Source organism: Staurois parvus, unplaced genomic scaffold (assembly GCF_062004578.1).
Source record: "Staurois parvus isolate SC_StPar_1 unplaced genomic scaffold, SC_StPar_1.0 ptg000115l, whole genome shotgun sequence".
NCBI lineage: Eukaryota > Metazoa > Chordata > Amphibia > Anura > Ranidae > Staurois > Staurois parvus.
This window is the reverse complement of record NW_028317911.1, coordinates 1,428,080-1,558,680: the sequence shown is the minus strand read 5'-3', so window position 1 is coordinate 1,558,680 and position 130,601 is coordinate 1,428,080. Positions and strand designations below refer to the sequence as shown.

The following is a 130,601-nucleotide window of genomic DNA, read 5'->3' as shown; positions in this document are numbered from 1 at the left end:
TTTGATGCGCTCTGGTAATTTGTTCCCCTCTCTTTTTCTTCAATTTAAATAGGGACATGTGTGTTAATTTTGTATGCTTTTTACCGTGTTCCAATACAGTTCTGTGCAGGAAAAGTGAAGCCTGTTCTACTTTTTTTTCTGCAACCGAAACACACTGGAACTGCAAAATATTGATGTAAACGATGACATTGACAACCATTTAACCTACTTTCTGTCCGTTTTGGATGCAGAAAAAAAGCACACTGAAACACATGTAGTGTAAACTGTCCCCTATAAAGTACAGAGCAGTGCTATATAAATGTTCCAGGGGGCTTTTAATGGAAAATCAATGGTATGACCACAGTTCAGTAATACTGCTGCTGTATAAATGGGGCATCTGTGATGTGAGGACGTTAATGAGCTTTAGACCTTTATGCCTCTTGCACACTGCAGCTTGAAAAAGCTCAGTACAGCATTTTTTTTTTTAACTGAGGTAAAATGTAGCCCATTATTTACAATGTGACTCTGCACACAGGCATGTAAAGAAGTGCAGTGTATTCTGCACAAAAGGTGACAAAAGGTGGATGACCCACAATGAAGGGGTAAAAAGTGTACACCACAATAAAAATGGCACAAACTAAACGTGATAAATAAAAACGTGCTGGGCGGTACCAAAAATGTACTGAACAAATAGGTGAAAGCATCAATAAAGTGAAAAAGATAGGAACTACTATATATATATATATATATATATATATGTGTGTGTAGTGGAGGAAATTATTCCTATTTGTGACTGCTGTAACCTGCTGACTTGCATCTCCTGTGAACCCCGACACTTGCACAGTGAGGGATAGGGATTTCAGCCCCTCCCTTCTCCTCTCAGACTGTAATAGAGAGAGACAATCAAAAGAGCCATTAACCTCCCTAGCAGTCTGATTATGTCTATATTTCTGTGCTCAAAGTGGTACAATTTTTTGCTTGGAAATATGTTGTTTTTTTATTGTAGGCCTGTAAATTTTAGGAATAACTCACTGAAATCTGTCCGAACAAGAGTCTAGTAAACATCCCGGGTATGTTAAAATTTTAAACACGAAATCATAAATTATAATTTAATAAATAATCATAAAAAAATTATAATATAATAATAATAAATTTAATTCAATAATATAATCAAACCAAAAACACTGAATTTTGAAATATAGCGCCAAGCTCACACATCACTGAGCAAAGTCGCAAAATCATTTTCAGTGTCTGATGACGAATTTCCCCATGAATCATTATAACTCAATTCTGCAAGTGGTTCTAATTTACTATCGCTGTTCTCTAGCCGGTCTAAAACCGATTTTGACCTAAAGAGACGCTTTTCGGACGCCATGGACGTTTCTCAGTTTCCAGGCAGAAAGAACAGTAAAAATGCAGGCAGGGCACAGGACAAAGCACTCGGGACAAAATGTATTTGAAATGGTTTGATACAGTAATGTTTTACTATGTGATTTTAGTGAATTTATTGAATCTCACTTTTTGTCATTTTCAAATTTCTCACTGCTCCGTCCCCGTACGTCCCGATGTCGCAGGGAATGGAATCCGGCATCCGCCGGAGGACATTACAAGGGACACTGCAGGAGGGACATCGCGGGACCGCAGGACAAGGTAAGAGAAGAACAGATCCCGGAGCAGCGCTGCATGGTAAGCCCGAGTGTAGCTCGGGGTTACCATTTGTGGTACTGAAACTTTACCCCGAGCTACACTCGGGAATCCTTCTCTCCGGCGCTCCTCTCCTCCACTCATACACTTGGGAATACCGCTAGGGAGGCTACAGGAGCCAATGACAGGGACTTTCTCAAGCAGGAGGTGCAGCTGCAAAGCATTGTGGAATATGTAGTCCTGAACAGAAATGGCCTGATAGACTTACAGTGGGGATCGAAAGTTTGGGCACCCCAGCTAAAAATTTGTATGAATGTGCATAAAGAAGCCAAGGAAAGATGGAAAAATCTCCAAAAGGCATCAAATTACAGATTAGACATTCTTATAATATGTCAACAAAAGTTAGATTTTATTTCCATCATTTACACTTTCAAAATAACAGAAAACAAAAAAATGGCGTCTGCAAAAGTTTTGGCACCCTGCAGAATTTATAGCATGAACTGCCCCCTTTGCAAAGCTGAGACCTGCCAGTGTCATGGATTGTTCTCAATCATTGTCTGGGAAGACCAGATTATGTCAATCTCAAAGGTTTTAAATGCCCAGACTCATCTGACCTTGCCCCAACAATCAGCACCATGGGTTCTTCTAAGCAGTTGTCTAGAAAACTGAAACTGAAAATAATTGACGCTCACAAAGCTGGAGAAGGCTATAAGAAGATAGCAAAGCGTTTTCAGATGTCAATATCCTCTGTTCGGAATGTAATTAAGAAATGGCAGTCATCAGGAACAGTGGAAGTTAAAGCAACATCTGGAAGACCAAGAAAAATATCAGACAGAACAGCTCACAGGATTGTGAGAAAAACAATTCAAAACCCACGTTTGACTGCACGATCCCTCCAGAAAGATCTGGCAGACACTGGAGTTGTGGTACACTATTCCACTATAAAGAGATACTTGTACAAATATGGTCTTCATGGAAGAGTCATCAGAAGAAAGCCTCTTCTACGTCCTCACCACAAAAATCATCATTTGAACTTTGCAAATGAACATATAGACAAGCCTGATGCATTTTGGAAACAAGTTCTGTGGACCGATGAGGTTAAAATTGAACTTTTTGGCCGGAATGAGCAAAGGTACGTTTGGAGAAGAAGGGGCACAGAATTTAATGAAAAGAACCTCTGTCCAACTGTTAAGCATGGGGTTGGATCAATCATGCTTTGGGGTTGTGTTGCAGCCAGTGGCACAGGGAACATCTCACGAGTAGAAGGAAAAATGGATTCAATAAAATTTCAGCAAATTTTGGATGGTAACTTGATGCCATCTGTGAAAAAGCTGAAGTTAAAGAGAGGATGGCTTCTACAAATGGATAATGATCCTAAACACACCTCGAAATCCACGGGGGATTACATCAAGAGGCGTAAACTGAAGGTTTTGCACTGGCCTTCACAATCTCCTGACCTCAACAAAATTGAAAATCTATGGATAGACCTTAAAAGAGCAGTGCGTGACAGACAGCCCAGAAATCTCAAAGAACTGGAAGACTTTTGTAAGGAAGAATGGGCAAAGATACCTCAAACAAGAATTGAAAGACTCTTGCCTGGCTACAAAAAGCGTTTACAAGCTGTGATAATTCCCAAAGGGGGCAGTACAAGATATTAACTCTGCAGGGTGCCCAAACTTTTGCAGACGTCATTTTTTTGTTTTCTGTTATTTTGAAAGTGTAAATGATGGAAATAAAATCTAATTTTTGTTGACATATTATAAGAATGTCTAATCTGTAATTTGATGCCTATTGGAGATTTTTCCATCTTTCCTTGGCTTCTTTATGCACATTAATACAAATTTTTAGCTGGGGTGCCCAAACTTTCGATCCCCACTGTATATAGAAATGGAACTGCAAAGACCAGCATGCTTAGTGAGAGCAGATTGAAGGACTCCATCTTGTTTCTCCTGAGGGGAGGCAGTCTGCATGTGGCAAGGTAACAGTCTGGACCTAGCAGAGAAGTGCTTAGGGTCAGTTCACAGCATGCTGAGTTATCTGCATCAGTCGGGGAACATCCAAACTGAGAGATGTGGACCTAAAATACAGAAGCGCTCATCGTGAGGTGACCAGAGGAGCCTGTCATTTCCATGACGAACGTTTGGGCCTTAGTCACAGGATCTGGTGAGAGGGATTTTGCCCACTGGCAGATGACAGGAACACTGCACACATACAGAGACATTGCGCTTGCCCATACTCACCAGGCACTGGGTTGTTTAGATGGCCCTGCTAAACAGACACAGTATTTGCTTTGCTATACAAATACTGCCACGGGATTACAATTATACTTTACCATAGGAGTTTAAGTGCACCAACGAAAGTGGCTAGCTGAAGATCCCAAGATTCATCCTGTTACCAAGAGACTGAAGTTACTGGTGCCATACAGGCACACGCATGCGTATTCAGGCCTCTATATTACATGCTGTGTGAGGGAATAGCTTTGCTTTGGAAAGTAGCTATTAAACATCAGTTGGGCACAGTGTTTGCCTATTGGGATTGTGGTGTCAGGGGTTAGAAGGGAGAAGTTTGACACAACAGAGAGTCATTCTTCTGCTCTCCTCCTGCTTGGACATCATAGAGCCGAATTTATGTAAAGGAGTTAAACCCACTCTGAGGTTGCCATTTAAGTGTTTGTCTCTGCTCTTGGGGTTATTCACGGTTGGAATCCCCTGAAAGCAGCCTGAGTGTAAAAGTGAGTTACATTGCTTTCAGTCTCAGTATTTGCTGTTCTCTTGATTCACCTAACATATACCTATTGTTAATGTTTATTACTTTCCATAGAGGTCTTACAGTAAAGCTGATCTTTGTTTTATTATAAAGTGTGTGCTTTTCATTGGTCCTTGCACTTACATTATTGCCAGGTGTGTCAGTTGGGGCTGAGACAATTCTTGGGGTTGAGAGGCAGAGTGGTGGAGTGAACAAACTTAAGCAGCCCCTTCGGGGGTATCGCTACATATATATATATATATATATATACCTACATACAGTGTATATATATATATATATATTTATATATACATTTTGTTTTAAAATAGGCCTTGGATAACTGCTTAAAATCAATGTGCATTTAAATTTGCATTTTTAAATAGCCCTTGTATAACTGCATAAATCAATGTGTACTGTGTAAAACATACAAACTGAGAAAAACGGTGCACTTGAGAGCATAAATGAGAAATAATTGTATGTACTGCCTATCTATAGTTGGTATCAATTCAAATGTGCCACCTCATCTTAAACATGCAGCAGGTTTTAGGGAAAATGTACATGTGTACAAAAAAGACATTGGTCTCAAAAAACAGTGGGATTGATTTACTGAAGGCAAATAGACTGTGCACTTTGCAAGCACAGTAATTTTCCCAAGAGTTTAGTGAATGCGGTGAACCTTTCCTGATTTCCATCATTCAATCACGAGCAAGCAAAAATTCAGGGTTTTTTTTTATTTTCCATGTGGCTATTCTTTACAAAGTAAAGCGGGTGGCTATTCTTTACAAAGTAAAGTTTCATCACATTCACTAAGCTCTTGGGAAAATGAGTGCAACTGCACTTGCAAAGTGCTCTGTCTATTTGCGTTTAGTAAATCAACTCCAATGTGTCTTTGTTTTTTTCTATAAAATGAGTAACACTACTCCTAGGTTGCAATTACTACAATTACTTACAATTACAATTACCAATGCAAGGTACAATTACTACAGAGCATTGTATAAGAGGAAATAAGGTTTGTGTCCATATAATATACATAAAGGTACACAAATACACACCCCTTCACACACATGTACTATAGTATCACTGTATCAGTAAATACATATGGATAAACTTACCAATATCCAGAAATACATTTGAATACACTTACCAGTGTAAACATAAGTAGCAAGACCACACGTTTTGTCATTTTATACAAAAGCCACTGCTTTACTAACATCTTGTGCAATTTTGTCTGCAGAGAAAGGCGTATGCTATTTAATGTAGAATATTTCTTCCATTCAGCTCACTCCTATGAAAACATCGAGAGATGGAGTAGACTGAGTAATAACATTTCCCCCTGACAACAACATTCTCCTGGTTTGGTTTCCATGGAATTTGTTGTTGGTTTGACAGTTCATCGAACTGTGACATACTCCCATAGATTCACTAATAGGGAAGAAAAGAAACGTGGAGAAAAAAAAATAAACTAAAATTTAAAAAAAACATAATTTTTTTCAAAATAAATATATAACTGGATTAAATAAAGTATTTCACATAGAGCTGTTGAAAGTACCTGATTCTTCCTTGTGATTAGTCTGTAATTCCTACAAGCAGATTCAGAAACTGAGGGGCAGTCAGACTCAGACTAACAGTACTGTGTAATGCAGCAAACACTATGGGGTTGGTTTACTAAAGGCAATTAGACTGAGCAAATCTACCTGTATGTAATTGTATCATTCATATTGTCATTGAGTGCCTAGAAAATTCCATCCAAGTCTGTTTATTCTTTTTACTAAAAAGACTGTTCACTTAGCATGTGCTGTTGCACTACTGTAATTTTCCCCAGAGCATAGTGAATGTGATAAAGCTTTGTTTTGTAAAGAATACTCAATCAGGTGCAAGAAAAATTTATAAAATTCATTTTTACTTGCACATGATCGGATGATGGAAATCAGCAGAGCTTCACCACATTCACTATGCTCTGGGGAAAATGAGCGCAACAGCACCTGCAAAGTGAACAGTCTTTTTAGTAAAAAGAATAAACAGACTTGGATGGAATTTTCTAGGCACTCAATGACAATATGAATGATAAAATTACATAGGAGTAACATTTGCTAAAAGCAGATAGGCTGTGCACTCCAAGTGCACTGAAAGTACAGTTGCTGTAGATCTGAAGGGAACATGCAAGGAAAATAAAAAACAGCATTTTTTGCTTGCACATGATTGGATAAAAGAAATCATCAGAGTTTCACCTCATTTCAGAGCTTCCCTTTGGATCTACCTTTAGTAAATCAACCCCATAGTTTATATTACAATGATATTAAACTTTACCAGTTAAAACAATGGTCTGAAAAAAAAAACATAAACCACTGTCTTTAACCCCTTGACGCAGACTTAACACAAATATGCGGCCTCACAGAACTGGGCTTTTTTCCGTTGGGCCGCATATTTGTGTACCTGTCTTTCTGCTGGGAGCGTGCCACACAGCATGCTCCCAGCACAAAGACCGCGGTGTCACTGAGAGCCCCAGGTCCGGTTATAACGATCGGGACCCGGGACTCCCAATTCCGGGTCACATGATCACTGTGATAGCCTCTGATTGGCTATCACAGTGATCAGTCACTGTAAAGCACTGCCCCCTTGTTTTTTTCTCTCTCTATGAATGGAGGAGAGAGATACATTGTATCTTTCTAAATCCTGGCATAAAGGGGAAAAAAAATGTTTGTAAAAAAATAATAATAAAGAAATATTAAAAAAAAAAGAAAAAATACCTAGATCAAGGTTTGATCTCGTTCAGTGCTAGGGTAAGTGTTTGGTCAAGGGTCAGGGTCAAGGCCAAAAGGTCAGGGTCAAAGATCAGGATTTTTTAAAATGGTATCAGTGTCAGTGTGTTTTAGGTAAAAAACAAAACAAAACTAAATGTGCGCTATTGTTTCTGGGCTGTACTACGGGTACAAACAACAAATAACATACACATATATGGTACCGCTGCGATCGCCAAGAGCTGGAAAATTTATTTTGGGTTGCTCTTTGATGGTAGGTTATGGTAGTAACAAGAAACAGTTTGGGCCAGTTTTCCTTTGTTAATAAAAAAAATCAGGAGATATCCATTACCACCAAATAAAAGCCCAATTTGTTATGAAAAAAACAAGGTATAATTCACCTGGATGTACAAAGTAGTTGTGATGATATGTACAGTTTTAGTAACACATGCCAACGTTGCCAAATTCTGCTTAGGCAATTAGATTTGTTTTACCCTTAGGCATGAAGGGGTTAATAACCCCTGGCGCCAACTGTATGCAAATATGCGGCCCCACTGGACTGGACCTTTTTCTTTGGAGCCGTATATTTGCGTACCTTTGTGCTGGGAGCGAACCATGTGACACAGAAACCAGGGTCTCACTGAGAGCCCCAGGTCCCATAGTAACGATCGGGACCCAAAATTCCAGATTCAGAGAGAAAAAAAGTGTGTAAATAAATAATAACAAAGAAAATAAATGAAACAAAAGAAAAAAAAAAACCTTGATCAAGGTTTGAACTGGATCAGTGCCACGGTTAGTGTTTGGGTCAGGGTCAAAGGTCAGGGCCAGTTTTACTTTTTTTCGGGATTTCTTTTTTTTTTACATTTTTAAAATAGTATCAGTATCAGTGTCAGTCAGTGTCAGTGTATTTTAGGTAGGATAAAAAAAAGCAATATATGCACTATTGTTTTTGGGCCGAACTATGGGTACAAACAACAACTACATTGCTCAGCATAAATAAGTACACCCCTTTTGAAAAGTAAGATTTGAATCAATATCTCAATGAACACAAGAACAATTTCCAAAATTTTTACAAAACTGAGTTATATAGAACATTTGTTTAGCTCATTACATGATGCGAAAATGAATACACCCCACAACAAAAACTTCTACATCTAGTATTTTGTATGACCTCCATGATTTGTAAGGACAGCACCAAATCTTCTAGGCATGGAATGAACAAGTTGGCGACATATTGCAACATCTATCTTTTTTCATTCTTCAAGAGCGACTTCTTTTAGAGCCTGGATGCTGGATGGAGGGTGATGTTCAACTTGTCTCTTCAGAACTCCCCATAGGTGTTTGATTGGGTTCAGATCAGGAGACATAGTTGGCCACTGAATCACTTTCACCCTGCTCTTTTTAAGAAATGCAACAGTGGCCTTAGATGTATGTTTTGGATCATTGTCCTGTTGGAAAAGTACACAACGACCAAGGGCATGGAGTGATGGTAGCATCTTCTGTTTTTAATATAGAGCAGTACATCTGTGAATTCATGATACCATCAGTGAAATGCAGTTCCCCGACACAAGCAGCACTCATGCAGCCCCACAGAAGGACACTGCCACCACCATGTTTCACTGTAGGCACCATGCGTTTTTCTTTGTACTTCTCACCTTTGCGACGCCATACAGTTTTGACGTCATTAGTTCTAAAAACATTTATCTTTGTCTCTTCATTCCAGAGTACAGAGTCCCAGTAGTCTTCTTCTTTTTTAGCATAGGCCCTGGCAAATTCTAGTTTTTTTTGTGCATGGCCTTTAGGAGAGGCTTCCTTCGTGGACGACACCCATGCATGTCATTCCTCTGCAGTGTGCTCCGTATTGTGTAGTGGGAAACAATCACCCCAGTTTGGCTTTGTACTTCTTTAGCTATCTGCAGTGCACTTGCATGGCGATTTAATTCAACCCTTCTCATCAGAAGATACTCCTATCAAGGTGTTAACTTCAGTGGATGGCCCGGACGTTTCTGTGAGATGGTTGCATTTCCATCTTTGTTAAATTTTTGTATCACTTTTGCTACATTATTCTGACTGATAAGAAAAGCTTTGTTGATCTTTTTGTGGCTTTCACCTTTCTTATGGAAATAAATAGTTTTCTTTCTCAGGCCTTGTGACATTTCTCTTCCATGTGGTGCCATTGCTGACAGCATGAAATGGGAAGGGGTATTCTTTGTTAAGTAATGCCCTTTTATAATCAACTGTCTGCTGGACACCTGTAGTGAATAATTAGACTCACCTGTAGTTGAAGTCTTGTTAATTAGGATTTTGTTGTCTAAAATTTAGCTTTGCCTCTAAGACTTTCATTGGGGTGTATTCATTTTTGCAACATGGTCTTGAATGAATGTTAGGAAAAATACTTTTTTTTGTGTGCAAATTAACAAATCTTGTTTGCAATCATTGGCCCGCATTTGTGGAAGTATTTTGTAGTATAGAGTCTCATAGAAAATGTTGATTCTGGAAAGTAAATGTTTTTTGACAAATCTGTTGGTGTACTCATTTATGCTGAGCACTGAAACATAAATTTATGTGGCATCACTGCGATCGTCAGGAGCAGGATCATTTATTTTGGGTTGTTCTTTGGTGGTAGGTTATCGTAGTAGCAAGAAATATACAGTTAAATTTAAAAAAACATATTTATTACAGACAGTTCACATATATGCATTTCATCTCTGTAAGTAGCAGTTTATATAGCTGTATTTAAATTTTATTTTTAATGTATTTAAAGATCCTTTGAATTACTGCTAAATGCTGAGCTAATCAAATGCATGCATCCACCTAACATGAAGACAAACATTGATTTTGGTTTTAGATTGGGAAGGACAGTTTTGATTTAGGAATAAAAAAAATTGCATCTATAAACTATTTGTATCTATATACTTTTCATATGCAATATTATATATTGAATATCTAAATCCAAAACATTTTATTTTATTTTAGATAGTAGTGTTAACACTGAAGTTATCTTTTGTATACCAGATTAGAAGATATATAGGCCCAAAGACTGTGTACACAGAGAGAGAGTCACACACATGCTCAGCTGTGTCAGAAAGATTCTCCTGTGTATTTTACAAACAACAAAAACTTTTCATGAAGCTAACAGATAAGAACATATTACCTTACCACTAACTGGAATTATAATTCTATGCTTTAGGAGATACATGCAAGGTCATGACTGGATACGTGCCCTGATAGCTAAGGAACATTCCCATGAGAAAGCATCTGGATATGAACAGTACTTTAAAATGGGACTCTACATATAACTAAGCCAAGATGGAGTCTCTAAAGCATAATTCTACACAATCCCTACTGATACAATTCCCTCCTTATGTCTTGGACAGTAGGGAATGGTAAAACACTATTGTTTTTCTTTTTTTCCATCTGTGTCCCATTCAGGAGTATTAGTCCTGTAGGCACAACAGAAGTTAAAGAAATTCTTTCTATAGTGAAGTAAATCCCCTCTTAGTAAATTGTCTAGGAAACAGTGTCCTTGTTCTGCATTCACATCATTGTGCTGAGCAGGGAGCCATCTATTAGGTATTCACTGCAAATGCACCCTTTCTGTATTTTTATCAATAAAGAACAGGAAGTGTCCCATGTTTGTTAAAAATAATGATTTCCTATTCACCACTGCATTTCCACTTTAGCTTCCAGAAGAACACACCAGCGAAGGCCTCCTTTCTCCCTTTTTTACATATATGCCTGTAAGTTAATTTGTTGTGTTTGTTAAAGTCATGTATATATCTAGATTGCATTTAAATGTATTTAATGTGATTTGTAGGTAGCTGTTTGCAAGAAATGTGTTTATTGTATACATTTGTGAGAGACATGTTTACAAGCATATTGTAACTTCAGTTTATGTGATTGTATTACAGTTTTACAGAACTATTCACAAAAGTAAATTCAGTTTTGGAATGAAACGCAACACTTTTGTCAGTTTTGTTGGCGAACCATTAATAGGACAGCATAGTTCCTGTTGGAAGATTTCACCGCAAAGCGGATCTTTACCCTCTCCCCTCTTCTTCTTCTTTTCCCCCCTTTTCTCCCCTTTTCCCTCGTTTCCCCCTTCCCCTCTTCCTCACTCCCACTCCCCACTCTTCATTCCCACCTTTTTCTCATCCACTATCCCTTCTTCTCTCTCCTCACTCTACCTCCCCCTTCCCCCTCTTTATATGTCTCTCTCTCTCTCTCTCTCTCCTTTCTCTCACCTTTTCTCCTTTCTCTCTCCCTCTCCACCTTTCTTTCTCTCTGTCTCCCTCCTCTCTTTCTCACCTCTTTTTCCCTTTTGTCCCCTCACCCCACCCCCACCTGATGATCCTGAGATTTATTTGTGTCTGGGAGTCTGCCACTTGTGGCGCAGTAATTATGAGTATTTTGTAGGTACAAGGCCAGAGGCATATGTGTGCAGTGTGTACAGAGACTTGGCTCAGGTGCTATTTAATCATCCATATTAAGCCTTTCCCAATGTTGGGCGCAACCTGACCATGATCATCATGTCACTGCTACTTCCTCATCAACAAGGGGACAGGTTGCTTTGCCAAGGGGTGCCCCCTTCCAAGGTACCACTCCTACTTATATTTGGAATGAACCAGGAGCTTAGTAATTAGTGGTGAATATCCTTGTTTGCTGGTGGTCAGTGGTATGCATTGATGGGCCAATGCTAAGTGCCCGTATTTATTGGTGGTCAGTGGTGGACACCCTTTCTGATTTGTGGCTAGTGATTCTCTCTTCCTCCTTGTGTGGAGACCTCACTAAACAACCTGAAGTTGTGATATGGAGTTTCCAGACTTAGACCTCAAACAGAAGCTTTAACCTATGTTACTGCAATGTGTGTACCTTGTTGGCATATTATGAATGGCATCTAAATACATTACTACAGTAGTGGGTAATATGCCTGCACTGCAGTACATAACGCAAAGCTCTTGGTTTGTGGTGCTTTGTGTTCCAAAAAAGGTTGATTTCCACTGTACTATGGTGCATTAGCAGCCCATTTAAAACTGACAGGCTGCCTTAAAGTGGTTGTAAACCCTTACATATACCCAGTGAAGTGACTGGCCTCAAGTGATACACAGTGATGAAACAAATCCTCCTACACAAGTTGTACCTGTTTATCTCTTCTCTATATCCATTGAAAGTCCAAAATTTATACATCTTGTCTGAGCTTTCAGAAAGCACAGGAGAAATTAATTCAATTCGACCGAATTCGTAAAATTTGAATTAAATTGGAATTAGAATAAACAAAATAGAACTAATTCAAAAATTAATTAAACTAATTTAACTAAACTAAATTCTTTAAATCAAAACAAAATGAATTTTTTCGTCCTGCACATGTCTAGTAATTACTAGTATTCTGTGACCGGCTACAGCTGATCACATGGTACAGAGTGCTTTGATTGGCCCAGGCACCATGTGATAGCTGTAGGCCAATCACAGCTCACTGGTATCGGAAGCAAAGCTGGTATAAATAAGATTAATTCATAACAGATTTGTTGATATTGTGATAATTGTGCCTGCTCTGGTCCTAAACCAGAGAAGGCACAATGATGTACATTTATGTCATTGTGCCTGCACATGACGACCGCCTGTACTAAAATTACTGTGGGCGGTTGGCAAGACTTTGGAACATGTTACATGTTGCAGCCAAATTTAGGGTGAAACATGTTGGGGGCACTGGGGAGTTCTCTAGTAGTTCATTGATTCTTTCTACAATTCAGTAACTGCCTGTCCCTACTGATCATGGGTGCAATGCTTTACAGGCTCCAGTGTGAAAAAATAATACATGCGCATAAATGCAAAAAGATGTGCATTAATTATTTTTTGTAAAAGGTGAACCTAGTTTTTAAAGTACCTCACTGGTCAACACTAAGGATCTGTTCCCACTTCTGCAGGTGCGACAATACGCACACATTTTTGTGCATTTAGGTGCGACACATTTAGGGCAGTCCATTAATTTCATTGAACATAATAATTGCATAGAGGAAGTGCAGGCACCTTCTTTTTTAAACTGCTTTGAACAACATTGCATGGCAAATTGTTATCATTCATTGTGGTGTGATTGAGTGAATGGTGCATTTGGGGTGGTGTTAAGAATGAAGGACACCACAGTGCACCCACCAGAACATAGCATGTTTTCTGCATGTGTAAATAGGGCCTAAGAGCTAATCAGGCTTTTCTAAATGACCATGTGCTGACAGGAGGAGTTGATGAATTATCAACGTGCAATGAATATCACAAGCAGGCAACTAGCATTTTAATAAGAAATTAGTAATGGCATCCTCAATATGATTTTGTATAATTGCGGGACTTGGGTCATGTTCCTGTTGCCTCCATATTGCAATAGTGTGGTGTACATATAACAAAAGTTTGTTTATTTTAGCTAATTAACACACGTGTGGTGCGGATTGAAGCTTAGGTTTCACAGCTAAATGACACAGTAGCTGTTCAGCAGTTCAGGTCAGGTTTACAGCATGTTCAGGGCAGGTTCATCCTGTTCACACATGTACAGTTCAGAAACGGTTCCCTTAGATGTAATCTGCATCTGAACCAGACCGCACTTCTCAGAAATCAGACAGGACTTTTTTTTCAATCTGCACTAAATCTGCACTGCCAGTGCACCAGACATAAGAAGCAATGTTATTTCACGTTCAAACTGCATCCAATCCGCATATATGTGAACCGCCATATATTTTCCTTGGAAGTTGGTTCCGGTGCTCCTATCTGGCAGCTTTCTATTCAAACATCACCAGCCTGAATTAGGACATTTTTTCCTTCCACAGGCAGTACCCCACTAAAGCTGGCTATACATGGGTCGAATTCCGAAATAATTTTCTTTTGAAAATCTTTTTTAAGAATTTTGGTTCAAATTTCGCACTATTAGTGGGCCACAGCAATAGCCGATTTTCGAGCGATTATTGAATTTGAGTTATTGGGCAAATCGGAATTTTTTTAAAAAAAGAACGAATTTACAATCAATCGTGGGAGAACCGTGTGAGAAATGTAACTGAAAAAGAAATGAGCATGAGCTGTGACCTGGAAAGAAAAGTAAATTCTTGACCACGAAAAATCTTTTCTGTAGCAACACGAGGTGAAATGAAAGGCTGGATTGGTCGAATTTCAAAAAAGATGGTGGCACCATCAGATTACAAAATGCACAAAGTTTCTGATTTTCTAACGTAAAATCGTTCGTAATTCGACCCATGTATGGCCTGCATAAGGAACATATATTTTCCAGGATGCAAGCAAATTGTACAAGCAGTGAACAATCAAAAACACCAACCGCTGGGCCCTACAAACCCACTATTTGCTAGCATTTACCCTTATTGGAGGACGATCAGGCCATTCTACTTCACAGTTATTATTATTACTATTATTATTACACATGAATTATACAGCTCTAACAGTTTACACAGCATTTTTGCAATATAAAGGGCAACTGTACAATTACAATACAATTCAATAGGAGACAGAAGGAATAGAAGGGCTCTGCTCATGGAGCTTACAATCTAAAGGGGGGGGGGGGTGCTACAAAAGGCAATAGCTGCTGGGGTTGATCTGATGGGAGAAGCTGCAGTACAGTTTTTAAGTGGAGGTGAAGTAGGAATCCCTGAGTAAATGAGCTTTCAAGGATCGTCTAAAGGTGGACAGGATAAGAACTAACTGGACATACTGGGGTAGGGATTTCCAGAGGATGGGAGAGGTTTTGGAAAAGTCCGTTAGGCAAACTTTGAAGGAGGTGACGAGGGAGAATAAGATGTCATGGGAGGAGAGGAGAGGATAATTAGGGTGATATCTGCAGATGAGGTTGGTGATGTAGCTGGGGGACAGTGTCATGGATGGCTTTGTACATTGCGGTTAGTATTTTTAATTTTCTATGTTGGGATACTGGAAGCCAGCCCATCTGTCTCTCATTTGAAGAGTGCCTCTCTTTTAAAACCAAATCCCTCCATGCCTTATTATTTCTAATATGTCCCTAGTAGGTCTGGTGTCTCTTAACAATAACCTGAAAAACATCATCTCATAAAAATGCAAACTACGTAATAATGGTATATAAGATCCAAGCCACAAATAGCTTACAATGTGAAATGAGAATACAGAAAAATAAGATGGACTGGCAGCCACAATTTTGTTGTAAAGGGCTCTGACAGGCTGCAGAATCACTGCTAATCACATGAGAGGATTGCAGAAAATCCCATAAACCCTGTTGGTCAAGTCATGGACATCAGGATTAGAGCTGAGAAGAGCAGTATGGTACAGTAGAATGTATTTATGTAGCTGAATGACCATTATTTTCATTTATTATCTAGAGTGTTGAATTATCGTATTCCAAGTATATAATATGAACATACCTTTTTTTTGTAAAGAGGGATTATTAATATGTAGTCATAATGCCTAGGCCTTACACAGTGCTGGGAAGACTGAGAATATGAGCTCACATGCACAGAACCTATACTGGAATGAATGGATCATTAGCTAGGAGATATATTAAGCAGAAAATCCTTGTTAGATCAGAAAAACATTTGACAAAATAAAAAAAAAGTACCACACACAACAAATAAAGCATGTACTTGAGGTACAGAACAGCAAAAATAGATACATAAATCGATGGTGACGGCCCTAGTAATTCATATTAACCAAGGTGAAATGTTTCATTATGCTGTTTGTATATACATGATATTTTTTGACTATACTGTTGGGTATGCCAAGATGCATTGCACTGTTCAATATGCTGAATATGTTCACCTGTTTTTTCTCTTCTTCCTTCTAGAATATTCTTCTCTATATTCTTCTATGTCTTTTAATATTCTATGCTGTATTTTACATGGCTTCCACTGTGTGTGCAGGATTTTTGAGGTAATGACTATTATGTTTTCTTCAGTAAAAGATATTGTATTCATATTGACATTCAAAACCAGAAGCATTTACCTGCATACTTCTAACTACGTACTACCTGGCTGCCTCAGAGAGGTGGGCAGTAAGAACATGTGTATATGTATTAGGCTTCATCAGGGCTTTTTTTCAGCGGGAACGTGGGGGATTGCAGTTCTGGCACCTCCAGCACTAAAGTTATTTAATGGCAAGGGGTGATGATTAGAGATGAGCGAATTATTCAAAAATTCGATTCGGCTGATTCGGCGAATTCGCGGAATAAATTCGATTCGAGTCGAATATATTCGCTGCGAATTTAACTTATAAAAAGGGTGTTTCTAGGCTTCAGAGAGCCTTTATATTAGTGCAGAACACTGTACCTTTAATTTAAATGCCCTTGGAGTCTGCTGGGGAAGAGAAATAATACTGTCAGTCAGTATGACATGCAGATGAGTGCCGTCGATCTTAGAATCACCGCACACTTCACTCATTTGGGCAGTCACGGGGCCAAAACCAGAGTGTGGAGCCACAGTGTGGCGGTGGAGGCAGCAGCAATGGGAGGCCATACAGCACCCTATGAAAAAATGGAACCCACCAGCAGTGTGAGGAGACCTGAAAGTGGCACATGGCAGAGTGTGGCGATGGAGACAGCAGCAATGGGAGGCCGTACAGGGACCCATGACACACTCTGGACCTGGCAGCAGCATGAGGAGGCGGTACAGGGGCCCATGACAGATTACGGGCCTGGCAGCAGCATGAGGAGTCGGTACGGGGGCCCATGGCAGATTACGGGCCTGGCAGCAGCAATGGGAGGCCCGTAATCTGCCAGCACCCTATGACAAAATGGAACCCACCAGCAGTGTGAGGAGACCTGAAAGTGGCACATGGCAGAGTGTGGCGATGGAGACAGCAGCAATGGGAGGCCGTACAGGGACCCATGACACACTCTGGACCTGGCAGCAGCATGAGGAGGCGGTACAGGGGCCCATGACAGATTACGGGCCTGGCAGCAGCATGAGGAGTCGGTCCGGGGGCCCATGGCAGATTACGGGCCTGGCAGCAGCAATGGGAGGCCCGTAATCTGCCAGCACCCTATGACAAAATGGAACCCACCAGCAGTGTGAGGAGACCTGAAAGTGGCACATGGCAGAGTGTGGCGATGGAGACAGCAGCAATGGGAGGCCGTACAGGGACCCATGACACACTCTGGACCTGGCAGCAGCATGAGGAGGCGGTACAGGGGCCCATGACAGATTACGGGCCTGGCAGCAGCATGAGGAGTCGGTACGGGGGCCCATGGCAGATTACGGGCCTGGCAGCAGCAATGGGAGGCCATACAGCACCCTATGACAAAATGGAACCCACCAGCAGTGTGAGGAGACCTGAAAGTGGCACATCGCAGAGTGTGGCGATGGAGACAGCAGCAATGGGAGGCCGTACAGGGACCCATGACACACTCTGGACCTGGCAGCAGCAAGAGGAGGCGGTACAGGGGCCCATGGTAGAGTGGCGAAGCGTAAGCAGCTTAAATTGAAGGCCATACAGAGGCCTATGTTAAAAATAATAACATGTTTGGGGCATGATTCATGGCGGATTTAGTCAGTTGTGTCAGGAACTGGTGGTTTGAAATCCAGACTAATCCACGCCTGATTCATTTTCACAAACGTGAGTCTCTCCACACTTTGGGTGGACAGTCGTGTCCTCCGCGGAGTTACAATACCTCCTGCCGCACTAAACACGCGCTCCGATGCCACGCTACTGGCCGGGCATGACAGCCTTTCAAGGGCAAATTCAGCTAGTTGGGGCCAAAGGTCAAGTTTCGTTGCCCAGTAGTCAAGGGGATTGTCTACCTCGGTTGGCAGGGTGCTGTCCAAGTAGGCCCAAGCCTGTTGTTTGAGGTCCTGCTCCAGGTCCACCTGATGCTGCTGCTGCTGCGGCTGGTTAGTAGTTTCCTCACTGCGCTGGTGAAGAAAGCTACTCATCATCGACTGCAGACTGAGGCAGCCGCTGCTGGTGGAGCTGCCACTGCTCCTACCACCCCACCCCTCCCCTGCTGCCATGGCAGCGGAACGCGAGCGCACAGGGCCCACAGTGTCTGAGGATGGACGTTGGCGCAGAAAGGCAGAGACCAACTGACTACATAGGTGGTTTTTATAGTACGTTATTTTGGCCTCCCTCTCAGCAGGTGTGAAAAAGGCCACCATTTTTGAACGGTAGCGAGGGTCCAACAAGGTGGACAGCCAAAAGTCATCCCTCTGTCTGATGGTTATTATTCGGCTGTCGCTACACAAGCAACCGAGCATGCTATGGGCCATTTGTGCCAAGGAATGCGAGGGACTCCCTGCCTCCATCTCCACAGCATACTGCCACGGTGCGTCTGGGTCCTCTGTCTCCTCCTCCTCCTCTACCAGATGCTCCTGCTCCTCCACTCCTGTCCGCTGAGTGGAAAAACCACCCATTTCACTCAATAATTCCTGAGCACCAATGTCCTCCTCTACCTCCTCCTCTTCTTCCTGTCCTGCCCCCACAGGGGTCATGTGGCGTTGAGATCTGTGTGCCATGTCTACCGCACCCTGACCAGCCATTGTTAACAGCATTTGTTCCAGGACGTGCAACAGAGGAATGACGTCGTTCATCCCATAGTCCTGCCGACTCACGAATAGCATGGCCTCCTCAAAGGGCCTGAGCAAGCGGCAGGTGTCACGCATGAGCTGCCAATGGCTGACATCTAAGTTACACAGGGGAGTACCTTTATCCGCTTGTAACATCAGGAAATCGGTGATGGCCTTTCGCTGTTCGTAAAGGCGGTCTAACATATGTAGGGTTGAATTCCACCTTGTTGCAACGTCACAGCATGAGGAGTCGGTACGGGGGCCCATGGCAGATTACGTGCCTGGCAGCAGCAATGGGAGGCCCGTAATCTGCCAGCACCCTATGACAAAATGGAACCCACCAGCAGTGTGAGGAGACCTGAAAGTGGCACATGGCAGAGTGTGGCGATGGAGACAGCAGCAATGGGAGGCCGTACAGGGACCCATGACACACTCTGGACCTGGCAGCAGCATGAGGAGGCGGTACAGGGGCCCATGACAGATTACGGGCCTGGCAGCAGCATGAGGAGTCGGTACGGGGGCCCATGGCAGATTACGGACCTGGCAGCAGCATGAGGAGTCGGTACGGGGGCCCATGGCAGATTACGGGCCTGGCAGCAGCAATGGGAGGCCCGTAATCTGCCAGCACCCTATGACAAAATGGAACCCACCAGCAGTGTGAGGAGACCTGAAAGTGGCACATGGCAGAGTGTGGCGATGGAGACAGCAGCAATGGGAGGCCGTACAGGGACCCATGACACACTCTGGACCTGGCAGCAGCATGAGGAGGCGGTACAGGGGCCCATGACAGATTACGGGCCTGGCAGCAGCATGAGGAGTCGGTACGGGGGCCCATGGCAGATTACGGGCCTGGCAGCAGCAATGGGAGGCCGTACAGGGACCCATGACACACTCTGGACCTGGCAGCAGCATGAGGAGGCGGTACAGGGGCCCATGACAGATTACGGGCCTGGCAGCAGCATGAGGAGTCGGTACGGGGGCCCATGGCAGATTACGGGCCTGGCAGCAGCAATGGGAGGCCCGTAATCTGCCAGCACCCTATGACAAAATGGAACCCACCAGCAGTGTGAGGAGACCTGAAAGTGGCACATGGCAGAGTGTGGCGATGGAGACAGCAGCAATGTGAGGCCGTACAGGGACCCATGACACACTCTGGACCTGGCAGCAGCATGAGGAGGCGGTACAGGGGCCCATGACAGATTACGGGCCTGGCAGCAGCATGAGGAGTCGGTACGGGGGCCCATGGCAGATTACGGGCCTGGCAGCAGCAATGGGAGGCCGTACAGGGACCCATGACACACTCTGGACCTGGCAGCAGCATGAGGAGGCGGTACAGGGGCCCATGACAGATTACGGGCCTGGCAGCAGCATGAGGAGTCGGTACGGGGGCCCATGGCAGATTATGGGCCTGGCAGCAGCAATGGGAGGCCCGTAATCTGCCAGCACCCTATGACAAAATGGAACCCACCAGCAGTGTGAGGAGACCTGAAAGTGGCACATGGCAGAGTGTGGCGATGGAGACAGCAGCAATGGGAGGCCGTACAGGGACCCATGACACACTCTGGACCTGGCAGCAGCATGAGGAGGCGGTACAGGGGCCCATGACAGATTACGGGCCTGGCAGCAGCATGAGGAGTCGGTACGGGGGCCCATGGCAGATTACGGGCCTGGCAGATGACGACGAGGCTGCCAAGTGCGATCAGCCTCATCATCATCAATTAGGGTCTCCGCCTCACTACTAGCCCCCTCGGCTGCGTGTGGGTCAGGAGACAGACCTGTCTCTAGACCGGCTACCGAGCCACTCTCCTCGCCAGTACTTCTTTGCCTGGCTGCTGAAGAGGCGGATGTCTCCCCCCGTTCCTGACCGCCCTCTGTTAGCTCTTCCTCACTGTACAGTGGGGCTGAGCCCACAGCATGCAATACTTCGCTTGGTGAGGGAACACCAAAGGACAGGGGCAGGTAGAGGACACGTGATTTCAGTGGGCTTGCTCCCGGGCCATGCCAACTAACGGTTGTGTCTGACGTACCCACCGACCGTTGGCTGTAGGTGTCAGAGGTGACCTGGGAAGAGGAAGACGACCGAGCCAACCAATCGATGACGGCAGGGTTGTCGGTGGAGACACGACCGCTGGATGACACCGGGAGCACTGGCCTCTGGCTGCGACTAGTGCTGCCTCGACCCCTTCCTCTGCTGCCACGTCTGCTCGCTCCTGAAACATTGCCTCCTCTGCCACTCCTCTGCGTGTTGTCTGACATACTCTTTAATTCAACGATTCTGTGTCCCTGAGTAACGATTCTGTGTCCCTGAGTAACAATTCTGTGTCCCTGAGTAACAATTCTGTGTCCCTCAGTAACAATTCTGTGTCCCTGAGTAACAATTCTGTGTCCCTGAGTAACAATTCTGTGTCCCTCAGTAACGATTCTGTGTCCCTCAGTAACAATTCTGTGTCCCTGAGTAACAATTCTGTGTCCCTGAGTAACAATTCTGTGTCCCTGAGTAACGATTCTGTGTCCCTGAGTAACGATTCTGTGTCCCTCAGCAACCATTCTGTGTCCCTCAGTAACGATTCTGTGTCCCTTAGTAACGATTCTGTGTCCCTGAGTAACGATTCTGTGTCCCTGAGTAACGATTCTGTGTCCCTGAGTAACGATTCTGTGTCCCTCAGCAACCATTCTGTGTCCCTCAGTAACGATTCTGTGTCCCTTAGTAACGATTCTGTGTCCCTGAGTAACGATTCTGTGTCCCTGAGTAACAATTCTGTGTCCCTGAGTAACGATTCTGTGCCCCTGAGCAACGATTCTGTGCCCCTGAGCAACGATTCTGTGCCCCTGAGTAATGATTCTGTGTCCCTCAGTAACAATTCTGTGTCCCTGAGTAACAATTCTGTGTCCCTGAGTAACAATTCTGTGTCCCTGAGTAACGATTCTGTGTCCCTGAGTAACGATTCTGTGTCCCTGAGTAACAATTCTGTGTCCCTGAGTAACAATTCTGTGTCTGTCCCTGAGTAACAATTCTGTGTCCCTGAGTAACAATTCTGTGTCCCTCAGAAACGATTCTGTGTCCCTCAGTAACGATTCTGTGTCCCTGAGTAACAATTCTGTGTCCCTGAGTAACAATTCTGTGTCCCTGAGTAACGATTCTGTGTCCCTCAGTAACGATTCTGTGTCCCTGAGTAACGATTCTGTGTCCCTGAGTAACGATTCTGTGTCCCTGAGTAACGATTCTGTGTCCCTCAGTAACGATTCTGTGTCCCTGAGTAACAATTCTGTGTCCCTGAGTAACAATTCTGTGTCCCTCAGTAACGATTCTGTGTCCCTCAGTAACAATTCTGTGTCCCTGAGTAACAATTCTGTGTCCCTGAGTAACAATTCTGTGTCCCTGAGTAACAATTATGTGTCTGTCCCTGAGTAACAATTCTGTGTCTGTCCCTGAGTAACAATTCTGTGTCCCTGAGTAACAATTCTGTGTCCCTCAGTAACGATTCTGTGTCCCTCAGTAACAATTCTGTGTCCCTAAGTAACAATTCTGTGTCCCTGAGTAACGATTCTGTGTCCCTGAGTAACGATTCTGTGTCCCTGAGTAACAATTCTGTGTCCCTGAGTAACGATTCTGTGTCCCTGAGTAACGATGCTGTGTCCCTCAGTAACAATTCTGTGTCCCTGAGTAACAATTCTGTGTCCCTGAGTAACAATTCTGTGTCCCTCAGTAACAATTCTGTGTCCCTGAGTAACAATTCTGTGTCCCTGAGTAACAATTCTGTGTCTGTCCCTGAGTAACAATTCTGTGTCTGTCCCTGAGTAACAATTCTGTGTCCCTGAGTAACAATTCTGTGTCCCTGAGTAACGATTCTGTGTCCCTGAGTAACAATTCTGTGTCCCTGAGTAACAATTCTGTGTCCCTGAGTAACAATTCTGTGTCTGTCCCTGAGTAACGAATCTGTGTCCCTGAGTAACAATTCTGTGTCCCTGAGTAACAATTCTGTGTCCCTGAGTAATGATTCTGTGTCCCTAAGTAACGATTCTGTGTCCCTAAGTAACGATTCTGTGGCCCTAAAGTCTCTCTGGCCCTAACTCTGTCCTTAATACAGACAGGTCTGTCTCTCTTGAATGACCGGAGGCTAATGGAGAATTGTAAGATGGCCGCAATTTATAGCTCCACCATTACACAGTGCTGGCTGGCTGGCTGCTGATTGGCTAATGCGATCACATGTCATGAATGAATGCATTATGGGTCAACGCGCCTTGTCTGCGCGCCTTCCCAGAGATCCCCGCTCCGTCGCCACACATGTCGCCGCCATTTTTGGGAAAATTCGATTCGTGCATCCGAAGTTTGCTAATTTTCGGATTCGGCGCGAATCGAATTTTTCCTGATCTTCGAAACAAATTCCACTTCGCCATGTTCGATTCGCTCATCTCTAGTGATGATCAACATGTATAAATACATCAGTGGTTCATATAGTGAACTTGGTGTAGAGCTATTTACCCTGAGGTCATCACAGAGGACAAGGGGGCACCCTTTACATCTGGAGGAAAAGAAATTTAATCTCCAAACACGGAAAGGTTTCTTCACAATGAGAGCTGTGAACATGTGGAATAGACTCCCTCAATGGTTGGTTCTGGCCAGGTCAGTGGATTGCTTCAAAAAAGGCCTGGATTCTTTCTTAGATACACAGAATATAACTGGATACTAACATTTATAGATCAAGTTGATCCAGGGAATATCCGATTGCCTCTCAGGGGATCAGGAAGGTAATTTTTTTTCCCTGTAGGAGCAAATTGGATCGTGCTTTGCTGGGTTTTTTTGCCTTCCTCTGGATCAACTGTGGGGATAGGATTATAACTTTTTTTTTTTTTCTATGGTTGAACTGGATGGACTTTTGTCTTTTTTTCAGCCAGACTAACTATGTAACTATGTGACCTGTACAAATACAGGTTGTAGTAGCAAAGATCAGTAACTATGGCCAGTTACAGGCTAGGTTTGTGCCGCTGCTTTGTTTTCAATGGAAACATTCACACATGTGCGTAAACATGCACTGCGTTCAGATCTGTAACACAAAATCCAAAAATATGCGTTTTAGGACATACATATGCCAGATGCAGGTGCTAGGGAGAAAAACAGGACAATTTTATGGAAGTATTTACTGATCATTACACAGGATCTTTTGTGCTAGGAAAAAAAACGTGTAAAACAATCAATAAAATTTTAACGCCCATGTGAATATAGCCTTAGTGTTCCCATTTTCTCGCTCCTTGTACCAGACAGGAAGTGAGAGGAACTCTTAACAGCAAAACAGGCAGAAATGAAAACGCTTACTTTTCTGAGGCTAGGTTTACACTGCTGTGATACGATTTTCATCCAACTTTCAGTGCGATTATGTAGGGCTACTTGGAGGCAGCTTGGATGTAAATTTGATGCAGCTTTGACAAGGTTTGTATATTCTATGGGGACAAAATTGCACTGGAATCACCATAGTAGTTCAGGAACCTTTTCCACAAGTTGCATTGATTTGAACTGACACCATTGAAAACAATGAGATTTCCTTTGTCATGAGATTCTGTGCGACTCAAGTCCCTCTGAAATCGCACGAGTGTGAACCAGCCTGTATCAGGATATTCTGACACTAAACCTAGGTTTAACTTCTGGATATATCTTCTGATTTCTAATCAGATGTCATATCATTCGTAACTTGTGTCTATTAGATGTTACATTTTCCCTTATAATATACAGTATGTTTTGTATTGTGGATTATATGCAAAAGACGTACTCACACTGGTCCCATTATTTAGGTTATGTCCTACAAGCTTGTGTTTGTATTTGCACACCCATTGTTGGGGCGATTGTTCAGTGGGAGGGTTTTTTTTGGGGTGGTAAAAAGATGATGGTTTCTTATCTTCATCAATAAAGAATTAGCTGATTAACCACTTCCTGCCAGCTGTATGCATATGTGCGACCTGTCAGCGGCTGAGCTTTGACCCCTACCAGCTGCATTTATGCTTCTCTATGTAAACCCTTTACTGTGCTGAGAGCATGCTCCCTGTGCACTCCCAGTACAGTAACCGTCGGGTACCAGAAAGCTTCCAGTGCATACTTGCGATCAGGAGCTTTCCAATCATGTGACTGCTGTGACTGCTAATCATAGAGGTCACATGATCAGAATGCACGCCTCTGTCTCCCGGTATTTAGAACCTCTTTAATGCCAGGAAGGGGTTATAAAGATGTTTAATTTTAGTACAGTGGGGGAAGGCTAGAACCCCTGTGAGATTTTCCCTTACTTCCTCTCTTGCAAAACCATTGTCAGCAGGACAGGAAGTGAGGGGTAATCCTTCTGCCCTGGATTGCAGTAAGTACCTGACAGGCATTATTGCGAGCAAAATCCTCTCTTGTATTAAAAGAGGTATAGACTCCAGACATAGAGATATCATTCTACCCCTGTATAAATCATTAGTAACACCTCATCTGGAATATGCAGTTCAGTTTTGGGCACCAATTCAGAAAAAGAACATTAGGGAACTGGAGAAAGTACAGAGAAGGGCAACCAAACTGATAAGAGGCATGGAGGAGATCAGCTATGAGGAAAGATTAGAGGAACTGAATGTATTCTTTCTTTGAGAAGAGGAGATTAAGGGGGGATATGATCAACATGTATAAATACATCAGTGGTTTATATAGTGAACTCTGTGTACAGCTATTCACCCTGAGGTCATCACAGAGGACAAGGGGGCACTCTTTACGTCTGGAGGAAAAGAAATTTAATCTCCAAACACAGAAAGGTTTCTTCACAATGAGAGCTGTGAAAATGTTGATCCAAGGAATATCCGATTGCCTCTCGGGGGATCAGGAAGGAATTTTTTCCCCTGCAGGAGCACATTAGATCATGCTTTCCTGGATTTTTTTGCCTTCCTCTGGATCAACTGTGGGTATAGGATTATAACTTTTTTTTTTTAATGAATTGAACTGGATGGAATTTTGTCTTTTTTCAGCCAGACTAACTATGTAACTATTCCTTCCCCACTCAAACAAAAAAAAAGTTCTAGTTTTGGATAGAGATCGAATTTAATAGATTCTTAAAGACTTCTTCTAAATATTTGCTTTCTCTCTGTTTTTTAAGAATAGAAAATTTCGACTGGACAATACCATTCAGACATACAATTGTACCATCTTTAAACAGCTCTGAATATCTTGGTGAGTACTGTACTGCTATTATCATGTCATAGTCAGGGTGTAATTCACTAATAAACAAATAGGTTCATCCAAACCTTGATTTGCAGCAAATTTGAGTTGGTCAATGGTGGATTTTTGTTGTAGGAAACTAATTTGCAGTCCTTGGAGAACTTCAGCTCTGTGGACTCCCAAAAGCATCCTCCTATGCTCATTACCATATGCATTTACAAGAAGCTTTACATTTCTAATACACAGGCCCCAATTCCATGAGTTGCAGAGGATGTAGGAAGCTGTGAGGCAGAATTTCTTTCCTATTTATTAAAATATACCATTATACTTCCCAGTATCCCATGAATATACATACTGTACACTATATTGCCAAAAGTATTGAGACACCCCTCCAAATCATTGGATCCAGGTGTTCCAAGCACCTCCATGGCTACAGGTGTATAAAATCAAGCACCTAGGCATGCAGACTGCTTCTACAAACATTTGTGAAATAATGGGTCACTCTCCTGAGCTCAGTTAATTCAAGCGTGGTACTGTGATAGGTTGCCACCTGTGCAATAAGTCCATCCATGAAATTTCCTTGCTACTAAACATTCCACGCTCAACTGTTAGGCTTGGTTCACATTTGTGCGTGTGGTGCCATTGCAGGACCCACACAAATACCTGTAGCCGCACCACCCACACAGAGGAATGCAGGACTCACAGGCGGGTGCCATTAATTCTAATGGCACACCGCCCGCACTGGAAATCGCAGCCATACTGGGAACCTCGGTCCCCGTGTGGGTTGTGATTTCCCAAGTAGTGCAGGGACATCTTCCCTGTGTGTCCCAGGGCATGGGAGTCCATTCAAATAAACGGTCTCTCGTGCCCGCGCAAATCACAGCCCGCACGGCCGCACATATGTGAACCAGGCCTTAGTGGTATTATAACAAAGTGGAAGCAACTGGGAACAACAGCAACTGAGCCACGAAGTGGTAGGCCACATAAAATGACAGAGCGGGTCAGCGCATATGGAAGCACACAGTGCGCAGAAGTCACCAACTGTCTGCAGAGTCAATAGCTAAAGACCTCCAAACTTCTTGTGGCCTTCAGATTAGCCCAACAACAGCGTGTAGAGACCTTCATGGAATGGGTTTTCATGGCCGAGCAACTGCATCTAAGCCTTATATCACCAAATGCAATGCGAAGCATCAGATGCAGTAATGTATAGCACGCTGCCACTGAACTCTGGAGCAGTGGAGAGGTGTCCTGTGGAGTGACGAATCATGCTTCTCTGTCTGGCAATCCGGTGGACGTGTCTGGGTTTTGGCGGTTGCCAGGAGAACGGTACTTGCCTGACTGCATTGTGCTCCTTAGTTCCAGTGAAGGGAACTCTTAAAGCGTCAACATTCCAAGACATTTTGGACAATTTCATGCTCCCAATTTTGTGATAACAGTATGGGGATGCCCCTTCCTGTTCCAACATGACTGTGCACAAAGAAAGGTCCATAAAGACATAGATAAGCAAGTTTGGGGTTTAGGAACTTGACTGCCCTGCACAGAGTCCCGACCTGAACCCGAGACTACAAGCCAAGCCTTCTCGTCCGACATCAATGCCTGACCTCACAGATGCGATCTGGAAGAATGATCAAATATTCCCATAGACACACTCCTAAACCTTGTGGACAGCCTTCCCAGAAGAGTTAAAGCTGTTATAGCTGCAAAGGGTGGGTCAACTCAAAATTGAACCCTACGGACTAAGACTGGGATGCCATAAAAGTTCATGTGCATGTAAAGGCAGGAGTCCCAATACTTTTGGCAATATAGTATACCTCTAAAGTGAACTAGTAAGATGTTTAAACCTCTGCTAGATCACAAAATGCCATGTGGATTATCAAGAATCACCAAGCAAGCCAATTCTTGGCGTCTGTTCCACTAAATCAAGGAAAGGGCATTTTTTTACATTTGATCACTAGTATTTACATTACATTATTTAAAGCTGACCCTTAAGATCTATATTAGGCCTGGTTCAATGTAGTGCAATTTTAGATGCGATTTGAGTCACACACAATGGAAATCACATTGGGATTGATTTACTAAAACTGGAGAGTGCAAAATCTGGTGCAGCTCTGCATAGAAACCAGTCATCTTCCAGTTTTTTTTTTTAACAAAGCCTAAAGTGGAAGTAAAGGCAAGACCCAACTAACTTTAAACCTACTCTCAGCCACATTCTAAGCCTAATTTATCTAGCCGTGTAAAGAAAAAAAATTGCCCTCTGTGTGCTGGAGACAGCCGACAAGGGCTGAGAAATGCCTGGGAAGTGACATCACCCATAGTTACTATGGGGGCTTTCGTTGTCAGCTGCCTCTCCTACACATTGAAACCGCCACTGACAGCTCAGCGAGGGACCGGACCAGAGCAGCTGCAGAAGAGGTAAGCATGGTAATCTTTTCTTTACAGGGCTAGATAGATTAGTGTTAGAATGTGGCTGAGAGTAGGTTTAGAGTTAGTTGGGTTTTGCCTTTGCTTCCACTTTAAGTGAACAAGCTGAAGTTAGAAGAAGATTGGCTACCATGTACAGTTGCACTAGATTTTGCACTCTCCAGTTTTAGTAAATCAACCCCATTGTTTTCAATGCTGCCCATGCATATCAATGCAACACAGCAGGGTGCAGTTTTGGAATAGGATCCTTAACTACTTTGGTTCAATTCCAGCACAATATTAGCCCATTGAATATGCAAACCTCATTCAAAATGCAAACAAGTCACATTACATAATCACACAGAAAATCAGATCAAAATTGGATCACAGTACTATGAACGTAGCCTAAATTATCCTCTGTCTTTGCATGCCCTTATATATTTCTATATTGTCTTTATTCATATCAATTATGAGTCATATTATAATGTGCATTTGCTTTATATTGTTAGTACACTGACTGCTTGATTGTAAATCTCATTGCTAGGCTTCATGAGACAATTCTGCCTGCACACTAACACGTATTACACTGATTAGACAATATATTGATGATCTCTATACAGAAAGTGCTCAATGCAGGTGTAGATTTTACCAAACAACTCTGAAATTTTGTCATGTAAAAAGTAGCCTAGTTGAAATTTCCATTAAAAGAGAAGTTTGTTTTTTTATACTTACCTAGGTGGATGCAGCATTGGTCCGATGCTGCATGTGTCCCCCGCCGACTCTAAGTGTGAGAACTCAGCGATCACATGATCACTGATCGCTGAGTTTTCACTGCCGCTTTGAGCAGAGAGCGGTGACTGACAGTCACTGCTCTCTGTTCTGCTCCCCTTGCTGTCACTGAAGCACTGGGCTGTAGAGGGGGAGAGTGCGACTGGCTCAGGCTTTCATCAGCTCGCTGAGAGGCTGAGCCGGATGCCGCTCTAGACTCTGGAGTGATTCCCGACTTTAAAGTCAGGAACTTTCCCCAGCCTGGACTGGCTGAGTGGCATCAGCCGACAGCAGACTTTAGCCTGCTGTCAGCTGAAAATAGGTCATAGGAGTGCAGAGCGAACTGCACTCTCCTGTGATACTCAGGAGGACAGCCAAAAGAGGTTTTTAAGTTACACAGTCAAAGAACTTTATGAGAAATAAACAAGCTAGAGAGATAGTCCACAACTTCAACCATAATAGTCAGTTAGCACATACTGTATACAGTGCATGGAAGTTCAACACAGCTGAAAAACACAGCTCATGTTACAAGGGATAATACTACTAGGCCTGGGTTTATCAGATTAAACCAAAGTTTAAAGTTATGAGGCAAAGTGAGTACATATGATCAGCACAGGGCCAATCAGCACTGTCCAGACAGGGGTCAGGGGCTCTACATCCTCCTAGAACAGAAAGAAAACTCCTCCTACAAGCTTTAACCAGTACTCGGCTGAACACTGATAGAAGTCACAAGACTGCTCTAACTGCTGATAAGAAAAGGTACTTAGCAGTTTATATTTACTAAAATAATTGCATTTCCATGTAGTGTGTACTATGGGAGACCAGATATAGTGAATGACGGCTCCTGGGTTTAGTAACACTTAAAGTGTTACTAAACCCAGGAGCCTGCATTCACTATATAGTAGTTCAAGAGTGGGGATGGGCAAAAGGGCCTAAGCTCAGTTCACAAGGAGATCTGTGAACCCAGTGCAAAGTCCAAAAATTCCAAAGCTAGCAGTGAACCCTACTGAGGTCGATAGGAGGTGAATGTTGTTTTTCTACCATTTTCTTTCCAATAATTTTCATTTTCGTTTTCCAAGAAAAAATAAAATTGTTAATAAGGAAAACCAGTGTGCCTCCCATTTTAATTAGTAACAATAAAGTATTGGAAATCTGCTCACAAGAATTTAGCATAGTCTGTGTATAGTGTGTGTCTCCACAGTTTTTTTTTATTACTGGTACTTATATAGGGCCATAAAGTTATGCAGTGCTTTACATATATATTGTACATTTGCATCAGTCCCTAACCCTCAAGGGTACGATCTAAGATCCCTAACTCACATTCATTCATACTAGCACCAATTTTAGACAGGAGCCAATTAAGCTACCAGCATGTCTTTGGGGCGTGGGAGAAAACAGGAGTACCCAGAGGAAACTCACGCAGGCACAGGGAGAACATGCAAACTCCAGTCAGGTGGTGCAGTGGTTGGGATTTGAACCAAGGACCTTAGTGCAGCTAGATGGAAGTGCCAGTCATTTAGCCACTGTACTGCCCAATAGTTGGACAGTTGTGATATGTAAGTCGGTAGATCATCAGTCCACTACAAAGCCATTTGCTCTCTCCCTTCCGTGGCAGACACTTAGAATTACAGAATACAGCAGCACTTATGATAAAGAGAATGTAAGAGAAACAAAAGGAATTATGAGGTAATGAACGTGGTAGGTAAATAGCAGAGAACTGGATAAAAAAAAAAGATTATTAAGGTATTAAAACATGGGCAAATCAAGTTAGGGCCAGGGAGGGGTTTTCTGTCTCTTAGGTTCAGCTGCCTACTTGCCCCTTTGTATTTTTCACCTGAAAACCTCCATTCTTTCATTTACGGTTTTGTTTTTTTCCCCCATTTTCATGGCTAATATGCAAGCTCATTTTGAAATAAGGTATTTGGGGATGGGCATTGTCATGGGGGTATGTAATAATGGAAAATATAAAGTGGTTGTAAAGGCTGGCCATTTGTACCCTAAGGCATTCCTTGCATTTCGACAAAAAATGGCTCTGTATTTGTACAACCCCCTTGTGCCCCTGTATATTTACCTGAGCCTGATCCCGATCCAGTGCTGTGCCCATCTGCACTGGCTCTCTCCCTTTATGCTCTCAGAGGATTAAAAATCCACAAATCCTTTAAATATTGGGGAATGCCTTAAAGTTGCACGCAAAGTTGTCAAACAGTTCCATTTAGTCATTATTTGATGTCACCCAGGATCCCCAAGGACTTTTCTTTACATTAAAGGAGCACCAGGGTCCTGTTATTTAGCTCAGGTGTATGTTGGGTCAACATTGTCTTGCAACAGGTTGTCTTGGTGGCAGGGAAACATTATTGGGTGGTGCTGGGTAATGTGACTGATCATGAATTCAGATTGTGGGACATTTTTAACCATTTTTTTCTTTGGATTTTTATTAAACAATGAATTCATCATCAATGACATCATCCAGGGATGTAAATCCAGCATCAATCAGATATCTTGAAGAAGTATGGGGTACATTAGCACCCCTTATTACTTAAGAAAATAAATACACATAACTGGCTAACCTCTGACTATTTTTATTATTTTAAATCAGCAATACTTACTCTGGGAAGATATCTGGGGGCCACCTTATTCTAAAGCGGGCTTTCAGATTTCTAATAATCACATCAATCAAACTTTCTTTTTTTGGGTGACAGAATGTGGAGAAGAAGCCCTTGCCCCTCAACATGGGAACAAGGTACCTTGCAAGGAGGGGAGGTATGGTACAGTAAGGGCAGCCACAAACTTATTGCCCTCCTTGTCCTGGACACTCAAGCTGCACCCACCTAAGGGTCTGGTTTAAATTTTAGACATTTCCAAATTATATACTTTAAAGAATTTGTGTATTTCCACTTTCAAGAATTTTTTTTTTCAAATTTGAGGTACAAAACATAGCGTAAGAAAACTTTTCGAAATAGCCAAGATGTTAGACAGCATAAACGTAGCTACCGATAATGAGTATTTGTGTATTTTCAATGTTGTATTTTAATCCACATGAAAATATCCTATCCCTGCTAAACAGTATTTTTTTATACAAAGTTTTATTGCAATTACATATTGGTCCAGGTACATTAGAGTTATAGTATAATATCCATTCAAAACACACCAGCTCAAAAATACGATAGGCGGATAATACAGTAGGTATATGAATGTATGGAGCGAAAAACGGACCTTTAACCTAAAATGCAGAAAAGAACTATCTACACCAGCCTTTTTCAACCTTTTTAACAGAGAGCTACCCTTGAAACAACTTTCCAGTCTCGGGGAACCCCTGCTAAATATTACTCTATCCAAAACTCATGATACATTAGTTTGATGGTCGGTGGGAAGAATGTTCGTTTCATTTGTGGTCATTGGGAAGAATTCCCCTCTTAGAGATAGCTAAAAAGATCATTGGTGTAATGGGGAACTTATCTAAAAGGCAGAAATTGCTCATTGCTCAAGGAACCCATGGCAATCTCTGGAGGAACCCTGGTTGAGAAACCCTGACCTATATGTTATTACAATAGGTAAAATAAGGTAAAACAGTGGAGTAGAAGAAAAAGAACAGCAAACAAAAAAAAGAAAACCACAAAAGTGTGTACATCGCAGTTGTTGTACAAATAATGTCAAAAGGATGAAACATATTTTGTGCTTTTATTACTCAGAGAAAATAAAAAGCAGACAAGGCAATATCCAGACATAGCAGCTCGAAAAACATGAATTTACATAGTAGGCATGTCACATGTATCAGTACAGTTTAGCCACTTACCCCAAATATTGTTAAATTTGGATGAAGAGCCCCTGGCTTCATATCAATCTATAAAGTGGTAAAGATTAATTAATTAGGTTTTTTCCAAAAATTTATATGGATAGTGTCAGTATGTGTCCATTGAAGTATAAACATTTTTCTAGCCTAATGTAGTACAATTCATAGAGTTTCTGTGTGGCGCTGATGTCTAGATCTTTACAAATCCCCAATATGCACCACTTAGGGTTTCAGATATCGAGGACAAAAAAGGAAGCAATAAAGGCCATAATTTGAGACCAGAAAGGTCTAAATCTATTGCAACTCCAAATCATGTGTAGAAAATCACTGGTTTCTTTTTGGTACTTATGAAAACTAGGTGTGTAGTTTTTGTGCACTGAAAAACTTGCAAGGGTGTATAATATATTCTATGGAAAAATATCAGTTGGATGAGCTTATTTTTGGCCAATTCAGCAGTATTGAAGTAGGAATGAAAAAATTCACTCCAAGTTTCCTCAGATCAGGGATATCAATATATTATCATAATCATATCATCACTTGCATTTGTAAACATTTCTATCAAACTCTCATAAGGAATTAACAGACTGCAGATGATGAAGTGCTGGAAAATATGACTAAAATTGCCATTCAGTATGGTCCTGCTGCTTGCCTATTTTTCACTACTGCATTAACTGCAGTCTCTTCATTCTTGTATTTATAGAAGGGGGGCTGGCACATAACAAAGACCCCATTATTGGCTACTCTAAGGCAACTAACCAAAGTATGATGGCCCTTGCAGTGCATTATTATTGCCATCAGGATGGCGGACAAGTTGCCAAGACTGCAAACAGCTTGGCTCAAACCTATGTCTGACCTGAACCTGAAGCTGATCTCTGTTGAAGAACAGTCAAAACAATATGTCTAAACCAGCCTTTCTCAACCAGGGTGCCCAGGCACTCTGGGTGCCTTGAGGTTCCTTCAGGGGTCCCTTAGCAAAATGTCTAAAAATTGCCCACAAAGTCACAGGTTTTCATTGTGCACCTTTAGGACCTTATAGCCGCTGGCTTCCTGACAACCAATGACATCATCAGTTGATAAGTAAGATGTTGGTTGCCTGCACAGCATCCTATTTTGACCCTCCCCTGCCCCTCGCCATCTGTGCTGGGGTCACATTGAGAAAAACTGAGGGAGAAGAGAAACACTGGAACACTAGTCAGAGCCAGTGTGCAAAAGTGTATTTGCTTTTGACGAATACATCACCTCCAATGCTGGGTGTCCTACATGTGTGGATGTTGCTTCTTTATATAAAACTATTAGCATTGTTTTTCACATTTTATAATGGGGTTCCCTTTTAAAATTATGAACAGGCTTGAGGTACCCCATTTTAGAATGGGGTGCCTCAAGACTGTCCATAATTTTAAAGGGTGCCTCGGGACTGCCCATAATTTTAAAGGGTGCCTCGGGACTGTCCATAATTTTAAAGGATGCCTTGACTGAAAAATGGTTGAGAAACAATGCTCTAAACCAGTGGTTCTCAACCTGTGGGTCGCGACCCCTTTGGGGGTCGAACGACCCTTTCACAGGGGTCCCCTAAGACCATCAGAAAACACATATTTCCGATGTGTAAAAAGCAGCTACTGTGTAGAAAGCAGCTACTCTGTTAAAAGCAGCTACTGTGTTGAAAGCAGCTACTGTGTTGAAAGCAGCAGTATTGGAGGTAAAACGACACTCATGAATTATAATTACTGGGTAAATAATTTTATGGTTGGGGGTCACCACAACATGAGGAATTGTATTAAAGGGTCACGGCATTAGGAAGGTTGAGAACCACTGCTCTAAACAATAGATTTGCCCAGTTTGCCCTAAGCCTTTCCTCACTGTTATTTTTTTTTATTTTTTACTGAGCAAGTATATACTAAACAAAAATATTCCAGCTGACCCCTTTCACAGTAATAAGTACTTGCTGCTATATGAGTCTTTATACTGTAATTTACCAAGGGTCCCAGAAATATTCTTACAGCTCATATCTTTACTGTATCCACAGTGCAGGTGATTTCTACTGAAGTAACATTTTTCGTCAGCGGTCTTCTCTTTGTGCCAGTTGTTGGTTCAATGGTGTGGGATTACTCAGCCACAGTGAGCTTTCTTCACGTCATTATTTGCTGCATTGGTAGGTAATCCACATGGTCTAATTTTCTTACTGGACTGTCCTCAGTAATTGATCAGCAATAATAATGATTGTGGAATTCTTAAATGTTCCAAAAATTCAATATCCTCTTTTCCTTTCTGTCAATTTATTTAGCCATTTTTGCAAAAAATGATTGTTTTTGATTATAGATCAGCTTGGGTATGTCTGTATTGGTGTTGTCTAATATTTTGCACTTTTTAAGGGACAAACATTTTTTTCAGGTAAATTGCAATAGCAATGTGTCCCACACTTGCCTTTCCAAACATAAAGAATAATTTATTTATATCCTATGACTTGGAAGAGAGGTCTAGCAACTAGAGATGAGCAAACCTACCAGGGTTGGATAACGTTCAGGGAACTCATCATAAAAATTGCATGCTGACTTCGATAGGGTTTGAATGAAAGTTTTTGAAAATCATTGCTGTCCCCTTCTGAGGCTAAAAGGTCAAGTGATTAAAATCTTATTTTTTTTAATGAAAAAAAAAAAAGAGAATGTCTAAAACTAAGAAAAAAACAAAACGAAAAAAAAAAAAAAAATCAGCCCCCCGAATAAGAAATGGAAGACCAGAATCAGCTAAACAGCAATAGAAGTTGTTGCTGGCACAGAAAAAAAGGTAGTCCTAGAAAATACTGTTGGAACTAGTGACTGTGAATACAAAGGTTGCTACACAAAATATGTAACCCACCGCCATGCTATTCAATAGTAATGTAGCACTGATGCCTCTGAACAGCACATTGAATACAGGGGGGTCCACTCCCCTCTCTGTAGCCCACCAGACTGCAATTCAATGTAATGTAACAGTGGAAATATACAGCACTGAACATAGCACATAAGTTTGCTGTTTATGAACCATGAACATGTACATTTTTCTGCAACTACAGCCTACTGGCAAACCAAAATCTTGTTCAGACAAGCAACTAGTTTGTTGCTGTCCATGTAAAAGTTAAAGTGATATTGAAGTTTCAGTTTTTTTTTTTTAAATAACAAACATGTTATATTTACCTGCTCAGTGAAGTGGTTTTGCACAGAGTAACCCTGATCCTCCTCTTCTTGGGTCCCTCGCTGGCACTCCTGGCTACTTCCTCTTGACCAGTGCCCCCAATAGCAAGCTGCTTGCTAGGGAGGGGGGGCACTGGTGCGTGCTCGCTCCCAAACCTTGCTCTAGGACACAAAGAGCTGCACCTGGGCCCTGCTCCCTGCTGTCTCCTCACTGGCTGTGTTTGACAGCAGTGGGAACCAATGGCTCTCGCTGCTGTTTCTCAACAATGAGGAGAGAGAGACCCAAGACAGCCGAGGCTTCCGTGCACATCGCAGGATCGAGAGGGGGCTCAAGTGAGTATTGGGGGGGGGGGGGGGGGGAGCAGCACATATAAGGATTGTACCTTCATGCATAGAATGCATTAATGTAAAAAACCTTCAGCCTTTACAACCACTTTAAATGTTAATAGTAAATCAATGTGACTTTTCACACAGCTACAATAAAAGGCCCGAGGAGAGGGAGAAATGATATATTCCCAACCATGCGTCATCTCAATGGAACAAATCACATCTGTGCAGCTAGGTTTTTGATAAATTGTTTTATTATTGCTGCTTGCTATGTGTGAGTGAAACTTTTTTTTTCTGTGAGAACTTTCAATAATGGAACAATTTTGTGCTTTGTTTGTAGGTTGAAAATATGTTATGCTGTTGATAACACTATTTTTATCTCTCACATCTGTAGTTACACAAGAATTTCCTAGGGTGTGGCAATGGTGGCTGCAAATAGGTAATTCTAGTAGTTTTCTTCACCACATTTTCTGGTTATGGCCATATTTCACTGCTTGCATTTAAAAAATATGTTTATTGCTGTATTATTAATTACAGAACTGCATCAATATGTGCCTTTGCCCAGAGACTAGTTTAAAAAAATCAGCACAAGGAACATGTGTGGCTTGCTATTATTCTGATGTGTCCCTTGTGTTGCTTGCTCCTGTAGTCCTTGAAATCTCCCTCCTCTAATACCATTCTACCCCTTGCACCGTAATCTTCCACAGCCAGGGTTAATAAAGTTGAAGAAGCTGTGACAGGCACTTATAGGTGTATGACTATGCCTGTCCTTTCCACCCAGCTCCTCAATTCATAGAAGCTGTACTATAGCTTCTATGAATGAATCAGAATTTATGAATGGAGGAGGTGGACCATTCAATCATATATCTGTTCTATATTCATAGATAGTGTTTCATTGTGCAATTTTTTTTAACTAAACTTAGGCTTTAAACTATCTGAATTTAACCTAATATCAGCCTTTTGCAGTATACTATACAGCAGAGCTTATAGTGATTGTAAAGCTTGAGAATTGTTTTAATTAAAATAATAAACATGTTATACTTAACTGCTCTCTGCAATGGTTTTGCACAGGGCAGTCCCGATCCCCCTCTTCTGGGGTCCCCCACAGGCACTTCTGGCTCCTCTCACTTGCCAAGTGCCCACATAGAAAGTGCCAAGTGCCCTTGCCAAGTGCCCTTCCTATGGGTGCACTCATGCATGCTCACTTCCAAGCAGGGCTGTTTGCATCTATTCGGACACACAGCCCTGCTCAGCCCCACCCCCCCGCTCTCTACTCACAGATTTTGACTGACAGTAGCAGGAGCCAATGCCTGCGTGCCAAGCCTGTGAGAGCAGGGAGTAGGTAGTGGAGATGCTGCAGCCTTGCACATCATTGGATCGAGATCAAGCTCAGGTGAGTATTTAGGCATGCTGCGGAAGGAACTACCATTAAAAGATGTGGAGAATGTGGAGAATCCATTAAGGAAAAAAAAAAGTAAAATAGTAATATATATCTGTGCTGGGGTTGAGCGTGTATGTGCTGGGAGGGGGAGGGAGAAGATTATTACTTGTAGGTGGGGTAGCGCGTATGTGCGTGGCTCTGCCCGATGCATTTCGTCATATGCGACATCATCAGGGGCACGCACATACACCGCATTACCCACATAAATAGGGGAAGTGACCATGGAGGATTGCTGCCATAGGCTGACATGTCACAAGAGGGAGTGACCGGACACCTGAGGTTCAACACCTAATCACTAATGGGTGCAGTTCATAGAGTATGAGTCCTCTACAGTTATCTCTTGTGGTAGAAAAAGAAACCAAAACCAAAAAGAGATTAATCTAACCACAGTTAATTAATAAAGAGCCTTATGGATATAAATCCAAAAATATTTCATAATTTAAGGCAATCCTCCTTGACTGAACCACCATTAACAGACATACATGTACAGCAGATATATAAATAAATTAATCAATATTGGAGGCCTATGAGGTACAATAGCCACCAAATTATCACCAAATTATCATGACATCTGCACAAAGATATATAATTAGCTGGTATTGATAAAACAGTTAATATCCCATTCAAACCAAAGGGAGTGTATGTTTTTAAGCCAATAAATCCAGCTAGTTTCAGCTTTAGAAATAGTCCTCTTGGCATTACTGCCTCTCCAGTTGGGTATGTATTGCTCTATTATTATTAATTTACAGGATTTATATAGCGCCAACAGTTTGCTCAGCACTTTACAATATAAAGGGAAACAATACAGCAACAACACAGTTCAATACAAGAGAGTGAGGAGGGCCCTGCTCCTTGGAGCTTACAGTCATTAGTCATTTTCCTTCCCCTACAGTTTACTTGGCATGCCTTACACTTCCCACACAGATGATAGCCATCCATGTTAGCAAAAAAGTTGGCCTAATCGGCAGATCAAGTACACTCTGTGCCAGTTTTGTTTCTCAAGTTACCCACGCCCCTGAATATAACAGTGGGGTGTTCAGGTCGAATTGGGCGCAAAATACAGTTAGTGTTTTTAATGATGATTTTAATAACAGTGCTGGAATGAAAAGGTGGTGCCAGGGAGAAAAAAAAGGGAATTTATGCTTAGGGGTTAAGCGTGACGATTAGTGTTTTTTTTTTTTTTTTATTATTATTATTTTTCCTGTCACATGATGCTCATACATCCTGGATGGGGCAGTTTGGCATCTTCGTCCTGGGCACTGGATGATCTTGTTCCGGCATTGACTGTATACGGCGATATCTCCCCCAAAAAGCAGTCTTCCTTGACGTGTTTCACTACTCCTTGCTTAGGGTAGGATACGTCCCAATGGTTTTGTGGAGGTTAATGTGAGGAATCATGTGTATCATAGAGTAAACGCAAATGCCAACCTTAAGACATGTCCACCAAGTTATAACACATTTTGTATCAAACGTTTCAGCCAAAGGAACCAAGGTATGTCAGAAGGCAGACCAGGGTCTCTGCCCACTTTTGCCAGGGTAGACAGTACTGACATCTTTGAAGTCCTTTTGGCTGTAGACACAGTCTCTTCTAAACATTGACCCAAAAAGTCATAGATCAGCCTAATTGCAGGGTGTATTGATCTTTTGGCTCTGTGCTCCTTAGGCTCTGATGGATCTTCTGGGGCCTCTTCTTCAAATTCAAGGGCTGGTTGAGGGGTCTAATTCAACTTTGAATGGCGGAATGGAAAATTTCTCTTCTCCTACCTCTTAAACCTGAGGTATGAATTAAGGGGCTGCAGGCCCGAGATTCCCCAAATAAGTCTCAGTAGTAGAAGTAGATTAGGTGGCATCCATTGGCTCAAATGGCTACAACCAGTATGTGCAGATATCTTCCTCTTCACTGTCATCCTCCTTTTCTTCAATAGGTGGAGAAGACTGTGAATGGGTCACTAGACCTTGTCTCGAAAATGTTGCCCTTAATAGTTCACTCTGCTTACACATTTCAGGGTAGAAGGTGATTCCAGTGCCATACTTTCAACGGTCCTGTTCTCCCCTCAGAGTGATCTGGTACAACAGCAGAATAGACAGTTGCTTGCAGAAGATATAGGTTTGAGAAATTCATTGTTCCGCAAGCTTATGCTTCCTGGGAACTCACAAATTTGTCAGAAGCACCCGATCACCTGGCTGTAGCTCCTGGACTTTCACACTCAGGTCAAAGTTCCTTTTGTTCCACCCATCTGTTGATCTCAGACATCAGATAAAGCTTTAATAATTTTCCTAAACTGTCATTGAGTTCCTTCTTAAACATTACACATTCCCTCTGTGAGACGTAACAGATGTCTGATGTAAACAGATGCTAAAAACTACGTCCATGGGCAGTCAAGCTTCTTTCCAAAACATTAATGTGTATGGGGAATAACCTGTTGCATCATTTTCAGTGCTCTTATATGCATGCACAACTGCAGAGATGTGCCTGCTCCAGTGTTACCTCTTTTTCTGCTTTCTGAGTCCTAAAGAGAACCTCTCAGGCTGTGGATCCAATTTTGGATGATAGGAGGTCTTTCTGGACTTCTGAACACACAAAATGAGCAAATGCTTGGTAAGATGACTCTTAAAGTCTCTGCCCTGATCAGAGGGGATTCGCTGGGGTAGCCTGTAGTGGACAAAACATTTCTCCAGCAAGACCTTGGCCACTGTGGATGCTTGTTGGTCTTTTGTGGGAAAAGCCTGGGCATAGCATGTGAAATGGTCTGTCATCATCAGGATGTTTCCCCATCCACTCAAATCAGGTTCTAGGCACAAGAAGTCAATGTGCACCATGGGTCCTTGACTTTAAAGATGGACCATTGAGGCCGCTCTGCAGGGTAATATTTCTCTCTGTAAGAAATATGGTGCAGCGCTAAAATCATTAATAATATGAATAAAAGTTCATAAACGAATATAAAACAATGTAAATAAGCATAAATCTTTGATAGTTCAAAAGGTGACTTTCAGTGCTCCTAAAGTGCCAATAAATTCTTGATGAGTTGGTGCTTGTGCAATAATTGTGGAAGAATTGCGCACTCACCGGATGCGCAATGTAAATGCGCATATAAGTATAAAACCAGATGTCATCAAGGTATCATCAGAGTAGGGCAGATATTGCAGTAGTTTCCCTCTGAGGGTGGGATGGTGCATCAAATGGATCCTGGGGCTTTAAATGGAGATCCAAAAGACAGCCAGAGTTTCCCTTAAGGGATGGATAGGTGCTGTTCACAGCATGTGCAGGAGGCTTCCTCTCTGGATACTGGGAATGGATCTTGTGTGGGGCTTCTGAAATTCAATACTCCCCCAGGGAGTTCAAAAACAGAGATATTTCTTACTGTTTGATTGAGGTTTTTCTTGGTTACCTTCTGTGCACAGCTGCTGTTTCTTTCCTCCCCATTATAGTGAGCTCACAAATTTTTCTATTTGCAGTATTTTTCTCTGAATACTGTGTATGCAAGAATTGCAATAACTCTCAACTTTGGCCCAAAATAAAAGACCAGAACTCGTTTTTCAGTAATTTGATAGACCTCTGGCCATACCTGACCATGATCCTAATGCAAGGCAGCTGACACAGTTTCCCTGTGTTTTTCCAGGAAAAGCAATTGCTATTTGTTCTCTTTAGGATCATCTCAGGGGCTCCTTCTGTAGACCACCCTATCACATAGTTGCAGTTGATCCCACTCCTTGTGGACCAGATGTGCTTTCTTTGGGGAATAGATTAGCAACGGATGACCACTCTCCAGGCTACATAAAATGTCTTCCACTTCATCATTCCTCAGGTCTCTCTTTGATAGAGTAGGCAGATCTCCACCTCTCACTTGGGTGAGGTTACAGTAGAGTTTGGGGACACTTGCATTACTGACCCCTCTGGCTGCTCCCTTGACACGATACTCAACCTCTTGATATACGGCATGGACCCATTTAGACATCAGTTGTTTTGCTCTTCTGGGTTCATAGAGTCTCCTTGATAAGATATCAGCATCTATGTTTCCAACTTCTGGATGCTACTTTAAGCTGAAGCATAAGCCAGATAGGACAGTCAACCATCAATGTCCTGTAGTGTCCAGCTAGTCTGTGGTGAGTATACTGGAGGATTATTACCTGTTTTGACCTTGAGGTCCATGTTATACAGATAGTCTTTCAACTTGTCCTCCACTGCGAACTTCAAGGAAAGGAACTTTAGCTTATGTGTGGGGTAGTTCTTTTAAGTAGGTAAGGCTCTGGCTCACATAGGTGACAGGTTATAGGTGTCCATTGTGCTCCTGATACAATACCTCTCCTAGTCTATCAGAGCTGCTATTAATATGTAACTTGTAGGGTTGAGCTGGGACTTTTTGTCCCAGCAGTCAAGCAGCCAAACAGTGTCCTCTGATGTCCTGGAACGGTGAGCGGGCTCTCCTTCAGCTCACAGTGACTGCAACACAGCCCTACAAGTCTTCTGTATCCTCTCTTGTGCCTCCCCTCCTTACTGACAGCTTAGAGGGAGAACAGCTGCAACGCCAGCTGTGTGTGTGTCATTTCAGTGACAGCCCAGTCCATGCGGCTGCCCTCCGTTGACAGTGCAAACCTAGGGCTACAACAATATAAAATATACAGATTTTACTTCCTCTGACATGGCAAGCCACTTTATTCTTAGGTGGAATAAAGGACCCTCCATACAACTATTCAAAGCTTTCCAGTCTATTTCTGTAGGAGATAAAAAGATATTTCTTATCGTATAGTGTTTTCTTTTTAATTCCCTAATGGAGCTTAGTAGGAGAAACAACTCATGGTACAAAGTCAATTGAAAAGGGACCCAGTCTTTTACCAGCATTGTTACTTTACTAAGCTGGGCAGCCAATATTTTTGATGGTGTGTTATAGGAGGGCCTCAGAAATTACAGTACGCTATAAGTACATGCAATTAATAAAAGATGCTGTTTTTGGAAGTAGGAAGCAGGGGGATCATGTAGGTACTGGAGAGTAGTGAATTTTTTATATGAGATATGATCAAAGTTGAGTTTATTTATGGTGGCTTTTACACCATGGATTAGCACACATAAACCGCCTACCCCAGTGCAGGCTCTCCCCGCTTCAGACCATCCTGGGCTCAGTGGCTAGACTCATCCGCCTCGCCGGCCACTCCACCTCTGCCACCCCCCTCTGCCTGTCCCTCCACTGGCTCCCTATTGCCCAACGCATCAAATTCAAACTACTCACTCTGACCTACAAAGCCGTTCACAACACTGCCCCTAACTACCTCACCAACCTGATTACCAGGTACCACCCTACCCGTACCCTTCACTCTTCATGGGACCTCCTTCTGTCTTGCTCCCTGGTCTCCTCCTCCCACGCACGACTGCAAGACTTCTCCAGGTCCTCCCCCATCCTCTGGAACTCACTACCCCAATCCATCAGACTGTCACCTTCCCTCCTCACCTTCAGGCGCTCCCTGAAAACCCACCTCTTCAGGGAAGCCTACCCCACCCTCACCTAACAGCCGTTCTCCTTCATTCCTCCTACCACTCCATCCCCCACAGCCACTTCTTCCTGTACCACTACCCCCTCCCTTCTATATTGTAAGCTCGAAAGAGTAGGGCCCTCTAACCCCTCGTGTGCTGTTTGTAGTTGCTGTACTGTTTCATGTATTGTCCCCCCCTCTATTGTACAGCGCTGAGCAAACCCTTTGGCGCTATATAAACTCGATGTAATAATAATAATGATAGGGCAGCAGATCTCAATAAGGCCAAACTTACTTTTAGAAACATAGAATGCTATATACACGAGGCAGTCTATTATATTTCTACTAAGCTGTGCACAAGTATGGCATTGTCAGATTGACAGCAGAACATACCAGATGATCCATTAAGTCTGTATTTTTTGAAATCATTATTATCTCAGGATAGATTTATGTTTATCTCAGGTCTGTTTAAAGTAAAAGGCAAGTCAAAACCTAACAAAGCTTAAATCTACTCCCACCCCCCATTCTAAGCATATTCTAACTACCCTGTAAAAGGAAAGATACATATTCTTATCTATTCTGAGTTGCTCCGGTCCAGTCACATGATCTCTCCAGCTTTGACTTCAGTGAAGAGGAGAGATCGCCGACAACAGCTGCAGCGCATGTGTGATGATTTCACCCATAGGCTTGCTATGGGGTATCTGTTGTCGGCTGTCCCTCCTCTGAACTGAAGCCAGTGCTGGGACCCAATCATTTGACTGCACCAGACAGAGTGACTTCAGAATAGGTAAGTATATAGAATAGACTTAAAATGGGGATAGAGGTAGATTTAAAGCAGAACTCCGGGCAAAAACTTCTTTACAGGTCTTTGTTGCTGATTTCATACCTGATGAATTTGTCATCCATCTTCTGGTTTACTCAGTAGTTGCTCTGAAATAGCCTACTAATATTCAAATCCAACCATTAATTCTTTTTGGTTTCCTGTTTGTAAGACTGGTGGCCTCCAGTTCCCTCAGCCACTGGTCTTGGCACATCCCTTCTGTAGTTCTTTCTCCAGGATGCAGTGATGTAATTCAGCCCCACTTGCAGTGGTGGGTGAATCGAGACTCTCAGATACATTCAACATGTAGAGGCCTAGTGTATCTGTTCACATTCACTACAATTCCCTGTGGTTGGTGGGAACTGTAGTTTCCTTTTACTGCAAAGAGAGAGGAGAGGATAAGATGTAATCCCTGCTGTTACACCTCCTCCTTGGCAGAGTAGATGCTGTTATCTTTTAAATTACAGAAATGAGGTCATGAAAATTCAATTAGACTTTTCTCCTAAATGGTAATGTTTTTAACATTTTATTAACCGTTTAGTGTTTTGTGTAGGGGGTGTACTAATGGGTGTTTTTTTTGCCTATTCTGGAGTTCTTCTTTAAGCTTAGTTAGGCTTTGACATGCCTTCCACTTTAAATTCACTATTGATTGACTTGCATTCTCAGCTGAAAGTATGTTGCAAGCATCTCCTATTCTTTTGCTAAAATAATTACATTGTAATATCACTCTGGAACATTCTTCCTGCTAGGTTGAGGTCATGCCCCCATACTCTGTTTTATATGATCAATGTCCGAGGAGGATAATTAGCTGTACTTTTAGGGCACATGTACACTGCAACTGATAAATTCACGTTTAGGAGCTGTTCAGCATTTTTTTCAGCAGCCCCTGAACTCAACCTAATGTTTTCCTATGTGTCCATGTACACATCTTCGTTTACAGGCATTTGAGTTTACAGTTTTTTTTAATGCAGAAAACTTGCGTTCAGCAGTCGATTTTATCAGCGTTTCAAACGCAAAAAGCTTGTAAATGCGGCAAATTGCATTTATAAGCGTTTGCGTCTGAAATTTTTTTTTCACTCTTCCAGTTCCCGATGCTGTCCAGAGCCTTTTTGCATCATGAAAAATGCATGCAAAGCATTTTCAAGGTACTCAGATGGACAAAACACTGAACACAGGATGTTCCTACCAAGCTTGTCACACATTGTAATGACCAATTCAAACCTCATACCTTTCCTTTTACATGAGAACATGGATGAAGCTTTTGGAAACAAAAGATATGTTAATGACTATTCACACCTCAAATTCCTCATGAAGACCCCTTGCCAGGTGGCCTTAGTGACTCCACCAGACACCTCCCCACCCTTGGAAACAAAAGAAATGTTAATGAGCAACTCACACCTAATTTCGACACATATTGCTGTCTCTGCTTCTACTCTCTGTATTTCCTTGAAACAGTTTGAAATAGTTAATACTTTACCACTTTTCAGTGCATTCTGGGCATTTGGGAGGTTCTTCTGTGCTTATCTTTAAAAAACGCTTCTAAACATAAACGCGCATAAACGCAGTATGCAAACGCAGCTAAACAGACGTTTTTTAACCTACGTTTTCCAGCAGTTTCCATCGTTCAGAAGTGTCCTGTGTACATGGGGCCTTAGTGTTGCAGGATGCAAAGGAGATTGTGAGTGTAAGCATAAAGCAGATTTTAAGAACATGCAGTAATACAGTGGATTGCTCTTTTTTCTTAGTCATTGAAGTTATGAATTTATGAGGAAGGCTCATCTTTGCTTGAAGACTTGGTATCAACCTTTCAGTTTAATATCAAGAACACATTTTAGGCTGTGAAGAAATCCATTCTATTGTTATTCCCCCTTCTCCCACCACTCAGTAAGCTGAGACAGAACAAAGCCCTGTTAAACCTCTTGAACAAAGCTTAGGTTTTTCAGAGTGGTCTTTTACATGAGAACGTGGATGAAGCTAAGAGCTAAGGGGCGCAACACTTTTTATCCTTTTGTAGGGAATATATGTACTTTAAATATCTCATCCATCTCTGCTACTGCCAGTTTAAATGAAATTCTATCCAAAAATAAAAAAAAAGTTTTGGCTTTAGAAACTGAAAGGGGTTTTAACCTTGAACTATTTTTTTCTGCTGCGTGTGTCCTGATGGAGAGATTTCGCTATATGTCGTATCCTTTAGACTCCACAGATAAAGAGGAAAAATCTTTCTGAACTGAATGGAATTCCTATCTTAGGCTGCATTCACACTTGAGTGTTTTGTAGCTTGAAGCTCAAAGCTCCAAAAAAGCTCAAACCTAAAAAATCAATTGTTCTCTATTGTGCCTGTTCACATCTGAGCATACGGACAGGTACCAGAGAGAACAATTGATTTTTTAAGTTTGAGCGTTTTTGGAGCTTCGAGCTTCAAGCTACAAAACGCTCAAGTGTGAATGCAGCCTCAGAGAGTTGCCATAAAAAGGTATCCCAACTGGAGGTCTTTGTTTTAAGCCATTGATTGCTGTGATGTGTGAGACACATCCTTGGTGGTAAACCTGAGCAAAATATGTTTTCACCTTTTTTTTTAAACTATTTTTTAACTGTAACACCAGTACAAAATATGTGAACTGGGTAACAAAGTCACTAGAATGTAAACAGATATGAATAAAAACCTGACAGAGATTTTAACCCTTTCAAACACTGTGAGTCTTGGTTATGGAAGAAAGCAGCTCTTGTTTTAGGTTGAATTCACAATTGTGCATTGTAGTGTGTATAGTACCACATAGACCTGGATGTGAATGGGCCCATATAGTTTTCCATTTCCTTTCACAATAAAATTGCAGTGCCTAAATGTGAACCAGCCCCATTTGAAAGAATGGATTCTTTACCTGAAATTCATTTTTATGCAGCAAAATTAATGAATTTGGGCCATTTAACCGCTTGCCTACCGGGCACTTATACCCCCTTCCTTACCAGGCCAATTTTCAGCTTTCAGCGCTGTTGCACTTTTAATGACAATTGCGCGGTCATGCAACATTGTACCCATATGAAATTTATAAAATGACTCATATTTGATATGAATAAAGACAATATAGAAATATATATAACGGCATGCAAGGACAGAGGATAATTTAGGCTACGTTCATAGTACTGTTATCCAATTTTGATCTGATTTTCTGTGTGATTATGTAGTGTGACTTGTTTGCATTTTGAATGAGGTTTGCATATTCAATGGGCTAATATCCTGCTGAAATCGAACCAAAGTATTTCAGGATCCTATTTCAAAACTGCACCCTGCTGTGTTGCATTGATATGCTTGGGCAGCATTGAAAACAATGGGGTTGATTTACTAAAACTGGAGCGTACAAAATCTAGTGCAACTGTACATGGTAGCCAATCTTCTTCTAACTTCAGCTTGTTCACTTAAAGTGGAAGCAAAGGCAAAACCCAACTAACTCTAAACCTACTCTCAGCTACATTCTAAGACTAATCTATCTAGCCCTGTAAAGAAAAGATTACCATGCTTACCTCTTCGCAGCTGCTCTGGTCCGGTCCCTCGCTGAGCTGTCAGTGGCAGTTTCAGTGTGTAGGAGAGGCAGCTGACAACGAAAGCCCCATAGTAACTATGGGTGATGTCACTTCCCAGGCATTTCTCGGCCCTTGTTGGCTGTCTCCAGCACACAGAGGGCAATTATTTTCTTTACAAGGCTAGATACATTAAGCTTAGAATGTGGCTGAGAGTAGGTTTAATTAACCACTTGCCTACCAGGCACTTATTCCCCCTTCCTGCCCAGGCCAATTTTCAGTCTTCTGCGCTGTCGCACTTTGAATGACAATTGCACGGTCATGCAACATTGTACCCATATGACATTTTTTATAATTTTTTTTTCCTCATAAATAGAGCTTTCTTTTGGTGGTATTCACTTGCCGCTGTGTGTTTTACTTTTTGTGCTAAAAACATAAAGGCAAAACATTTGAAAAAAAAGTTTCTTTGTTTCTATTATATAATTTTGCAAACAGATAATTTTTCTCCTTCACTGATGTGTGTTGATGAGGCTGCACTGATAAGCAACACTGATAGGCGGCACTGATAAGCAGCACTGAGGTGGCACGGATAGGTGGCACTGATAGGCGGCACTGCTGGGCACTGACGAGCTGCACTGGTGGACACAGGTGGGTGGCACTGCTGGGCACCGATCATCAGGGCACTGATCACCAGTGCCCTGATGATCGGTGCCGATCCCTGCTCTGACAACTGCCGGTTCTTGGCAGTACTTTCTCCATGCTCTGACAGCGTGAGGAAAGTGCAGCCGAGAACCGGCAATTGCATTTCCCGGTGATCAGCGCGTCATTGGACACAGCTGATCACGTGGTAAAAGGCCGCTGTGATTGGCCTTTTACCACATCACGTGATCAGCTGTGTCTGTCCGACACAGTGATCACAGAGATCGCCAGGGGCGTGCAGGAGAGCGTGTTCTGGAAGGATGTTATATGACAGCCTCCCAGAACTGGCCGGCCGCAGTGCAGCCGTCATTCAGTTGTCGGTCGGCAACTAGTTAAGCCACTAATGTTACATATTACTAGTAGGTGTAATTTTCTGCTTTTTTGGTATGTATGTATGTATGAAGATGTGAACTCTTATACCCTGTCTGCTCTTATCAGCTTCCAGGCCATATACATTCTAAGAAAGTGTGTAATGACCAAAAAACATCTCCTGCTGACAGTAACAAAAATCTGCTATGAAGTATATGAAGCTGAATTAAAATAACCAATCTTGCGAGCAGCTATGTAAAAAACAACTTCCCTTCTTAACAGTGTACAAAACCGACATATATCAAAAAACATAAAAACAAGCCGCCAGGCACCCAATCACATAACATTCCGCAATAATACCAAAAATTGTATATATATAACAAATGTGCAGTGCTATAAACAGCTAATAAATTTATCTAGACCAAAAATAAATAATGTTAACTTAATAAAAATAATTGCCCATGCAAAATTCATAAGATCGTAACTTAATAAAAAATTGGTCTGTATAAATTCAAATGTCTATTTCATATATCAAATTAAAAATGAATCTTGATAAAACATTATCTCAATATAAAGTGATATTAGTGAAATAACAAAAGTCCATGAAAAACACAGGTTAATCCTTCTTATAATTTGTGCCACCACCACCTGATGTGCACTGATATACATAAGGTCAAATAGATATGGTGAGCGCACATCAGGTGGTGGTATGATCATTATCATTATTTATTTTTGGTCTAGTTAAATTTATTAGCACAGTTTATAGCGCTGCACATTGTTATATATAAACAATAAATATGAAGTATATGAAGCTATAACAAGCAAAGGTTTTGTGCACAAATGTTTCTTTTCAAAGATAAAAAGGTGTTCTGTAGGACCCTGTTAAAATTTGCATATGAAAAATTCTGCAATTTTCTAGTATTCTTTTTAATTTTTTTCTGTTTTTACAGGCTGTGGATTGCCTCTCATGATCGCATCTGGTCAAACACTTGCATACTTGACCAACAGAAACGCATATCAAAGACACAGAACAACTATATAATACATTTTCTCTTATACAAGATTTACAAGCAACAGTATCAAAACAGGCAATAATTCACTCCACATGCAAGATCTGATTTATTCTTAATTTGGGATGCTTTGTTAAATTAAAATGCATTGTAGAAAATTAAATACATTCCCCTGACTGAGAAAGTCTGCATGACAATTTTCCAATGCAAGAATGCGGACAACAGAAGCTAAGATAATAAACCTAACATAGATTTCCTTGTCTAATGTCATTTAGAAAGATTCTGGACCAAGCTGACCCAAACAAACGATTTCCATTCCGGAACAATAGGCCACTGGGTGTGCTGTAATGGACTGTAGTAACATTTCTACAATAGTACACGAAGCAGCACTGTAATGTCATCCACCTGCCTTCACCTTGGTCAGAGGAATCCTTGTATCTATTGATAAAAATAGAAGGCTCATGCTGAATGGTGAAGTACTAGGCCTGGCTCTCTTTATAATCGGCAGCAGATAGGATGTCGCCTGCACTGCTGCCATACACAGTGTCACTTTATACATGAGACTGTGTATGTGCTGGTTGGATTAAATTATGAATGAATAATGAAGCGTTGCATCTTCTGGGTACCGATAATGCTTGGGGGATCAATCATTTGAATACAGCAATGGTCTCCAAACTGTGACCATTTGCTTGCCTTTATCTGGTCCTTGGGGCACTATTCCTCCCACTGACACCAATGATGACACAGTTCCCCACACACAGCTAATGTGTAAGGTGAAGTCTACAGGCTTGGAAAAATCAGTATGTAAATAGATAGAAAACTGGCTGAAAGATTGTAAACAGAGAGTAGTGGGTAATGATTCATACTCTGAATCCTACCACTCCTAGAGGACGTCGAATGATGAAACGCATAGGGGGGGGGGGGGCCTTGGAGGTGAGCTGTACCATGTACAGGTGAGCTGCCGGTGTTTGGTGAGCCCGGAGCTGATCCGATTGTTTCACACATGCAGTTACTGCTGGTGTCGGCTATGAGACTTTACTTTGTGAGTGCGGCTTATGTTTTTTAAAGTGGAATAAAATTATTTTAATGGTTTTACACTATGAAGCTTCCTCTCCTATGGTGTTTTATTTATATATATATATATATATATATATATATATATATATACACAGTTGTGTTCAAAATAATAGCAGTCAGACATCACTAACCTGATCAATCACTGTTTTTGGTAGAAATGATATTTCTACATGGCAAATAATTTACTAGCAGGTGTAGTAGAGTAATAGAAATCCAACAGACCAAACAGTCATGACATGCATGCTGCTGATTCTGTGTAATTGAATCACTAATTGAAAGGGGCATGTTCAAAATAATAGCAGTGTGGAGTTCTATTAGTGAGGTCATTCATTCTTTGAAAAACAGGTGGCAATTATTCCCCTTTTTAAGGAAGGAAGGCAGAAAATGTTGTACATGCTGGTTACAGTACATTTCTCTCTGAAATTCTGAGGAAAATGGGTCGTTCCAGACATTGTTCAGAAGAACAGCGTACCTTGATTAAAAAGTTGAATGGAGAGGGGAAAACATATAAAGAAGTGAAGAAAACGATAGGCTGCTCAGCTAAAATGATCGCAAATGCTTTAAAATGGCAACCAAAACCTGAAAGACGTGGAGAAAAGCGAAAAACTACCATTCAAATGGATAGAATAGCCAAAATGGCAAGGACTCAGCCAACAATCAGCTCCAGGAAGATCAAAGAAGGTCTAAAGTTACCTGTGAGTACTGTTACAATTAGAAGACGCCTATGTGAAGCCAAGCTATCTGCAAGATGCCCCCGCAAAGTCCCACTGTTGAAAAAAAGACGTGCTGAAGAGGTTACAATTTGCCAAAGAGCACATTGACTGGCCTAAAGAGAAATGGCGCAACATTTTGTGGACTGATGAAAGTAAGATTGTTCTTTTTGGGTCTAGTGGCCGGAAACAGTTTGTCAGACGACCCCCAAACACTGAATTCAAGCCACAGTACACTGTGAAGACAGTGAAGCATGGTTGCGCAAGCGTCATGATAAGGGGATGTTTCTCATACTACGGTGTTGGGTGTATTTATCGCATACCAGGGATCATGGATCAGTTTGAATACATCAGAATACTTGAAGAGGTCATGCTGCCTTATGCTGAAGAGGAAATGCCCTTGAAATGGGTGTTCCAACAAGACAACGACCCCAAACACACCAGTAAACGTGCAACATCTTGGTTCCAGACCAACAAGATTGATGTTATGGAGTGGCCAGTCCAATCCTCAGATCTTAATCCAATAGAAAACTTGTGGGGTGACATCAAAAATGCAGTTTCTGAGGCAAAACGAAGAAATAGAGAACTGTGGAATATAGTCCAATCATCCTGGGCTGGAATACCTGTTCACAGGTGCCAGAGGTTGGTTGACTCCATGCAACACAGATGTATAGCAGTTCTCAGAAACAGTGCTTATACAACTAAATATTAATTAAGTGATTCAAAGGAAAGCAAAATCTTCAAAATGTCTGTTTATATAGTGAATGTTTGAGTTTGTAAAGAAGAATACAAACACTGCTATTTTTTTGAACAGTCTAATATTCACTTAATATTCACTTTTCTTCAATTTTTTTAGAGGAACAACACAAATTTGATATATTTTGTTTCATGTTTTGATTTGCAATAGAATGTGTAGTGTTCCCAATGCATTTGTGTGTATGGAAATAAAAGCTATTAGAAGGATTTTGAGCTTTATTCACTTTTTTCAACACACTGCTATTATTTTGAACACAACTGTATATACAGTGGGGCAAAAAAGTATTTAGTCAGCCACCAATTGTGCAAGTTCTCCCACTTAAAAAGATGAGAGAGGCCTGGAATTGGCATCATAGGTAGACCTCAACTATGAGAGACAAAATGAGAAAAAAAATCCAGACAATCTCATTGGCTGATTTGGAAAGAATTTGCAAATTATGGTGGAAAATAAGTATTTGGTCACCTACAAACAAGCAAGATTTCTGGCTCTCACAGACCTGTACCTTCTTCTTTAAGAGGCTCCTCTGTCCTGCACTCATTACCTGTATCAATGGCACCTGTTTGAACTTGTTATCAGTATAAAAGACACCTGTCCACAACCTCAAACAGTCACACTTCAAACTCCACTATGGTGAAGACCAAAAAGCTGTAGAAGGACACCAGAAACAAAATTGTAGACCTGCACCAGGCTTGGAAGACTGAATCTGCAATAGGCAAGCAGCTTGGTGTGAACAAATCAACTGTGGGAGCAATAATTAGAAAATGGAAGACATACAAGACCACTGATAATCTCCCTTGATCTGGGGCTCCACACAAGATCACACCCCATGGGGTCAAAATGATCACAAGAACAGTGAGCACAAATCCCAGGACCACACGGGGGACCTAGTGAATGACCTGCAGAGAGCTGGGACCAACGTAACAAAGGCTACCATCAGTAACACACTACGCCGCCAGGGACTCAGATCCTGCAGTGCCAGACGTGTCCCCCTGCTTAAGCCAGTACATGTCCGGGCCCGTCTGGAGTTTGCTAGAGAGCATTTGGATGATCCAAAAGAGGATTGGGAGAATGTCATATGGTCAGGTGGAACCAAAATAGAACTGTTTGGTAGAAACACAACTCGTGTTTGGAGGAGAGAGAATGCTGAGTTGCATCCAAAGAACACCATACCTACTGTGAAGCATGGGGGTGGCAACATCATGCTTTGGGGCTGTTTCTCCACAAAGGGACCAGGACGACTGACCCATGTACAGAACAGAATGAATGGGGCCATGTATCGTGAGATTTTGAGTGCAAACCTCCTTCCGTCAGCAAAGGCATTGAAGATGAAATGTGGCTGGGTCTTCCAACATGACAATGATCCCAAACATACTGCCCGGGCAACGAAGGAGTGGCTTTGTAAGAAGCATTTCAAGGTTCTGGAGTGGCCTAGCCAGTCTCCAGATCTCAACCCCATAGAAAACCTTTGGAGGGAGTTGAAAGTCTGTGTTGCCCAGCGACAGCCCCAAAACATCACTGCTCTAGAGATCTGCATGGAGGAATGGGCCAACATACCAGTAACAGTGTGTGCCAACCTTGTGAAGACTTACAGGAAATGTTTGACCTCTGTCATTGCCAACAAAGGATATATAACAAAGTATTGAGATGAACTTTTGATATTGACCAAATACTTATTTTCCACCATAATATGCAAATAAATTCTTTCCAAATCAGCCAATGTGATTGTCTGGATTTTTTTTCTCATTTTGTCTCTCATAGTTGAGGTCTACCTATGATGCCAATTACAGGCCTCTCTCATCTTTTTAAGTGGGAGAACTTGCACAATTGGTGGATGACTAAATACTTTTTTGCCCCACTGTATATACACACATACATATACACACACAAGGATTCATCCACAGAGTTGTAGAGGCTGTTGGCATTCCTGCAGATCGTTGCTCCCAGAGCCACTGCTTATCAGCTGGTTTATAACATTACCAGCATGGAGCTCTGGTGAGTTCATTCAATTTGTCCGGTGGTGAATTTGACACAGTGTGGTGGTGTTTAAAAACACAAGTATTTCTAAAGATAACAAGAAGGACTTCTTTTTGCACATTTATGCATGATGGACACATTGTCACTCATATATTAGTGGTTATGGATATATGATATACAATTGATGAGATTTAAGATATAATTGTTGCACTTGTTATATATTTTATTTTATTAGATATATTTTTTCACATATTAGTATTTTGGCACATTGTGTTTGGTAGGTACGGTCTGCATTTTGGATGCGATATATACGCATCCTGAGGAATGCTTGTCTAAATAAATTTGCAGTTTACTATTTTTGGTTTCCAAGTATTAGATCGCTGCTCCTCCCTTCCTTTTCATTTTTTAATAGTGTATATATGTCCATTGGCACGTCCAAATGTAAGATACATATACTCTGAATAGTCTAGGGTTGTTAGTAGTGTACCCCAAGGTTCAGTGTTGGGACCCTTACTTTTTAATATTTATAAACAATATAGGGTCTTTGCAGATGATAGCAAGCTGTGCAGTGAAATAACGTCCTTACAGGATATCTCCAATTTACAAGCCGATCTCAATGCACTGTGTAGCCTCCCTAGCAGTCTGATTATGTCAGTAATTCTATGCTCAAAGCGGTACCTTTTTTTGTATGGAAATATGTAGTTTTTTTATTGTAGGTCTGTAATTTTTAGGAATAACTCACTGAAATCTGTCCGAACAAGAGTCTAGAAAACATCCCGGGTATGATAAAATTTGAAACACGAAATCATAAATTATAATTTAATAATCATAAAAAATAATATAACAACAAAAAATGTAATTCAATAATGTAATCAAACCAAAAACACTGAAATGTGAAATAAAGCGCCAAGTTCACACATCACTGAGCAAAGTCGCAAAATCATTTTCAGTGTCTGATGACGACTTTCCCCACGAATCATTATCACTCAATTCTGCAAGTGGTTCTAATTTACTATCGCTGTTCTCTAGCTGGTCTAAAACCGCTTTTGACCTAAAGGGACGCTTTTTGGACGCCATGGACATTTCTCAGTTTCCAGGCAGAAAGAACTGTAAAAATGCAGGCAGGGCACAGGACAAAGCACTCGGGACAAAATGTATGTGAAATGGTTTGCTACAGTAATGTTATACTATGTGATTTTAGTGTATTTAGTGAATGTCACTTTTTGACATTTTTAAATTTCCCGCCGGTTACGTCCCCCGTACGTCCCGACGCTCGCAGGGGACAGAACCCAGATGACAGATGCTGGAATTGGCCGGGGACGCTTCAGGGAACACATCGCGGGAACGCAGGACAAGGTAAGTGCAGAAGGTATCCCGGAGCAACGCTGCAGGGTATTCCCAAGTGTAGCTCGGAGTTACCGCTTGTGGTGCTGAAACTTTACCCCGAGCTACACTCGGGAATACCTCCAGGGAGGTTAATTGGGCAACAATGTGGCAAATGAGGTTTATTGTTGGTAAGTGTAAGGTTATGCACTTGGGGGCTAAGAATATGCATGCATCATACATACTAGGGGGAGTACAACTGGGGGAATCAATGGTGAAGAAGGATCTGGGAGTTCTGGTAGATCATAAACTTAATGATGGCAATACCAAGCTGTGTTTTTTAAAGCGAGCAAAATCCTCTGTTGTATTTAGAAGCAGTATAGACTCCAGAGAGAGAGAGAGATATCATTTTTCCCCTATACAAATCATTAGTAAGACCTCATCTGGAATATACTCTTCAGTTTTGGGCACCTATTCACAAAAAGAACACTGGGGAACTGGAGAAAGTACAGAGAAGGTCAACCAAACTGATAAGAGGCATGGAGGAGCTCAGCTATGAGGAAAGATTAGAGGAACTGAATTTATTCTCTCTTGAGAAGAGGAGATTAAGGGGGGATATGATCAACATGTATAAATACATCAGTGGTTCATATAGTGAACTCGGTGTAGAGTTATTCACCCTGAGGTCATCACAGAGGACAAGGGGGCACCCTTTACATCTGGAGGAAAAGAGATTTAACCTCCAACTACAGAAAAGTTTCTTCAAAGTAAGAGCTGTGAAAATGTGGAATAGACTCCCTCAAGCACTGGTTCTGGCCAGCTAAGTGGACTGCTTTAAAAAAAAGGCCTGGATTCTTTCCTAGATACACATAACTGTATACTAACATTTATAGGTAAAGTTGATCCAGGGAATATCTGATTGCCTTTTGGGGGATCAGGAAGGAATTTTCCCCCCTGCAGAAGCAAATTAGATAATGCATTGCAGAGGTTTTTTTTGCCTTCTTCTGGATCAACTGTGGGTATAGGATTATAAATTTTTTTTTTGGTTGAACTGGATGAACTTTGGTCTTTTTTCAGCCAGACTAACTATGAGGTTTACTCCACCCTTGATAAGCTGCCCAAGAGCCTTGCTGCCTCCTGGCCTGTTTATGGGACATATTTTAAAGACCACTTGAGAGGCTCTCCCCTCCAGTGGGCCCTTTTAACTTTAATTTTGGATGGTGGACAGAACCATGGAGAAGATATCTTTCGGTATAAAGTTATGCAATTGTCCTGTGACCTGGATGTCCTGAGATCTGAGCAGGGCCAAACATGGAGCAAGCACCTTTGTAAAGACTCTTGGTGTAAAGAATAGCCCAAATGGCAGGGAAACAAACTGAAAGTGTTGGTCTTCCCACAGCATTGCATAAAACGTCTTGGTGTATTGGAAAGATGGGAATGTGAAGATAGGCATCCTGACTATCCACTGATGCCAGAAATTCCCTTGCTCTGAAAGAAGCGATGACCGATTTTGCAGACCCCATATGAAAATTGGGGACATGCAGATACCGTTTTGGAATTTTAGGTCAAGAATATGGTGAATGCCCCCCTTTGGTTTTGGGGCAGTGAATAGGTTTGAGTTAAGACCTCCTGATTTTTTCCTTTACAAGAACTGTGATATACCACACCTTGTGTTTTATATGGACTCAGGGCAATCTGCAAATTTTCCTGTGTTTGAGGTGCAGCTGGCAGACTGGAGGGTAGGAATTGAAGAGGGGCAGGGATAGAAATTCTATTTTGTAGCAATTGGAAATTACAGATTGGACTAAGAGGATTGGGACATATCTGAACTAGATTGTTGCAAATACCAACAGACATGCACCAACTCCACACAGTGAGGGTGCTGCTTTGTTGTGAGAAGGGATTTTGGGCAGACTTGGAGGGTTTTGGGGGGTAAACGTGCATCTCCGCAGTAAAATCCTTGAGAACATTATTGAGGGATTTGCGGAATAGACAACATCAAAAGACATGCAAAAGAAAACAGCTTTTGCAAGCAAGCTCAGCAGACCAAGCTTTTTAGCAAAGAATTCTGCGGCTATGCGCAGAAAGCAATGTCTTCCTAAAGAACGGGCAGATTACATTCTCTAGGGCATCAACACAAAATAGTAGTGTTGAGTGCATGAACTGCAATTGTTCCAGCAGAACAGGGTCCTCAAAGACAGGATTGAGTTCTCTGGTCATTGTCCAGTCAAACTAGCAACAGTATAAAAACCTAATTGAAAGCAAACTTTGCTCTCGCTGGTCCTGCCTTATGACCAGCCATTGCTGCTGTGTCCATTTGTCAAACTGTCTAACAACAGAATCCTCAAAGTAGGGAAAATCTGCAGCTGGAATATTAAAGTGCTTGCCAAGAATGGAAGTGGCAAGATCTGTTACTAGGACCATTTTTTTTTTTTGTGAAATCCTTTTTCATAGGATATAACTCAGCAAAGAATATTGGAGTGAGAAAACAATTTCAGGCCTCTTGGCAGCCTCCCAGACCAGTATTCTTCTCATCTTTTCATCAATTTTGGAGGGACGTCCAGTTCTCGGTATTGTCACTGTCGTGCCATATTTTCTCCACTTGATGATGGCTGTCTTTATTGTGTTCCATGGAATATCTAACGCCTTGGAAATTCTTTTGTACCCTTCTCCTGACTGATACCTTTTAACGAGATCCCTCTGATGCTTTGGAAGCTCTCTGCAGACCATGGCTTTTGCTGTAGGATGCAACTAAGAAAATATCAGGAAAGACCTACTAGAACAGCTGAATTTTCTTTGGGGTTAATCAGAGGCACTTTAAATGATGGCAGGTGTGTAATGACTCCTATTTAACATGATTTTGAATGTGATTGCTTAATTCTGAACACAGCTACATCCCCAGTTATAAAGAGTGTGCACACTTATGCAACCACATTATTTTAGTTTTTTAGGTTTCCTTCCCCCTTCTAAAAGATTTCAGTTTGTTTTTCAATTGAGTTATATAGTTTATAGCTCACATTAAAAAGGTGGAAAAAGTTCTGAAATGATTGATCTTTGTCTCATTTTTTTTTTTTTGCATCACAGAAACCCAACGTACGTGCGTGTGTGTGTGTGTGTGCGTGTTCTGTATTTACTTTATGTAGTAGGGGGGCTCTGTGTTCTGGGGGGGCGCATTGTATTATAATGGAGATTATTTGTTCTAAGAGGGGGGGTTGTGTGCTCATTACAACCTCAAATTATGGGGGGACAGTGCAGAAGTAGCAGAAATACTAATCACCTTCGCTTTCTCCCCCCTCTTCTCATTTAATGAGAATTTATGAGGGCATGGCAGGGTAAGGGTTGGGTGGGGCAACTGGTGGTGAGTAACTCCTAAGGACTGGCTAGTAGCGCATAACTTGAAATTTAAAGCCCTGGTCTAGACTGTCAGCTGTTTGTGCCCATAGGAGCTTGTTTAGCCTGAGGAGATTAGAAAATAATTTCTTCTAGGACATGTTTTACCTGAACAAATAATAACATTTATTTTGTGTTTTAAAAATACCAATCATCTGGCATAGGTTCTTGACCAGCAGCACCAGACAGACTACTATACAGCTACTTTGCTGCTACAGCAGCAAAGCAGGACAGGACCTCAGTAAAAGGAACTGCTAAACACCAAGGGGATTTTGGCACCCTCTTCTGCCAACAATAGTGCAATGTTCTCCCACTAGCACTATTCCTCCCACTGATGCAAATAATAGGGCAATATTCTGATCAATGACAGCAATGATGTGACAGTGTTCCTTTCCACTGACACCAACAGAACATTATTTCCCCTACTGACACAAACAAACAAATCGGCAGCATTCCTCCTCCTGACATTGATGGGACACACCTTTCTCTCCATCGACACCTTGGGCATTTCACCTTCCACTAACATCCTGCCATGAACTACCAATCTCAGGGCATTTTGTCTTCCAATGACCACCAATTGGGCATTTTTATCTGCCACTAACAACTGATGCTGATGTATTTTCTACCACTGACACTGGGGTATATTTCCTTGCACTGACAATATTTATGATCATTTATGCTTATATTTCCCTTCATTGACACTAACAGCAGTGTCTGTGGTATTTTCCTTCCACTGACCACCAACACCAGGACATTTTTTCTCTTAACCACCAACTGAGCCTGACAATTTTTCCTCCCAAAGGAGCACTGATGAGTTTTCTTCCCACTGACAACCAATGCTGACAAAACACTTTACATTTTTTCTTTACATTGCCTATCAACACTGGGCACTAGATTTCCCCTAGTGACACAGTAATTGTGAGGTATCTTGTGGGTGAAAGGGCTGTGATGTAACATGCAATCTGAACAGCAAGTAGGCTCAGGTTCTATTTAATTACCTGCGCAATGCAGTGATACTGCCAAGCATAACTTGCACTGTGGCACACTTTTTCCTTTCCTCTCTACCCAAGTATGCCCCCAAGTCTGCCTGTCTCTGTCTGTACAATACTAAACACTGCTAACTGCTGAAGTTCACATTTTGGTAAACAACCAAATTTCTTTACATCTAAGAATACTAACTTGGTTCATGTATTTGTTTTAATCTGCTGACCACGTGAGGGGTATTATACTACTGTTTTGGGAGGTTTGTTTTGCACTTAGAAGGTAGAAGCTAGTTTTGCCTCCACTGCTTTATTGACTCTTGTTCTGTTGGGATACCCCTATCACACAGTACAGGATTTCAGTATATGTGAACTTCATTTCGTCTAAAACTAGTACTGCCCCTAACAATAGTTTAAACTCAACTGAAGTCACAGAAAGTTTCTTGGCCATTGAACCAGAAACCTCTATTTTCATAGTCTTTCCTCTTTTGTTCTGTTACAGCAATTGCATAGCTAGTTCAATAGCCAATAGAGTTTATTGATTTTGCCCAGTGATGTTAGTGAAGTTGCTGTTACTTATCTACGCCAGCATAGGGCACTGGAGTGGGGAGAAGGAAACATTCCCAGTTAAAAGATCATAACATCAAAAAAATTAATACAATTCCATGCTATGGTGTATAAAATTGGTAATAGTGGACAATAAAACCACATAAGCAGCCACCACATTATTGCAAGCAACAATATAAAACAATAATAAATGAAGTGCGGCGCTACAGAGGATTTACATATAAATGAAAAACACATAATAAAAAAGCCCAATCCACAAGGCTTGAAATATAGGGAATGAGCCCCTCTCCCCTGGATCCACAACACTTCTATGGATATCTCAAAAAAAAAAAAAAAATGGCCAAGAGGAAAGAGAGAAATAATCCTTCACCACCACCAAACACACTACCCCTTACCGGATAGTTTTGACCCCAAATTACGGATGGGTCAAATTGCGCTGTATGAAACCCAAAAGTAAAGCCGTGGATATGGGTGCTCTTTGATTCCAAATCTTCACACCAAACAAAGCTCAAGGAAAAAAACCTAAAAAAGAATTCTCCTTAGAGGACAATCCAATTCAAAAGATAAAAGGAATCCTCATAGTGTAGTATTTTATGTTAAATTTATTGCCTCAAAACGTAGTAAAAAAACCATACATAATCCTGAAGACAGCATGTCACTAAGTCAGTTGCCCCTGACGACGTCATTGATGACGAAACGCATAGGGAGAAGCCAGAGCGTGTGATATCATCACGCACCGCAACTTGGCGACCATCTTGCTGGTTAGAAACTTTTCCATCCAAGACTTGGTGACATGCTGTTTTTTAATCATGATTATGTACGTTTTTTACTACGTTTGAGGCAATAAATTTAATATAAAATACTACACTATGAGGATTCCTTTTATCTTTTGAATTGGATTGTCCTCTAAGGAGAATTCTTTTTTAGGTTTTTTCCTTGAGCTTTGTTTGGTGTGAAGATTTGGAATCAAAGAGCACCCATATCCACGGCTTGCCTTTTGGGTTTCATACAGCGCAATTTGACCCATCCATAATTGGGGGTCAAAACTATCTGGTAAGAGGCAGTGTGTTTGGTGGTGTTGAAGGATTCTTCCTCTCTTTCCATTTTTTCAGATATCCATAGAAGTGTTGTGGATCCAGGGGAGAGGGGCTCATTCCCTATATATCAAGCCTTGTGGATTGGACTTTTATTTTATTCTTATATGTAAATCATCTGTAGCGCCGCACTTCATTATTAAAGATCATAACCTACAGAGACATAGGTTTATAAAGGGAAAATGCACATGGAATGTCAATAGTCTACAGAAAAAAATAAAGTATCTAATTGAAAGAAAGAACAAAAATGTCACTTTATTGAATGAGACAATATATTTTAAAGGCTCTACGAAGCATTATATACATACAATTAAAAATACAGTACTACAGTATTTAGAATGTAATCACAGTTCACATTTTAGAATAAATATTTAAACTTGAGACATTTGTGCTTGCTAGCATAAAAATATATATCTATAAAGTACATCTATAAATATACATTTTCCGCTCTCGTAAATAGAGTCAAAGACATACAGCCTAAGTAAATGAATTCAGTGCCTCACTGCATAGTCAGGATCTGTTTTCTAGATAGAAATGGAGTCTGGGCATCCCGTAAGGCCTGAAGAAAATCTTCTAAGGGCCAGTGGAAACAAGGGGGAGGAACAAGCCTTCCTCTACGGATCAAATCACAAAGGTCACGGATCATCTTGGTGATTTCCTCACGATCTACTGCAGACCAGGGTACAAAAAAAAACAAAAACATGTCATGCGAAATTAAAGACAAAACTCAGACGGCCATTATCCTTTTCGCTGCTGCTGCAAGTATTAGGTCAGCTAACGTGCCAACAGGTACAATGACTCCCGACGGGCATTTGCCTTTATTTGTACTCCCAGCTGCTGGATTTCTTGTATAAGTGATCACTTCTTCATGTACCATAACCAATACCACACACATGGCAACTCCTCCTCCACCATAGGTCCTGGGCTCACCTGTCTTTCCTGGCTGCCCAGGATATCCATGGTAGGTGTCAGGATGGAGAGTTGCAGAAAATCAGAAAACATCAGATCAGTGATCTCCCATGAGTAGTATGAACCTGGGAGCGCTCAGCTCTGGGTGTTTCTTGGTTCAGGGGTGACAAACCCCGACTATACTGGCCAGGGTTCAAAGCTGATCAAGCACAGTCCTTGCTGATCACCTTTAACAGAGATCTTTAAAAGGGGACAGAAGGGATCCCCTAATGTCACACGTGCAGTGTGCTATCACATTGGGGGCTTATCAGCCATAATGTGATGGCAATAAAAAAAAAAAAAAAAAAAAAAAAAAAGTTTAATAAAAAACTATAAACACCCAAAACTACTTAATGCATGCCAGAGTAAGAGAAATAATTCTAAGGACATCATTCACTATTAATGCTAAAATCCTGACCTGTAAAGGCTGTTCAAGCATTGCGTATGGACAATTTTGGAAATCGTACATTGGCGTTTTATGGGCATGCACAATTTTGAGGCTTAAAAGTGCAATATTTGGCATCTATTTTTTGAAGCAACCTCATCTTTTATGTTTTACCAAGAAAAAATTGTGTATGAAATTAATTTATTACACACAAACACAATGAGAATATTTTTTACTGAAAAATAGGATTTTAACTTAACTGTAAGCAACCAGAGCACCTGCTGGTGGCAATGTAGTACTCAAACCTGAAAAGTGTAGTTCTGGTGTCAATCAGTGACTGCCTCCCAGCAGCCAGCAGGTCACAGGAAAGTCTGCACCTGATACCGCTTATTAGGAGGGCATTTAGCCCCATCTTCTAGCTTTCCACAGTGCCTAAGAATTTTTCCCTGTATGCTCAACATCCTGATCCTGTTGCTGCTGTCCTGATCCTGCTTCTGTACCTGCTACCCTGACCCTTGCTGCCTTGTACCTAAGCAGGATCAGGACAGGAGGAACAAGACCAGGATATCTGGCATGCAGGGCAAAATTCTGAAGCACTGTGGAAAGCTATAAAAGAATAAATGAGGGCTAAATGCTCTCTCCAACAACTAGCATCAGGTGAAGACTAATTCTTGGAAACTGCTGGCGGACACCAGAACTGTACCTTTCAGGTCTGAAGACCATAGTGCTAACAACAGGTGCTTTGGTTTCCTGACATTTCCTGTAAAATCCTTTTCTTGGAGTCCATTACTAGACACAGGAGAAGTAATCTGGTACATCGGGTTAGGCTGCTGCCTTTGGGGAACTGAACACTGGCAAATATTCTGTAAAGACAACTCAGTATAACCTTGCCCATTCCCGGCAAGCCTTTTGTAGCAAGCAATAGTGGGAGTGGATCATAAGAAAACAGAGGGAAGTGACCTGTATGTAGTCCATTAAAAAAAGATTTTATAGCAAGTCAAAAATCTTGCTTTCTTGATCATACATTATGGGACACAAAAGTATTTAGGTACAAAGGCAATCCAAAAGCAATCCAGAAGAAATGAGGAAAAAACCCGCCCACTATTATGTCTGGTCTGCCATGTCACTACGTTTAGTGTTGTCACCGTAACCAGAAAAGGATGTGTAGAAAAAAAATTCTTCAGCAAGGGTGCCAAAAGCAGGTAAGTGGTTACTTTGGTGACAAATGTGGCTTAATAAACCATAATTATATCATCTAAAAAATATTTTAATGTTAGCAAAAAATTTAAAAACCAGAGTTATTTGGCACACACAACATGTATAATTAAAAACAGCTAGATGGTGTCAGACACTCCATACATATTTAAGATATAGCCACAAGGTCATTCTCTCACCCTTAATCTGAAGATCTCGAATTAAAAAAGGCAGTTTGGTGGAGGTTCCTTTAAATGGCTTGTAATATTGTCCCTAGAGATCAGCCAGCATCTGAACAATTTAATTTGGCAATCTACCTTGGCAGGGTCAACATTGCATATATTGCCAAACATACGTTCCTTGGGGAGCCACCCTTTCATTCACAGATTGCCCTTTCAGTTTAATGCTTGGCCAACTGCCGCTTGACGCTGACGTAACACAACTATGCGGCCTCACAGAACTGGGATTTGTTTCTGTGGGGCCGCATATTTGCGTACCTGTCTTTCTGCTGGGAGCACGCCACACAGAGTGCTCCCAGCACAAAGACTGGGGTGTCATTGAGAGCCCCGGGTCTCATTCTAACGATCGGGACCCAGGACTCCCGATTCTGGGTCACATGATCACTGATAGCCTCTGACTGGCTATCACAGTGATCAGTCACTGTACAGCCTGGCCCTCATGTTTTTGTTTTTTTTTCTCTATATGAATGGAGAAGAGAGATACATTGTATCTCTCCACCTCCTGGTATAGAGGGGGGAAAAAATATGTTTGTTAAAAAAAAATAAAATTAAAGAAAAAATACCTTGATCAAGGTTTGATCTAATTCAGTGCCAGGGTAAGTGTTTGGGTCAAGATGTCAGGATTTTTTTTTAAATTGGTATTAGTGTCAGTGTGTTTTAGGTAAAAAAAAAAAAAAAAAACACAACAAACAAAATGCGCACTGTACTACAAGTACAAACAAATAACATACACATATATGGTATTGTTGCAATCATCAAGACCTGTAAAATTTATTTTGGGTCCTTCTTTGGTGGTAGGTTATGGTAGTCACAAGAAACACACAGCTAAATTAAAAAATATATTTATTTTTACTATTCTGGGCCAGTTTTCCTTTAATAAGGAAAAAAAAAAACAGGAGATATCCATTACCATTTACCACCAAATGAAAGCCCAATTTGTCCTGAAAAAAACAAAGTATAATTCACCTGGATGTACAAAGAAGTTGTGATATGTACGGTTTTACGAACACAATGTTGCAAAATTGTGCTTAGGCATTAAGATTTATTTTAGTCTTAGGAGTGAAGGGGTTAAGTTAGGTGCTTCACTGCTACGTACTTAGGGCACTATACGGTTTGCCACATAGTGCTTTACCATCAAGGGTGTTAAATACTAGTAGTTGCTTTGAGACTGCCTAAATGCCTTTTATCACTCTTCACTTTTGCCCATGTATGACACCCATTGATTAGATGATCAATTATGGGTACTCAGGGCCAATATGTAGGAGATCATTCAGCAGGTAGTTCATGTGAAAACACATAACCTGCAAGGTATTTTTTGCCAGATGGAATGTAACAGAGGAGTTAAATCATCATCAGTATTTATCTAATGAGAAAATAAGCAATGTTGTATATTATTGCACGCAGACATAACTGTACAATAACAGGTAACCTTGATTGGGTAATTTGTACTCACCCCTAGGAATTAAGTAGCTGTATTCTTCATTGCATCAAGCAACATAGTTACTAGCATACAAACACATCCATCATGGGGGGGGGGTGAACTTTTCTGTTTACCAATAATTGTTAAATACCGCTGACCTAGTGCACATATGCTGAGAGAATATGGTCTCAAGACATCAGTCCACAATGCCATCCACCTATACTGGCAACGTGCCTCCACAGTTGGAGAAACGTTTCCAATAGTAGGAAGCCGTTGAGTGTATCCCTGCTGCTGAAGAAGCTGTGTCCCCCTCTATGTCAATATATTCCGCAAACAAGAATCCATAGCCGAGACAACTTATATGTTCATTATCCACTTTTCCCCAACTGTGGAGGAAAGAAAAGAAAAGGCACAGGTCAGATTAAACTGACCATACATAGTGCTGAATGCCTCCTTGTAGAGCTGCTAATTGGCCGATTTTCAGGATTTGATTCTCAGGAATAAAGCATACTCTTTGTCAGACTTTAAAGGGTTTGTCAAACTCCCATCACAGCCACCAGAGAGAGTGAAGCCATTAAGAGGTTCAAACCTCTTATCTGGGGTGTTTTTAAAGTCTGGCACTCTATCCACTGGGACTGCCAGGGTCTTATTTAAGAAGAAAATAGTTGGATCAACAGCCAGGGTACTTCATTTCTTGTAATTCCTAGAGCCCAATCTGTATACACCACTTCTTGTAGGTGAGTGCACCGTCAAGTGACTTTAGGAGAAGAGTTCAGCAGATCCAACAGTGGTAACACTAAGAGGTCTCTTTCACAGACAAGCTAAAAACTGAGGCTTAGCTGAGCTTGTAAAGGTTATGCCTTGATGGAAATTCCTGCCTTTATTTTGCCAGTGTCTATTCACATGAAGGTGGCAGCATAACCCAAGAAATCATGACTATGAATTGATCTGGAACCCCTCTGTGTCCTGTGATGTACGTTTAAGAAATTAAAAAATAATGGCAGCAATGAGTCTAATAATCAGAATATTAACAAGTGCCAAGACATTTAGGTACTCACTGTGTTGTCGGTCTTTTTTCCACTGAGTTACCCAAAAACCACATAGCCTGATATTTTTAAATATTAGAGCACTCTGAAACAGATAAAACAAAAAAAGTAATTACAGTTGTCAGTGATGTAATAGTCCCTTCTGAGTTGCATTTATTGCATATGGGGATACAGATTAGGCATTAACCACCTTCATACCTCCACATTGTAAAAAATGGTAGGGAGTGCATGTGCATTTCTGAAATGCTGCTTGTAAATGACACTTCAGAAAACATACTTGGGCAGCCAGTGCACCATTGAATGGCTGTGATATGATCTGTCACTGGATAGCTCAGCCTACAGTCATGACTTACAGAGCCAGAGTAGGTTTGTACCTTTTGACTGCTGTGAACCATTCACAGTCAAAACAAGTGGAAACACTAACAGTGTATAGAAACATTCAACCCATTTACCAGGGAGCTCCCCTTCCTCTATTCACTTCCTGACCGCCTGCAATGTACTACGGAGGGGCAGTCGCTGTAGGTAAAGCAACCTACCTGTGCACCACTGCCTACTTCCGGGTTTCAGCCCCCGCTCTGTACAATGATTCATGGCCCCTGACCTGCTGATTGGCTATGTACAAGCACAGCCCAGAGCTCTGTGCGGACAATCAACACAGTGCTCTGTACAGAGGGAACAATCTCTGTTTCTCAACCCTGCAAAGAAATAATGAGAAACCGAGATCTTTTAGCATGCACCCTCCCAAGAAAAAAAAAAAAAAAACTCTCTAGCAACACACACCAACTGTGCATGTGCAGCTTGCCCCCAAGGCTCTGTTCTATCAGGAGATGGATCGGGGACAGTGGAAGAAGAGGAGGATCAGAGAAGACAGGATTAAACATCCTTTATATACAATGCAAAGGATTAACCCCGTAAGTTCCACAGTGAGTAGAACAAGCATACTTTACTGCATATAGAGACTAATTTTACTGTTGTGCGTTTAATAACACTTTAAACAGGGTTTTTACACCTATAATGCAGGGAGGACTGGCCGATCACATGACTGCTGTGATTGGCTGTCACATGATTGGAAACTGGTTCCACCACCTCCCGGTCATTAGTAGAGCCCAAAAGCAGTCTGACAGCTCAATCACTGTGCTAGGAGCATGTTGTCAGCACACAAAGCTCTGCCCATCATGGATGTATATGTGGGGCACAAGGGCGTTAAAGCCCGCCCTCTTTGCTGCTGCACAAGTGCTTTAAGTGGGCGGCAAGAGGGTAAAGGTTCAGGGAAGGAGGGTTAAAAGGTTAACGTCTGACCATCGCCAGCAGTGTTAGCAGTCTCTGACTGGGGACATGCTACAGATGTAGTTGATGCTGGAGATAATGCTGCAAGAGTCTGCTGATAGAATAGGGATAGGTTATGCGGAACTGCACCTTAAAGTTCAATTCTCCCACTACTGGCTATTGAGGTCTGAGGGTCACACCATAACTACCAAAAGGGATGCAAGCTGAGAACCAGGGCATTAAAGATTAAGGCCACAGGTTTGGGATAGCACAGGTTGATTTTACAGCTCTGTGATGTCAGCATCTCTCTCTTTCTTCATCCCCCATGAATCAGGACTGATCGAGATCCACATCACTGATAGTGCCACATTTCATTTTTGGTTGACTATTGGAAATTCAGTAATAGTAGACAGGTAAAGCACAACTCCATTTTTATTTGTAAATGTGCAGAACATTGAATTTTTGAAAAAAGAAATTCATGAAAAAAAAAAAAAAAAAAATCAAGTGTATGTCCAGACAAAGCATTTTTAAGGGGTGATGATTCAGCCTGGGAAGGGCTTTAAACACTTTACACAGGGAGGATACTAGATAATAGGGATTTTATTCTTTCTCCAAATGTAGTGAACACTAAAAAAAAAAAAAAAAAAAAAAAATGCCTTGGCATTTGAATTTTTAGTTTTCTAAATGTCATTGCTCTGCATATTTAAAAATTAATAGAGACGTAATTGAACTTTAACTGTTTACGGCAGAATTTTTAGGAATATGGCTGGTCCTGGATACAAATCCAACTATTTCCCCATTGCAAGAGGTACTACACAGGGTTGCCCAACCCTTTTTCCCGTTTGCAATAACTATTGAACCACTAGCCCACCTAATTTGATCTAACTCACATCAAAATAGCTGGATACCATCATAAATTCAGTTTATTTGCAATGATGTCCTCTTGTTGATAAGATCCCTATCATTACCTCTAACTTGCTTCCCTTGACCACTCTGCTCAAATTACTAGCCTTAAAGCAAATACACTGAAATCAAAAGCCCTCAATCGATCCCTCCCTCCCTGCAGAATTTATTGCCATTTACCAGGACATCACATCATCTGTCTTGGTGTCAATTTACCCAAAACCTACACCACCCTTTACCAAGCCATTTACCACCCTATGCTCACCAACTAACCTTCCTAATTACATGTTGGCCTCCACTCTATATCCCAGGGGTAGGCAAACCTATGGCAGTCAAGATGACCCTGTTACCCAAGATCTTTTATCTTTCAAAAGGTCTCCCCATTCCAGTCCAGGATATTACCTAAAAACTCTGCACAGCCGTGTTCTTCACTACTTCTATGTACAATCAAAACAAGACTCCCCAAGGAGACTATTCATCTTAGATTAAAGGGGGCTTGGGACTCCCCAATTTTACAATATCACACCTTGCAGTTAGCAAAATTAACTAAATTCCATGCCACTTGAGAAACTCCTTTTTGAGTAGGACTTGAAGAAGGAGATTGCAACCCACTGTCTATTGACAAACGTTTCTGGTTGAAACCACCAGGACGCAAAAGTATGCCTAATCCCATTATCCTACACTCACTGACCTTATGGGATTGAATTAAGCAAAGTGATGGACTACTTTTACTGCACCTACCTTTACTTTCTCTCATACAAAATATTTTTTACCCAGGCTAGACACTCCTCAACTCCTCTGAAACCTGGTTTTCACTGAACCTGACCACATTAGATTAGCAGGAGCCAGCAGAATCAATAACACACAGACCCACTATTCGATTAGTCCATGGTGTCAAGTAGGATCAGTGCCAGGGGTTCAGCTACACAGCAAAATTTCAGCAACGAGCTATCAGACAGTAAGTATAGTGCGGCTTTCTTCACAGGTAAGTTATATTGCCACTATTTATCCCCCCAAAATGGTTGCTTCAACAATATTTAAAATAGTTATTCCTATAGTGTGCTTTATTGCAGTAATGATAAAACATGCATTACACTGTAACCAAAACTGCAGGCAGGCACAAATCCTTAAACCCCAACTCCAAACATTTTCAAAACAAGGTAAGTGAACGCAACCGGATAAGAAAGCGGCTAGCATAAAAGGTAATCCTCAGCACCTCAGTAGCATAACATAATAAAAGGGTATTCAGCGCTAAAAAAGAATATTGTAATATGATAAGACCAAATTGCATAAACTCAACCATACATTGGCCAATCTGGCATAGTAATACTCACATAGTGGTAAAATGATTCATAAAGTGACATTAGTGACAAATCAAACTGAAGGAAATGGTGCTTGGTGATCTATGGATCCAACTTGCCGTTGAAAAGAATCTAGTGCAATTATGCGCTTACCAAAAGTACATACAATCTGAGCGTTGTATGTATATCATATACGAGGTAACATCAGGGTCTGGTCAGTGATTTAGGCAGCATCCGGCACCATGGTGGACACTCAGGAATGATGAGACTCACACTTGGGGGTCACCTCAGGTTCACCGGCAGGTCCAACGAAGCGCAGACTCCTAATGAAGCTCTCCAGGAACACTCCACCTTGTAAGGCTCGCAAATAACGAGCCAGGGGGCAAAATGGTAATAGAATAATATGGCCTCCAGGCCTTCCTCCTAGGTTCACTGGTGGCTAATGGCGTCAGTTTGATGGATCCCCTGACATGTTTCGTGCACCTCGCACGTTTTCAAAGGGGTAAAATCCTCTCAACAGACGCCAGCTAAAAACTGGGGATCCATCAAACTGACGCCATTAGCCACCAGTGAGCCTAGGAGGAAGGCCTGGAGGCCATATTATTCTATTACCATTTTGCCCCCTGGCTCGTTATTTGCAAGCCTTACAAGGTGGAGTGTTCCTGGAGAGTTTCATTAGGAGTCTGCGCTTCGTTGGACCTGCCGGTGAACCTGAGGTGACCCCCAAGTGTGAGTCTCATCTTTCCCGAGTGTCCACCATGGTGCCGGATGCTGCCTAAACCACTGACCAGACCCTGATGTTACCTCGGATATGATATACATACAACGCCCAGATTGTATGTACTTTTGGTAAGCGCATAATTGCACTAGATTCTTTTTAACGGCAAGTTGGATCCATAGATCACCACGCACCATTTCCTTCAGTTTATTGATTTGTCACTAATGTCACCCTATGAATCATATTTTACCACTATGTGAGCATTACTATGCCAGATTGGCCAATGTATGGTTGAGTTTATGCAATTTGGTCTTATCATATTACAATATTCTAGTAGTGTGAGGAAGAGATAGAAAACAATAAAATTCATCCAGAATGTTCTACATCCTCACATGAGAGATGCCCTTTTACTTTTTGTCTGCATCTCCAGAAAACAAAACTTGAAGAACAGATCTCACTGGTACAGGAAGACACTGACCCATTATCAGGTTTTAATCGCTAACAGCTCCCCACTCTACTGAAAAATAAAATAAAATAAATATTAGAGTCTTTTTTTCTAACAGCTGTCTTCAGCCACATGCTTGTTACAAATCTAAAGGCCTAATGACCTGGTCTTGCTTTGTCTGTTAAAAAGAAGGAACCTAATTTGGATTTGGTCATCCTCGCTTTTAGCAGAGATCACCTGGTTAAGTGCCCAGGCCTTCAGTGGTTGCACTAAAGAAAGACTGCAGTTGTATTTTCTCCAGGATACGCAAATATTTTATCCCTACTAATATTTTTTATCTATCCCAACAAATTGTTTTGTTTTTGTTGGGTATAGGTCACTTTGACTATAGATTGAGCTTTAGAACAAAAAGACATTTTACATTTAATATCAGATAGTGGATTACTCACCACAGGAACAGTAACAGGCTGTTTAGCCATTCCTCCATAGGTAACCATAGTCCCACCATAACTAAAAGTTAACAACAAAACACTGTCACTCTCATTTCTACTACATTTGAAACCAAGTGTGCAATTGAATTTAATTGTACAACCTCAATGCCAGCACAGGAAAAATGGCACATGCCAACACCAAATGTAAATATAGCGGTGGCAGTAGTCACAAACTTTCTCAGAGCAGCAGAACTACAAGACGTTCATGATTAGTGATAACGGTTTGCATACATAATTTGTGACAAAGGAGCTTCGTATGATTGGCAACGAAAAATGGAGAAAACAAAGGCTTGACACCAGAACTGGTGTTTAATGGGCCGTATAAAAAAAACAAAAATGTATATATGTCGTTAATGTTGAAATATATATATATATATATATATATATATATATATATATATATATATATATATATATATATATTTGTCAATCCATTGCTTGACTGGTGTACAACCCGCCTGTTAGAGAATTTTAACATTTCCTCTCGATCAGCTCTGCCAGTTACAGCCGGCAGTGCTGATCAGTGTATTCTGATGGCACGGGGGTCTCCCTGCTGTTGGAATACAATAGCACAGCAGGGAAAAAAAAAACAAAACAAAACAAAAAAAAAAACAAAAAAAAAAAACTCATGTATGGCCAGCCTAACTCAAACTACTATATCTAGGAACTATGTTTTTGGGAGGTTAGGCATGGTAGACCATGTATTCATTTCAACAGTTTCCTTTTAGATAACCAGTTGAAAAAAAAAAAATAGGAATATGTGAGCAAATGCTCCACCTCAGATCGTTAACTTGTTGTAGCTTCCAAGCTGATATAGGTACAAGAGCCTGTAACAGTTAATACAATGCTGTCGCAAATTACATGCTACAGGGTCAATGTGAATACTTCTATATTGGCAAAACAAAGCAGCCATTGTGGTGCAGGATTTATGATCTTTTAGTATTGGTCACTTATCAATACTAATAGATAGGCATGGTGCAGTGGTTCCATTCATTCTTTTACTTTTTTCAAGATCCATCAAAACCCTACTTTGATAAAGTGTTACTTTAAACTGAAATGAAAAGAATTTACAATTTAAAAAACTACTTGTAAACCTGGTCTTAATCTACCAGCTATAAAGCTGTGTTTTTATTAGGTCTTATATTATATGGTACGTGATTACATGTTTAAAACAGGATATCTGCATTTGACTATGTTTTAGGACCACATTTGTGCTGGAGTCCTTTTAACATCTGGATATAGGGCCAGGGATGTATTGGAGAGGCTATGACATTCTCTTTTCTACTCCCCTTCAGATTTTTTCTTATGTTTGTCCGTTTGCTTGGCCTCCATGGATTGTTCTAGTCTGGAGTGTTTGGTGGAGGTGGGTAGAACTGAAATGCAAAAACCCTCCTCCATGACTGCAGTCTATACATGCTTATGGGCTGCTGAAACACATGTCATTGCACTCCACAAATGCATGGCTTGAACAGCATGATGTCATTATGTCAAATGCACATTGTATATGTCACCTGATACAGTGGGCAAATTTATGACCACATGCACAGGGTGTGTTTTGATGCCAACAGAGCATAAATAGGGAGCCTGCGCGCTCCCAAAGGGTCTCTGAGGCCAGGCGTGGTTGTATAATATGGCATGTGAATCTGAAGTTGGATAGTTTCTAACAGTTAATAACTCTTGACAGCGATCACTGTTAGAAAATCAGCCGCTTTCCTAAGCATCTCTGCACTGTTGTGTGCTGAAGCACATTCCCTGAGATGTGCTAGCAAGGTTTGCTTGGGTCCACTTGAAAATGAATGGCACTGCAACCTACTGCACTGCAGTTACATACATACGGGCAGATGCATACACCTAAAGTTGCTTATTCATACTTTGGCATTCCTTCAATTTTCTGTTTGCAAAAAAGCCAAAATTAAAACTTTACAATATTTGTAATTTATGAACATTATAATATTTTATAGTTTAGATTTCATAAGAATTTTGAAAGTTATGCAGTATTTTTGTGTGCTAAGAACGCTCAGGAAACATACTAAATCAGTAGCACCATATTCTACAGGCTCTATGCATTCAGAAACTATATGCCACGGGGACATTTTACTAACTTGAAAGCTGAAAGTGAAAAAGAAAAAGTAAATAATGGGAGGCTGAGCCTGGTAATGAAATTGTTAAGGCTACTTACTCTAAATGACGCAACATTTCAGTTGTGCTTTTGCCTCCAACACAGTTCAATGCTAATCGTGGGCGGGGGCAGGTCTGTAAGAGACATAGTTAGAGCATCACAGACATGGAAGCGGTAATATGTGTAACGGACAAGATGACTGGTCTTACCTTAAATAAATCCTTCATCTCTGGCTTGCGCAGCTGTTCCTCTGTGATGACATGATCTGCTCCCAAATCATGAAGTCTCTGCACCAGGCTCCGAAGATCTTGCCTGCAGAAATATAGAGAAGACTATCAGAAGGTTGGTTATCCTCTAGGAGATCAAAGAACACAGTGATTAGAATGTACCGGTTCTGAAATTGTTTTCTACCTGTTACTTTACACCAGGGGTAGGTAACCTTAAATAGGTGGAGATCTACCTAAATGACATAGGAGAAGTCAAAGATCACCGGGCAGCGTCGCTTCCTCACACTTAATTTAAATCTGTAATTGCCGTACTACCATGTCATCATCACGAGTTTACATCAGGTGGTAAGGAGGCAACATATCGCCTCCTTACCACCTGTCAAACACACTTAGACCGCATTTGGAGGAGCAGCAGTGTCTGCTGCACTTGTGAATGAGCCCTTAGATGCATTTGGCAACGGCACCCTTAGGGCTCGTTCACACACAACGTGGGGGGATTGGGTTGTCGCGGTTTCACCTACCTCAATCCCTACCCTATTTAGTAGCTGAGCCAGCAGCCAAAAGGTATGCATGTGCCGCAGCAGGAATTAAACCCCGTTGCTTTTGGTGGGTGCTACCACCTACTAATCGCGACCCATTCAAGTCAATGAAGCCACTCTGCAGGCGCCTTGCAACTGCATGCGTCTGTGGGGTCAAAGGTGTTAAAACAGGTTGTGAGAAAGCAACACACCGCTGTCTGTTTTAACCCCTTGTTTGTTGTACTGAACAAGGCTGCAGGGTACTTGCAGAAATAGAAAAACAGTGCGGCGCTTCTATAACCTAGATGTAATACAGATAACTTATCACATGTAACTAATAAGTGATAAATAAGTGATACCACACAGTAAAGTGACTAAAGCACAATAACATGAATAGTGTCCATGTGGAAAAAAATGAAGTCATGCAGGTGTGCACTTCAAATGCCAATCCTCAGACAGGTGGAGTGCCCCCCTCCTCACATAAATGGAGTGCCAATCTGCAGACACTACAAGTGCCAATCCTCAGACAGGTGGAGTGCCCCCTCACCTTCCTGCCCAGGCCCCACAGGACCAACGAGCCTTGGGTATATAATCGCTCTATACCCCTGAGCGTGGATGGATCCCTCTGCTGATGGGTTCCCCGGATGTCAGTATTGGACTTCTCCTCCTCTTAACTCCTATGTAGATCGTTGGTAGTAGCGATAGGTCTCCCTCCCTCACGATAACAAATGAGGAAAGAGAGCTTGCATAGTGTAAAACCGCTTTATTCAGACAATAAAAAGTGAAGAAACGTACTCACATGCTTCTAAAACAAATCAGGCCTTGTCACCACTCAGAGGGTGTACTGTATTCAGGACCAGGTGCACCAAGATGGCGCCCGCGCCGGATGTGACGTCAGAACGTTCAGTCGTATCAGCTCCTCCCCTTGGCGTATCTACGCGTTACGTCACTCACACACGTGACTTCATCAGGATAACGCCCATCCCGGGTGGAGCTTTATTTATCCCAATCGCTGGCCAATCAGTAATATAAGTGGGCTGAGCTTCACCGCCATAATAGTGGAGCTCACCTAGTGTGTATAGTCATCGGGGACGTCTAGTGACTAAACGGGCCCGACCCTCTCAGGTATACAGATACCTATTAAGTCTTAATGGGATAATACCTTGTCTAACATATAATAAAATCATAAGCAGGCAAGAACCTGGCATATATAGAACAATCATAACGATAAGGGTAAAAATGATTATAAGGAGGATATTAGGAAAAACTAAAAACTTAAAAAATTCCTTTATGAAACCATTCTATACCATCAGGTAGAATATATGGGATGACACCTGTCACTGTCAAAAAAATATGAAAAAAATGTATAAAAACTGTGTTACTAAGGACAATACATATGTAAAGGGTAGGGGTATCTATACCAAAAATGATACCTCACTGTAATAATAAAACCTAAAATCTACATAATAATATATATATACTAAAAAACCCAAAAGGTCATATGTATACGGTACACCATCATCATGATAGCTTAATTAAGCAGCATCCTAAGCCCATACCCACCACATATCTTGGTCATGTTACATACATAGGCTAATAGTGTCCAAACCTTCATCAATAAATCCAAGGTGAGCATGGATGAGGAATACACTAGTCATTACTTTAGAAGTTACTAATGAAGCAGTTTAAGTCAAATTCTACGTTCAAACCTCTCGGGTATTGGGACCTCATCAAAAAGATCCATTTTGACTCTGCCTGGCTAATGGCTCTGATCTTGTTGCTTCCTCTCCAGTGGTTGTTAAATTTCTCTATACCCCAAAACTTTAATTTCGTTGGGTCGCTTTTATGATGTATAGCAAAATGTTTGGAAACACTATGTTTGGTGTGCCCTTTTTTAATATTCTGCACGTGTTCTCGGATCCTTTTCCACATAGGTCTCTTGGTTCTGCCAATATATTGAAGTCCACACTCACACTGGAGGCCATATACTACACCTGCTGTCTGACAGGATATAAAGTCCTTGATAGTATATGTCACTCCAGTTGTTGTTGCCTGAAATTGTTTTCTTCTTATATTTAAACCCTTTGTCTCCCTACACGCATAGCAGGTCTTGCAGGGGTAGAACCCTTTTAGGTCAATAATCGTGGTTCTTAGATTAGTCTGGGGTGGATCAATCACATTCTTTACCAAACGAGTTCTAATATTTGGAGCCTTTCTATAGATGAATTTTGGTTTAGCAGGTATAACTTTCGTCAAGACTGGGTCTGATTGTAAAATGGACCAGTATTTCGAGAAAATCTTCTCGATCCTTTTGTGGTGTATGTTATAATCTAGAACAATAGGTACCAAGTCCTCTAGTTGTTTTGTTTGTTCTTTATCCTTAAGTAATTGGGTTCTGTCCATATGTTCTACCTCCTCCATCTTGCTTGCAATAAAGTCCTTGTTATAGCCTTTTTGCTCAAACCTGTCCCCTAGTTTCTGAACTTGTGCTTTATAGTCATCCACATTGGTACAATTCCTTCGCAGGCGGACAAATTGTCCTTTGGGGATATTAAGGAGCCATTGGGGGTAATGGCAACTGTCTAGAGAAATATAGCCATTTCTGTCTACATTTTTAAAATAAGTAGTGGTTAGCAGTTTGTCATTCTTAATTGATATGTTAAGGTCCAAGAAGTGTATGTCTTCCCTACTAGTTTCCCAGGAGAAAACAATGTTCTTATCATTGGTGTTAAGTGACTGCAGAAATACTTGTAAGGAGTCCTCATCACCCCGCCATAGGATTATCACGTCATCGATGTATCGTTTGTATAGTACTAACTCGTCCGGTATTTTACAGTAGACGGAGTGCTGTTCCCAGTGGGCCATAAAAAGATTTGCTACACTCGGTGCAAAACGGGCACCCATGGCAACCCCCTTAATTTGTTGGAAGAATTGGTGTCCGTGCCAGAAATAGTTGTGAGTGAGGCAGAAATCCAGACACTCAACAATGTATTTCTGTTGTTTCCTCAAGAGGTTGCTATATGTTCTCAATCCCCAACTGGTAGATGTAATCGCGTTCTCATGGTCTATGATGGTATATAGCGAGGAAACATCTGCACTCGCTAACCATAATTCTCTGGTATCTTGGATCGTAGTTAAAGTTTGAATCAAATGTTTGGTGTCTTTGAGGTAAGAGACTGTGTTTTTGACTAGTGGCTGTAGAAACGTATCTACATATTGCCCTAGCCTTGATAGGATAGAATCGATCCCATTCACAATGGGTCTTCCCGGGGGGTTATGGAGGTCTTTGTGAATTTTGGGAACTAGGTAAATAATGGGTATTCTGCATGTGTCCGGTAAAAGATATCTAGCTTCTTTCTTATTGAGGATGTTCCTCTGTACTCCTTTATCTATCAGAATTTCGAGTTCTTTCCTATATTTCATAGTAGGATCTTTATGCAATATTTTATATGTGGTGATATCTTTTAATTGTGAATTAAGTTCTCCTAAGTATTGATTTTTTGACAGAACTACAATCCCCCCCCCTTTATCTGCTGGTCTTACTACTATATCCGTTCGTTGTGACAGTTTCTTAATACCTGCTTTGATTCTTCCATTACAGGGAATGTGGGGTAATTTGACCGTCTCTATATCTGATTGAATCATCTTCTTAAACACTTCAATCTGATTATTCTTATTTAGTTGTGGGTTGAACAGTGACTTGTTCCTAAGTTCTGTATGTACAATACTGCTGGTCTCTTTAATAGCCCTCTTTGAGCTACCTGGTAAACCTAGAAAATATTTTTTAATGTTTAATTTCCTAGTAAATTTAAGTAGATCCACATATACATCAAACCTATTAGCCGGTTTGGGTGGGGCAAATTTGAGACCCTTATCTAGCACTTCCAACTCTTCTATAGACAGTGTCTCCCCACTCAGATTGAAAACCCCAACCCCTAGTGGTCTCTTTTTCTTTTTTTCTCTTGCTCCTGCTCTACACCCTCTGTATTTTTTATTGGGCTCCTTCCTCTTTCCCCCCCTGGGCTTTTCACTATTCTGCCCCTCTCTAAAAAATTATCCTGCGGGTAGTCATATCCAAGGGGTTCATAGCGATTATATGTTGGTAGTGGGCTTCTCATATCATATGGCTGGTAGTAGTTCCTGTCGTTACGGTAATATCCTTGATCTCTATTAGGTGGTCTATATTGGCGATCATTTGGGTACGGGTTAAAATTATTTCTTGGCGGATAATGGGGCCTGAATTGTGGATGTTGTGGTCTCCATTGGTTCCCATAACCATTCCCCTGAGGTCTATTGTATGGTGGTCCTTTACCCTTTGATTTCCCTTTATTAGTCGGTGTATGGTAGTCATTATTTTTCGGGTGTTCTTGCGGTTTGCTAACTGGTCTCACATCCCGTATATTATCTTTCAATAGAGTCCCTGTGGTAATATCAGATTTGGGTTCATTATGTGGGGATGTATCTACCGACGCAGATGCTGTGGCATTCAGATTATCTTGCCATTTAAACACCTGATCCTTCCTGAAATCGCTCAAATCTCTCTGATATTTCTTAATTTTTCTATGTTTAATCTCCTGTTCAGATTTTTCTAGATCTTTATTTAATCGCTGGCTTAAATTTAACATCTCTTGTGATTCCTTAAATGGTTCTATTCTGGTCCTAATGTCATCTATAAGTTTCTCTATATTCCGCATTTTCTTTTGTTTTCTTTTCATCAGGAATGTAATAAATTCCAGCCCCTTCTCATGGAAGAAATCGAACCATTCCTCAATTGACTCCTCATCTGTTAGCCCATCCCAGCCCATCCCCTATGGGGACATCCCACCTTAGTTTCCTCGCTATATACCATCATAGACCATGAGAACGCGATTACATCTACCAGTTGGGGATTGAGAACATATAGCAACCTCTTGAGGAAACAACAGAAATACATTGTTGAGTGTCTGGATTTCTGCCTCACTCACAACTATTTCTGGCACGGACACCAATTCTTCCAACAAATTAAGGGGGTTGCCATGGGTGCCCGTTTTGCACCGAGTGTAGCAAATCTTTTTATGGCCCACTGGGAACAGCACTCCGTCTACTGTAAAATACCGGACGAGTTAGTACTATACAAACGATACATCGATGACGTGATAATCCTATGGCGGGGTGATGAGGACTCCTTACAAGTATTTCTGCAGTCACTTAACACCAATGATAAGAACATTGTTTTCTCCTGGGAAACTAGTAGGGAAGACATACACTTCTTGGACCTTAACATATCAATTAAGAATGACAAACTGCTAACCACTACTTATTTTAAAAATGTAGACAGAAATGGCTATATTTCTCTAGACAGTTGCCATTACCCCCAATGGCTCCTTAATATCCCCAAAGGACAATTTGTCCGCCTGCGAAGGAATTGTACCAATGTGGATGACTATAAAGCACAAGTTCAGAAACTAGGGGACAGGTTTGAGCAAAAAGGCTATAACAAGGACTTTATTGCAAGCAAGATGGAGGAGGTAGAACATATGGACAGAACCCAATTACTTAAGGATAAAGAACAAACAAAACAACTAGAGGACTTGGTACCTATTGTTCTAGATTATAACATACACCACAAAAGGATCGAGAAGATTTTCTCGAAATACTGGTCCATTTTACAATCAGACCCAGTCTTGACGAAAGTTATACCTGCTAAACCAAAATTCATCTATAGAAAGGCTCCAAATATTAGAACTCGTTTGGTAAAGAATGTGATTGATCCACCCCAGACTAATCTAAGAACCACGATTATTGACCTAAAAGGGTTCTACCCCTGCAAGACCTGCTATGCGTGTAGGGAGACAAAGGGTTTAAATATAAGAAGAAAACAATTTCAGGCAACAACAACTGGAGTGACATATACTATCAAGGACTTTATATCCTGTCAGACAGCAGGTGTAGTATATGGCCTCCAGTGTGAGTGTGGACTTCAATATATTGGCAGAACCAAGAGACCTATGTGGAAAAGGATCCGAGAACACGTGCAGAATATTAAAAAAGGGCACACCAAACATAGTGTTTCCAAACATTTTGCTATACATCATAAAAGCGACCCAACGAAATTAAAGTTTTGGGGTATAGAGAAATTTAACAACCACTGGAGAGGAAGCAACAAGATCAGAGCCATTAGCCAGGCAGAGTCAAAATGGATCTTTTTGATGAGGTCCCAATACCCGAGAGGTTTGAACGTAGAATTTGACTTAAACTGCTTCATTAGTAACTTCTAAAGTAATGACTAGTGTATTCCTCATCCATGCTCACCTTGGATTTATTGATGAAGGTTTGGACACTATTAGCCTATGTATGTAACATGACCAAGATATGTGGTGGGTATGGGCTTAGGATGCTGCTTAATTAAGCTATCATGATGATGGTGTACCGTATACATATGACCTTTTGGGTTTTTTAGTATATATATATTATTATGTAGATTTTAGGTTTTATTATTACAGTGAGGTATCATTTTTGGTATAGATACCCCTACCCTTTACATATGTATTGTCCTTAGTAACACAGTTTTTATACATTTTTTTCATATTTTTTTGACAGTGACAGGTGTCATCCCATATATTCTACCTGATGGTATAGAATGGTTTCATAAAGGAATTTTTTAAGTTTTTAGTTTTTCCTAATATCCTCCTTATAATCATTTTTACCCTTATCGTTATGATTGTTCTATATATGCCAGGTTCTTGCCTGCTTATGATTTTATTATATGTTAGACAAGGTATTATCCCATTAAGACTTAATAGGTATCTGTATACCTGAGAGGGTCGGGCCCGTTTAGTCACTAGACGTCCCCGATGACTATACACACTAGGTGAGCTCCACTATTATGGCGGTGAAGCTCAGCCCACTTATATTACTGATTGGCCAGCGATTGGGATAAATAAAGCTCCACCCGGGATGGGCGTTATCCTGATGAAGTCACGTGTGTGAGTGACGTAACGCGTAGATACGCCAAGGGGAGGAGCTGATACGACTGAACGTTCTGACGTCACATCCGGCGCGGGCGCCATCTTGGTGCACCTGGTCCTGAATACAGTACACCCTCTGAGTGGTGACAAGGCCTGATTTGTTTTAGAAGCATGTGAGTACGTTTCTTCACTTTTTATTGTCTGAATAAAGCGGTTTTACACTATGCAAGCTCTCTTTCCTCATTTGTTATCGTGAGGGAGGGAGACCTATCGCTACTACCAACGATCTACATAGGAGTTAAGAGGAGGAGAAGTCCAATACTGACATCCGGGGAACCCATCAGCAGAGGGATCCATCCACGCTCAGGGGTATAGAGCGATTATATACCCAAGGCTCGTTGGTCCTGTGGGGCCTGGGCAGGAAGGTGAGGGGGCACTCCACCTGTCTGAGGATTGGCACTTGTAGTGTCTGCAGATTGGCACTCCATTTATGTGAGGAGGGGGGCACTCCACCTGTCTGAGGATTGGCATTTGAAGTGCACACCTGCATGACTTCATTTTTTTCCACATGGACACTATTCATGTTATTGTGCTTTAGTCACTTTACTGTGTGGTATCACTTATTTATCACTTATTAGTTACATGTGATAAGTTATCTGTATTACATCTAGGTTATAGAAGCGCCGCACTGTTTTTCTATTTCTATCCTCTTTCTATTGTGGGTGCTCTGATTGTGGCATCCGTAGTGCTGGCTGCTGTATTTTAATAGTATTATTGGAGGCGCAGGAGATACATCTTTTATTTCTCAGGGTACTTGCAGAGCGGCCATATTCACTTGAATGGGTCATGTTTGGCAGGTGCTACACCCACCAACCACGACAGAGCATGTGACACCTGCTACGGCTGCAACTTGTGTACACCCCTTGCCACTTCAGCTAAAAGGGGTGTGGTTGGGGCAGGGGGTGTTAAAATATGTCTTAACTATGGAGTTTGACCACCCCCCCAATCTGCACATGTAAATTAACCCTAACCCTTACCAGGCAGCACAGTGGCTAAATAGTTAGCACTTCCACCTGGCATTACTAGGGTTGTTGGTTTGAATCCCAACCACAACACCACCTGCCTGGACTTGCATGGGTTTCTTACAGATACTCCGGTTTCCTCCCCCACTCCAAAGACATGCTGGTAGGTTAATTGGATCTGGTCTAAACTGGCCCTAATATGTGTGTGTATGTAAGATAAGGACCTTAGATTGTACGCCCCTTGAGGGATAGGGACTGATGTGAATGTACAACACACACACACACACACACAGAGAGAGAGTATGTAAAGAGCGCTGTAAATTGACGGCGCTATATAAGTACCTGAAATAAATAATACTGTCCTGAGCCCTCTTATAAGGCTGCTATTGCACTGTGTTGTGGTTTACCTGCATTGGGGGTGTATCTGCGACTTTTATGGGTTAGCTAAGCTTTTCCAAAGACTTCTATTATATCCTGCAGGTGTGGGGCACTTTCTGAAAGCACACCGAAACGCATGCATTCAGGAGTTTGGTGCGCTTTCAGAAAGTATGTGGGTAAACTGCAGCACTTCAATGTGAAAGCAGCCCTATACTATGATGCCCAGTGTATTGCTTCATAGTAACCTGAAGATCTCTTCTTTCCTACTGTTGGCATCACTCTGCAGACCACTAGCCGGGCTAACAGGTGGAGTGAAGTTGGTATCACTTCGCATGGGACAGGAGCCAGCACTACAAAGGAGGTATTGGCTTATGCGGCTCTTGCTCCCTAGTACAGCTCCAACTTTACAAGTATTCGCCCTGCATTGCACTCTGATGCTCTGGTATGGTGAGTCAGCAAGCGCAGATCATGGTCTGCCAGCCACCTGGCTGCCATCTACAGGTTGCTGACCCCCATTTTACACTGAGCTCTAACTATTCATTACTACAGCTAGCAATTAGGTACGGTCAAAAAAAATACTCTGTCATAATAAACTTTACATTTTTAGGGAACCCTGTGGGAGTATCCTTATAAACAAAAAAAAGCAAAAAAAAAGGAAAAAAAAACTGATACTACAGGTGTCATGTCCTGTATACAGTATATATAGGTGTATTTGGGCATATTCAGAATCAGAATTATCTTGATCAGGCTATACTGCAGCCAAAAGAATTCTAAAGAGGTCATAAATCCAGAAGGCTCATATAGTTTTTCTCATTAGTAGCCTTAATTTCTAAACCATTTGTTCAGGAAAGATAATGCAATGAAAAATGCTGTGTGTATTGTTTGTCGAGTAAGACTTGTACTACTGTGACTTTTTTTTTGGACTGATGCTTGAGTGACCCCTAAAATATAATCTAATCCTAAACTAAAAAGGTAAGCAGGACACTTTATCTGGCCTAATTTATAAAACTAGCTGAGGAAAGCACTGCCTCAGGCAACTTTCAGATGGAAACCAGATTCAAGCAGGGCTGGGCTAAGGCAATGGGGGAGATTAACAGCAAAACCTCTCCTTCCTCTGCATTGCCCAGCAGTATCCTGCACTGAGCAGGACCAAAGCTGTCAAACTGACAGCCTAGTCCTCTAGCATACACTAGAACCTGGCTCTCTAGATATAATCAGTGCAGCTCTGCTGTCTATGTGACAACCACTAGTGATGCACAGAGAGCGGTACACAGTCGTCAACGCTCTGAAAACGCTCTGAAAATTACATTGTGTTTGGGGAACAACCCATACACTGTAATTTGCAGTCTCGAGCTGTCAGTCAGACAGCCACTTCCTGTTTCTCTATCCCTGGCAACAGTTGTAGCCCACTTTTAACCACTTTGCAGCACTTCATTGTACCAGAAACAGAATTATTTAAAAAAGGGATGAATCACAGAATACAATCTGCTCTTTTTGATGAGTTACAAACTATTTTATTTCCCAGAATTAATGTTGGTTAAAATAATGGTGTTTTAAAATGTTGATCATGACTAAATCACACTACTTCAACCATATCACATCTTCCTCGCATCTCATTCTCTTGTCCTTGGACCAAAATGGGTTAACTCTAGGACCAGTGGCTGTCATTTCTGCACTGGCCTGGCCACTGTACACATCTCAGCTTGGGGGAAAAAGGTGGGTGGCTGTTTAGCGGTTTCACGTTGGGCACTAGAGAATCTTTTTCTGACCCTGGATCCAAGACAGTCTTAAAACTTTCTTTCTTTAACAATAATTTTGCAATGCTGACTAGTTATAAGCTGCCTAAGACAGGTAGTGATAATATTTTAGAAAGCTAATGTGTCAGTCGCTAATGCCTAAGAACAAGGATACATAGCTAAATTATATACAGTACACAACTATTGTATGGAGTCATTTTATCTAGATTCTGGGGGAAGTGTCCCATGTTACAAAAGTCTCATCACATAATATAGAAATGTACATACCTATCCCTTACTATGTTAATGGTAGTAATGCCCAATGATTCTGCAATCTGTATAACAGCCTGACCAACACCACTATTGCTGGCATTCTGTATTACGGAATCACCTGTGAAAAAAGGAAGTAAAAATATAAAGCAAGCTTTGTAAAGCAATTTTTCCATCTGTGATCTCACCTGTTCCTTGACACTTACCTGGTCGCAGAGTCTCATAATCAGACAGTAATCTGTATGCAGTACAGGGGTTAACGCTCAGAGTTGCTGCTCCCTCTATGGATATGTCACTTGGGACTCGTACTAGTGCTGACTCACGGAAAATTCCCTCTGTACGCCATGTGCCTGGAGAAAAAGATTTGGTTAGCAAACTCTGATGGTCCCCCCCCTTTTTTTTTGCAAAATATAGAAATATATACACAGTGGGGAAAATAATTATTTGATCCCCTGCAGATTTTGTAAGTTTGCCCATTTACAAAGAAATGAAGGTTCTATAAGCTTTATCATAGCTGTATTTTACATGAGACAGAATATCAACCACAAATCCGGAAAAAACACGATACAAATGTTATAAATTGAATTGCAGTTCGATGAGTAAAAGAAGTATTTGATCCCCTACCAACAATAATTCTGGCTCCCACAGACTGGCTGTGCACTCATGTGGTACACAAATTTGTCCTGTCAATTTAAGAAGGTGCTTCTAATGACAACTCGTTATGTGTATAAAAAAAGACACCTGTCCACAGAATCTCTTTCTTCCATTCAAACTGCACCATCATGGCCAAGACCAAAAAGCTGTCAAAGGATGTCAGGGACAAAATTGTAGACCTGCACAAGGCTGGAATGGGCTACAAGACCATCTGCAAGAAGCTTGGTGAGAAGGAGACAACAGTTGGAGCGATTATTCGCAAATGGAAGAAATATAAAATAAACATCAATCGCCCTCGGTCTGGAGCTCCATGCAAGATTTCGCCTCATGGAGTAAGAATTATGAGAAAAGTGAGAGATCAGCCAAGAACTACACGGGAGGAGCTTGTGAGTGATCTCAAGACAGTTGGGACCACAGTCACCAAACAAACCATTGGTAACACAATACGTTGCCATGGACTGAAATCCTGCAGCGCCAGCAAGGTCCCCCTCCTCAAGAAGGCACATGTACATGCCCATCTGTAGTTTGCCAATGAACATCTAAATGATTCAGAAGGATTGGGAGAAAGTGCTGTGGTCAGATGAGACCAAAATTGAGCTTTGTGGTATTAACTCGACTCGCCATGTTTTGAGGAAGAAAATTGGTAACTATGACCCTAAGAACACCATCCCTACAGTCAAGCACGGAGGTGAAAACATTATTCTTTGGGACGGTTTCTCTGCTAAATCTGACTTTACCGCATTGAGGGGCCAATGGACAGGGACATGTATTGAAACATCTTGGATGAGAACCTTCTTCCCTGAGACAAAACAATGAAGATGGGTTCTGGATGGGTCTTCCAGCATGACAATGACCCAAAACATACCGCCAAGGCAACAAAGGAGTGGCTCAAGAAGAAGCACATTAAGGTCATGGAGTGGTCTAGCCAATTTCCAGACTCTAATCCTATAAAAAATTTATAGAGGGCTGAAACTTCAAGTTGCCAATTGACAGCCAAGTAACATTAAGGATTTAGAAAAAGAAGAGTGGACCAAAATCCCTCCTGAGATGTGTGCAAACCTGGTAACCAACTACAAGAAACGCCTTACCTCTGTGCTTGCCAACAAGGGTGTCTGCACCAAGTCATATTTTGCTTGGAGATCAAATACTTATTGAACTGCAACTCAATTTATAACATTTGTATCATGTGTTTTTTTTTCTGGATTTTTGTTGGTATTCTGTCGCCATCATTTAAAATACACCTATGATAAAAATTATAGACCCTTCATTTCTTTGAAAGTGGGCAAATTTACAAAATCTGCAGGGGATTAAATAATCATTTTCCCCACTGTACAATGCCTAAGCATTCACAAAATAAAAAGCTTCCAGTGGGAGGCCAAGCAGTACTCAACCAAACTTGATTTTGTTTTGGGAACCAGAAGTTCATACCCTGCTGACAGAACACACTGCTATATGTTGTGTGTCGCTGAGACTACATAGAATTCATACACTGCTAAGAGCCGCTGAAAGTGTTAGTGACGCAAATAGTTTGCTTGGATCAGAGGGGTCCAAACAAACTAAAGTTCACTAAAACATGGAGTCAGGCTCTAAACATTCAGAGTAGCAAATGTCCTAATCTCTCCTCTTAAAAATAACAAAAGTCTGTTAAAATGGGAAAAAGAAAAAAAAAAAAAAAAAGAAGTTTAGATACTTTATTACCTAATCCAGCATCCACTGGAATGACCCAATCTCCAGGCCTCACTGAGGACACATGACGTCCTACCGCTGCCACCACACCTACTCCTTCATTGCCCCCTACAGCTGGTAACTGGGGCAGCAAAGCATAAGTTCCTGTGAAAACATAAGGTATTGCACAATGTTGTCACTTACAAAGGTTCACAGTCATAGACAAAGGCCTTAGGATATGATATGACAAGCTTTTGTTAGCTTGAAAAAGATTTTGAATATCCATACAAGCCTATGGGAATTCAAAACCTGTTTGACGTAAAATTGACCTCCTTTTCACCAACTTCAAACACACCTGTCAATGAATTCTGAAGGATCTCAAAATCATGTCAAACTGGTGGCATATTGATGTCATCAACACAAGCACAAAGCCATTGACACAAACCCTTAAAAACTCTGCATATGCAGCTTAAATTGTGTGTATAAAGAATCAGTTTACCCAAAAGTGATGTAACTTGTTGAACTGTAGCAGTCCTTGGCTTTATACAGCAATCAGCCATAACATTATGGCTACTCATCATAACATGGGCTCCACTAGACTTCTGAAGTATGCTGTAGCATCTGGCACTAAGCCACCAGGAACAGGTCCTTTGAGTCCTGTCATTTGCAAGGTGGGGCCTCCATCGGTCAGACTTTTTTTTACTACCACATCTCACAGATGGTCGATTGGATTGAGACCTGGAGGATTTTGAGGTCAAGTCAACACCTCAAACTCGTTGTTGTGTTCCTCAAACCATTCTTGAATTCAGCAGACCAGGCCACCTTCTTCCATTGCTCCATGAGCCAGTTTTAATGCTTACATGCCCATTGTAGGTGCTTTTGGATGGAAGCACGGGTCAGCACGGACACCCTACCCTGACTTCAGCTATGCAGCCCCATGCACAGCAAACTACCATGCACTGTGTGTTCTGACATCTTTCCATCAGAACCAGCATTAATTTTCTCAGCAGTTTGTACAGTAGCTCTTTTTTTGGATAGGACTACACAGGCCAGCCTTTGTCCCCACACGTAAATCAATGAACCTTGGTTGCCCTGTTACCAGTTCATTGGTTTTCCTTCCTTGTACCACTTTTGGTAGGCCCAGACACTGCAGACTGGGAACAACCCACAAAAACTGCAGTATTCGAGATGCTCAGACCCAGTGACCTAGCCATTACAATTTAGCTCTTGTTTGCTTGAAATCTTATGCTTGCCCATTTTTTTCTGCTTTCAACAAATCAAGTTCCCTTGCTGCCTAATATATCCCACCGGCTTTACCTGTCATAATGTTTTGGCTGATCGGCTTCCAACACCAAAATCTCCCTGCTATAATTACCCTTCCTGCTGCATTTTTCTATAAGAGTTTGGGACCTCCTTGCAATGGCCATGGCATATGTACAGGCCTAGAATATGAAATGCAGAGATCTCATCAAACTTCCTTGGAGAAAAAAAAAATCTATTTCACATGGTTTAAAGCTAACCTCCAGACACACAGATTACATTTGTATATGGTGTCTGTTTTACCTGCCGGGAGTTTGTATTTCTGTTTCGGCAGTAATAAAATTTTCACCACACTGCCACTCAGCACAGCCCTGTCTGGAAGGACAGAAGACTTGATTTTTCACTACTGCAGTTAGGTAAGAGGTCTTGTTCCTCCAGCTTTTGACTGGACAATGAATAAAGAAAGCAGCAGACCAATGAGCTCTTCTGCCTTTTGCATCTGTCTTTGTCACTGCACTCTCTTATTGGCATGCCCCTTGTATGTCTGTCAGACTGAGCTCTGCTGTACAATAGATTGCAAGAGGCTGATTTCTTATCAATTTCAAACACATACACTGCATGAAATTTAAAAATACATATGATGATGTATTAATAAATACAGAGCTGCATTGTTTGTCTTCTATATTTACCTGGAATTCAACTTTAACCACTTGCCGCCCTGCCACTGTAGAAATACGGCGGCAGGGCGGCACGGGCAGGCAAAACCACGTTTTAAAACGTGTGTTTTGTAAACAGGTAGGGGGCGCACGCGAGGCGTGCCGCCGCCCTACCTGTCCCGCCGATCACAGCCGCGGATGTCAGTCGCTGGGTCACAGCCGGTCCTTACAGGCTATTTCCCGGCGATCGGCGGCAATCAGTGACAGAGAGCACAGCTGCAGTAGCTGTGCTTTCTGTCACTTCCCTGACAGCTCGAGGACAAGCTGATCGGGACAGTTTCACTCTCCAGATCAGCCATGTCCCCTGCAGTACACCCCCGCCCCCTAGTAAAACACTCCCCTTCACACAGATAACCCTTCCCTGCAAAATAAACTTAACCCCTTCCTCCCCAGTGCCATTAGTACAGTGTCAGTGTTTTTTTTTTTTGCACTGATCACTGTATTGGTGTCACTGGGGATGTCAGTGACCCCAAGTCAGTACCCCCCCAGTGTCAGAATGTCCGCCGCAGTCCCGCCATAAGTCCCTGATCGCCGCCATAAGTCGTTGATCGCCGCCATTATTAGTATAAAAAAAAACTAAAAATCCCAGTATCTTTCCCGCCATTTGTAAACGCTATAACTTTCACGTAAACCAATTTACATGTATTGGGTTTTTTTTTAGCAAAGACATGTCGCAGAATGCATTTTGGCAGAAATTTATGACTAAATTTGATTTTTAATTTTTTTTTTACTGGATATATGTTTTATAGCAAAAAGTCCAAAATATTGTTTTTTCCTCAAAATTGTGAGCCTTTTTTTTTATAGCACAAAAAATAAAAACTGCACAGGCGATCAAATACCACCGAAAGAAAGCTCAATTTGTGGGGAAAAAAAAAAAAAAGGATGTAAATTTCATTTATGTACCATATTGCATGACCGCGCAATTGTCCGTTAAACTAGCGCAGCGCTGTATAGCAAAAAAATGGCGTAAATTGCAGTATCTATACCATAGTTTGTAGACGCTATAACTTTCACACAAAGCAATCAATATACACTTGGGATTTTTTTTACCAAAAACATGTAGCAGAATACATTTTGGCCTAAATTTATAACCAACTTTGAGTTTACTATATATTTTTTTATAGCTGAAAGTAAAAAATATTGTTTTTCTTCAAAATTTTTGGCCTTTTTTTGTTTATAGCGTGAAAAATAAAAAGCGCACAGGTGATCAAATACCACCGAAAGAAAGCTCTATTTGTGTGAAAAAAAGGACGTAAATTTCGTTTGGGTGCAGCATTGCATGACCGCGCAGTTATCAGTTGAATTAGTGCAGCGCCGAGTAGCAAAAAGAGGCCTGGTCATTAAGGGGGGTAAATCCTCTGGAGGTCAAGTGGTTAAAGGATAAGTTTACCTATAAAGCATGATACATATTCCACCTGTTTTTAGGGTGGAACTTTTAACATGTTCCCAATGCTGCAGCCGCTGCCCACAGTCCCCCTTCCCTCCTGACAGAAGTATGGGGTGAAGTTCCCCTGTACTATCAGATTTGAAAACAGCACGGCCATGCGGGGCTCCACCCACACGGCCGCATCATTCATTCACAGAGTTCCGTGAATTAATGCACTACAAGTCCCGACAGCCTTAGTGGCTGTGGGCTTGTAGTCCTTAATGAACTACCACAGAACTGTCAGTAAGCATCTGCTTGCTCGTACATCCCGTATGGGCAAGCAGATCTGCAGGAGACCTGCATGGCACCAGTGACCTGCTGATTGCTGGTGCAATGCTTTCTAGGCTCCTGCAGACAAAAGTAATAAACTCACATTTTTTTACCTGCAAAACAAATGTGCATTTATTATTTTTTGAGCAAAAAGTGAACTTATCCTCTCCAGCATCTATCACAACTGGTAATATCTGTTTTGGGTGGAATAATCCTTAAAAAAAAAAAAAAGGAAACACTTGCATATGGTGTACTTTGTACATTTTTAGGTTAATTGTATTTGTATGCTCACAGTTCAAACTTCTTCCACAAGAATTTATCACAAGATATCTTACCTTGAATCATGTTAAGGTCAGAAGGATTTATGGGGGCAGCCAACATTTTAACTTTCACTTCATAATCTGTTGGTGAAGCAACCTCTAGTCTCTGCAAACTAATCAGAATAGAAGAGAATTAGTATTATTTAGTTATTAAATAATCCCCATTTTGTATAAGTAATAAATAATGTAACAAGCAAAGATGCATATAAAACACAACAAACTATAACAGTGAATCAGAACTCAGTTCGGAGTCATATAAAAACCTAAAGTAAATTAATGACTACTGTGTGGGTTTTGTGCTTTGTACACTATTTTTGTCCTTTAAGACATCTATCCATATACTTTGTTTCTATGGACTATGGCAGCACTTTGTGCATCCTCATTTTTACATCCGTACTGAAGCCGATTGCTGTTGTGGCTTTGTAATGACCATAGGTTAAAAGGTATTTGCTGTCTTTTCAGCTCACAGAAAGAGACAAGGTCATGCATTACTGGTAAGATCAATGGGTACTGTTTGCACTTGCTAAAAAAATAGAAAACAGCCACTGCATTTAAGTTATGGTAAACTGCAACATTTTGGGGGAGATTTACGAAAACTGGAGCACACAGAATCTGGTGCAGCTATGTATGGTAGCCAATCAGCTTCTAACTTCAGCTTGTTCAATTAGGTTTTGACAATAAAACCTGGAAGCAGATTGGTTACTATAAAATAAGATTGTGTGCTTCACTGTTAGGAAAACCCCCCTCCCACCCCTTCCCCCTACTGTATTTTGGTTTACAGGTTGAGATACGCTCAACCAAAAACAAAAATAAAACATAAAAAAAAGTTGCTGATTTACCCTTTTACTTTAAGCCTATGTACATTAGAGCGGATCTTCACCCTCTTTGTGAAGTTCCCACCTCTTGACAACTCCACTACAAGAATTTTGTTTTTTTCAATCAAAAGTGCTCACTGGGCCTCCTGGCATATGCTCATCACATACCCCAAAAGGCCTTTAGTCTTTCAGTAAGTAGGAGGGGAGCATGTCATTGTGAGGCTCCGCCGGCTTAACCCGGAAGAGCTGGTGGGCCTCTTGATGACGTCACAAGTAACACGTCATCGCGGACTAAGCAGTGTTTGTTGACAGAAGGATGTCAGTGGGACAATGCTGGATCCGTTGCCTGGGCAAGTATCCATACCGTGCCTACACCACCACCTGATAAAGGGGGGTATAGAAAAAAAACTGGGGGTGAGGGGTAGGCTGAAGGTTCTCTAAGACATTTAGATTCTTCCTACAAAACAAAAACAGACAAAAAAGGAACAATCAACTTTCTTTTTTTTTTTTTTTTTTTAACCAAAATCAAAAAGGCATACCTAGGGATTAGCATGGGCATGTTTGGATCCTGGTCTGCTTCCTGGTGGGTTTAGTCCTTCAACTGGGCCAATTTAGGCCAGGCTCAAACTATGCCTGCAGCTGAAACGCATAGGAACGCACTGTGCGTTCCTATGCGATTCAAACTGTATATGCAAAATGCAGTAAATTTGTGATCTGCAGCGGGTGTCAATAAAAAGTTATCCTAGGTTCACACTTATACAGTTTGTGTTTGACCCGTTTCTGCATTGCGTTTTGCGTTGTGTTTTTGCACCTGTGTTTTTTTAAAAAAAAATGTCTTGTTGCTAGGCAGATTTAAAATGCTAAAACGCATCAAAAACGCACTGCTTGCTTTTCTACAGTGTTTCCATTGAAGTCTAAAGAACCAAAAACTCATTTTTTTGCATTCAAAAACGGTCCCTGACCCTTTCCAAAAACTGCACCGGATGCAAACGCGGAGGTGTGAATGTGCCCCATAGGAAATCATGTTAAATGGACTGTAGTGCGTTTCTGCAAAGCGCAAAATGCTGCGGAAAATGCTTGGGTGTGAACCTAGGGTCAATGACACCCCATATGCAGGCCGCAAACACATTGCTACTTTTGGTGTGACTGAACGACTGACTCCCATGTGATAATATTATTCCCCCCATAGGCCAATTAAAAAGCCGAAAACTTGGCACCAGAAAGTAGCTGTGAAGAAGAAGACAGGGACCAGTGAGGGCTGTAACATGGCACATTGCTGGAAGGTGGAGGCGAGTGTTTTTGGAGGTTTGGTTCTACTTTAAAGACAAGCTAAAAACCCAATCAGATGAAAACATACTTTTTTTAAAACAGAACTAAATGCACGGTCATACCAGTGAGATTTCAGGTACCATTTGGGAATTGAAATCGCATCTAATAAATGCGAATGTCAGTGTCTTAACAATTGCGATTTGCTGCAGCATGATTCAAAAGTAGTTCTTGCATTACTTTTTCTGCAGTTTTGTTGCGATTTCACATACATAGAATATAATAGAAAGCGCACTGCAAATTGCAAAAAATCGTTGAAAATCTTCACAAGTAGCAATAAAGTCTTCAGAAATCGAGCTGAAATTGCAAACAAATCGCAGCGGTTTGACCAGTAAGTAAACTCTCCTATTCTTTTCAGCTAAGGATGCTGCCATCTTAGTCTTTGATCTGCAATTGTCATGTTGCTGCACGTGTGATCAGTTATGACACCGGCCATTTGATGCTTTGACAGTTTGGTTGAGAGTAGAAGCAAATGTGACAGTTAGCATCTTGGCTTGCCAGGGACATAACTGTTTTTTGAAACTGTTAAAATAATGGATCTAGTTCCGCTTTAATAGTCTTTGGAAACTGTGACTATTTTTTAAACAGATACACCAAGTACAACTGAAAGTGTTAAATCTGATATCAAGTTAAAGCGATTAGAAAACTTTTTTTTTCTCTATTAACGACCCGGTCACACTGGATGCAAATCGCATGCCAAGTCGCACCCTATTGTCCCCAATTACAGCTGTGCGGTTCTGACTTGGACGGAGCCACACCGATTTCTAAAGTAGTGCATGCACTGCTTTTGGTGTCAGATGTCTTGCAAATCGCACCTGAAATTGGCATGTCACCCAACTTTGAAACTTCACTGTAAGGCACATGATTTTAAAGTTGGGTTGTGACCTGGGTATAACAACATGTATACAACATGTTATACTTACTTGCTCTGTGCAAGGCTACTTTCACACTGAGGAGTTTTTGAAGCGTTATTGCATAAAAAAAAAAAAAAAAAAAAGCGCCTGAAAAGCTCAAGAAAGACACTATATTATGTATGTGAATGTATATCTATGTATGTTTTCACACTGAGGCATAGTGCTTGTGGTCCAGTGTAAAAACTTCTCTTTGGGGTATGTTTGGGGAGTTAAAAAGAAAAATGCCTCTTCCCATTGAAATCATGGGAAAATGTCTGAAAAATGCTTAAAAAACACCTGAAAAGTGCCTCTGAGAAGCGTTTTTGGTGCAGTTTTTAAGTCACACGTCCTTTAAAACCACTCAGAAAGTGCAGAAAAAAGCACGGTAAAAACACCTATGCATTTTTGCGGCGGATCAGTGTGAAAGTAGCCTAATAGTTTTGCACAGAACAGATCTGATTCTACTCTTGGGTCTTCTGCCAGCGCCCTGAGTAAAAAACCTCCTGCATTTACAACCACTTTAATTTCAGAGATAAAATTCATATAAAGTGCCTGATCATACCGATTTCAAGTGCGATATGCGAATTGAAATCGCACCTGAAATTGCATCTAACAAATGTGAATGTCAGTGTCTTAACATGTGCGATTTCCTGCAGCATGATTTCTAAAGTAGTTCTTGCATTACTTTTTCTGCAGTTTTGTTGCGATTTCACATACATAGAATATAATGAAAAGTGTACTGCAAATTGCAAGAAATCATTGAAAATCCTTACAAGTAGCAAAAAAAGCCTTCAGAAAATCACACTGAAAGTGCACACAAATTGTGGGATTTTAAATCGCAGAGGTGTGACCAGTGACTAAGGGAGTTGCTTTGCCTGTCAAAGGATTTGTACTTATTTCTGTGACAACACAGCCCTATCTAGCAGGGAAGATCTGCTCGTTCTCTGCTGCAATTCACAATACTACTGTAAATCGGTCCCTACACTGGCTGAATGTTGATCAGTGTGTGGCTGCCCGCACTTGACAGAATTTAATTGACTTCTGACAAAGGGACACACTGGAAAATGTTCACTGATCAGCTGCAGCTCATGATCAGTTTATTCTGACAACTGTGGGTGCCACTGTCAGCTCACAATGTGCTGGTGGACCAACTTTACAGGTCTTCTCCCCTCCACCACCCTGGGACACCAAATGAGAAGCAGCAGAACAAGGAGCTCATGTTCATATCTGTTTGCTCTATCCTCCCATCAGTGTGCTGCTTAGCCTGCAGAGCAAACGATTGGCTCCTTGTGCTGCTTCTCCCTTCTCCAGTCTGAGCTCTGCTGTAGATAAACTGCAGGAGGCTGAGGTACTTGAACTGCATGTAGAAAAATAAAGTGTACAGAGTTACATTACAATTTTATTTTTGTCTGGAGCTCAGCTTAAGGGCCAGTTCACATCACAAAAATGCACTCTGGATGCATTCCGGATACGGTTTTGCTTACAGTTCACACCACACGCAGTTCCGGTGCAGTTTTGATGTAGTTTGCCATGTTCCAGTATGGTTCTGTGCAGACCAAATGCAGCATGTTCTACATTTTCCTCTGCACCGGAAACTGAATGCACTGGTGTGAACTAGGGTCACTGGAATACATGGAAAACACTGTGCAAGCATTTTTGATACAGAAAAATAAACGCACTGGACTGCATCTGGTGTGGACCAGCCCTTAAAGTGGAAGTTCAGGCTATTGCTAATTAAACTGTCTGTACATGCAGTAAGGCATCCTTGTCATACTCACTCTGGCATCTAAGGGGTTAATCCTCAGCATCCCCCCCAACAGATGTCTATGCAAATCGCACGAAAAGTAGTGCATGTACTACTTTAGAAATCAGTGCGGCTCCGACCAAGTCGGAAGCGCACTGATTGTAATTGTGGACAATAGGATGCGACTTGCCATGCGAATGGCAAGTCGCCTGGCATGCAAATTGCATGCCATATCGCACCTGATGTGACTGGGGGCTAAGACACCGACATTCATTAGATACAATTTCAATTAGGAAATCGCACTGGTATGACCGAGCACTTATCTTTAAAAAAAAAAAAATGAAAGAACGGCAAAACTGCTATCGCCGGTCACACCGCTGCGATTTACAATCGTACAATCTGTGTACAATTTCAGAACGATTTCTGAAGACTCTATTGCTATTTGTGAACATTTTCAAAAAGTTCCTCCAATTTGCAGTGTGATTTCCATTCTATGTATTCTATGAAATTGCAACAAAACTGCTGAAAATGTAATGCAAGAACTACTTTATAGCAATCTCGCTGCAGCAAATCGCACAGGGTAAGACACTTTCACATTCATTAGAGGTGATTTCAATTCACACCAGTAGGACTGGGCACTTATTTAAAAAAAAAAAAAAAAGATAACAGCAAAACGGCTGTCCCTAAATTCCCCCAATTCCCCCCCCCCCAGGGCCACAGCAAGCCTGACAGTGCAGTCGCATGATTATAAAAGTTGGGTGAGATGCTGATTTCAGGTGCGATTTGCAAGACATCTTATACAGAGGTCTATGCAGATCGCACCAAAAGTGCATGTACTATTTTAGATATCGGTGTGGCTCCGACCAAGTTAATCGCTCTAATTGCAGGCAATAGGGTCCGACTTGGCATACGATTTGCAAGTGGCATGGCATACAAATCGCACCAGATATGACCGGGGTGTTAGCGACAGAGACACCAGCGCTGCTAAGACACATCAGCAAGGTTGCATAGAAAACTCAATTGAGAATAATTTCAGCTTTGTTTTGTATTTTTTGTCTCTCCTGGATTGCCTGTTACCCCATCCATTGCCATAGCGATCACCTATCTTCCCATTAGCTTAGCCGTGCCCTCAGCTTTAGGTATACAACGTCATAGCCGAACCAAGGGCAGTCACTTAGCCACGCCCCCTTCTCCCATACGATGCTCCTAACCACGCTTCTTCCCATCATGCCGCGCTCCTCTAGGCCATCTCACGTGGGAGTCAATGTCTCACCGAAGCACCTGCGACGGTTCTCCGTGCTTCTCATACACCAGTCCGCGGGCCACCGAGCTCAGCTGGCGCCGGATCAGCCTCATTGCCGGCCACATGTCTTCACCTTCCTCCGGAGTACTGAGCCGTCACACGCAGCCCCGCCCACAACTCGCGTCACTCCGGCACGCCTACTGCTGACTAAGCGCAGGGCCCGCTGGCCGGGTGTAATATGAGGGGAGGCTGTGCAGTGGCGGCCACCTGTCTCCGGCTATGAGGGGATTCACCTCACCAATAATATACAGCAGACAATGCTGGAATACACGCTTTTTATTTTGAGTCAAACGAGGATTTTTATTCTCGAGCTGAAATAGTTTCATTTTCTGTATAATTGTACAACAAAAAATGGTGCACCGAAATGAAAATTCTGGTGCTGAAACCGAAAATTCCAAATGCGCTTGGCCGAAAACTGAAACGCGCAGTTTTTAAAAATGAGTACATAGTTTTGGAAAAACTACACTTTTTTTAAAAAAAAAAAAATATATACCCCAATTGTTTTGTAAAATATGTAAGAGGATGTTACGGCGAGTAAATAGATACGCAACATGTCACACTTTAAAATTCTGCATGCTCGTAGAATGGCGTGAAACTGCGGTACTTAAAAATCTCCCTGGGTGATGCTTTAACCATTTGACGCCCAGCCTATGGCCAAATGGCGTCCGCAAAAATGTATTAGCTTTCCGGGAGGGCGCAATATGGCGTCCTCCCGCTCATGCGCAGTTCGCGCGCTTGCAGAGCCACGCAGTGGCGCGATCTGTCACCGGCCATGTACCTCGGACACGGCCGATGACAGATCTGAGTACCGGCCCCCGGGTTGCCGGTACCATGTGACCTGCTGTAACCAATCACAGCAGGTCACATGACAGTTGTATACAATGGATGGCTTCATTCATGCCATCTATTGTATACTAGTGTCTAGCTGTGAATGGTCACAGCTAATCACATGCACATGTCATGTGATTAGCTGTGGCCAAATCACAGCTAAGCACAAAAAAAAAAAAAACCCTGAATGAATCGATGTCATTCAGGTAAATGCTTGCTTATAGCATGCAAAAAAAAAAATATTGATAACTTCCCCAAAGTAGTACAATGTTACTATGGTAACATTGTACTACCGTATTTTTCGCTCCATAAGACGCACCTCACTATAAGACGCACCTAGGTTTTAGAGGCAGAAAACAGGAAAAAAAAATTGTGAACTAATGGACTGCAGACACAGTACAGGGATGACCAGAGACTGCGGACAGCACAGGGATGACCAGAGACTGCGGACACAGTACAGGGATGACCAGAGACTGCGGACAGCACAGGGATGACCAGAGACTGCGGACAGCACAGGGATGACCAGAGACTGCGGATCGCGCTCGGCATGACAGCCGGGTGCCCAGTGCACATGAGCGAGAAGCACTTGCGCTTTGTGATTGGTCCGGCGGCTTCTGGGATCTGTCATGTGTCCCAGTTACCGCCTTACCATTCACAAAAAGCACCGCTTCTTGCGCATGCACACTTGGCATCCGGCTGTCATGCCCAGTGCCCACACTACAGAAGCCGGAAGACAGCGCGCCGCTGGATAGAGGAACAGGTAAGATCAAAGAACAAAGTAAGAGCGGGTACCTGTCAAATTCAGGTACCCGCTCCCCACCTCCCCAAAGGTCAGCAGTCATCTCCATAAGGTCCCGCTGTAGAGCTGAGTGGCTGGCCCGGTATTCTGACACGGCCGCGGTGGAAATACCGGACCGGCCGCTCCATATTCGCTCCATAAGACGCACTGACATTTTCCCTCCTTTTTTGAGGGGAAAAAAGTGCGTCTTATGGAGCGAAAAATACGGTACTTTGGACATAGTGAGATATGAAAAAAAATCTTAAAAAAAATAAAAATTTAATAAAAAATTTAAAATAAAAAAAATTAAAAAAAAATTTTTTTTTCACACTGTCACCTGATCACTGCCATGCCAGTTATATGGTGATGCTGTACTGCACTGGTGACAGTATGTAAAAAAAAATAGTGAAAATAATTTTTTTTACTTTTTTAAAATTTTCCGAAAAATGATCACAAAAAAAATACAACTTCAAAAAACTCGCCATGCCTCTTATGAAGTACGTCGGACTGTCTACTCTGCAAAAAGGGGTCATTTGGGGATATCTGTACTGTTCTGACATTCTTAGACCTCAAGAAATTAGATTGGCTGTCAGTACTTCAGGATTGATCAATAATCAGATCTATACCATAGTTTGTGAACTCTATAACTTTCCTACAAACTAAATAATAGATCCTAATTTGGGTTATTTTCACCAAAGACATGTAGCAGAATACATCTCGGCCTAAATTTATGAAGAACAATTATTTATTTGCAAACTTTTATAACAGAAACAAAGAAAAACGTGTTTTTTCTTCAAAATTTTTGGTCTTTTTTGTTAATTTAGCAAAAAATAAAAACCCCAGCGATGATTAAATACCACCAAAAGAAAGCTCTAGTTGTGTGAAGAAAATTATAAAATTTTAGTTTGGGCACAATGTTGTATGACCGCGCAATTGTCATTCAAAGTGTGAGAGCGCTGAGACCTGAAAAATGGCCTGGGCAGGAAGGTATAAAATTGCCCGGTATTGAATTGGTTAAAAATGTCTACAGGTTAGCAGTGTAAAGTTACAGAGGAGGTCTAGTGTGAGAATTCTTGCTCTGACGTTCGTGGTGATACCTCACGTGTGTGGTTTGAACAGCGTTTACATATGTGGGCATGGCCTACGTATGCATTCACCACTATGTGCGAGCACGGGGGGACGAGGGCACGTTAAACTTTAAAAAAAATAATAATGTTTTTTTTCTTTTTTTTTTTGCACTGTTCCTTTTAAAATAATTGTAATCACTTTTATTCTTATCACAAGGAATGCATGCATCCCTTGTGATAGGAATAATTAGTGACAGGTCCTCTTTATGAAGAGATATTCGGTCAATAAGACCCCACATCACTCCTCTACAATGTAAAGCATTGGATTAAAAAAAAAAGCATTGATCTAGTGCTTTTAAAAAAAAAATGGCCAGAACCGGAAGTGACATTGCTCCGGTCCTCCAAGGGCATAGAGATGTGTGGCGGCCATCTTTCCTTCATTCATCTCTATGCCTAGCGCCGGGATCGATGGTTTCTCAGGTAAAACTGAACTACCAAGGGGTGGGGTTTTTTCAGCACCTGTATTGGTGCTTTTTTTTCATTTCGGCAGACAGCTGAAAAGGGTGTTTTCAGCCGAAACGTTTCGCCCACCAGAATTTTGGTGCATCCCTAACAAAAAATGTAAAATTTCTCTTATGTTCATTGACAGACACAGCTGCTTCCTCTTTTTCCTTCTGGAGGCCCACTTTCTGGAGCTAAAATAGTTTTAGTTTCTGTATAATTAACCACTTCAAGTCCAGGAACTTTTACCCCCGTTCCTGTCCAGGCCAATTTTCATGTTTCAGCGCTATTACACTTTGACAATTGCGCGGTCATGCAAAACTGTACCCATATGAATATTTTAGCATTTTTTGAGACATATAAAACTTTATTTTGGTGGTATTTATTCACCACTGGGGTTTAATTTTTTTTTGCTATATAAATGAAAAAGTCCAAAAATTGAAAAGTGTTTTTCTTATAAAATTTTGCAAATAATATTTCATCATAAATCTTGGCCACAGTGTATTCAGTTATCTTTTTAGTAAAAATAAAAACCCATATTAGTTTATAATCAAAAATTAGAATTAAAAAAAATGTTTTTTTACATTTTTTTTATATATTTGAAACTATACTAGGGTCCACAATAGTATAATGTCCCCAAAAATGCAATATTAACAGTACCAGCCAGCACTTGCATTTAGCTCTCCACCCAATCCAACAAGTGCAGTGTTTTAGTGTAATTTTTTGGATCACTGCCATCTCTGATACTTTGTCCACAAAACTGCAGTGTTAGCAAGATCATCCTTGATTTCTGCTAGCACTAGCAGTTAATTGTATTTCTTATTTCACAAGCAGTACCTGATTGCTAGAGCCAGGCTCTCTTTTTTTGATAGTTACCACCAGGGGCGGACTGACAACTCATGGTGCCCCCGGGCAATAGGGGATCATGGGGCCCCTGTGTCTTGCCCAAACTCAAAAAAGCCTATGAAAAAGGTACCAGGAGCATCTCATGGGGCCCCCTACTGACCCCGGGCCCTCGAGCAGCGCCCGAGTTTCCAAATGGTCAGTCCGCCCCTGATTACCACTAAGTACCTGTAAAGATAGTGTCAAAACTGTCCAAAACAAGGTAGACAGGTGAAGAGGCCTACAGGATTCTGAGCATGACAGATGAGAGAGAAGGGGAGGCCTCACTCTCAAAAATCAGGCTCAGAATATAAACCTGTAGAAAGCAGTGGCACCCTGACAGCTAGCTTGGACGATGGTGCTAAAACCAGGTATGACCAACCCCATGTTGCTGAAGTGCTAGAAATGCATAATTATGCTCAAATACAGCGGGGCACAAGTACTAGCACTGCACAACTTTTTGGTCATCTAGAAAGCACCAGCAGCATAGTAAATCTTTGCCCTTTTGGACACCAGCACTGCAGTATTCCATGGTGGAGTGACAAGCACCAGCAGTGCAGTAAACGCTGGTGAGGTGGCTAGTGCTAGTAATGTAATGCAACTGCAGCTGCCAAGAATTCAAGCACAGGTCCATAGAGCCCATGGTAACCCTCCAGAGGTGTTTGCAAACGCTAATTGGCTGCCCTAAGATTCAGAAGCACCCATTATCCTTCCACTCACAGCCCAACCCAGGGTTCAGGTGGATACAATGAACTTAACAACACCCCTTGACTTTTTTTAGCTGTTTTTCCACCAAAGACCTCTACAATTTGATAGTGGACCAAAGTAATATATATGCTCTACAGTACATCAACGCCAAAGCAGGCCATTCGGGTGAAATCATGGGCATTAAAAAAAAGAATGAAGTGTGGTCATATTTGTCCAAAGATCTGATTCATAATATGCCCACATTCTTTGCTGCAATTGCAAGGCAGAGGTATGAGATAATATTGCATTTTATGCATTTCAGTGACAATACCTGACTATGATCAGGTCCACAAAATTCAGCCCTTCATAAATTACGTTTCCCAGAAATTTACAGGTGTGTATACGCCCCAACAAAACATCCGCATAGACGAGTCCCTTGTATATTTAACTGGCAGACTTGCAATAAAGCAATATCTCCAAGCAAGTGTGCCACATATGATGTCAATGTGTATAAGCTCTGAAAGACGGCCACATGCTAAACATAAAGTTTTAGAATTTATGAGGGAAAAGACAGGTGGAGTCCCCTGGATGCCCAGACTATATGGGGAGCAGTTGTAAGATAGCATAGGACTTGTCACCTCTGTTCCATATAGGGTACCATTTGTATGCAGACAACGTTTATGCAAGCGTACTACTTTTGAAGACATTTGTTCCTTCAAAAAATTGGCTGTTGTGGCAACATGCGACCTAATCACAGGGGCTTCCCCCAAAGGCTCCTTAACACCCCACTTAGAAAGGGGTAGAAAGCCTGCTTGTGGAATGAAGAACTACTTGCAGCAAAAAGGAAGGACAAACATGATATATTCATCCTGTCTTCCATTCACCCAGACATGATGGTCCAAATTCCCACAGCATCTGATACTTTTTCCTGGCAGATATTTTTCACATCTAGATTGATAACTGTGAATGGAAGAATCTGTTGTAGCTCACAGCCTTCACGAAAAAAAAGTACATTACATATATGCCCAACATTAGAAGAGTAGGTAAATGTGTGTCGGAAGCTTCTAATGTTGGGCATAAAATGCCAGGACAGTTCAAACACCCTCAAATGACCCCTTTTTGGAAAGTAGACACCCCAATGTATTTGCTAAGATGCATATTGAGTCCATGGAAGATTTCTTTTTTTACACAAAGTTGTCACTTTAACAAAATATTTCCTACACATGCCATGGTTATACGCGGAATTACACCCCAAAACACATTCTGCTTCTTCTCGTGAGTATGGGGATACCACATGTGAAAGATTTCTTGGCAGACTAGCCACATACAGACCCCCAAAATCCAGTGAGCACCTTCAGGCTTTCAAGGGGCGTTAATTGTGCATTGGATTTCCTGACTACCTATCATTTTTGCAGGCCTTAAATGTCAGGACAGTTTAAACATCCCCCCCAAGTGACCAAGTTTATGGAAAGTAGGTACTCTAGGTATTTGCTGAGAGGCATGTTGAGTCTTTTGGAGTAGCACAGTGCTGAAAAGCTAAAAATGCTCTGGTCATGAAGGTAGTAAAACCTTCCAGAGGTCAAGTGGTTAAAATCATTATGTGTTTATGCATGTTTATACATTAGCGCAGATATTGTAGTTTAACCACTTTGTCTCTCACTCCTGGATAAGAGCATTTTTTTTATTTCTGCTACGGACCTGTTTTTTTCAACAATACATTTGTCATTACTAAATATAACAAGGTAATAAATACTATTGTTTTTTAAGGACAAACAAGGCTTTCTTTTTATGATATTGTCAACTGTGATTTTTTTCTGCAATTCTTAGACAATAAAACACAACAAAACATACTTTTTCTTTCTTTTTTTTGTTCAGTGTTAGTTTAAAAATAAATAGAGTTACTGTACATAAAATGTGAGCATTTTATTCTGTAATTTGAAATGTTTTTCTTTTCAATGTTGTGCTTTTTATAAATGGAAAATGTGTAAATATATGTTAAATGTGTAAAATATTAACAAACAAAACAAAAAACAACAAATGTTAAAATATTAATAATTATTAAAATAGAGACAAACAAAAAAATCAGCAGGGAAATAATAGTTAAAGAGAGAAGGAGACTAAGGAGTTAATTTTGGCAAATTAGAGTAAACTAAGGGTTAATAAGGGGTTAGGAGAGGAACATTTTATGCAAAAAAACACTTTTTTTTTTTTACTTGCCAGGTTGCTTTAACTGACATCATGTGCAGCTCTACGTTCTTCCCTGTGATCTGTGGATGAATGAACAATAAGATACAAATGTAACAATATATTACATTGTATCTTTGTATAGCGTCAGAGCAGTGTTGTTTAATAACACTGACTCAGCTTGCTTTTTTGACAGCTTTTTCTCTGAGCATACAGTAATGCCAGGCAGTACCTAGGCTGGAGCAGGGGTCAGCAAATTAAGTGTCATTGGGAGGAATAGTGCCCCATCATTGGTGTCACTAATACTAAGGATGGGGCATTATTTCCCCCCCCCCACTGACACCAACAATGGGGCACTATTCCTCCCCCCACTGACACCAACGATGCGGCACTATTCCTCCCCCCACTGACACCAACGATGCGGCACTATTCCCCCACTGACACCAACGATGGGGCACTATTCCTCCCCCCACTGACACCAATGATGGAACACTATTCCTTCCCCCACTGACACCAATGATGGGGTACTATTCCTCCCACTGACACCAAAGATAGGGCACTATTCCTCCCATTGACACCAAAGATGGAGCACTATTCCTCCCACTGACACCAATGATGGAGCACTATTCGTCCCACTGACACCAATGATGGAGCACTATTCCTCCCACTGACACCAGTGATGGGGCACTTCCTCCCACTGACACCAATGATGGGGCACGATTCCTCCCACTGACACCAATGATAGGGCACGATTCCTCCCACTGACACCAATGATGGGGCACGATTCTTCCCACTGACACCAATGATGGGGCACGATTCCTCCCACTGTCACCAATGATGGGGCATGATTCTTCCCATTGACACTAATGATGGGGCACTATTCCTCCCACTGACACCAATGATGAAGCACTATTCCTCCCACTGACACCAGTCATGGGGCACTTCCCCCCACTGACACCAATGATGGGGCAAGATTCCTCCCACTGACACCAATGATAGGGCACGATTCCTCCCACTGACACCAATGATGGCACACGATTCTTCCCACTGACATTAATGATGGGGCACTATTCCTCCCACTGACACTAATGATGGGGCACTATTCCTCCCACTCACACCAATGATGGGGCACTATTCTTCCCACTGACACTAATGATGGGGCACTATTCCTCCCACTGACACCAATGATAGGGCACTATTCCTCCCCCCACTGACACCAATGATGGGGCACTAATCCTCCCCCCACTGACACCAATGATGGGGCACTATTTCTCCCACTGACACCAATGATGGGGCACTATTTCTCCCACTGACACCAATGATGGGGCACTATCCCTCCCACTCACACCAATGATGGGGCACTATTCCTCCCCCCACTGACACCAATGATGGGGCACTATTCCTCCCCCCACTAACACCAATGATGGGGCACTATTCCTCACCCCCACTTACACCAATGATGGGACACTATTCCTCCCACTGACACCAATGATGGAACACTATTTCTCCCACTGACACCAATGATGGGACATGATTCCTCCCCCCACTGACACCAATGATAGGACATTATTCCTCCACCCGCTGACACTAATGATGGGGCACTATCCCCCCCCCCACTGACGCCAATGATGGGACACTATCCCTCCCACTCACACCAATGATGGGGCACTATTCCTCCCCCCACTGACACCAATGATGGGGCACTATTCCTCCCCCCACTAACACCAATGATGGGGCACTATTCCTCACCCCCACTTACACCAATGATGGGACACTATTCCTCCCACTGACACCAATGATGGAACACTATTTCTCCCACTGACACCAATGATGGGACATGATTCCTCCCCCCACTGACACCAATGATAGGACATTATTCCTCCACCCGCTGACACTAATGATGGGGTACTATCACCCCCCCCACTGACGCCAATGATGGGACACTATTCCTCCCACTGACACCAATGATGGGGCACTATTCCTCCTAATGACACCAATGATGGGACACTATTCCTCCCACTGACACCAATGATGGGGCACGATTCCTCCCACTGTCACTATTCCTCCCCCCACTGACACCAACGATGCGGCACTATTCCTCCCCCCACTGACACCAACGATGCGGCACTATTCCCCCACTGACACCAACGATGGGGCACTATTCCTCCCCCCACTGACACCAATGATGGAACACTATTCCTTCCCCCACTGACACCAATGATGGGGTACTATTCCTCCCACTGACACCAAAGATAGGGCACTATTCCTCCCATTGACACCAAAGATGGAGCACTATTCCTCCCACTGACACCAATGATGGAGCACTATTCGTCCCACTGACACCAATGATGGAGCACTATTCCTCCCACTGACACCAGTGATGGGGCACTTCCTCCCACTGACACCAATGATGGGGCACGATTCCTCCCACTGACACCAATGATAGGGCACGATTCCTCCCACTGACACCAATGATGGGGCACGATTCTTCCCACTGACACCAATGATGGGGCACGATTCCTCCCACTGTCACCAATGATGGGGCATGATTCTTCCCATTGACACTAATGATGGGGCACTATTCCTCCCACTGACACCAATGATGAAGCACTATTCCTCCCACTGACACCAGTCATGGGGCACTTCCCCCCACTGACACCAATGATGGGGCAAGATTCCTCCCACTGACACCAATGATAGGGCACGATTCCTCCCACTGACACCAATGATGGCACACGATTCTTCCCACTGACATTAATGATGGGGCACTATTCCTCCCACTGACACTAATGATGGGGCACTATTCCTCCCACTCACACCAATGATGGGGCACTATTCTTCCCACTGACACTAATGATGGGGCACTATTCCTCCCACTGACACCAATGATAGGGCACTATTCCTCCCCCCACTGACACCAATGATGGGGCACTAATCCTCCCCCCACTGACACCAATGATGGGGCACTATTTCTCCCACTGACACCAATGATGGGGCACTATTTCTCCCACTGACACCAATGATGGGGCACTATCCCTCCCACTCACACCAATGATGGGGCACTATTCCTCCCCCCACTGACACCAATGATGGGGCACTATTCCTCCCCCCACTAACACCAATGATGGGGCACTATTCCTCACCCCCACTTACACCAATGATGGGACACTATTCCTCCCACTGACACCAATGATGGAACACTATTTCTCCCACTGACACCAATGATGGGACATGATTCCTCCCCCCACTGACACCAATGATAGGACATTATTCCTCCACCCGCTGACACTAATGATGGGGCACTATCCCCCCCCCCACTGACGCCAATGATGGGACACTATCCCTCCCACTCACACCAATGATGGGGCACTATTCCTCCCCCCACTGACACCAATGATGGGGCACTATTCCTCCCCCCACTAACACCAATGATGGGGCACTATTCCTCACCCCCACTTACACCAATGATGGGACACTATTCCTCCCACTGACACCAATGATGGAACACTATTTCTCCCACTGACACCAATGATGGGACATGATTCCTCCCCCCACTGACACCAATGATAGGACATTATTCCTCCACCCGCTGACACTAATGATGGGGCACTATCCCCCCCCCCACTGACGCCAATGATGGGACACTATTCCTCCCACTGACACCAATGATGGGGCACTATTCCTCCTAATGACACCAATGATGGGACACTATTCCTCCCACTGACACCAATGATGGGGCACCATCATTGGTGTCAGTGTGAGGAATCGTGCCACATCATTGGTGTCAGTGGGAGGAATAGCAGCACATCATTGTCAGTGGGTGGAGCTCTAATAGGAAGAGGTGGAGCCTAAGAGGAAGGGGTGGAGTTTGCAGGTGAAAGGGTAGGACAAATTTAGATGCCGGGGGGGGGGGGTGTCCGATTTTAGTCTTGCCTAGGGCAGCACAAAACCAAAATACACCACTGACTCTCGCCACATGAGGTGGGGCATTGTTGTGCACCAGGAGGAACCCAGGACCCACTGCAACAGCGTAGGGTCTCACAATGGGTCCAGAGATTTAATCTCAATACCTAATGGCAGTCATGGTGCCATTGTCTAGCCTGTAGAGGTGTGTGCGTCCCTCCATGGATATGCCTCCCCAGACCATCACTGACCCACCACCAAAACGGTCATGTTATAGGTAGCATAACGTTCTCCACAGCTTCTTCAGACCCTTTCACGTCTGTTAAATGTGCTCAGGGTGAACCTGCTCTCATCTGTGAAATGCACACGACACCAGTGGTGGACCTGACAATTCTAGTGTTCAATGGCAAATGCCAATCAAGCTCTATGGTGTTGGGTAGTGAGCACAGGGCCCAGTAGAGGACTTCAGGACCTCAGGCCACCCTCATGAAGTCTGTTTCTGATTGTTTGGTCAGAGACATTCATACCAGTGGCCTGCTGGAGGTCATTTTGTAGGTCAGTGCTCATCCTGTTCCTCCTTGCACAAAGGAGCAGATACCGGTCCTGCTGATGGGTTAAGGACCTTCTACAGCCCTGTCCAGCTCTCCTAGAGTAACTGCCTGTCTCCTGGAATCTCCTCCATGTTCTTGAGACTGTGATGGGAGACACAACAAACCTTCTTGCAATGGCACGTATTAATGTGCCATCCTGGAGGAGTTGGACTGCCTGTGAAACTTCTGTAGGGTCCAGGTATCGCCTCATGCTACCAGTAGTGACACTGACACTAGCCAAATGCAAAACTAGTGAAAAACAGTCAGAAAAGATGAGTAGGGAATAAAAATTCAGTGGACTCCACCTGTAAAACCATTCCTGTTTTGGGGGTCATCTCATTGTTGCCCATCTAGTGCACCTGTTGTTAATTTCATTAACACCAAAGCAGCTGACACTGACTAATAACCCCCTCTGCTACTTAACTGACCAGATCAATATCCCAGGTTTAACTGACTTGATTAAAGTTTTCCTTTAATTTTTAAGTAGCACACAGATATATATATATATTCACAGACTGTCTCTTATACTCAGAGGCGTATGCCTCAAACTGTCCTGACCTGAATAAGTTGTGCAGGCAAGCACCTCTCTCACGGTTCTCTTGCAATCATTGACCCTCTTGGGAGGATGGGGCCCTGAGCTCTGATCCCAGCTCCAATATGAAGGAAGCACAAACCTTGCTCATTAAAGCAGAGCTCCATCCAAAATTGGAAGTTCCGCTTTAAGCCTTTGTCCTCCGCACCCCATTAAGGAGCGAAAGTTGTCCTCCCCCCCTCCCTCCCTGTAGTCTTCTGGGACATGTGACAGGTCACAGAAGACTATGGAGCCAATCACAAAGTGGACCGAGGGACAGATAAGTGGCTGTATTTTAAGTTTTTGTAGCTGCTGACTTTTATTCATTTTTTGTTAGGTGGAACTCTGCTTTAATGTGCTTTTTTCCTTCAAAATCTGGCCTAAACTGCCTAATCACACAGTGGCGTGGCCTCGCCCAGGCACCAATTCACCTCTGTGCAACTGTCACCAAAAAGGGTCTTAACCTGTCTAATGCTATGTTTTTCTAAAGGGGAAATCTACCCACCTCTTTTTACACTTCTTCCTAAGCCTTGGTGATCTGGGTTTCTTTTTACCTCCCCCAAAGTTACTTTCCCAGGACTGTAGAGGTTCTACTCCCTTGGCATCTGTCAGGGAACAACCCCTCTCCTTACCAGTATCAAACTCAACCACCAAACTCTGTTTTTCAGGTGCGGTTACCCTTGGCAGCCAAACCACATTTTTCTGATTAACATCAGTAGCAACATTCCGTAATGTTACGCAGCTCATTTTTGTTAATGTCACCCAAAACTCTTGTCCCATTGTTTGCTAGGACAGCGTCTGAGGAAGGGCCACCTACAGGGACCCAAAGTTTCACATCGCATCCTGTTGTCCAACATTCCATACGCGACTGTTCTACCAAAAAACTTTTTTCAACACAACCTTTGTTCAGATCAGTTACACCAATCTCTTTAACTATTTCTGTGTCCTCAGGTATTTTAACCCATACTTCTGATCTGTCCAACAGTGCTCCAGAGTGCTTCTCACACATAACACCAGTATGAAGCAATCCAGCACACTGTGAGACAACTTTCAGCATTATCACAAGACATTGTATCTTATAACTCCAATTTGGCTATCCCTATCTAGTACAGCCTGTAACATCCAGCACCAATTAGCAGTACCCCATGATACCAGTTCCCGTGACCAAAGAGACAGAAAGATATACACTGGCTGCAGGGGCGGACTGACAACTCATGGGGCCCCTGGGCAATAGGGGATCATGGGGCCCCTGTGTCCTTGCCCAAACTCAAAAAAGCCTATGAAAAAGGTACCAGGGGCATCTCATGGGGCCCCCTACTGACCCCGGGCCCTCGGGCAGTGCCCGAGTCTCCAAATGGTCAGTCCGCCCGACTGGCTGTATATTCTCTAGAATTTCTTTCAGAATGTCTGTCATTACTATATCATCACTTTCTTTATGTGTTGTGGGCAAAACTGCTGCTCTGCATTCTTGATCACTCAGCCCTTCTGTCATGAGAGCGGTAACTTCTGCAGCAGCCAACGTGCCCTTCAGTACCAACTGCTCTGCAGACCCTTCTCCTGACACAGCAGCAATAGTGTCCACTTCTACATTACCCACGGATACACTGTCCAAAAATGCAAGTACTCCCTTGTGCCACTCATTCCAGTCCGTGCTCCATTTGCTGGTGGTTTGCAGCCCTGTATCTGCCCAAGGAGACACAGACAGACCAAAGGGCTCAACAGCATCTGACACATTACATTTGGCAGTTGTGACAGACTGTGACAATACAGGTTCTACCATTTGAACCAACTCCCCCTTCTGGTCCACCAGCACAGTATCAGAGCTGCCCGTGACGACCACAGGCTCAAACCCCGGGAGTCCTTGTGTAATTTCAGACAATTCTGCAGCACTACCCATTGTTGCCTTGGGAGCAGGGTCGGACTGACAACTCATGGGGCCCCCGGGCAATAGGGGATCATGGGGCCCCTGTGTCCTTGCCCAAACTCAAAAAAGCCTATGAAAAAGGTACCAGGGGCGTCCCATGGGGCCCCCTACTGACCCCGGCCCCTCGGGCAGTGCCCGAGTTTCCTAATGGTCAGTCCGCCCCTGCTTGGGAGATATCAAACCTTCATCATAAACATTTCTCATCATCACCATTCCTGTCTTTTACAGTATAGGCCAGTGATGGTGAACCTATGGCACGTGTGCCAGAGCTGGCACGCAGAGCCATCTAAGTGGGCATGCCAGGAAGAAGAGGAAGAATGCGCTCTCCTGCGAACCCCCGGGGGTGCGCACCGGGCGATCTCCGTGATCGCTGTGTCCTACGGACACAGCTGATCACGTGACGTGGTAAAAGGCCAATCACAGCGGCCTTTTACCACGTGATCAGCCATGTCCAATGACACGCTGATCACCGGGAAATGCAAATGGCGGTTCTCGGCTGCACTTTCCTCACGCTGTCAGATTGTGAGGAAAGTACTGCCAAAAACCGGCAGTTGTCAGAGCAGGGAACGGCACCGATCATCAGGGTCACTGATCATCAGTGCCCTGATGATCGGTGCCCAGCAGTGCCACACACAAGTTCCGCCCACCTGTGCCCAGCAATGCACCCACCTGTGCCCAGCAGTGCGCCCACCTGTGCCCAGCAATGCACCCACCTGTGCTGCCCAACTGTGCCCAGAAGTGCCACCTACCTGTGCCCAGTAGTGCCACCCACCTGTGCCCACCAGTGCCACCCACCTGTGCCCACCAGTGCCCATCAGTGCAGCCCAGCAGTGCTGCCAGTCAGTGCCACCAGTCAGTGCCCAGCAGTTGTGCCAGTCAGTGCCCAGCAGTGATGTCAGTCAGTGCCACCTATCAGTGCTGTCTATCAGTACCCATTATCAGTGTCGCCACCAATCAGTGCCACATATCAGTGCCACCTGTGACACCTCATTAGTGCTGCCCATCAGTGCCACCCATCAATGATGCCCAGCAGTACCGCCGGTCAGTGCCGTCTGTCAGTGCCTCCAGTTGGTGCTATCAGTCAGTGCCGCTTATCAGTGCCCATCATTTCCTGCATATCAGTGCATCATCAGTGCCTCCTCATCAATGCTCACCAGTGCCGCCTCATCAGTGCTACCTATCTGTGCCGCCTCATCAATGCCCATCAGTGCTGCCTATCAGTGCAGCCTCACCAACGCACATCAAAGAAGAAATCTTACCTGTTTGCAAAATTTTAGAATAGAAGCAAAGGAAACCTTTTATGTTTTTAATTTTTTGCTCTTTTTTCATTTATAGTGCAAAAAATAAAACACCCAGTGGTGATTAAAAACCACCAAAAAAAGCTCTATTTGTGTGAAAAAATGATAAAAATTGCATATGGTTACAGTGTTGCATAACCGCACAATTGTCATTGTTAAGTGCATCAGCACTGAAAGCTGAAAATTATCCTGGGCAGGAAGGGGGTAGAAGTGCCTAGTAGGCAAGTGATTAATTCCAGTGTTGGCACTTTGAAATAAAAAAGTTGGTTTTGTGTTGCAGTTTGGGCACTCGGGCTCAAAAAGGTTCGCCATCACTGGTATAGGCTGTCTTAGCTCATCACCATGCAACAGGAAGAAGGGTCAGCCGCACACTGGAGGATTGATGAATATAGTGTATATTTTTTGATCCATAAGACACACAGAACACCAGGACATGAATACAGGACCTGTTAACGTGTTTCCCACAGTCTTGTACTTAATCATAACTCATTAGCTCATCAACAGCTTGAGCCTGTGGAACATTCAATACTTCACTTTTCAGTTTCTAAGAACCACACTTGCCAGTCAGGGCAGCTACACAGTTGTCCTGGTAAATCTCAAGCTGAGATTGTGAACTCCTATGAGGTCTCCAGGGACACCTTTGTTGCACCTATCATAGGTGCTAGGGGCAATGGCACACATACCTCGTGGTCACCCCTGACATAGCTAGTTGCAATACCACATTTTCTCCGCCATGCACTAATGACGCTTCATTAACTTCATAATATTCTTTATTTTCAGCCTTAGCAGGTTGCATTAACCAATTATTTACCCCAGCATTTTAAAACTCATTAGCAAGTAACACATTGTATTCAGTTTTACCACTGGTCTCCCTGCTACACATAAGACTGCATGAAGACAGGTCCATATCAGTCCTCAATCTCACTCTGGGTTCCACAATAACTCGTGTTTCCTCACTATACCGGGTACTATACAGAAGCAAGTCTCTCTTGGAAGCGGATCTCTTGCCACTTCACCGGTATTTAACTCAAAAACAACTTCTTTCATATTTTTGTTAGCAACAATCTTTCCAGTTCCTTTAGCATATCCCTGGGTGTATTTCCCCACGCAGCCTCCGGATGAAACCATAGACACCCTTCGAGGCGTCACAGGCTCTTAAACATCCCAGTCATCTTCGTGGGGATGATGAAGCACCTTTTCACTTCAGCTCCACCACCCAGATGATACCTCCTCTCTTTCCCAGCTCTCTCCAGACCGGATTTCTGCTTTGTACTTGTCATAGTACATCAAACGGTACACTTCCTGGCAGGGGCGGACTGACCATTTGGAAACTCAGGCACTGCTCTTGGGCCTGGGGTCAGTAGGGGGCCCCATGAGATGCCTCTGGTACCTTTTTCATAGGCTTTTTTGAGTTTGGGCAAGGACACAGGGGACCCATGATCCCCCTATTGCCCGGGGGCCCCATGAGTTGTCAGTCCGCCCCTGTTTCCTGGAACTTCACTGGCAGGAAAGGCTGTAACAATCTAGCCCAGCAACCTCTGGGCCACGCTTTAAATTAAGCAGTAGTAAGTTGACCTTCTCTGACGTTAAAGTATACAAAAGGCAAAACTTGTTTTTTGCTTTGGATACAGTGGAGAGGGATTAGAGCCCCTGCCAGTTTTTTCCTGTCTGTGCCCCTTTAGGGAGAGCCCCCTTCTCTTTGTCCTGTTTACTATTATCATTGAAAGTGAATGTAAAGGAAACCCCAAATTTTGGGTTGTCCTTTGAAAAGTAATAGAGGGGAAATTTTCCAATGGGGACGCTAGTTCTGGAAACCTGGGGGAACCCAAGGAATTCCCTTAATTTGCAGAGATTTCCTCTCACTTCCAATTTGTCAAAGGGACAGGAAGTGAAGGGAAATCTTCCAAATGGGACACAGATGGTGTCACATACCTGGTTGGGAGCCTGACTTGGAGATGAGGGCGTCCTCTTGCGGATCCTGCTCAGTGCAACTGATAGAGTAGACAGGGAACACGAGAGCCAGGAGTAGCATGAGTGCTGGGTATGTCTGCGCTGTCAGCTGACAGGTGGGTAGTTGGAGCGACCAGGATGCAGGTGGGCTGCAGATGCAGGTCAGTGGAAGATGCAGGTTAGCGGGAGCAGCGGCTGGCAGGGTTTGGCGGTACTGCAGATAACAAGGCACAGGATGAGGAAGAAGCAGAGTCAGACAAGCCGGGTTGATAACTATCAGGCGGATCAGGTACAAGGAGCAGGCAGAGAGTATTCAGAGTCAAACTGGGTCGGTGTAGGCGGAGTTCAAACGAGGTCAGGGCAGGTCAGGTCGCAACAGAATCAGGATTCACAAATAGCAGATGAGGGGAGGGGAAAGACCAGAAGGCAGTGTCTCCTAGTGCAGCATCAGTTTAAATAGCCCGCCTGGCGCCAGTCCAGTAGTGGGCGCGCACACCAGTGCGCGAACCTGCACGCATGCTTTTGCAATGCGCAGATATCCAGGTATCGGGAACCTGACACTGGTGCATAACTTGCGCCCCCCTTACTTTATCCAAAATGTAAAAAGTCGTGCCTATATTTCTACTCAGGACTTAGGCAGAAGGGTAATACAGGCTTTCATCCTGCACTACTAGTATATTGTGGTCACATGTACTGCAAAGTCCAAATCCCTTGAAACAATGCACCTGCCTTGTGTACTGCCTATGCATCCCCGTTTTATGATTGGGATTTCTTTAAAGGGAAGTTCATTGCAGCATGTAATACTTTAGTCCATCTCAAGAGCAAGCAGAGGAGGGTGGCTAGGGTCTCGCCTAAAATGGAACTATGTAGATCAAATTTAGCCATCCTCATTATGAAAATTGAAGTACAGCAGATTTAAATCTGATTTAAAGGATAAGTGCACCTTATTTTTTTTTTTTGGAGCCTATAAAGCATTGGACAAGATCACTGGTGCCATGCAGGTTTCCTGCAGACCTGTCAGTATATCTGCTTGCCTGTATGGGATGTACCGGCAAGCTGATACTGACAGGAAGAAACAGTGAACTTCATTGAAGACTAGAAGCTGGGACTTGTAGTTTATTCATTCAAAGAACACTGTGAATGAATGATGCTGCTGGGCGGGCAGAGTGTTTTTTAAAATTGTGATGGGGAGGAGAAGATCCCCCACTAGCTGTCACAATGGGGAGCAGGGAGGAGTGGGAGCTGGTCAGTTTGTTACATGTTATACCCTGAATATGGGTGTAACCTATAACATATTATGAAAGGTGAACTTATCCTTTAAATCAGAGGTAGGCAACCCTTAAGAGGTGGAGATCTACCTGAACAACATGGGAGACATCAAAGATCATCGGGCACAGTGTCGTCTCCTTACACCTGATTTAAACCTCTAATTGCTATACTACCTTGTCACAGTCGTGTGCATTGCATGGCAATCATGGCTTTAAATCAGGTGGTGAGTGGGCAACATATCGCCTCCATACCATCTGTCAAACACACTTGGATCGCTTTGCAGAGGAGCAGCAGTGCCTGCTGCACTTGTAAATGAGCCCTTAGTTGCATCCAGCAGCGGCACTCTTAGGGCTCGTTTACATGTAAAGTGGAGGGGTAGTAAAACCCTGCGGTTGAGTCAAGGTTTTACCACTCCCAAACCTTGCCCTCTTTAGCTGCTGAGATAGCAGCCAAAGGTGTACACATGCCGCAGAAGGAATCACACCCCCTGTTGCTTTTGGTGGGTGCTACCACCTGCCGATCAGACCCATTCAAGTAAATGGGGCCACTCTGCAAGTGCCCCATAACCAGGGGCGGACTGACCATTTGGAAACTCGGGCACTGCCCGAGGGCCCGGGGTCAGTAAGGGGCCCCATGAGATGCCCCTGGTACCTTTTTCATAGGCTTTTTTGAGTTTGGGCAAGGACACAGGGGCCCCATGATCCCCTATTACCCGGGGGCCCCATGAGTTGTCAGTCCGCCCCTGCCCGTAACTGCATGCTTCTGCTGGGTCCAAGGGGTTAAAGCAGGTGGTGAGAAATGAACACACCTTAACCCCTTGTTTGCTGTACTGCAGAAGGCTGCAGAGCACCTGCAGAGTGACCTCACTTGAATGGGTCATGCTCTTGGCTCTTGCTCCCTACTACAGCTTCAACTTTACAAGTAGTCACTCTGAATTGTCCTCTGAGGCTCTGGGATGGCTCTGGGATGGCAGGCTAGTCACCTGGCCGGTCTACTGGATTGCTGGATCTATCCACGCTTTAAATTCAGATTTGAGGATGTGTCGACAGATGCTACTATTTAAACGGTACAAATGTATCAATAAATGGTGGTATTGAATTTGATATATTTTTTCTTTGTCTATTTAGTGACAATGCTGTGTTTAGTGACGTTACAGTAAATTCCTATTCCATTGAAATGGTGAAACTGCAACAGTTCTCTGCAATGATGGAGCTTGCCTGCCATCTAGTGGTATATTTTGGAGTACGATGTTATTAAACCTCTTCAAGTTTTTGTATAGCCAAACGTTTTTTGGTTTTTATTTTCTCTTTTAACCCCTTCATGCCTAAGGGTAAAACAAGCCTAAGTAAAATTTTACAACTTTGACATTTGTTAGTAAAACCAGACATATCATCACAACTACTTCTTTTACATCCAGGTGGATTATACTTTGGTTTTTTGCAGGACAAATTGGGCTTTCATTTGGTGGTAAATGGTAATGGATATCTGCTGATTTTGTTTTTATCAAAGGAAAACTGGCCCAAAATAGTAAAAAAACCCCCATTTTTTTAAATTTAGCTGTGTGTTTCTTGTTACTACCATAACCTACCACCAAAGAACAACCCAAAATAAAATTTTCCAGCTCTTCATGAACGCAGTGATACCATATATGTGTATGTTATTTGTTGTCTGTACCTGTACTACAGCCCAGAAACAATAGTACGCATTTTTTTTTTTTACCTAAAACACACTGACACTAATTGATACCAATTAAAAAAACAAAAAAACCCTGAACTTTGGCTTTGACCCTGACCTTGACCCAAACACCCTAGCACTGAACTAGATCAAATCTTGATCTAGGTATTTTTCTTTATTTTTTTTCTTTACCTTTTTTTTTTTTTGTTTTACAAACAGTTTTTTTTCCCTCTCTGCAAGGAGAGAGAAATACAATGTATCTCTCTCCTACATTGAGAGATAAAAAAATCAAGGGGGGGGGGCGGGCTTTACAGTGACTGATCAGTGTGATAGCCAATGAGAGGCTATCACAGCGATCATGTGCCCTGGAATCGGGAGTCTCCGGTCCTGATTGTTAGAACGGGACCCAGGGCTCTTAGTGACACCCCATTCTTTGTGCTGGGAGAGCGCTGTGCGGCATAAAGACAGGTACGCAAATATGCTGCCCCACGGAAAAAAGTCCAGTTCTGTGAGGCCGCATATTTGTGTTACGTCAGCGAGAAGGGGTTAAATTTCTAATAGAGTAGCTTAATCATGTCACCTCTTAAGCACTTTTTCTCTGGTGAATACATTTAATGATTGCAGACATTCCTCACAACTGAGATCCTCCAGCCTCCTTATTAGCTTTGTTGCTCTTCTCTGAACTCTCTCCAGTTCCAGCACATCCTTCCTAGAGACTGGTGACTAGAACTGGACAACATACTCAAGGTGTGGCCAAACTAGAGTTCGCTGATCAAAAAAAAAAAGGATTCTTTTATGGTCATTTTTACCCTTACCTCTTTCCTTGTGACAAGTCTAACATTTTGGATTTCCCTTTAATTTCTATTTCAAGACAGAACAAATAGAAAGTGAATCTCCCCAGTGTTGATAAAGACAGCAATAAAAACTTAAGACCTAACAGTTTCCTCCTCTGAAAAGGAAAAAAAAAATGTCAAGTAAGACCCTTTACAAATCAGCCCATCCAAAGTATGATGAACATAAAAGCAAAAGGTATGGATACCTCCAAACCGTAAAGTGACCAAAGGGAAATCATCTGTGCAGGAGTATTCACCCAAAATCCACCAACAGTGAGTAACATAAGCTCCTTACCAGAAGGTATTGATCCTCTTGAAGTAAGTGGTCAAATAGTACTTTTAAACAACAATCCACGGTAATCGTCATCAGTGGTCCACAGATATCCATCTCAGATAGATGCTCCACTCATAAAAGATATGGAAATGAACAGTTTCATAGTGTAGTATGAAGGGATAGAATTTATCAAAATAAAAATAGTTCACTCACATGATAAATAAAAGCAGATATACAGTCAGGGGCGGACTGACCATTTGGAAACTTGGGCACAGCCCGAGGGCCCCGGGGTCAGTAGGGGGCCCCATGAGATGCCCCTGGTACCTTTTTCATAGGCTTTTTTGAGTTTGGGCAAGGACACAGGGGCCCCATGATCCCCTATTGCCTGGGGGCCCCATGAGTTGTCAGTCCGCCCCTGTATACAGTACATATTTAAAATGTTAGAAGCCAGATCCGAAAACCTCACCGTGGTACTTTGCATGGTGACGTCATACATCACGTAGGCTCTACCCTGCTGGTGCACCTGCTGTGTCTACCTCCAAACAGATGGCCATGACTAGAAATGCTAGGAAGGTGTTTTTAAAGAGATTTCTCAACAAAATATGGTTCGAATCTCAGCCACGGCATCACCTGCCTGGAGTTTGCATGTTCTCCCTGTGCCTGCGTGGGTTTCCTCCGGGTACTCCGGTTTCCTCACACACTCCAAAGACATGCTGGTAGGTGAATTGGCTCCTGTCTAAATTGGCCCTAGTATGTGTATGTATGAATGTGAGTTAGGGACCTTAGATTGTACGCCCCTGAGGGTTAGGGACTGATGTGAATGTACAATATATATGTAAGGTGCTGTGTAAATTGATGGCGCTATATAAGTACCTGAAATAAATAAATAGAATAAGGCATGGCGATGTGGATGGATGAGGGAGTTTGCTTTGAATATTAAAAATGAATCAAATAGTGTTTCTGGTTTGTGGTGCTCAGGTGCAGTTAAGTTTTGTTTTAAGCAGGAATAAGCCCAAAGGCCCCTTTCACACGGGCGTTCCGTATGTCCGTTTTTGGATAAAAAACGGACTCCCATATATTTGTATGGACTTGCAGAAATAAATGGATGAACATCTTTTTACATCTGTTAATGTCTGCATCCATTAACATCTGTTTTTTTGAATGGAAGAAAACCCTATTTTTCTTCCACAAAAAAAAGGAATAGATGAAAAACGGATGTAAATGGATGTAAACAGACCAAAAACGGATGTAAACAGATGAAAAACAGATGTACACAGATCTAAACAGATGAAAACCGGATGTAAACCAATGTAAACTCATCCATTTTTTCTTTGAAAAACATGACTGAACTGAATAAAAAAAACGGAATGCCCATGTGAAAGTACCCTAAGCCAATTTTATCATTACTGGTGTGTCATTGAGTTGTCAGATTTAATTATGGGAGTGGGTCACCAATGGAAGAGACAGTAGACCCCAAATTCAAGCATCATCTGTGGGATAGTGCTGCACTAATATTGGCCATAGATCGGGCTACAGGCAATGTGTCAGATTGGGCTTTGAACTGCAGACAGAGATCAAAGTGTGGCAGCCCAGTGGCTAAATGGTTAGCACTTCCACCTGGCAGTCATTGGTTTGAATCCTAACCATGGCGCCACCCGCCTGGAGTTTGCATGTTCTCCTTGTGCTTGCGTGGGTTTCCTCCCACACTCCAAAGACATGCTGGTAGGTTAAATGGATCCTGTCTAAACTGGCCCTAGTATGTGTATGTATGAATGTGTGTTAGGGACTTTAGATTGTAAATTTTTGTTTATTAAAAAATCTTACAAACAAACAACATAATAAAAAAAAATATTTACATATATACAGAATAAAATAAATATATATAATTAAACAAAAATAGCTTACTTCAGCATAGAAAACCGGAAACGGTTTTTTCTTTTTTTGCTGGGAAAAACATAAACAGAACAAATCATATTTTACCATTATTATCATCTTTCTAATGTATCGCAGCAAACCCGACCTTCACCTAAACACCCCGTCAGGCTAAGAAACGATTAAACATTTATCCCATGCATGCAGCCTTTTTTCAAAAATCTAATCTTACAAACATCTAGGGGACGGGAAAGGACAGAAAGAGAAGCCATGCCCCCAGAGATTGACAGCAGCTATGGGGACCTTACATTCCTCCACGCCTTTGTCCAGGCTGCCACCCATCCTTCTCAAGACCCCGAATCTTCCCAACCTCACCCAGAATGTTGTTCACCACCACCTCAACAGGAAGGACTTTTTTGTGAATAGAAGCCTGACACCATGCATTTCACGTGAAGTAACGGACTACTAAGTTAACTTTAGGAACTTTAGATTGTAAGCTCCTTGAGGGTTAGGGACTGATGTGAATGTACAATATATATGTAGAGCACTGTGAAAACTGATGGCACTATATAAGTACCTGTAATAATAATAAAATAAGGGCTGCCACATCAGTGGAAGATCATGAGAGGGGGCATGATTCTGAGTTAAAAGAGATTGAGAGGACAGAGAGGGGATCAAGCTGCAAGGAGAAGCTGGCCTGGGAGAAGAGCATTCTGATTGGGGTCAGATGAAGATGGCCGGGAGAGGAGGATAATGATTGAGTGGAAAGATGGCCAGGGGACAACAGCAGCAGAAAGGTACAGACAGTATCTTTGCACTAAATTAAGAAATGATCAGGAGAACTACTTGTCTGTGCAACAGTTCTACTTATAGAAATAATTTGTTGCTTGTGAATACTCTGCCACAGCATAGGTGCTATTTGCAATTAAGCCGCAATAAGCCACTAAAGTTTAACTGACACAGTGGTCTAAAAAAGTAGCATCATTTTTATTAAAAATTATATTTAGGGCTCATTCACAAGGTGCGCTTTGCTGGGGGCCTCATGCAGGTCCATGTTTTCCTAGCACAGAGATGCACATGTGTTTCATAAATCCATGCACCGGTGTCCTATTCATTTCCATTGGGACACACAGTTGCACAGACACAGCTGCAATGTTCTAATATGTATGAACAAGCCCTTATAAATACGACAGGAAAAAAGCTGCAAAGCTCTTGATAAATGTCCCCCATTGTCTGAATAGACAGAAGTAAAAATCTTCAACTATCCTTCTGGTGGGGTGACTCAAATTCCTGTAAATGTTATACATTTGATATATCTTTACAGTATTTATACTCTTTCTGGAAACAAGTGGATATCTTAAAGTAGAGCTATAGGCAAAACGTTTTTTTTTTTTATTTTGGATAGAGTAAGGGAGGGTTAAAACCTTTTGTCAGATTCTGTTTCCACCATCTGTGCCCCATTGCAGAGATTTCCCTTCACTTCCTGTGCCAGAGCCATACAGGAAGTGAGAAGAAATCCCTGCAAATTAAGGGAATTCCTTGAGGACCCCCACATCACCAGAACTAGCGTCCATTGGAAAATTTCCCCTCTATTACTTTTCTGGGGACAACCCAAAATTAGGGATTTTCTTTTGCTTTCACTTTCAATGACAGTAAATAGCACAAATAGAAAGGGTGAATCTCCTTAACCACTTGCCTACTGGGCACTTTTACCCCCTTCATGCCCAGGCCAATTTTCAGCTTTTGGTGCTGTCACACTTTGAATGAGAATTGCACAAACACTATACCCAAACAAAATTCTTATCATTTTTTTGAGACAGGTAGAGCTTTCTTTTGGTAGTGGTTAATCACCTCTGGGTCTTTTATTTTGTGCTAAACAAACAAAAAGACCAAAAAGTTTTTCTTAGTTTCTGTTATAAAGTTTTGTAAATAAGTGACTTTTCTCCTTCACTGATGTGCATTGATGTGGCTACACTGATGGCACTGATAGGTTGTACTGATGGGCACTAATAGGCTGCACGGATGGGCACTGATGAGGAAGCACTGATGAGGCTGCACTGATATGCGGCACTGATGGGCCCTGATAGACGGCACTGATGGGCACTGACAGGCATCACTGATGGGCACTGATAGCCAGCAGTGATGGGCACCGAAAGCCAGCATATGTGGGCACTGATGGGCACTATTGATTGCACTGATGGGCACTGATCAGGCTACACTGATCATCAGTGCACTGATGATCACTACCTTGATTACCAGTGTAGATGTCCTCCTGAGAAATACTGCTTACCAGCTCTCCTCTCCTCACACGATGTCAGCGTGAGGAGAGGACTGCCGATAACTGGCATTTAATGTTTACACTGTGATCAGCTGTGATTGGGCACAGCTGGTCACATGGTAAAAAGCGGCTCTGATTAGCCCTTTACTTGGATATGTCATCAGCTGTGTCCGAAGAACACAGTGATCACAGATCGCGTACAGTGCGTGCCCCAGGGGGAGCACAGAGCATGTGGTTCTGGGAGGATGTCCAGGTATGCCCTCCCAGAACTAGCTGACTGCATTTTAGCCGTCTTTTGGTTGGAACTGATTGACGGGGACACAGACAGTAATAAAAATCTGACAGGTTATCTGATCCCTCTGCACTCTATCCAAAACTAAAAAAAAATTTGCATTTAGTTATACCGAAATTACCAGATTACTGTTCAGATTACCCTGAAAATTTTCCTGCTGCTTTAAATTTAAACTTTTAACCCTCAATATCGTTCTATGAAAAACATAAATAAAATTTGTTAGCTAAGTATGTAGTGTCACTTTCTATTTCAAAGTGAATATAGAAAACGTCCGCAGATCCCTGCCAGGTCAGGCATGGTGTACAGGATGTGAGCTGAATGGTGTGCGCAACATTAACTAAGTAGATAGTGCCAGTTTCTATTTCAAAATGAATACAGAAAACTGCCACTGATCCCTGCCAGGTCAGACTTGGTGTACAGGGTGTGAGCTAACACCAGATAGCTCATAGTCCTCTCTGCTCTCAGTAATTAGACTGCATGAGCTGAGCCTGCAGAGTCAACACCCTCCATCCTGCACTTAGCTGAGCAGGAGATGGGGAAGAAGACTGGTAGGGAATCTGGAGAATGCATTTTTTAAATGGGAATTTCAGGTTCAGATAGGTCACCCCCTCCGCAGGCAACCACATCCACAAGGAGGGAGGGGTGGAGAGACCCCTGTCCTCATCAGCATGGAGATAAGGTGCTTTGCCAGAGGTGTTGTTATAGATTTGAAGGGAGAATGCTGCTTTTTTTGGTTGTTTTTTTGAAGTCACCTCAAAATCCATACAGGATTTTCAGTGGAACCACCAAATAATTTTTTTGTATTCAGTGCATGTGGCCTGATTCCTGTCCACCCAGGCTGCATGTCTGGTTAAGGGCCTGGTTTCAGAATAAAAAGCATGGGGTTCCTTTACAATCAATACCAGACCCTTGTCAAAGCATGCAGCCTAGTTGGCCAGGAAAAGGAAGGGCAATGAGCTTGCACCCCCCTCCCTCCTGAAACTGGCTGGGGAATTGACATCATTGACTATAGATTTCCTGCTGGCTTGGTTACTATGTGAAACAAATCAGTAAACATACGGGAAGTCATTCATTTAGTGGCATTCAAATAAATGACTTCTAGGTAAAGCAACTAGAGATTTGGGAAGGCAAACTTGCAAAATCTGGCCAATTACTTTGCCCTTTCAATAATCCTAGGACAGCTGGAGTTCAGGTGGAACTCAGTTTCAACCCGAACTTGAAACTTATCCCTACTTCTAATGTCTTTTTTTTCCTTGTTGGGTGGGCTCCAGTAAATAAAGGAACCTTTCATTTTTAAAGTGGTAGTAGGCCACTTTAAAAAAAATTAAAAATCCCCTGCAGGGTAATGTCATAATGTGCTAGTATGCATCGCGAAGGACTTACCTTAAAACGAAGCCCTCCAGTGGTGCGCTGTCACCGCTGCAAAGGCTTCCATCTTCACCAGACTTCCTTCCAGGTTCTTGAGCTCTGGCCGTCTGACTGGCCGAGACACGATGACGTCACTCCCAGCATGTGTGCAGAAGTCCCGAGCCACGGCACAATGCTCTGAAGGAACGGTGCAGGTATGCCGTTCCTTCAGGGCGCATGCCCCGGCTGTCAAAAGGAGCAAGTATCTCCTAAACAATACAAGTTTAGGAGATATTCATTTTACCTACAGGTAAGTTTTATTATACACTTACCTGAAGGTAAATGTATACAAAAGGAGTTTACTACCACTTTAAGTGTTATGAATCAGGGCCAATGTGTGCAAAGTGGGAGGTTTTACCTTATCAGTACCTGAGAAATCTCCATCTTGTAGCATAAAAAAGCTGTAGTGTCTGCATGCTATTAGGCATGGAAGAGCCTTATAAAACATCCCACTAAAAATGAAACTTCTACTGAAGTGAATGTCAGTATTTTAACTGCAGAATTCTCAGGAAAGCATTTAGCCAACCACACAGGTATGAGATTAGATGTCTGGGAGGGGGGGTTCTATACATCCTCAGTGTATAGAACAGTGGTTCTCAACCTTCCTAATGCCGTGACCCTTTAATACAGTTCCTCATGTTGTGGTGACCCCCAACCATAAAATTATTTACCCAGTAATTATAATTCATGAGTGTCGTTTTACCTCCAATACTGCTGCTTTCAACACAGTAGCTGCTTTTAACAGAGTAGCTACTTTCAACACAGCAGCTGCTTTCTACACAGTAGCTGCTCTTTACACATCGGAAATATGTGTTTTCTGATGGTCTTAGGGGACCCCTGTGAAAGGGTCGTTCGACCCCCAAAGGGGTCACGACCCACAGGTTGAGAACCACTGGTATAGAAGATCCCCAGTGTGCCATAATGTAATGAAACAACATTCTGATTTTTTTTTTCAAGTTTTAGAAGAATGTAGTGCATTCAGATTCCAAAAAAATAGAATTAATATTACAGAATCAGTTGTGTAGCAGGTATATGCATTTTATTATGATCGATAAAAGCAAAGTTTTCTTCAAAAGTTTAAATAGCTCGTGTTTGACACTTGAGCCTTGCCATCCAGAGGAGTAATGCAAATGAAATGGGGACTGCAGTGCCAACATGGATCAACATGGATCAGTATTTCAGTCAATGTTCATTTAAGCACAGCACTTTTCTGGGAGCTTGTAAATATCGAGCTGTTTGGCTGAATACAGTTTTTGAACACCATCAGGAATGTGATATGAGTGCTCTATTACTGCCTTTGCATTTCTCTAAGAAAACATAAAATCATTAATTCTTCAAAGTGTATCAATGTTAAACATTTTCAATTTTCTTGAAAAAGTTATGAGCTAATGCTAATCAATTACAACTGTTGAGAGCAGGAATCTTATATCCAAAGGAGACTTTGCTGTTTGTGTCCACTTGCCCTAAATACACTGTAAAAGTGAAACATTATATTTTAATCATACAGTTCAGGGCACAGGCAGAATATTTATACACCATTTATTTATTTCAGGTACTTATATAGCGCTGTCAATTTATGCAGCACTTTACATACTATATATATTGTACATTCACATCAGTCCCTAACCCTCAAGGGGTGTACAATCTAAAGTCCCTAATTCACATTCATACATACACATACTAGGGCCAATTTAAACAGGAGCCAATTAACCTACCAGCATGCCTTTGGAGTGTGGGAGGAAACCGGAGTGCCCAGAGGAAACCCACGCAAGCACAGGGAGAACATGCAAACTCCATGCTCCAATGCCACAGTTGGGAATCGAGCCCATGACCCATTTACTGCAAGGCAGATGTGCTAACCACTAAGCCACTGTGCTGCCCCTGCACCATGGTTATATGCGTGTACCTTGAGGTGATTGGACACCCTTTCGGAGATTTCTCTATAGACTTACCTCACTCCATGAATCCTCAGTTTTGTGCTAGGGTCTGAAGGCAATGGACCCTTTTTCCTTCATGGAGAATCTTGCCCATAGGTTAACTAGTTTATTATTTTTTTTAATTTTTTTTTTAATCTTCTGATTTTTTACTTAAATCCTCACTGTTTTCTAATGCCAGCATAGCAGCAGTGTATCTGGATTGACGCAACCGCCGTAAAGTCTTGGCAGTCGTATCCACACCCCACTTTGTGGGGACAGATTGTAATATTGCTTCAGGAACTGGATCCCTCGTGGGCACTCACCTTGCCACTTGGTGTAGCACGTTGAGTTAGCAGCAGGGTGCTATACAACTCCAGGGCTGTGGTACATCACTTTGGAACACATTCCCTGAAGACCTCTTTGGGGATATGCCCACCATGACAGGCAAAGCTAAGACTTTAACTGCTTCATTTCCACCATATGTACAGTGCAGTATATACAGGGCCTTGCAGTTATACCAGGATCATGGTTGTAGCCTCAACCATGATCCTGGTATCATTTATTTGTGCTAGCAATTATCTTTTATGTAAAAGTAGTCTAAGTGGCTGTGCTACCACTGGATTACTTTTGCAGGTGGTGGAAGGGGGATTACCGCTTTTACTGGGCTCTTCTGCATGATCAGAGAGTACGGTAAAGATGCAACTGGCAACATTGGCTCCCTGAACACAGTGGGAGGTATTAATGTTGTTCATGTCTGATGTCAGAAACTGGAAACAATGAGGATTTCCATGTTCAAACTTAGAAGAGAATATTGAATAAAGTGCCTGAAGGTGTTTACAACTCTATCCCAGACCCAGATTCTGTTTCAGGGTTTCACAGCATCAAACCAGGTGATTGAATGGCTGGGTGGTAGTCAAACAACACTTCAGAAAGACTTTGGAACCGAGTGCTACTGACAACAACAACCTTTATCAAGTTGAAAGGAAAGCTTACCTGGATTCACGCTAGTCATTGCAAGAAAATGCTGAAGTGATCATATGCTTTGAAATGAAAAACCTTCTTTTTCAGTTTTTTTTTGTGCGAATTGTGAATGGGAAGATACTCCTTTCATCCAAATTGTATGCAACCCATAGCAACATTTAGTAACTGCTGGGTGTGTTCTCATTTACATCCCCAAACAGGAATGATCTCTTAGATTGTAAGCTCCAAGGAGCAGGGCCCTCCTAACGCTCTTGTATTGAACTGTATTGTTGCTGTATTGTCTCCCGTTATATTGTAAAGCGCTGAGCACACTGTTGGCGCTATATAAATCCTGTATAATAATAATACTGTCAGGAAGGGGTTCACCTGCTGGTGGCACTGTGGCTATCAGATCTATAGGCTGCGGTTCTGGTTCCACCAGCAGGTGTCTCAGCAGCCAGAATCTCGTGGTATTTAGGCATCATTGGAAATGATACAATTTTGGCCACTTTCAATATATTTCAAAATATATTTAAATAAATATATATATATATATATGTATACTGCATGGTGAAATGCATTTTTATTACAAAATATATGAAAAATATTTTTAAAAATACATTTCAAATATACTGTATGTCTTTAAAAATACAAATCTACATTTTTGGAATGCATTTACAAATGTAGGTAAAATATATGTTTTTTTTAAATGTTAAAAAAAAATCTGAAGAATATATTTCCTGTTTACCCCGTGCCTGTACTATCTTTCTCCCTGCTCCCTTTGCCTGACCATGGCTTTGTCACCGACTACACATTTCATATCCTGCTATCTATACTGTATATTTGGTTTGGGCAGTTGTTTATTCTTTGTTCACTCACTTATTAGATTAGTTGGTTTGATATATGCAGTTCTGATATATTGGAGGTGCGTTTATATTTTTGTCATTCACCTAATAAATTACATTACTTTACATTATACTGGGGCCTGGTGTTTTCTATGCAAGTCTACACATTTCTGGTCACGCCTGTTTCACAGGATACCAACACTCTGTATCCCTGACATAACACCAAGGCTAGGAAAGACCAAAAGTGGCTGCACAGGGAAGCCATCTTGGCTCTGCTGTTGTTTGCTGCAAGATGCATTTTGAGGATGTTGTATACTATGCTTTGTTATTGACAGAGGAAAGGGAACATTGCCTCCACATACTGAAGGAGTGAGCCAAAGATCAGCTATTAGAATGCATTTGTCTTGCTTGTTCCCTAGTTGATCAAGGCAGTGTAGCACTACCCCCTTAAGGGTTGCTTAGTAATTTTTGGGTTTCCTGTCAATCTGGATCTCTCATTGAAAGCCCAACCTCTGCTGACACCACCGTGCTCTGGTGACCCAAATAAATCATACCTGTAAAATGGACTCACACTCAGAGTAGTATAAACCAAACTGAAGTTTATATTGGAATTGGAGGTAACTGAGTCAAGAATAACAAAATAACACTGATATAGACAGCAAATATGACCACTCTTGGCAATTGTGAGCAAAAGTAACAACATTCACAATGAAGCAACAGTGACTATTAGCAGGACTGCTTTCAGGAATAATCCACTGCCTCAAGTCTGAGGAGACTATTGAATCCTCATTGTGCAGGAATGACTATCAATAACAGATAAGCTCCTCGTGGGTCCTCAGAGCTAGATAACAAGGATTAGAAGTGAAATAAAAAGAATTTTCAGTTATATTTGGCAGTGTCCCCTTTAGGAGCAGTATAATGTCTTCTGCATGCTTGTTGGGGCCCAGTCAATGTGAAGTTGTGTCAAGTGGTGGATGTTAGTTCCTTAGGGTGGTCACATCAAAGATAGTGAGGAAAAAGGAGAAGATTTAACACTTCCCTGATTGATGGTAAAGAATAAATGCAAGGTTCCCTTTAAGAGCTCTAACCATGAATTGAGCTTGACATAGTAAATAGCAACAATTGGTGTAAATGTCTATGGACAAAGGGAAAGGATGAGCAATATTAAGAATCCAGCTCTGCAGAAGGGGAAAGGGACTGGTTGATTCAGTTGGCACTGCTGTATCTTGATCTGTAACTGTATATCCTGTGGTCAGCTAACTGTACTGCAGATGTATTCCAACGATGGTGCTGGTATAATTAGGCTGCAAACTAGGGAAACTGTATGTAATGTTCACAACTATGTGCAGGTAGGTAACTGAGGTGACAAACTATCAATGTTCACTTTTAGTGCATGCATGGGTCTCTCACCCAATCACTGTGGATCCATCTTTCCCAATGGACAGGGACAGCCCACAGGCCCTCTGATTCAGACTTGGCATTCTGCTCTGTCTCCTGCTGTCAGGCTGGCCTGCTAGGCAGTGTAGCATGGTCAGTAAGTTATTTCTGCTCTCTCTCTCCAATCCTGGCTCCATGGCCTAGTTCAGCACTTCAGCCGTCAGCACACCTCCTTCCCCTTCAATCTCCCTCTGCACTCTTCTGCCCAATCCCCTGGGCTTTGATATTTATATGCCCCTGCCCACATGCTACCTCTACTGGGAAATGTAGTCCTAGGCACTCTGCTTATCAGCCAAGTCCTGCTGTCTAGAAATACAAGTTCCAGAGGGCTGTTTTGTCAATGTGAGTAACCCCAAATAGTTTACCAATGCCATCTAATGTCCACTTTAATATATTGCAAGTAATACCATTCCAATGAGTAATGGCAGGATGTTGTTTTGTAATGTTCAGCCTTTGATTCAAGTCTGTGCAGAGTTGGCTTTGTCTAGTATTCCTAAGGGTAGTAATGACTTTTCTCTTCCCTTTAGTATGGCTCAGGTGGAATCACTGGTATGGTAATTGGAGAATGGCTCAGCATATTTCTGTAAACCCTATTCAACATGCTCCCAACAGGTGCTAGTGCAGGGGTGGGCAAACTTTTTGACTTGAGGGCCACAATGGGTTCATATATTGGACCCGGGGGCCGGACCAAGAGTAGATGAATGATGTGTATGTGTCATCCATAGTAAGTATAGTAATATTCCCCCATAGTAAGCATAGTAATTAATCCCCCATAGTAATTAATCCCCCATATAGTAATTCATCCCCCATATAGTAATTCATCCCCCATATAGTAATTCATCCCCCATAGTAATTCATCCCCCATATAGTAATTCGTCCCCCATATAGTAATTCGTCCCCCATAGTAATTCATCCCCCATATAGTAATTCATCCCCCATAGTAATTCATCCCCCATATAGTAATTCATCCCCCATAGTAATTCATCCCCCACATAGTAATTCATCCCCCACATAGTAATTCATCCCCCATATTAATTCATC

At 42.2% G+C, this 130,601-nt stretch overlaps 2 protein-coding genes across 4 annotated transcripts; one reads left to right on the top strand and one right to left on the bottom strand.

The window, feature by feature from the left end:
* The first annotated feature begins 15,924 nt into the window (after nucleotides 1-15,924).
* Nucleotides 15,925-50,134, top strand: LOC149467324 (putative transmembrane protein 244). The gene is made up of 5 exons (XM_089671937.1): nucleotides 15,925-15,992; nucleotides 25,729-25,802; nucleotides 34,772-34,897; nucleotides 36,637-36,681; nucleotides 49,444-50,134. Exons 1-5 carry the CDS (start codon nucleotides 15,961-15,963, stop codon nucleotides 49,533-49,535), a joined length of 369 nt encoding a protein of 122 aa, XP_089528063.1. The 5' UTR covers nucleotides 15,925-15,960; the 3' UTR covers nucleotides 49,536-50,134.
* An 11,470-nt stretch (nucleotides 50,135-61,604) lies between these two features.
* On the bottom strand, nucleotides 61,605-97,470 carry MECR (mitochondrial trans-2-enoyl-CoA reductase). 3 transcript variants are annotated; one of them, XM_089671893.1, is made up of 10 exons: nucleotides 97,311-97,470; nucleotides 91,275-91,372; nucleotides 87,301-87,432; nucleotides 85,155-85,298; nucleotides 84,967-85,069; nucleotides 74,060-74,162; nucleotides 73,911-73,984; nucleotides 71,690-71,750; nucleotides 66,620-66,692; nucleotides 61,605-62,044 (listed from the first exon to the last, which is right to left on the bottom strand). In XM_089671893.1, the coding sequence occupies exons 1-10, from the start codon at nucleotides 97,403-97,405 to the stop codon at nucleotides 61,875-61,877; spliced, it is 1,053 nt and encodes a 350-aa protein (XP_089528019.1). In that variant the 5' UTR covers nucleotides 97,406-97,470; the 3' UTR covers nucleotides 61,605-61,874. The 3 variants fall into 3 exon arrangements, with proteins under 3 accessions (XP_089528019.1, XP_089528020.1, XP_089528022.1); XM_089671894.1 differs by having other exon boundaries at nucleotides 61,605-62,041; XM_089671896.1 differs by having other exon boundaries at nucleotides 61,912-62,052.
* Nucleotides 97,471-130,601: the final 33,131 nt, after the last annotated feature.

What these genes read in the sequence shown, in the direction of transcription:
- LOC149467324 (XM_089671937.1), top strand. Translation starts at nt 15,961, where the DNA reads ATGGCTTCCACTGTGTGTGCAGGATTTTTGAG. An exon ending in AAACAGCTCTGAATATCTTG is followed by an intron (nt 25,803 to 34,771) that starts GTGAGTACTGTA and finishes CTGTATCCACAG; the next exon opens with TGCAGGTGATTTCTACTGAA. An exon ending in CGTCATTATTTGCTGCATTG is followed by an intron (nt 34,898 to 36,636) that starts GTAGGTAATCCA and finishes TCACATCTGTAG; the next exon opens with TTACACAAGAATTTCCTAGG.
- MECR (XM_089671893.1), bottom strand. Translation starts at nt 97,405, where the DNA reads ATGTGGCCGGCAATGAGGCTGATCCGGCGCCAGCTGAGCTCGGTGGCC. An exon ending in GAACCGTCGCAGGTGCTTCG is followed by an intron (nt 91,373 to 97,310) that starts GTGAGACATTGA and finishes TATTCTGATTAG; the next exon opens with TTTGCAGAGACTAGAGGTTG. An exon ending in AGCCTGTTACTGTTCCTGTG is followed by an intron (nt 66,693 to 71,689) that starts GTGAGTAATCCA and finishes TATCTGTTTCAG; the next exon opens with AGTGCTCTAATATTTAAAAA.